The 138,169-nt window shown below is 54.0% G+C and overlaps 9 protein-coding genes and 1 pseudogene across 9 annotated transcripts in view; 5 read left to right on the forward strand and 5 right to left on the reverse strand.

Annotated features, from left to right (window-relative positions):
* Echs1 (enoyl-CoA hydratase, short chain 1) overlaps positions 1-1,266 on the reverse strand; it is an 8,803-nt gene extending 7,537 nt beyond the window's left edge. The window contains exon 1 of the mRNA XM_070011419.1: positions 1,130-1,266. Coding sequence (XP_069867520.1) covers positions 1,130-1,238 — 109 coding nt within the window. The 5' untranslated portion in view covers positions 1,239-1,266. The remainder of the gene's footprint in view (positions 1-1,129) is intronic.
* Positions 1,267-5,754: 4,488 nt separating this feature from the next.
* Positions 5,755-16,371, forward strand: Paox (polyamine oxidase). The gene is made up of 7 exons (XM_070011468.1): positions 5,755-5,993; positions 6,211-6,697; positions 7,304-7,503; positions 9,504-9,756; positions 13,494-13,606; positions 14,033-14,190; positions 16,015-16,371. The coding sequence occupies exons 1-7, from the start codon at positions 5,810-5,812 to the stop codon at positions 16,156-16,158; spliced, it is 1,539 nt and encodes a 512-aa protein (XP_069867569.1). The 5' UTR covers positions 5,755-5,809; the 3' UTR covers positions 16,159-16,371.
* A 6,809-nt stretch (positions 16,372-23,180) lies between these two features.
* Positions 23,181-34,822, forward strand: Mtg1 (mitochondrial ribosome associated GTPase 1). The gene is made up of 11 exons (XM_070011386.1): positions 23,181-23,366; positions 24,185-24,249; positions 26,121-26,225; positions 28,548-28,628; positions 29,103-29,159; positions 29,366-29,456; positions 31,716-31,777; positions 32,140-32,236; positions 32,472-32,553; positions 34,055-34,167; positions 34,398-34,822. Exons 1-11 carry the CDS (start codon positions 23,258-23,260, stop codon positions 34,571-34,573), a joined length of 1,038 nt encoding a protein of 345 aa, XP_069867487.1. The 5' UTR covers positions 23,181-23,257; the 3' UTR covers positions 34,574-34,822.
* A 321-nt stretch (positions 34,823-35,143) lies between these two features.
* On the reverse strand, positions 35,144-40,075 carry Sprn (shadow of prion protein). Its single transcript, XM_070011385.1, has 2 exons — positions 39,863-40,075; positions 35,144-38,794 (listed from the first exon to the last, which is right to left on the reverse strand). The coding sequence occupies exon 2, from the start codon at positions 38,783-38,785 to the stop codon at positions 38,348-38,350; it is 438 nt and encodes a 145-aa protein (XP_069867486.1). The 5' UTR covers positions 38,786-38,794; positions 39,863-40,075; the 3' UTR covers positions 35,144-38,347.
* Positions 40,076-48,901: 8,826 nt separating this feature from the next.
* LOC138819840 (olfactory receptor 226-like) lies at positions 48,902-50,067 on the reverse strand. Its single transcript, XM_070011407.1, has 2 exons — positions 50,038-50,067; positions 48,902-49,873 (listed from the first exon to the last, which is right to left on the reverse strand). The coding sequence occupies exons 1-2, from the start codon at positions 50,065-50,067 to the stop codon at positions 48,902-48,904; spliced, it is 1,002 nt and encodes a 333-aa protein (XP_069867508.1).
* Positions 50,068-58,238: 8,171 nt separating this feature from the next.
* On the reverse strand, positions 58,239-60,647 carry LOC138819841 (ATM interactor-like; annotated as a pseudogene).
* A 1,417-nt stretch (positions 60,648-62,064) lies between these two features.
* Positions 62,065-109,963, forward strand: LOC138819842 (scavenger receptor cysteine-rich domain-containing protein SCART1-like). The gene is made up of 20 exons (XM_070011408.1): positions 62,065-62,162; positions 62,988-63,041; positions 88,280-88,711; positions 89,533-89,670; positions 90,081-90,326; positions 90,769-90,836; positions 91,290-92,028; positions 96,551-96,613; positions 96,865-97,191; positions 97,964-98,275; positions 98,778-99,092; positions 104,740-105,048; positions 105,625-105,984; positions 106,252-106,566; positions 106,772-107,086; positions 107,396-107,458; positions 107,527-107,841; positions 108,344-108,511; positions 108,960-109,151; positions 109,584-109,963. The coding sequence occupies exons 1-20, from the start codon at positions 62,081-62,083 to the stop codon at positions 109,652-109,654; spliced, it is 4,884 nt and encodes a 1,627-aa protein (XP_069867509.1). The 5' UTR covers positions 62,065-62,080; the 3' UTR covers positions 109,655-109,963.
* Positions 76,014-77,169, reverse strand: LOC138819811 (olfactory receptor 6B1-like). Its single transcript, XM_070011358.1, has one exon. The coding sequence runs from the start codon at positions 77,130-77,132 to the stop codon at positions 76,014-76,016; it is 1,119 nt and encodes a 372-aa protein (XP_069867459.1). The 5' UTR covers positions 77,133-77,169.
* An 8,616-nt stretch (positions 109,964-118,579) lies between the features above and the next one.
* LOC138819877 (olfactory receptor 13A1-like) lies at positions 118,580-119,634 on the forward strand. Its single transcript, XM_070011481.1, has one exon. The coding sequence runs from the start codon at positions 118,580-118,582 to the stop codon at positions 119,507-119,509; it is 930 nt and encodes a 309-aa protein (XP_069867582.1). The 3' UTR covers positions 119,510-119,634.
* A 10,128-nt stretch (positions 119,635-129,762) lies between these two features.
* On the forward strand, positions 129,763-130,677 carry LOC138819801 (olfactory receptor 13G1-like). Its single transcript, XM_070011335.1, has one exon. The coding sequence runs from the start codon at positions 129,763-129,765 to the stop codon at positions 130,675-130,677; it is 915 nt and encodes a 304-aa protein (XP_069867436.1).
* Positions 130,678-138,169: the final 7,492 nt, after the last annotated feature.

The following is a 138,169-nucleotide window of genomic DNA, read 5'->3' on the forward strand; positions in this document are numbered from 1 at the left end:
TGTGTGTGTGTGACTGGCAGAGTACCTGTGTGTCGGGGGGGGGGGGGGGGGGTGTTGGCTGACTGGCAGAGTACCTGTGTGTGTCTGGGGGGAGGTGTTGGGGTGTTGGCTGACTGGCAGAGTACCTGTGTGTGTGTGTGTGTGTGTGTGTGACTGGCAGGGTACCTGTGTGTGTCTGGGGGTGTGTGTGTAACTGGCAGAGTACTTGTGTGTGTCTGGGGGGGGGGGGGGTTGGGTTGTTGGGTGACTGGCAGAGTGAGTACCTGGGTCCGGGGTTGGTCATGAACTGTCATGAAGTGCTGAGGGGCAGCAAGTGAAGGGCCCTCCAGGCTGCAGTGCAGGAGTGGCCGGGCCAGGCCACGGCTATGCATTGCGCCTAGCACAGGACAGGTAAAGGGCGCTATGGTCGGCAGGAGAGCGGGGACACCCGCTGAGCTTGGAGTTGGAGAGTGGATGGTCTGAGGGCGGAGTGCGGGGAACGCGGGAGGGGGGGGTGGGGGAGGGTACGTCACGAGCCGCAAACTCCACTGCCAATTCCCTGGCTGACCTGCTCGACATCTAAACACACACGGGATTTCACAACCAGAATCCAAGCGCGCAGCCGGCCAGAGGCCCCGGCCCGGGCGGGCGGCGCCACAGCCGGCGGGCGCTCGGAGCGGGCAGGGCCGGCGGGCGCTCGGAGCGGGCAGGCCGGCGGGCGCTCGGGGCCCTCGGAGCGGGCAGGCTGGCGGGCGCTCGGAGCGGGCAGGGCCGGCGGGCGCTCGGAGCGGGCAGGCCGGCGGGCGCTCGGAGCGGGCAGGCCGGCGGGCGCTCGGAGCGGGCAGGCCGGCGGGCGCTCGGGGCCCTCGGAGCGGGCAGGGCCGGCGGGCGCTCGGGGCCCTCGGAGCGGGCAGGCCGGCGGGCGCTCGGGGCCCTCGGAGCGGGCAGGCCGGCGGGCGCTCGGGGCCCTCGGAGCGGGCAGGCCGGCGGGCGCGGCGCGGCGGGGCCTGGGCGCGAGGCCGGGGCGCGCGCGGGGCTCCCGCCGCAGCCGGGCTCAGACCTCGGCCCCCAAGCGGCCGGGGGTGACAGGACTCGGCGTGTGGGGTCCGGGCCGGGTGGCGGGTGCCCACGCCGCCGGGGCGCTACTCACGCGAGGCGAAGGGTCGCGGCGCCGGGAGGCCGGAGAGGAACCACAAGCGGCCGCGGGCGCCGGGGAGGAGGGCGCGGGCGCCGGGGAGGAGGGCACGCACGGCGGCCATGGCGCGGGGACAACTGGCGCCGCCCCGCCCGGCGCTGTCGCGAGACCCAGCCGGGAGCGGGGCGGGGCTCCGCGACGCCGCGCGCGTCACGGTCTCGCGAGACCGGGCTCTTCCCTATCGGGAGAGCGGGCGTTAGCGCGCTGCCGTAGGGAGAGCGTCGACGGGTCGGCGCGCACGGATGACATCACACTTCACTACGGAGGCGGGGCCAACGGATGAGACCAGCACTTCACTACTGAGGGGAGGGGGAACGGCGCAGACGGATGACGCCAACACTTCACCACGGAGGCGGGGCGGGAGGGGAGGTCCGGCCGCGCAGGCGCGGCTGGCCTTCCTCCAGGCGGCCGGCCCTTTCCTTACAGCCTGGTCCTCGGACCGGGGTGAGTGAGGATCCTGAGGCCTGGGTGACTCCATCTTGAGCTGGCGGTCATCTTCCGAGGTATGAGTTGTGCAGCTGACCATGAGCCGGCCTGGGAATGAACAGAAGAAGCAATCCGGGGCACTAGGCCGCAGGCAGGCGTGCTGGGGGCAGGGTGACCCGCAGTTCAGCAGGTCTCTCCTTGGCACCCCCTGTGGTGCCAGCCAGCCAGTTTAAAGTACCTCAGCCCTCTGATCTAACCAACAACCTGTTCCTGCCAATCATACTATAGAAGTGTATTAAGAGTTTCCCGCCATGTGTAATAGTTTGTTGTAAGATGCTATGATGTATACAAAGTCCCTGCCTTCCCTAAAAGTGTATAAAAAGTGCTATAACCCTGGGCTCGGGGCCTCTCAGCGTCATGGGCTGCTGCCATGTACGCGGGGGGACCAGGCTCGAGCTTGCAATAAAGACTACTTTGCTTATACATTGGTGAAGGTCTCTGGTGGTCTTTTGGGTAAGGATTTCCGAATTCGGTTTTACAGTGAAGGTTAGTGAAGCTGCCCTTTAAATGGAGGAACTCTTCACCTAGGGTCCTTGGCTGCCTTGCAGACTAGTCACAATGGTAAGAACACCCGGCAGAGCTTTATTGACCAAGTCAACAAGCAGACGGACCGAAGGGCAGGGGCTCGCTCCAGCAGAGTGTGGGTGCTCTCCTGGGGACAGAGACACATGCACAGGATCGCGAGCATGCAGAGAGACCCAGACCCCGAGAGAGACGCCGGCTCTTTGGGCGGTTGGGGTATTTATAGGGTAAAGGCAGGGGTCTTGGCTTTGTCTGCTCTAAGCACACTGGTGTTGCTTTCTGAGTTTGCAGGTAAGAATGCATCCTGTCATACAACAGATGGAGGGGTCACGCTCTCTGCCTTTTGGGTCAGGTGGCTTAAGTTTGGGGAAGCATTTTTCTCAGGAAGGCATACCACCTGTCAGTCAGGTGTTAATTCTTGGGGTAAGGAATGCAACTGTCAGGAATGAACACATCCTGTTGTCTCTTTGAAACAAAGATAGCACTTCTATGTTTCTAAATATCATACTTATGAGTTGCCTTTACCAGGCCTCAGTTTCCTTAAATTATCCTCCTGCTTCAGTTTGAGATTTTAGACTGAGTGAAAAGGTGCTGGGATCAGGCCAGTTTTGTGGAGAGCAGGCCTCAGGTTTAGCAAGGGCTGTGCCATCAGAGGAGTGTGTTTGTGCCTGCAGGAGGGAGGTATCCTGCTTGCCTTGGACAGTCCCTGGGTTGTCTGAGGGGGTCCTAGGCTGCTGCCCCAAGCTGGTGCCTCCTGGTACTGAGAGCACTGTAGCACACACCAGCACAGAATCAGCTCCACATCCACCAGGCCCCTCTTCCTCTTCTCTACCTACATGTAAACTCTTCACTTCATTGGGGGCACTCTGCCAGACTGCAGACCTATGTCCCTGGGGCTGGGAGCAAACTTGGCAGTTCTGGGAAACAGTTGACCTGTGAGTAGTAGGGATAGGGAAGTGTTAAAATATATTACACTTTGACAGAAAATCACACAGACATCCAGGTACAAAGAACAAAGGTTTATTGCCAGTAACGGGACTGGTGACACCCCTTCTCACAAGAGAGAAGTGAGAAGTGCCGGTTATTGTCTGAGGTGGTCTGTGTTACCTAGGAGGTTTAGACAGGCCTCGGAGGCAGAGATCTTGGTGTGGACGTGAGGGCCAGTGGCTTTGTCATAGTGGACTAGGATTGATGGACCCTGCAGCTGCCCAGACCTGAAGGTCACTCTAAGGGGCTCTTGCTGCCTTCTATGGTGGTGACTGCCCCAGAGCAGTGCCATCTTAAGGTAAAGGGGTTGGAGGCTGATTATTTACTGCTTTTACTACATGGGCCTAGTGTTGCCTAGGAAGGGAGTATGTCAAGCTGGGGGGGGGGGGGCATGCTAAGCCATGGGAAGGGAGCAATGGGCCAACAGGAAGGTTGGGGAGTAAGAGAACGTATGCGTGGTGCCATACAAAAAAATTGACTTGTTTTTGTTTTGGCTATGCAAGCCCAGGCTGTCCTGGAACTTTTGATCCTCATACCTCAGTCTCCAGTGCTGGAATGGTGGACATACCACCCATTTTAAATATAAATTTCTGACTCCCCGAAATGAACCAACAGTCTTGTGTTTCCTCAGAGAAAAGTTCCCTGGGAGACTGGACATTTTGCCTTTCCCCCCCTTAATGTTGAACTTTGTTGTTTACCTATTAGGCCCTGCCAGCAAACCATGCAGACATCCAGGCACATAGAACAAGGAAAGGCTTATTGCCAGGAAAGGGGCCGGCCAAGCCCTCTCTCACACAGGAGGAGCCGCTTGCGAACCTAGGGGTGAGGTGGGGACGTCGGTGCGGTCCAGGGGCGCGTCACCGCGGGCTAAGGTGTATGGCAGCTGCCAAAGTAGTGGATAAGGGGCGAAGGCCCTGCTACCTGGTGTGGCTGTGGCTGCCGCCGTGGGTGCGTCTGCAGGGGAGGCGGGAGGAGGCCTACACGGAAGGGCCCGGAGCCGGCCGGGAGTGCGGGCCCGGTCCACGGGGGCTGTGACTCCCAGTTACACACCGGTAGCACCCGTCCGCAGGAGCCGGGCAGGGCGGTGTAGGGTCTGACACTTTCCTGTCCATGATCGGGACGATGCACCACCCACACTGCGCACAGTGGCCCGGTGACCTCCGGGTGACGCGCTCAGACCTCAGGGAGGCCCTCGCGCGCCACTCACGCGCGGGCTTCCGTGCTCGCGCATGCGTGCGGGGCCGGCCTCCGGTGGTGTCTGAGGCGGTCCTGCGTCGGCCGGGAGGCCTGGCCCTGGCGGCTGCACACCACTCACACGGCTCCTTTTCCGGGCACGTGAGCACGTCCGGTAGGACGCTCGCGTTCCCTCACTGTGGGTGGGCGAGGCCACACCTTTGCGGACAGAGGCGGGCGGGGCTGGGGTGGAGGGAGGGAGGGGCGGGGCTGGGGTGGAGGGGGCGGGGCTGGGGTGGAGGGAGGGGCGGGGCTGGGGTGGAGGGGGCGGGGCGGGGCTGGGGTAGGGAGGGAGGGGCGGGGCTGCCGGGCTCAGGTGGAGGGGCGGGGCTGGGGTGAATGGAGGGAGGGGCGGGGCCCGGGGTGAAGGGGCGGGGCTCAGGGGGAGGGGCGGGGCTCGGGGTGGAGGGGGCAGGGCGGGGCTGGGGTGAATGGAGGGAGGGGCGGGGCTCGAGGTGGAGGGGGCGGAGTTAGCAGAAGCCGACTTTGCCTTGCCAGGTTCCTTCCTAGCCGACGACCTTATTCCTGGTGACACCCCAACACCCCTATTTCTAAACCCTCCCTCTCACGACAGGAAGCTCTCCCGGGCCCCGTCACGACGACGCAGCAGATTTTCGCCCTTCTCCGTCCACTCTCGCCCGCGGGCCCCGCCCGTGGGAGATCGAGGCGGCGAGCTAGCGGACGGAACGCCCGGACCCCGCTGGGTGGGCCCGCCTGGCTCGGCTCGGCTCCGGGCTTTCGCCCCGCCGGTGCCCTGCGCCCACCTACGGCCCTGCGATTTCGCGGCCTTTGCCCCGCTCCCAAGCCAGCCTCACCTGCTGGCCCCGCCCCACCACTTTAGGCCCCGCCCTATAGGCCCCTCCCCTGCCAAAGGCTCCGCCCCGAACTCTCGCCCGGCCCCGCCGGCCCCGCCCCGGCCTCTCTAGGCCCCTCCCCTGCATCAGGCCCCGCCCCCGGAACTCTCTAGGCCCCTCCGCTGCCAAAGGCCCCGCCCCCGGAACTCTCGCCCGGCCCCGCCGGCCCCGCCCCGGCCTCTCTAGCCCCTCCCCTGCATCAGGCCCCGCCCCCGGAACTCTCTAGGCCCCTCCCCTGCCAAAGGCTCCGCCCCGAACTCTCGCCCGGCCCCGCCGGCCCCGCCCCGGCCTCTCTAGGCCCCTCCCCTGCATCAGGCCCCGCCCCCGGAACTCTCCAGGCCCCTCCGCTGCCAAAGGCCCCGCCCCCGGAACTCTCGCCCGGCCCCGCCCCGGCCTCTCTAGGCCCCTCCCCTGCATCAGGCCCCGCCCCCGGAACTCTCTAGGCCCCTCCGCTGCCAAAGGCCCCGCCCCGCCCGCCCTGCCCGCGGCTCCTGCGGGCCTCGCCGCGCCGGGCCGCGCCGCACGCCGGGAGCGCGCCTTGACGTCGGGCGGCATGGAGGTCCCGGGTGGCGGCGGCGCGGAGGCTGCGGGCCGCCGGCGGGTGCTGGTGGTGGGAGGCGGCATCGCGGGTCTGGGCGCGGCGCAGCGGCTCTGCCGCCACCCGGCCGTCCTTGACTTACGGGTGCTGGAGGCCACGGCCCGCGCCGGGGGCCGCATCCGTTCGGAGCGCAGCTTCGGTAACCGCCCCGGGCCCTGCGCCGACCTCTCCGACCCCGTCCCGAGCCGCCGAGCTCCGCCGAGCCCCGCTGGTCTCGGCCGTCCGGTCCTCAGGGCCCTCGGCTGCGCCCCGGGATGGGCGGCCGCGGGCGGGCGGGGGGGCTGTGACGGGGGGCAGCCCTCGGGAGGCCCTCCCTCGTGCCAGGGGTCCCCCAGTGGCCACTCTGTGCCCTCCAGGTGGCGTGGTGGAGCTGGGCGCGCACTGGATCCACGGGCCCTCCCGGGGCAACCCTGTCTTCCAGCTGGCTGCCGAGTTCGGGCTCCTGGGGGAGAAGGAGCTGTCGGAGGAGAACCAGCTGGTGGAGACGGGGGGCCACGTGGGCCTGCCCTCCGAGATCTGCACCAGCTCGGGCAGGAGGGTGAGCATGGAGCTGGTGGCCGAGCTGGCCCGTCTGTTCTATGGTCTGATAGACCAGACCCGAGAATTCCTGCATGCCACTGAGACTCCAGTGCCCAGCGTCGGCGAGTTCCTCAAGAAGGAGATCAGCCAGCAGATGGCCAGCTGGACGGGGGATGCGGAGACCAAGAAGCTCAAGTTAGCCGTCCTGAATTCCTTCTTCAATGTGGAGTGTTGCGTGAGCGGCACCCACAGTATGGACCTGGTGGCCCTGGCCCCCTTTGGGGAGTACATCGCGCTGCCAGGGTTGGACTGCACCTTCTCTCGGTACAGGACTAAGGCACCCCTGCCTGCAGGGTCCTCCATATACCTAAGGCTGAAGGGCTGGGGCTTTGGGGGTGGGGGTGGGGGGTGGTCATGAAGGGACAAGAGGCTGTGTCCACTTTGTTTAGAGAAATCAGTTTACTTTTCCCTGACTTTGCTCATTTTAAGACAAAAAGTTATATCCAAGAGAATGATTGTGAGGAAAGATGTCCTGAGGTGTGTCTCCTGGGGTCTGGTGGCTGCCCCCTGCCAGACACAGAAAGGCCCTCTGCCGGCCTGTTCCTAGACTCCTGTCTGTCTGTCTGTCTGTCTTTTGAAGTTTAGGCATTGTATGAACCCAGACTCTGGCTTGGGTAATGAGGGAGCTCTGGTTCTCTCTGGTTTACCTTTGTAGGCTGTGTTCATTAGCTTGTTTAATTTCCCCATCAGCCTGGTGAAGGTGGGTATTAGCATTCCTGTGGGTTAGGGGGAAAACCATAGGTTACTTGCCTTTCTAAGCCTGTTCCACACCTGCTCTTCCTGGTGGGAGTTATGCTCCCTTTGGTGTGGGTGGGACCAGTCTTCGCTTTCAGGGCCTAGTTCTCTAACTTCGACATCTGTCTCTTCTAGCGGCTATCAGGGACTCACGGACCGCATAATGGCCTCCTTGCCCAAGGACACAGTGGTCTTTAATAAGCCGGTGAAGACCATTCACTGGAACGGATCATTTCAGGAGGCAGCGTTTCCTGGGGAGACCTTCCCAGTGTTGGTGGAGTGCCAAGATGGTGCCTGCTTCCCGGCCCATCATGTCATCGTCACTGTGCCTCTAGGTAGAGTCCACTCCTTCTGATTAGGGTTCCAGTCCACAGCTCCATCCTAGCTGTTGCTAGCCTCTGGCTCTCTTTACCTAGCCTCCATTGGCTCTAGTCTGCTGAGCTCATGTCTTCATTCTAATGATTCTCAGGTATATGGAACCATTCATATGTTTTGTAGCAATTGCATGCTTTGGAAATAATAGTTCACAGTGAGAGAAGATTCAAGTAAGCATTTGCTTTGCTGTTGAAGGAAATTGGAAAGGGCTTAATGTGGTTGGCTGTAGAGGGACATGGAGGGCAGGAAGAACCTGGTGTCCAGGTAGGTCTTATGGTGGTCTGTGGGAGGAGCCAGATGTAAATTCTACCTCAGTCAGTTCTGGTGCTTTGTAAGTCCTTGAGTAGAAGTTGTTTGGCATTTTTATTTATTTGTTGCACACTAGGAAAGCTCTCTGACATGAATGCATGCTCCATGCCCCTTGTTTGGCTACTGACAGGAGATGGTAGAAATTCCTCCCCACAGGACACTCCCCCAGTGACCTGGGTCCCCCCCAAGGACACCCCTCCATGGACCCACGTCCTCCATCACCACCTCTCAGTAGAGTCAAAATGTGAATCTGTCAGTACATTCAACTACTGAGGGATAATTGAACGGGTTAATTAATTAATGCTTTAGATCAGAGCCCCAAGATCTGATTGACGTTCAATATACTGTCATAGACACCCCCAGAAGTCTGCTTAGCTAATCTTATCAATCCAGTCAAGTTGACAATCAACATTAACTATTATGAGGAACATAGAACTGCCACTGTCACAAAAAAGTCAACTCGTTGGAAAAAGTAGAGGATATGTTGGAGAAAACAATAAGTTGACAGAGTCTTAAACAGAAGGCAACCAGAGAAAGCAAAGTAAAAGCCTTGTCAACATGCAAATTTCAAAATACCCCTCTTCAGAATTCAAAGAGTTATATGCATAATTTGCCCTTGTAGATACAGAATTTGTGCTTACCTTGAAAGATTTAATAAATAAAGGCCCGTGGTGATTTACAACCATTGCTTAACCTACTATTTTTAAATGGGGAACTCTTTGGAGCAAGGGTTGCATCTGTATTGGTTCTTTCTGGAGCTGGAAATACAGTAAGTTTTCAGTAAATATCTGCCAATTATTCATGAAAAAAGCAAGGCCTTTTTTTTTAGTTGATGTGAGACTTGTGAACTTTCTGTCCAGGCTAGCCTCAAGCCAAACCATGCTCTTCCTGGTTTAGTCTCCAAAGCAGTTTAGGATTGCAGGCATGATTCTGACCCATGGAGACTTTTTTTCCCTTGGTTGTGGGGCTTGAACTCTGGGATTGGGCCCTGTCCTTGTGCTCTTCAGCTCAAGGCGAGTGCTCTACCGCTTGAGCCACAGCACCATTTCTGGTTTTCTAGTCTCGTGGACTTTCCTGCCCGGGCTGGCTTTGAACCGCAGTCCTCAGATCTCAGCCTCCTGAGTAGCTAGGATTACAGGCGTGAGCCACCAGTGCCCGGCTCCCATGGAGACTTTTATGTAGGTCTTGGTGGGCTGAGAGCGTAGCTCAGTGGTAGAGGTATATTTGCATGTACCAGGTCCCAGGATACGTCCTCAGGAACACATAGAAAGAAAATAGCTTCTGGATGAAGTTTGGGCAGTGTGAAGGTCAGGAGTGATCTGTCCCTACAGCGCTGTGTCTACAGGGACTCGCTATTCCTGAGTTACCAGCAGTGGCCACTGGTCTTGTTTTCCTCCACAGTGGTTTTGGTCACTATAGTCCCAGCAACTAGGTTCATCCCCAGAGTCTTGAATGAGTTTCTGGCATGTTAAGTGTTTTCATGTTTCTCTCTCTGATTTTCTGAGTGAAATCAGGGTGGGCTTCTCTTGGTGTGAGTCTAGCTTTAAACCTATCTAGGGCTGGAGGCATGACACTAGGTCCTGAATAGTAACACACACACACTCACTCACTACCTATCCGGTATAAACCTATGTCTTATTTTGCTTTCCAGGTTTTCTCAAAGCACATCAAGATATCTTCTTTGAGCCACCACTGCCTACCGAAAAGGTAGAAGCTATCAGGAAAATAGGTTTTGGAACCAATAACAAAATTTTCCTGGAGTTCAAGGAACCCTTTTGGGAACCAGACTGCCAGTTCATCCAAGTGGTGTGGGAGGACACATCACCCCTGGAGGACATGACCCCCACGCTGCAGGATTCCTGGTTCAAGAAGCTCATTGGCTTTGTGGTCCTGCCTGCCTTTGAGTACGTATATGTCCAGGGTCTCTGAAGAAGCCTCTGGCCAGCTCACTAATTGCAGTTGGCTTGCATCTAGAGCATGTCACTCTGTGCCCAGGCATGTCTGAGGGTCCATGAGTCCCCAAGGTACTGGCAACAGACACCCTGCCAGGGAAAGATGGATGCCTGCTGTGGTCAAGTTGCCAGCATGTCACAGGCCCAGAATATGTGGCGAACTTGAAGGGATGTGCAATCCAGAAGAAAGTACATACTGGCATTTGTAAGAATCTGGGCACACCTGGGGCATACTAAAAGAGGAGCCAGGGCTGGGGATGTGCCTTAGCACTAGAGTGCTTGCCTAGCACGCATGAAGCCCTGGGTTCCGTTCCTCAGTACCACATACAGAAAAAAGCTGGAAGTAATGCTGTGGCTCAAGTGATAGAGCACCAGCCATGACAACAAAAGCTCAGGGGCAGTGCCAGGTCCAGGACCAGCAAAATGATCAAGGACTAGGAATCTGTGTGGACAGGAGAGCACTCATACACATGGAGGAAAGGATCCCACCTGTCCCCTAACTTTCAGGACTTTGGAAACAGGCTGAGGTTGCCTGTGGACAGTGGGAAGAGTGACTACTAAGCTGCTTGCCTGGATCAGTAGCCTGGGCCTTTCCTGAGGATGTGTAACTTATCAAGAGGCTGTCCCTAGCTGGGTCAGTGACTCAGACTGGTGGTTCAGGGTCCTTGTCCAGGGCTGGGTGAGTGACTCACACAGTTCAGGGTCCCTTGTCCACAGCTGGGTCTGTGACCCATACTTGTAGTTCAGGGTCTCTTTTTAAAATGATTTTTTTTTTTTTTTTTTGCCAGTCCTGGGGCTTGAACTCAGGGGTTGGGCACTGTCCCTGAGCTGGTTTTGCTCAAGGCTAGCACTCTACTACTTGAGCAATAGCGCCCTACCGGCTTTTTCTGTTTATGTGGTACTAAGGAGTCGAACCCAGGGCTTCATGCATACCAGGCAAGCACTGTACCGCCGAGCTACATTCCCAGCCCAATGATTAGAATCTTAAAGAGTTTTTGTTTATGTGGATTATGTTTACGTATTTACCTCATGAGAAATTGAAACAAATTTATTTCCTATTTAAGACAACAACAATAAACCTTTTCCATGCTAAGCATAAATAACATTTCATAAATGAAAAAAATAACCACATTATCTCAACTTTGATGAAAGCCATGTGCCAGTGACTCATGGTTGTACTCTTAGCTCCTAAGGAAGCTAAGATCTAAGGATTGCAGTTTGAAGCCAGCTTGAGCAGGAAAGTCCATGAAACTCTTTATTTCCAGTTAACCTTCAAGAAGTCCGAAGTGGAGCTGTGACTGAAGTTGTAGTGTTGGTCTTGAACAAAAATACCCAGGATAGCCAGGTGCTGGGTGGCTCAGACCTATAATCCTAACTATTCAGAAAGCTGAAATCTGAAGATTGCAGTTTGAAGTCAGCTTGGGCAGAAAAGTCTCTGTGAGCCTCTTATCTCCAATTAACCACTCAAAAACCAGAAGTGGTGTTGGGGTTTAAGTGGTAGAGTGCTAGCCTTGAGCAAAAAGAGGCCCTGAGTTCAAGTCCCACAAGGGACAAAAAAAAAAAAATACTCAGGTACAGAACCCAAACACTGAGTTCAAGCCCCAGGACTGGCATGAAAATAGAGAGGAGAGAGTAGTAGAGATTGGTCTTTTTTGCAAGTCTCTGGCATTTGGCTTGTGGAAGACCTAAGATTCTTAGCTGCTTGTGCATTCCTTTTGTTTTAGTTTTATCCTGGAGCAAAGATGAGTCCAGATCTGCGGAGGTACGAAATGGAAGGAAGGGACTAATGTTCAAATAGCTTTTCAGTAGCTCAAGCTGGGGTAGTTCTGAGAGGCTGGCCGGGTGTGGAGCCCGTGCAGTGTCAAGGGACTCTTCATTCCCCGGAAGTCCTATCTGATTTTTTTTTTGTTGTTGTTGGTTGTGGGGCCTGAAGTCTGGGCCTGGGCACTGTCCCTCAGTTCTTCAGCTCAAGGCTAACACTCTACCACTTGAGCCACAGCGCTACGCTTATGTGGTGTTGAGGAATCGAACCCAGAGCCTCATGCATGCAAGGCAAGCACCCTACCACTGAGCCACCCCTATCTGATTTTTGATCTTTGTGGAATATCAATTCATATAGTCGTTTAGATGCATTTATGTTCCATTATTTGTCAAAAAAAACCCTCTTTCAGTAAGGGGGGCTGTAATGCTGTTTGGTGGCACATAAAACTGTGCTAACATTCTTGTTTTGCTTGGGAGCTTAAGTTTCACTAGAACAGTCTGTTTTTCATTCATTGTTTTACTATGACAACCACATTTTGATTCTTTCCTTGGCCAGTCCTGCGGCTTGAACTCAGGGCCTGGGCACTGTCTGTGAGCTGCTGCTGCTTTTTTTTTTTTTTTGGTCTTGGGCCTGAACTCTGGGCCTGGGCGCTGTCCCTCAGCTCTTCATCGCAAGGCTAGCGCTCTACCACTTGAGCCATAATACCACTTCCAGCTTTTTCTGCTTATGTGGTGCTGAGGAATCGAACCCAGGGCCTCATGCATGCAAGGCAAGCGCTCTACCACTGTGTCACCTTCCCAGCCCCCTGAGCTTCTGTTGCTCAAGGCTAGCACTCTACCACTTGAGTCACAGTGCCACTTTGGCTTTTTCTGTGTATGTGGTACTGAGGAATCAAACCCAGGCTTCATGCATGCTAGGCAAGCGCTCTACCATTAAGCCACCTTCCCAGCCCTGTTTTGCTTATTTGGGAGAGGGGTCTGACTCAGCAGCTACCTTTTCAGCTACAGAGATGTTCATCAAGGAAGTGGTGTGGTCATCTGGTGCTCATTGTCACACAGGATGTGCATGCCGCTCATGCAAAGTGCTTTATGCTCCTTTTCATTTCTTCACAAGGTTAATAAAGTTAGAACTTTTACTGCTTCATTAAGGACCTTCTCAAGTAATACTGGTTCTTTTTGTTGCTGGTCCTGGGGCTTGGACTCTGCCTAAGCACTGTCCCTGAGCTGTTTTTTTTTGCTTGAGGCTAGAGCTCTATCACTTGCTTCAGGACCACTTCCAGCTTTTTCTAGGCTAATTGAAGATAAGAGATCATGGACTTCCTTGCTAAGGCTAGCTAGCTTTGAACTGCCATCCTCAGATTTCAGCCTCCTGTGTAGATGGCTAACATTACAGGTGTGAGCCACTATCACCTGACAGGACTGACAGTTTTAAGTTGTACATGCATGGTGGTAAGGACACAGAGCTTGCTGTGATTTTGGGGTGATTTTGTTCTGTGGGGACAGTTTACCCACCTCTGCCCTTACACGTGAGTTTGATACCATCTTAGACTTGTGAAAACAGTCTTATCTTGGGAAAGCTCATTGGGTTCTTGTGGAGAGATGGCAGGTCTGGATGGCTGTAGCTTTGTTGTTGTTTTAAAAATCTTAAGTAGTTTTACAGAGGAGTTTGAATTCAGCAAGTCAGATTATGAGTGCAATGACTCTTGCCCAGTGTCAACCCTTCCATCATTCCCCCGCATCTTTCCCAATCCCATTCATACCCGAAAGTTATGTAGTTCCATTTTTACATATGTGCAGTGAGTATAAAGAATGAATATACTTGCCTTTCCTCTCTCCACCTAACAAGACATGTTTCAGCTTCCTGGCATTCATTTTGTTAAACTGCCGGTTAGTTGTGTAACTCATCATGACAGTCCCTCTCTGTGCAGGTCTGTGCATGTGCTCTGTGGGTTCATCGCTGGTCTAGAGTCTGAGTATATGGAGACTCTGTCAGATGAAGAAGTGCTTTTGTCTTTAACCCAAGTCCTCCGGAAAGTAACAGGTAATAATCACCGTCTATGCTTCACAGTTCCTGTTGGCTGATCTCTCAACAGGAAGTAAACTTCACGGAACAGAGGCTAAAATTCCTCTCTGTACATCTGCCTCTATCTCTAGAACAACCTACCTCATGGTGGATACAATAGCAGGTTGCGAACACTTTCTAGTTGCTTTCTAAAATGAATGCTGTTGTCCCTCACCAGATCCTTTCAGACCAACAGTCTGTATCTTAGAAATACTGGACCGGCAGCCAAGAGTTGGCTTGGCAGAGGAGCTTGTGGTATTCATTGCCTATCCTGTGCGGTGCTAGGCTGCAGTTGGACAGGAGGCCTCTTAGAACACAGTGGCTCAGTTATCTTCCCAGCTAGTTTCTTTGATTGCAGACATGAAGGTGAGAATTCTGGGCTAATGTTCTCTCTCTGTGGTTTAGGGAATCCACAGCTGCCTGCACCTGAGAGCGTGTTGAGGTCTTGCTGGCACAGTGCCCCGTACACCTGCGGCTCTTACAGCTATGTGGCTGTGGGCAGTAATGGGGCTGACATAGACCTGCTGGCCCAGCCCCTCCCTGTGGATAATCCCAGCACCCAGGTAAGGTGGCCAGCCCTGCTCTTGGAAGGCTATGGGACCCTTCCAGACTCAGAATCATTTTCTTTTTAAAATTAAGAGTAATTAAGAAATGCATTACTCATATTGGTACTGGGGTTTGAACTTGGCCTTGTACCATCCCCATACCTTTTTGCGTTAGAGTTCTTGTCTGTTTGTGTCAGTGGATTGGAATTAAGGGCCTTAAGCTTGGTAGGAAGGTGCTCTACCACTGGTATCACATCACATTACCACTTTATACATTTGTGAAATATAACAATAGGGTCTTGCTCTCTTACTCAGGCTGCCTAGTTATGCCTCTGGAATAGCTGGAATGAGGCATGTACTACCGTGGTTGAGACCAGGGCTTGAGAACTTTTGCCCAGGCTTGCCTTGAACCGTGACCCCTCTGTCTCTGCCTTCTGAATAGCTAGGATTACAGGTGTGAGCCACACCCAGCTTGCTTTACTTGTTTTTTGATAGGGTCTTGCTTTATACCTGGGCCAGCTTGACCTTGATCTTCTGTTTTGTGCTTCATGTATAGCTGGAATAACAGGCATACATCACCATCTTGTCCAGCTTTTATTGGTTGAGATGGTGGTTTCTTGAACTTTTTTTTTTTTGCCAAGGTTAGCTTCAAACTATCATTCTGATATATATATATATATATATATTTTGGTTGGTCATGGGGCTTGAACTCTGGGCTTGAATGCTGTCCCTCAGCTCTTCAGCTCAATGCTGCACCACTTCCGGTTTTCTGAGTGGTTTATTGGAGATGAGTCTAATGGACTTTCTTGCCCAGGCTGGCTTTGAACCAAGATCCTCAGATCTCAGCTTCCTGAGTAGCTAGGATTGCAGGCATGAGTCACTGGCGGCTGGCTGATCTGTTTCTTGAGTAGTTAGGATGGTTGGTATAGACCACTGTGACCAATTACATAGGAGCTTAGAATCAGAGACAGTGCTGGCTAACAAAACAAAACAGACTTTTTCTACCTGATTTACTTTCACTTTTTTAAACAAAATAAAAAACTTCATTACCACTTAAGAATTTTTTTTTATTTTATTGTGGTTGGGTGTGGTGGCTTTTGTCTATAGCAGTTACTTGGGAGGTGAAGATCTGGAGGCTTTCAGTTTAAGGCCAGGCAAAAAGTTGTCAGAGCCAGGCGATGGTGGCTCACGCCTGTAATCCTAGCTACTCAGGAGGCTAGGATCTGAGGATCTCCGTTGAAGAGCTCAAGGACAGCACCCAGGCCCAGAGTTCAAGCCCCAAGACCGAGAAACTTAATTAGTAAGTGAAAATAAAGCTGGGAGCTTCATTTTTGCCTTGTATGGCCCAAGAGCGTTAATGTGGACTCAACAGGAGGGAGCTGCTGTGCCCTGCCCTCAGGAGGCTCCCCTGCTTTGTCCTGATTGCTACTGAACGTGCCACACGTGCAGATACTCCAGTATGAATCTCTAAAAGATAAGAACACTGTCAAGAGCATATGAGTATATTAATACCACACCCAATCAAGAGCCACTCCTCAGGGTGGAAATGTTTAAATGTTTGGTCTTCAGACATCTTGTTGTCTCAATACTGATATTATTGATGTCCGGCCACAGTGCAGGTTTAGCCTTCTTCTGCTCTGCCCACCCTGGCTCTCCAGTCTCCTCCTGCCTCCCCACAGCACTTGGAAGACTACATGATGACCCTCCCAGCTGCCGCAGGGCAGTGGTGTCGTCCCCCCCACTGGTAGATTCCAGTGAGTGATTGTACAAGGCTCTGCTTTCTGGGTTTCTCTGGAGCAGTCCCTGGTACCTGCCTATCCTAATCCTGACTTTTTTTTGCAGCTTCAGATGCTGTTTGCTGGGGAAGCCACACATCGAACCTTCTATTCCACAACACATGGGGCCTTACTATCTGGCTGGAGGGAGGCTGACCGACTAATCGGCCTGTGGGACTCACAGGTGCAGCAGCCCCGGCCCAGGCTCTGATCTTGGCTTTGCTGTTCTGCTTCTCTGTGTGGGCAGACTTGGATCCTCCTTCCCTCTGACAGGTGATTTTTGGGATCTTACAGCCTTCCTTTTGTGTAACTGGTTACCATCTTGTTTCTCACATCTGTCTCAGGAGTCTGGCTTGGGCAGCACATGACTACACAGGATGCTGCTGCTAGCAGTGATGCTACATACATAAAACAGTTAAGGCCAGCTTTGTGTCCAGAGTGCTTCTTACACCTTAGAGCTGAAGCCTCTGTAGCCTGTGTTCTTTTTCTGTCCCAGGCCAGATTGGGGCTCCTGTGTCTCTGATCCCTAACTCTCAGCACCTACCCCGCATTCCTGGGTTCCCTGACCTTGGGTTTTACAGTTGTTCCTCTTCCCCAACTCCCATTGCTGGTGTCCAACACCACAGTATTGTTGATGAACCTACCTTGGACATTACATGCATTAGGGGCGGGGTGAGGTGGAGCTCTGGGGAGGCCGGCATGGGTTCCTGTCCTGACCAGGACCACACTGCTGTCTTGGGGTGATGAGGCCCCCTGGCACAAGGGCCAGGGGTTCCCAGCACCGACCCCACAGAGGCTTTCCTACCTCGGAGGCCAGCCAGGGTCCTTCACTTACAAACCACCATCTTGCTCTGAGAACACCTTAGCAGTAAGTAAGCCATTCCATTTCCTAGCAGTCGCCACAATCATCTACATGTCCTTTCCACAATCATTACAATAACCTTGTGCGTAAAAGTGCCTAAGACGGGAGCTTAGAGACATTTGGTTTTTGGACAAGATACCTGTCCTTAGTTGTCTTTAGTTGGTCATTTTATGATCAATTTTGCTTTAATACAATCTGTCTCTCATTTAAACAATCTATTAGAGTCTTCTGTTTGTCCTTCCCAAATTCTTTCTTGGGTGAGGAAAAGGACTTGCCATCTGTCTCTCTGACATTTGGACTATGGAAGAATTTAGCTTCTTTTTTTGGGGGGGGGGTCAGTCATGGGCCTAAACTCTGGGCCTGGGCCCTGTCCCTCAGCTTTTCAGCGCAAGGCTAGCGCTCTACCACTTGAGCCTCAGCCCCACTTCTGGCTTTTTCTGCTTATGTGTTGCTGTGGAGTTGAACCCAGGGCCTCATGCCTGCAAGGTAAGCACTCTACCACTGAGCCACCTTCCCAGCCCCAAGATCTTTATTATTGACATTTAGTTTCATTAGTCCACTGGCCTTGAGGCATTTCAGTTTTCAGTAACTTACACTGTCAGGAGAAACAGGCCCTAGGAGAGGAGAGCTCTGGTGGGTAGGGTACGGTGGCTTTGCCTTTCTCATGAGCGAAACCCCTAAAGCCCAGAAATGCGTACAAGTGGATGTGAGTGGCTAGTACATCAGAGCCACAGTGGCTGAGCAGAGCGCGTCTTAGGGAGGTTGTTGCAAAGATCTGGTACTGGTGGATATGTTCCACACATTCTTGTGCTTTGTACAATCTAAAATTGGAGCACTATCCCAACAGTGGGTAATAGAATATGCTTTTACCATGAAAAGAATGGCTTTTTTTTTTTTTTTTTTTTATAAGAAGTGACTGTATATCCCAGGAGAGGGATGTGGGACAGGCAGTTCATGAGAGGAAGCCTGAGTACGTAACTAGGGACAGCACATCTCAAAATGTGAAGAGGTCAGTTTGGACAAGTTCAGGTTGCTCCAAAGTTGGCAAGACTTGGGTGTTCTTACCCAAGAGGTGGGAGGTGAGCCTTTAGTCTTGCTGTGGTCCCTCCCAAGTGGTTAGGTCCTGCCCGGTGGCTGCCATGTGGGAGACCTCGACATGAGGCATTATTCAATGCTAGCCAGAATGTGGCTCCTGAAGCTGAAACGATTTAGGACCAAATTCTATGAGTTTCTTTGTTTTATTTTTGTTTGTTTTGTTTTCATTTCAGCCACTGGTATGACTACTAGACAGTGAATGGAAGAGAGGTCATATGATATGGCAGCCGTGGGAGACGGCAGTTCAATATACCTTTCAGCTGTCTTCAGCTGCGTTTTAGGCTATAGACATTGGCCTGAGGTCATAGAGAGAATTGGGGGCAGGGATGAGAAAGGAATGCCTAGCTGAAGCAGTCACACCTTCCTGGGATCCGCAGAGGTGGGCCGAGGTGGTATCACGTGGTCTCGCCATCTAGTCTCAAGTCTGCTTCTGGCTGCCTCAACCTGTTTCCACAGGGGACAAGGCAGTAAAGGAGACTGGACCATATAATTGAGGTTTGGGGTACCGGGGTATCTGTAGCTTTCTGCCAGCTTTCAGATCCCAAGGTTCTGTTAACCAAAGTTTTTATTGCATTTTATACAGGAAAATATGTGCTGAAAGTAAGGTATAAGCATCAACAAGTGACAATACTTTATATACAAGTTGTAGATGACTTCCTCATAGCTTATAATTTGCATAAACCTTTGTCTACCCCCAGGCTCCTAGGCAGTTTAGGGTCAAATTTAGAAAACTGAATTCCTGTTAAGACCGGACTGATTGACCTTTCCAGGAAGCTCTCAGCATTCTGAGAGTTAATTCGGGAGAAGGCCTTCCAGACTCCCAGTCCTTTGGGTGCAGCTCAGAGCTTTCTGGGCTCTCACAGTTCTGAAGACATTGTTAGGACTGTCACTAGCAAGTCTGTCACTGTTACCCTAGGTGTCTAACTAGGACTTTTGGTTCTCTATGGAGCAGTTTCACCTTTTGTTAATATGACAGGAAGATAAGAAAGATGCCTTTGCCTGGCTCAGGGGAAGTTTGCCTTTTTTTTTTTTTTTGTTGGCCGTGGGGCTTGAACTCTGGGCCTGGGCGCTGTCCCTCAGCTCTTCAGCTCAAGGCGAGCGCTCTACCACTTGAGCTACAGCGCCACTTCCGGTTTTCTGGTGGTTTATTGGAGATAGGAGTCTCACGGTCTCTCCTGCCCGGGCTGGCTTTGAACCGCGATCCTCAGATCTCAGCCTCCTGAGTAGCTAGGATTACAGGCGTGAGCCACCAGCGCCCGGCTTGGAAGTTTGCCTTTTGTCACAAGATGCTTTTCTATGGCAAACCCTTTTTCTGGATCCTTTGGAGAGAGTGGCTCAGATCAGGGCACAGATGTGAAGAAGTGTTTTTTATCCTACTTTTAGTTAATTCATAGGCCCAGAAAAAGATTTTAAGTTGTCTCTTACACACGGAAATTTTTTTTTTTTGTCGGTTGCGGGGCTTGAACTCTGGGCCTGGGCGCTGTCCCTCAGCTCTTCATCGCAAGGCGAGCACCCTACCACTTGAGCCACAGCGCCACTTCCAGCTTTTGTCTGCTTATGTAGTGCTGAGGAATCAAATCCAGGGTCTCATGCATGCAAGGCAAGTGCTCTACCACTGAGCTACCTTCCCAGCCCCATAAATTTCATTACATTTTCACTCAGGATATATTTAAAGAAGTTTGGTGTGTGTGTGTGTGTGGGGGGGTGGTGTGTTCTGGAGCTTGAACTCAGGGCCTGGGTGCTGCCCCTCACACCTTCACTTCTGGCTTTTTTTTTTTTTTTTTTTTTTTTTTTTTATCGGTTGTGGGCTTGAACTCTGGGCCTGGGCGCTGTCCCTTAGCTCTTCAGCTCAAGGCGAGCGCTCTACCACTTGAGCTACAGCGCCACTTCCGGTTTTCTGGTGGTTTATTGGAGATAGGAGTCTCAAGGTCTCTCCTGCCCGGGCTGGCTTTGAACCGCGATCCTCAGATCTCAGCCTCCTGAGTAGCTAGGATTACAGGCGTGAGCCACCAGCGCCCGGCGTGGCTTTTTTTTTTTGTCGGTCCTGGGGCTTGAAGTCTGCCTGGGCGATGTCCCTCAGTTCTTCAGCTCAAGGCTAGCGCTCTACCACTTGAGCCACAGCGCCACTTCTGGCTTTTTTCATTTTGCTTATGTGGTGCTGAGGAATCGAACCCAGGGCCTCAGGCATGCAAGGCAAGCGCTCTACCACTGGAGATAAGAGTGTTAAGGACGTTCTTGCCTGGGCTGGCTGCAAATCATGATCTCAGATCTGTCTCCTGAGTAACTAGATAAGCCATGGCATTTTATGATCTATATTTACATGTGGAGGTGGTGGAGATAAAACCCAGGGCTGTTCATGCTAGGCAAGGGCTGTATTACTGAGTCACATCCTTTATAAATTTACTAATGTTAATAAACTGAATTGAAAAGCAAAAGCCCACAGTACTCAGAGCACGCACTAGGTGGCTGGGGAGCCCCGCCCATGGTCCAGGCCCCGCCCCCGGCAGGGCCTGCTGCCCCCGGAGCCCCGCCCCCGGCAGGGCCTGCTGCCCCCGGAGCCCCGCCCCCGGCAGGGCCTGCTGCCCCCGGAGCCCCGCCCACAGCAGGGCCTGCTGCCCCCGGAGCCCCGCCCCCGGCAGGGCCTGCTGCCCCCGGAGCCCCGCCCCCGGCAGGGCCTGCTGCCCCCGGAGCCCCGCCCACAGCAGGGCCTGCTGCCCCCGGAGCCCCGCCCCCGGCAGGGCCTGCTGCCCCCGGAGCCCCGCCCACAGCAGGGCCTGCTGCCCCCGGAGCCCCGCCCCCGGCAGGGCCTGCTGCCCTCCCCGGAGCCCCGCCCACAGCAGGGCCTGCTGCCCCCGGAGCCCCGCCCCCGGCAGGGCCTGCTGCCCCCGGAGCCCCGCCCACAGCAGGGCCTGCTGCCCCCGGAGCCCCGCCCACAGCAGGGCCTGCTGCCCTCCCCGGAGCCCCGCCCACAGCAGGGCCTGCTGCCCTCCCCGGAGCCCCGCCCACGGCAGGGCCTGCTGCCCTCCCCGGAGCCCCGCCCACAGCAGGGCCTGCTGCCCTCCCCGGAGCCCCGCCCACAGCAGGGCCTGCTGCCCCCGGAGCCCCGCCCACGGCAGGGCCTGCTGCCCTCCCCGGAGCCCCGCCCACGGCAGGGCCTGCTGCCCCCGGAGCCCCGCCCACGGCAGGGCCTGCTGCCCCCGGAGCCCCGCCCACGGCAGGGCCTGCTGCACCCCCAGCCCCGCCCACGGCAGGGCCTGCTGCCCCCGGAGCCCCGCCCACAGCAGGGCCTGCTGCCCCCGGAGCCCCGCCCACAGCAGGGCCTGCTGCCCCCGGAGCCCCGCCCACAGCAGGGCCTGCTGCCCCCGGAGCCCCGCCCACGGCAGGGCCTGCTGCCCTCCCCGGGGCCCCGCCCACGGCAGGGCCTGCTGCCCCCGGAGCCCCGCCCACAGCAGGGCCTGCTGCCCCCGGGGCCCCGCCCACAGCAGGGCCTGCTGCCCCCGGAGCCCCGCCCCCGGCAGGGCCTGCTGCCCCCGGAGCACCGCCCACAGCAGGGCCTGCTGCCCTCCCCGGAGCCCCGCCCACAGCAGGGCCTGCTGCCCTCCCCGGAGCCCCGCCCACAGCAGGGCCTGCTGCCCCCGGAGCCCCGCCCACAGCAGGGCCTGCTGCCCTCCCCGGAGCCCCGCCCACAGCAGGGCCTGCTGCCCCCGGAGCCCCGCCCATGGCAGGGCCTGCTGCCCCCGGAGCCCCGCCCACAGCAGGGCCTGCTGCCCTCCCCGGAGCCCCGCCCACAGCAGGGCCTGCTGCCCCCGGAGCCCCGCCCCCGGCAGGGCCTGCTGCCCCCGGAGCCCCGCCCCCGGCAGGGCCTGCTGCCCCCGGAGCCCCGCCCACAGCAGGGCCTGCTGCCCCCGGAGCCCCGCCCACAGCAGGGCCTGCTGCCCCCAGAGCCCCGCCCACAGCAGGGCCTGCTGCCCCCGGAGCCCCGCCCCCGGCAGGGCCTGCTGCCCCCGGAGCCCCGCCCACAGCAGGGCCTGCTGCCCCCGGAGCACCGCCCACAGCAGGGCCTGCTGCCCTCCCCGGAGCCCCGCCCCCGGCAGGGCCTGCTGCCCTCCCCGGAGCCCCGCCCACGGCAGGGCCTGCTGCCCCCGGAGCCCCGCCCACAGCAGGGCCTGCTGCCCTCCCCGGAGCCCCGCCCCCGGCAGGGCCTGCTGCCCTCCCCGGAGCCCCGCCCCCGGCAGGGCCTGCTGCCCCCGGAGCCCCGCCCACGGCAGGGCCTGCTGCCCCCGGAGCCCCGCCCACAGCAGGGCCTGCTGCCCTCCCCGGGGCCCCGCCCACGGCAGGGCCTGCTGCCCTCCCCGGGGCCCCGCCCACGGCAGGGCCTGCTGCCCCCGGAGCCCCGCCCACGGCAGGGCCTGCTGCCCCCGGAGCCCCGCCCACGGCAGGGCCTGCTGCCCTCCCAGCCCCGCCCACAGCAGGGCCTGCTGCCCCCCCCAGCCCCGCCCCCGGCAGGGCCTGCTGCCCCCGGAGCCCCGCCCACGGCAGGGCCTGCTGCCCTCCCCGGAGCCCCGCCCACGGTAGGGCCTGCTGCCCCCGGGGCCCCGCCCACAGCAGGGCCTGCTGCCCTCCCCGGAGCCCCGCCCCCGGCAGGGCCTGCTGCCCCCGGAGCCCCGCCCACGGCAGGGCCTGCTGCCCCCGGAGCCCCGCCCACAGCAGGGCCTGCTGCCCTCCCCGGAGCCCCGCCCACAGCAGGGCCTGCTGCCCTCCCCGGAGCCCCGCCCCCGGCAGGGCCTGCTGCCCCCGGAGCCCCGCCCACAGCAGGGCCTGCTGCCCCCGGAGCCCCGCCCACAGCAGGGCCTGCTGCCCCCGGAGCCCCGCCCCCGGCAGGGCCTGCTGCCCCCGGAGCCCCGCCCCCGGCAGGGCCTGCTGCCCCCGGAGCCCCGCCCACAGCAGGGCCTGCTGCCCCCGGAGCCCCGCCCACAGCAGGGCCTGCTGCCCTCCCCGGAGCCCCGCCCCCGGCAGGGCCTGCTGCCCCCGGAGCCCCGCCCACGGCAGGGCCTGCTGCCCCCGGAGCCCCGCCCACGGCAGGGCCTGCTGCCCCCGGAGCCCCGCCCACGGCAGGGCCTGCTGCCCCCGGGGCCCCGCCCACGGCAGGGCCTGCTGCCCCCGGAGCCCCGCCCACGGCAGGGCCTGCTGCCCCCGGAGCCCCGCCCCCGGGTCTCCGCCCCCGCCCGGCAGTGCCGTTGGTCACCTGGGCTGCGGCGTCGGAACTTTGGTGCCCTGGGACTGCCGGGACCGGCACCGGTCGCGCGGGGCCGAGAGCGCTTCCGGGGCGCGGCACTGTGAGGCCGTCGCCGCCATGAGGCCGTCGCCGCGCGCGCTGCTCGGCGCCCAGGCCGCCTGGCGCGAGTGCTTCCCCCTGCGTGGCCGCGACGTGGCGCGCTGGTTCCCAGGCCACATGGCCAAGGGTGAGGCCCGTCCCGCTCCCCCGCGCCTCGCCCCGCGCAGCCCGCACTCCGGCCTCCCCGCGCCCTGCGCCCCGCTCCCCCGGCCGCCCCGCTCCCCCGCGCCTCGCCCCGCGCAGCCCGCACTCCGGCCTCCCGGCGCCCTGCGCCCCGCTCCCCCGGCCGCCCCGCTCCCCCGCGCCTCGCCCCGCGCAGCCCGCACTCCGGCCTCCCCGCGTGTCTTCGCGGCGTTGACCCCCGGAAGGCAGCTGCGGGGCGGCCGGGGGGTCCCCAGGCCAGGCCGAGACCTCCGGCCAGGAGCTGGCAGCCAGCCGTTCTCTGCCATTTAGGTCTTGTCCGGTCGGGGGCCTGGACTCGGCCTGGGCCGCCCCCAGCTCTGCCCTCCCCCCCCCCCCCCCCCCCGCGCTTGTAGGTAGCTAAGAGGCTCCCACGGACGTTCCTGCCCGGCTGGGAGCCGCATCCTCCGCCTCAGCCTCCCAGCGGGCGGGAGCCGCATCCTCCGCCTCAGCCTCCCAGCGGGCGGGAGCCGCATCCTCCGCCTCAGCCTCCCAGCGGGCGGGAGCCGCATCCTCCGCCTCAGCCTCCCAATGGGCGGGAGCCGCATCCTCCGCCTCAGCCTCCCAGCAGCTGGGAGGACGGGCGGGAGCCGCCGGCGCCCGGCTCCTTCCACACTTTGGGTTTTGTTTTCGAGATAGGTCTCCCTGCCTGTGCAGGCTTCGAACTCCCGACCTCCAGAGGAGTTGAGATTGCTTCTGAGTAGCAGACAACCCTGCCCCTTTGAAAGGCCCTGGCCTGCCCTTGAATACTTTCATGTGTTCCAGGACTGAAGAAGATGCAGAGCAGTCTGAAGGTGGTGGACTGTGTCATCGAGGTTCACGATGCTCGGATATCCTTTCCTGGTGCGGGAGGGACCACTTTCCCAGGCAGAGACGCAGAGGCAGCAGGGAGCGCTTCCGGTGTCTGCCTGCCGTGGGCCCAGTGTAGTCACTGCTTGCAGTGACTCGAGACCTTACTTGTTACTGGCATTTAGAGCAGTGGCTCTCGGTCTTTTATAACATATTGGGATTATTGGGGAGCTTGTAAATAGGCCCGTTGCCAAGCTTTGTTTTACACCAGAATCTCACGTGTGGGAGCATTGATGTCATTTGTCCTGGCCTCTGCCTGGCTCACCTGGGCTTTCCAGAATGATCCAGCAGTGAAATTCTCCAGATAGGGCATGAAACCTGAGATTAAAGGTTCCTACCAATCACAACTTTCCTCCTGTGCTTGGGAGAATTGGCAAGACTTGATCTTGTTTTGACACAGGCTTCATAGACTTTGTCCATTTGAGCTATGCTGAAGTTCTTTAGTGATGAAAATACTGATTTTTCTAGTTGTTACAAATCTGCCAGGGCAGCCTAGACTGGGGAGGCTGAGCCAGCAGGTGTGAGCCCTGGGGAAAACGGTACTGAGGCACTGCCACCCAGACAGTGCAGAGTCAGGGTGTTATTCAAAGTTCATGATCTTGTTGGAACTTTAGTAACAAAACATTGGGTTTCTGGGCTGGGAAGGTAACTCAGTGGCAGAGTTGCATACATGAGGCCTCGGGTTTGATTCCTCAGCACCACATAAGCAGAAAAAGCCAGAGGTAGTGCAGTGGCTCAAGTAGTAGATGGCTAGCCTTGAGCTGAAGAGCTGAGGGACAGAGCCCAGGCCCAGAGTTTAGGCCCCATGACTGGCAAAAAACAAAAACAAACAACCCCTTGGGTTTTTTTGTTTTAGGCTGTAAATATGCATCAGTTTATGTAGCATATAGTGGTGACAATTGTGTGTCTATCAAAACATCATAAAATGTGGTTATCTTTTAGTATGTGTGATCCTTCAACCCTAGGACATTTTGCCTTATCTAGGTTGTGGCAGGCAGCCTTCCCTGGATGATGGTCTCTGTAGCATCCTGGGAGGAGAGTCTGGGGGCTGTAGTCATATATAGGAAGGAAAGTTTGGAGTGGGGAGACAGCTGACTGACTGCTTAGATGGGGCAGGCAGGGGCCTTGGGACCCCTGCAGCTTGATCCTCAGGGAGAGATGCAGCACCAGGAAAGCAGAGGTTCAGGATGTGAAGATAAGAAGTCCCCTCCTGCCTGTATTAGCGTCAGGTGTAGTGGACTAGGACTAAGACCCTACCTTTGTCCTAGCAGTCCTGGTTGAAGATGTCAGTAGCAAGTGGTGTCTCCAGTGAGTCTCCATGAGGGAAGGGACCTGCTCATTTTTAGGCACAGCTGCTGGGTGCCCCGTGGTAGGACTTGGGAGTCCTTAGTAGCCACAGGGTAGGGTAGTGTTCTGAAGATACTCTAGTTAGGACTTTACAGTCACTTTTTCTTGAGTGATCATGTCACTCATTTGAAACTTAAGTATCTTGGCAACTAAGCCTGGTATCTCAGATTGCTTGGAACTCTCTGGAGTCTTTTCAGCTTCAACCACCCAAGTGCTGTGATTAAAGATATACACCACCGTGCCTGGCTGAGCGTTGGCTTTGGTTTTGCTACCATCATGTTTGGAAAGCTGTGTGACCGTCACTGCCTTGCCTGACTGCCTACCCTGGCAGTGGTAGAAGGTGTACCCTTTGCAAACCAGGATCAGAGCTGGCTCCATACTCTTGAGGTGGGATGTCGGCTGGGTGGCCTGCTTTGAGATGAGGTTCCCTCCTCCGGCTTCCTTTGACCTAGTCAGAGAAGACAAAATGTAAACCTTTCAAGGGATTTTGCCTTAACATCGCCACATTCCACTATCAGGTCGCAACCCTCTGTTTCAGGAGACCCTGGGGTTGAAGCCTCACTTGCTTGTCCTCAACAAGATGGACTTGGCAGATCTCACAGAGCAGCACGTGAGTACCATCCCACAGATGCCCACAGAAGTGTGAAGAGTCACCAACACAGACGAAGCTCTGCTTCCGGAACAGCTCCAGCCTGGTTCCTCAGGTTGGTTGCTTACCTCAGACGTTAAGGACCTAAGTGTTCAACATGGGTGCATACCCTTTGGGAAATGTCAGTGTGCCACTTGAGCCAAGTGACAGATAGCTGTCGGTAGTCTGTAATAGCTGTACTGTCAGGTAGGCTGATACATAGCTGTACTGTCAGGTAGGCTGATACATAGCTGTACTGTCAGGTAGGCCGATACATAGCTGTACTGTCAGGGTAGGCTGATACATAGCTGTACTGTCAGGTAGGCCGATAGCTGTGCTGTCTGGTAGGCTGACATATTGCTGTACTGTCTGGCAGGTCTATAGCTGTGCTGTCTGGTAGGCTGACATATTGCTTTACTGTCTGGCAGGTCTATAGCTGTGCTGTCTGGTAGGCTGACATATTGCTTTACTGTCTGGCAGGTCTATAGCTGTGCTGTCTGGTAGGCTGACATATTGCTTTACTGTCTGGCAGGTCTATAGCTGTGCTGTCTGGTAGGCTGACATATTGCTTTACTGTCTGGCAGGTCTATAGCTGTGCTGTCTGGTAGGCTGATAGCTGAGACAGCTGATAGGTCAGAAGCTATACAGTCTGGCAGGTTGATAGCTATGGTGTCTGGTAGGCCTCTATATTTGCTGTACTGTCTGGTAGGCATTCCTGAGGTTACTGATTCTGTCTGCTAAGCTCCACATAGTAGTCATTGTCTGCTTTCTGCACATCCTTTGATTCAGAAGTTAGAAGAGGGAGAGGCCAAAATGGCTACTGATTTCTCTAAAGCCAGATAGAACTGGGCCTATGCAAGATATTTTCCATGTGGCACAGAGGTTAAAAAAGCCATGAGGACTGGAAACAGGATCTGAAGTGTCTTCTGCTTTTTTTCTTTTTGCCTCTATTACCAAACTGTAGAGAGAAAAATGTAAAAATCTTGAATTCAAGCCAGTGTTTTGAAAAGGTGTTAATGGTACAGAACATTTCCATTTGTTGCAGCTGCAGTTGATTACGTGTCTGTACATTCGAGTCGCCTCCACCCATCAGGAGGAGAGCTGAGGAGTTCCCCTGAGAGCTCCTCCTGCTGTCAGCTGATAGACATGATCACAAAGGCCAGGGGGTCTGCACAGACCTCTAGGGATTTCCTCCGGTTGCAGCTCTGGTTATTTATCTTCACGACTGGTTTCTGTTGCTTTTATTAGTTAGTGGAACTCATTTGTGGTTGCTTTTGCCATTTAAATACTAGCCTTTGCAGACTTTGTATTGAGTACTCACCTTGTAGTCTGGCCAGGTGCTCCAAGAAGAGCCCACTTCCCTGAGGACAGCTTGAGTGAATCTACATGGGAACTGTGGCTTCAGTATGTCTTTGTCATGGCTTATGTCCTTATCCCAGCTTCAGTGGATGTCTGGAAGAAATAATTACCACATGTATATATGTGTGTGTGCATATGTGTGTGTGTGTGTGTGTGTGTGTGTATATATGTATATATGTATATATGGAGAGAGTGTATTGATACTGGGGATATTGGGGCTTGAACTCAGCATCTCACAGTCTCAGATTTCTTGCTTGAGGGTGTTGTTCAACCAGTTGAGCCACATTTTCAGTCCTGGAAGAAATAACTAAAATTAATGGATTTAATCAGTGATTTTTTTCTTTTGTAAGCATTGACTATATTTTGGGGCCAGTAGCAATCAAACATTACAACACTAATTTTAAATAGGTATGGTTTATAAAGGTAAATATTCACAAATAGGATGCAGTTCCACAGTGATTTCAGTGAATGTTAAGACTAATGAATTTGTGTCAACTTTAGTATACTTTTGAGCTTTTAGATAGTTTCAGATCAGGTTTGATGTCCCTTCGATTTACAGTGTTTGAAAGAAGGTCAGAACACATTGGAACAGTGGAATTTCTCAGTGAAGTCCAGGTTCTGTAAGTCCACTGCCAGAAGTAGTTTCAGGATGACTTGTTTACTCACAGAGGCGCTGAACTTCCAAAGGTCAGTCTGTGTTTCCTGGTCTTCACAGCCCAGCCCAGTTACACTGCTGTGATCTCTGTCCTCGGTATGTCCTGGGACCAGTGATGGGGCAGGCTGAGGCCCTTGGTTCTCATTTTGTGTTGTTGCCCATCCCTGAGAGGAGTTGTCTCTGAGCAATACATAGTCCTATAGAGTCTCTTTGAACCTGGATCCTCAACTTTTATTTATAACACCATCTGTATTTTTGTTGAGTGTTTAAAATGGAAATGTCTCTTTCAGAAAATTTTGCAGCACTTAGAAGGAACAGGCCTAAAAAACGTCATTTTTACCAACTGTGTAAAGGATGAAAATGTCAAACAGGTAGGCCTTTCTGCTCACATGCAGGTGTTTCTGTTCCTTGTTTGGTAATCAGTTTTAATCCTGGTTCTGGCTCCTACTGCCCAGGAGTGCAGAGTCTCCGGCGGGCCCCCCCCCCCCCCCCCATGTCTTACGCTGATACAGCCCAAGATGGATATTCAGGGAGTACAAAGTCATTCTGAGGTGACAGGTCACTTAGTTCTCCTGTTTGCATTTGGTGGGACACCACAAGTTTACTGGTGAACATGATCACTTCTCTCATGGATGCCCTCCTGTGGTAGAAGCCTTACTCTTGCCTGGGGGTGGGTGTGTCAGTCTCACCAGCACAGCCTAGTTGGGCGTCTTTGACCGTCACTGCTGATCAAAGCCTGGGAGGTGTTTGTTCTCTCAGCTGGTGATTGTAGAGGGGAGCAGAGGTGACAGGACGTGGGTTGGTGAATGGACATGAGACTAGAAGATGTGGCTGGTTTATTGCAGATCATTCCGAAGGTCACAGAGCTCATTGGGAGCAGTTACCGCTATCATCGAGCAGAGGTTGGTTGTTGGGATGCAGACCTGGGGGTGGGCATGTGGGGGTCACCCAGGTCTCTCCTGACTGATCCTGGGGTACTTCAGTGTGGAGGACGCTGTGGTGCTGTTCCAGGAGGCTGGCCTGGGAGGAACCCCAGGGGTTCCTTTGGGAACCCCTGTGGGCTCGGGCCTGGTAAGGTGGAGTCACGGCTCTTCTCCTGCTTCCACAGAACCTGGAGTACTGCATCATGGTGGTTGGGGTCCCCAACGTGGGCAAGTCCTCCCTGATCAATTCTCTGAGGAGGCAGCACCTCAGGATAGGTATGCCTGTGCAGGAGGGGATGGTGCAGGACCCTGCCGGACACCTGCTGGCTGAGTGGACGGAGGGCCATGTGATGGACAGCCGCCTGCTATCCTTGTTGTTGTTGTTGTTGGTTGTGGGGCTTGAACTCTGGGCCTGGGCTCAGAGTTCAAGGCGAGCACTCTACCACTTGAGTCACAGCGCCACTTCTGGTTTTCTGGTGGTTAACTAGAGGTAAGAATCTCATAGAGGGGCTGGGAAGGTGGCTCAGTGGTAGAGCACTTGCCTTGCATGCCTGAGGCCCTGGGTTTGATTCCTCAGCACCACATAAGCAAAATGAAAAAAGCCAGAAGTGGCGCTGTGGCTCAAGTGGTAGAGCAATAGCCTTGAGTTGAAGAGCTGAGGGACAGCGCCCAGGCCCAGAGTACAGGCCTCACGACCGTAACCTCCCCTCCCCCCCCCCCCCCAAAAAAAAAAGAATCTCATGGACATTCCTGCCCTGGCTGGCTTTGACCCTCAATCCTCAGATCTCAGCCTCCTGAGTAGCTAGGATCAGGCGTAAGCCATTGGCACCTGGCTGCTACACTTCTTTATATTCAAAAAATTTCTGGGGCTGGGAAGGTGGCTCAGTGTTGGAGTGCTTGCCTTGCATGCATGAGGCCCTGGGTTCGATTCCTCAGTACCACATAAACAGAAAAAGCTGGAAATGGCACTATGGCTCAAGTGGTAGAGCGTTAGCCTTGAGCTAAAGAGTTGAGGGACAGCACCCAGGCCCCGTGACAGATTTAAAAAAAAAAAAAAAAAGAATCTAAAACTTTTTGTTTTCTCTTTTTTTCCCCTCCCTCCCTTCCTACCTCTCTTTCCTTTTTTCTTCTTCTTTTTTTTTTTCTTTTGTGCCAGTCCCAGGGCTCAGGACCTATGCACTGTCCCTTAGTTTTTATGCTCAAAGCTAGCACTCTACCACTTGAGCTATAGCTTCGGCTTTTTGGTGTTTAGAGGAAGAGTTGCATGGACTTTCTTGCCCAGACTGGCTTTGAACTGAGATCCTCAGATCTCAGCTTCCTGAGTAGCTAGGATTATAAGTGTGAGCCACCAGTGCCAGGCTAAATACCTTTGTTGTTTTTGCCTCCAATTTTTGTTTTCAGGGCCTCATGCTTGCTCAGCTGGTACTCTACCTAATTTGAGCCATACTTCTAGCTTAGTATTTTGCTGGTTATTTTGGAGATGGAGTCTTAAGGACTTTTCTGCCCAGGGTAGCTCCAGAATAGCTAGGGTTTTAGGCATGAAATACCTGTATCTGGCTTCTCTAAAATCTTTAATGACTTTTCAAAACTTGATTTTTTTTTGGCAAGGCGGTGCTGGTACTAGAGCTTGAGCTCAGGACCTGGAGCTCACACTTATTGCTGAAGGCTGGTGCTCTACTACTTGGGCCACAACTCCACTTCCAACTTTTTGCTGTTTAATTGGAGATAAGACTCTCTTAGATTTGTCTGTTGAGGATGGCTTTGAACCTTAATCCTCAGCTCTCAGCCTCCTGAATAGTTAGGCGTGAGCCACTGGTGCCTGGGGTATTTTTTTTTTTTCATTTGTTTAATGCAGCCTTTGGGTCAGAGACTCCAGCATGCTGTAGGGTAGGGGATGTGCCAGGCAGGGAGGTGGCTTCCTCCTGAGGGTCTTCCCGCAGCCCCTTCCCTCTGCGTGACTTGGACAGCTGTGTTGTCAGCCATGTTCTCTACATTTGTGAGCCCGAGGACCTGGGCTGCTTAGTCCCAGGTTTTGATTCAAAACAACCCACAACACTCAGTCCCACAGCCTAGCCCCCTGGCATCCTTGACTTATGCAAGTCAAACGAATCTATATTCAGTCTTATTTAAGGCTTCATGTTCCATATTAGCAATATAGTGTGAATTCACATTTGAGCCATTATGTTTTTATGCTGGTTCTGGGGCTTAAACTCAGGGCCTGGGTGCTGTCCTTGTGCTATTTTTTGCTCAAGTCTAGTGCTCTACCACATGAGTCATAATTCCATTTCTGGCTTGTTGACAGCTAATTGTAGATAAGAATTGCACCGACTTTCTTGCCCAGATTTGCTTTGAACTGTGATTTTTAGCTCTCAGCCTCCTGAGAAGGTAGGATTACAGGCGTCAGCCCCCTGTCTCTGGCTTGTGCCTGGATTTTGAAAACCTCTTTGGTTGTGAGCTGTTTGGGGCCAAACACGGGATGAGTTGTTGCGTGTTCTGAACTACTGTGAAACATTTGACAGCTTCTTTCTGTTACAGGCAGAGCTGCTCGGGTGGGAGGTGAGCCTGGAATCACCAGAGCGGTGACATCAAGAATCCAGGTGGGTCTTTGACAGCTGTGCAGGCGCTGCCGAGCCTGGCACGGCCCAGCCTGGCGCCGCCAGGGCCAGCTTTGCTTCTGGCCTTCTTCCCTTCCTTCCACTTCCACTGCCCGGTACTGCTCTGTCTTCGGCAAACCTGTGGGGAATGGTTAGGGCAGAGCTAAGAGAGACCAATTCTTACACTTTTCCTTGTGTTTTCTCTTACTTTTTACTCCAAATTTAGTGTGAATTAAACCCTATGGAGGTCGTAGTGCTTTGTAACAAGGATGACCCACGGGGCTGGGTTTGATCTAGGAACCTTAGGGTCTCCAAAGATGGCTGGCTAGAGGCTCTGTAACCTACTCCATCCTCTGCCTGAGCAGGTGTGTGAGCGACCGCTGATGTTCCTGCTGGACACCCCTGGGGTGTTGAGCCCTCGGATTGAGAGCGTGGAGGTGGGCCTGAAGCTGGCCCTGTGTGGTGAGTACCCCTCCACCCCACCTTTGGAGTTCTCCCTGAGAACCCGGGCTCCCCTGAGACCAGGATGTTACTGCTATGTCTGACCTGCCTGTTCTCTTAGCGCGGCTCGTGGCACACGTGTGTGGCCCCATTCTGTCCTGTGACAGGTGTCCAGTGAGGTCAGGCCAGTGGGGGGCCGGGGCCACACGGGTCTTCAGGCAGAGCCCGCGGGGCATAGATACTGCTTGTCTTTCAGGAACAGTGTTGGACCACCTGGTTGGGGAAGAGACCATGGCCGACTACCTCCTCTTCACTCTCAACCAGCATGGAGTGTTGAGGTGAGTGACAGCCGCTGCGGAGCGGTGTGTGTTTCTGTAAGTCAGCAGTGAGATGCTGACAGTAAGATGGCACATAATCTGCACATTTGGCATGAGTGCATCTGAGCTGGTCACCCAAGAAGATGGCTCGACGGAAGAGCCATTACCAAAGGGAAGGGTGACATTGTTCAAAACGAAATGTGCTCTCTATCTGACTTACGTGACTGTAACCCCTCTCCTTTACAATAACAATACAAATGCATAAAAAAAGAACCCACTTTAAACAGAAAAAAGCTGGGCATTTCGTCACCAATTCTGGGCTTTCTGTGCTTGCCCACCCTGCCATCTGCTCTCTTCCATAGGTAATTTGCATTTTCCAGGCTTTCCTATAAATGGAGGCATATGGGTTGCCTCTTACCCAGCTTTCCTCATTGGGCATGAGTGTTCTGAGATACATCAGTGCTGAATGTGTGCTAATGGCTCACTTCCTTTTATGATTGAGCTCATGGCTGATAGCTTAGAAATCCTGCACTTGGTTTATCTGGATGGCCTGGGGGCATCTGCAGTTATGGCTGGTACAGATAAAGCGCTAGCAACCGTAAGGGTCAAATCTTTATGGAATGTAAGTTTCTACTCTTGGGAAAAACCAAGCAGAGTAGAGTCATGGCCAGGAACATGGTAGATGTGCATTTTGACTTCTCTTGGAACTGCTGAGCGTCATGGACCACCCAGCACAGAATGACAGCTTGGGTTTTTCCACGTCTTCTTCGTATTTGGTGTGCCTGGTCTTCCTTTAGCCTGCTGCTGTGTCATGTGCTAACTCAGGTTCATCCTCTGTGTGCAATGCTGCTGTCTTGTCTGTAACGTCTCCAGGAAAGGCCTGTTCACATTTCTTTTCCCATTTTTTGGAATCAAATATCCCCCCCCCCGCCTCTCCTTCCTGTGACCTTGGTCATGCCTGGTTGTCTGTGACCCCTCATCTCTGTGTGTGCTGGTGTGCTGTGACCACTCACCTGTTGGGCAAGTTATTTCAGCGCCTGTTGTCACCTTGGCACATGGATATCTAGACTGCAGGCTCAAGTTTGTGCCTCTTCTGGAGGGGAGTCTGTGTCCTGCTCTTTATGTCCTATGGCCACCTCTTTTCCAGAGCCTTACTTTTCTTTTTTCCTTTTTTTTTTTCTTTTTGTTGGTCGTGGGGCTTGAACTCAGGGCTTGGGTGCTATCCCTGAGCTCTTCTGCTCAAGGCTAGCACTGTACCACTTTGAGCCACTTCCATTTTTAGAGTAATTAATTGGAGATGAGTCTCACTGGGACTTTTCTGCGCAGGCTGGCTTTAAACTGTGATCCTCAAATCTCAGCCTCCTGAGTAGTTAGGATTACAGATGTGAGCCACTGGTGCCTGGCTAGATGTTACCTTTTTGGGTGGTGGTTCTACTTTCCTGAGCTTTGCCCTTGGGCACTGGGTTCCTGGGAAACCGTCAGCACCTCCTTGAAGGCTGACTTGGAGCTGTGGGCTGTGCAGGTATGTGCAGCACTACAGCCTGGGCAGTGCCTGTGACGACATTGAGCGTGTGCTGAAGAGTGTGGCTGTGCGGCTGGGAAAGACGCGGAAGGTGAAGGTGCTCACAGGCACGGGTGAGTGGGGCTACGGCCCTCACTGGGCTGTCCTTGAGGGAGGACAGGAAGGAGGCATGCATGGGAACTGTGGTGGTTGTCTTGCGACCAGGACTTGGGGAAGTTTCTAGAGTGGAAGGAGCCCCTGTGTGAACGTACCCTGCCCCAGGCTCCACTGATGCGCAGCTTAGTCTTTTAGGGCTAGGCTGTCCTGCAGGGAGCTTCCTTCCTCACCAGACCTTCTGTCCCAGGTGACGTGAATGTCGTTCAGCCCAACTACTCTGCAGCCGCCCGTGACTTCCTCCGAGCCTTCCGCAGTGGGCTGCTGGGCACAGTGATGCTGGACCGTGACATCCTGCAGGACCACCCCCAGCCAACGCAGCATCCTGAGCCCGCTGGGCAGGGCGCGGCCTCCTGGACTTCATAGCCAGAATGTGTGAGGCGTGGGACCGTCTCCCCACTCCTGCCTTCTAGATGCTCTACCTGGCCGCTCCAACTCAGACCCCTAATCCTGGGGCACTGTTCTCTCCTGCCTGCCAAATTCAGGCCGTCCCTGGTTACAGGTCCCAGACAGTCCTGCATGCATGGGCTGCTCAGGAGGCTCCTGCTTGGTATTTAAGGAAAGAGTCAAAGCTGTATCTACAATGTAAAAGAACATGGGTTAAAAGGTTTATCCTCTTGTTGGCTCCTTCATTGTGTACCTGCGGTACCTTGGGCCCAGGTATTAAAGTTCCTGGTGCTGGGGCTGGGAAGGTGGCTCAGTGGTAGAACACTTGCCTTGCATGCCTGAGGCCCTGGGTTCGATTCCTCAGCACCATATAAGCAAAAAGAAAAAAGCCAGAGGTGGTGCTGTGGCTCAAGTGGTAGAGCGCTAGCCTTGAGCTGAAGAGCTGAGGGACAGTGCCCAGGCCCAGAGTTCAGGCCCCACGAGCGGACCCCCCAAAAAAAAATTTAAAAAATAAAAAATAAAGTTCCTGGTGCTGCTGTAGACCGGGGGTGGGCAGGCACAGTCCAGCAGAGGGGTTTATTCACAATGAACTCTTCCCTGTTAATGTGTACACAGACATGGACAGCAAGTTCAGAGTTGTGTGCGGGCACTGGCCTCTGAGCTTGGTGCCGAGGGCCAGCACCTTGGGAGGCCACCTTCTCGCAGTTCAGTTTGCACATGGCAGTGGCCAGCCAGGATGGCACCTTCTAGCAAGCGAGGAGGTGCAGAAGGCATCTCAGGATTGCTGGCACCCTCACAGCCGCAGGTGCCCTTCAGAGAGAATGCGGCAGGAGCTGCATTCTGGAAATGAAGGGGTAGCGTGGGCAGGCGCGGTGCACACGGGGCCAGGAGAGGGGGCGCCTGGCCAGTAGTTGGTCTCAGCTGTGGTTAGGGCCTGAGCATGGCTGGGCCTCTGCTCGGCGGTCCTTTCCTCTCGGGGTGGCTGCCATCACACCGGCTTTCCCCTGATGTCTCTTGTGCTTCTGTGTGTTGAGTCTGCCCTGAGATCTCTCCCTCTGTGCAGTCTACTTCCTGGGCACTCTGACTGGTGGGGGAGGTATAAAAGATGGGACTTCCATTGTGTCTGGAGTGAGGGTCTTCTGTGCCGACTGTTCTGGTTGGTATCTGGGAAGCAGAGGGGCACCGGCAGGTTTCCCCTGAGACTCAATTTGCCTTTGAGGCCCCGAGGCAGGCTTGGTCTTGGCTTGCTGTCGGTCATGGAGCTTGGGGGCTGGCTTGTGTCTGAGAGCTGGCAGTGTGGATGACAGGTGGCAGGGAGCTGCATCCTAAAACTTGCTGCTCAGGAAAAACACTTGGCCAGAGTTCTACCAGGAGCATTGAAACCTGCTCCCAACCGAAACTATGTGCCAGCCCAGGTCCAGCATGATGACCACCGACGGAGCCCCAAGGCCTGTGGTCCAGAGGGCCAGGACCTATTCCAGAAACAGCCTAGCTGTAGATGAGGATCTCTCAAGAGCACAGGAATGGGGGATGGGGACTGCCAGGGCCTGGGAAAACCTGCCCAGCTTTGAGGTTGTTTGGTGATCAGAGCTAAGGAACTTGGCAGAGCTGGGAGCCTCCCTTCCTCCAAGACAGACTTACGGGGGCTGTGCTGGTGAGTCCAGGGCAAGCAAGGCGCCAGTCTGAGCACAAGTGTATTGCCAGAGGCACATTTTTAAAGGACTGTCCTTTATCTTCTTAAGGCTTCTTTGAGCATGAGCTTGGGGCTCAGTGTCCCTTGGGTGGTCAGATGATCCTCAGCTGTTGGAGGGAGCAGCCTTCTGTGTGAAGCCCAGGCTTGCATTACAACCCCTGTTCCCCCCAATCACTGATGAGATTGGCGGCTGTTTCAGCCAGCCTCCTTCGAACCACCTGTGAGTGGTTGTGGGCCTTTTGAGATGCTGTGGGCACCCTGTGCCATGTCCTGCCCCCAGGGCATCTGCTTTTGGGAGAGGGCTGCCCCCTGGAAGCATGGCACCATGCCCCCTGGCTCACAGTGGCCCTCAAGCAGGGCTGGCAGTCGTCCCCCCTGAGTGATCCTCTCAAAGGAAATGGAATGTTCTTAAGTATGCTCCCCCCCTCCGCCCCCCACCTCCACCAGTCCCAAGACCAGTTAAGTGACCCTCAGGGTCAGTCCTCCGGCAGAGGCCTCAGAGACGGCTGCCTGGTCTTGGGAGCCTGGTCTGGGAGTCAGGAGGACCCATGGGTGTTTCTGGGGTCCACGGTTCTACTCTAGATCCGTTGGGTTGGTAGACGGCTGGCCCTGGCGTTGTAGCTGGTCAAGCTCCTCGTTCTCCTTCAAACCCCAAGTTCTGTTGAGAGCTCAGTGGCAGGACTGAGCCACAGGACCGCAGGACTTAAGGGCCGCAGGACCCCAGCACCGCAGGCCCCCAGAGCCCCAGGACTGCAGGACCCCAGCACCGCAGGCCCCCAGAACCCCAGGACCCCAGGACCCCAGGACCGCAGGCTCCCAGAACCCCAGGACCCCAGCACTGCAGGACCCCAGCACCGCAGGCTCCCAGAACCCCAGGACCCCAGCACCGCAGGACCCCAGGACCCCAGCACCGCAGGCCTCCAGAACCCCAGGACCTCAGGACCCCAGCACCGCAGGCCCCCAGAACCCCAGGACCTCAGGACCCCAGCACCGCAGGACCCCAGCACTGCAGGCCCCCAGAACCCCAGGACCTCAGGACTCCAGGACCTCAGGACCTCAGGACCCCAGGACCTCAGGACCTCAGGACCTCAGGACCCCAGGACCTCAGGCCCGCAGGCCTGCCTGGGCCTGGGGCGGGCGCCACTGTGCCCTCCTCTTCTCTCCTTTGTGGGGCTCCGACCTTCCAGAATTGAGACTGAGGTTCCCTGTGGGAAGTCGGAGGGCGTGCGCCTGGCCCGCATGGACGGTGGGTGGGTGGGTCGGGGTGGGGGGTGGGCCGGGAGCTCGAGGTGGGCCGGGAGCTCGGGGTGGGCCGGGGAGCTCGGGGTGGGCCCGGGGAGCTCGGGGTGGGGCCGGGAGCTCGGGGTGGGCCTGGGGGCTCGGGGTGGGCCGGGGAGCTCGGGGTGAGGCCGGGGAGCTGGGGGTGGGGCCGGGAGCTCGGGGTGAGGCCGGGGAGCTGGGGGTGGGGCCCGGAGCTCGGGGTGGGCCCGGGGAGGTCGGGGTGGGCCCGGGGAGGTCGGGGTGGGCCGGGAGCTCGGGGTGGGCCCGGGGTGGGCCCGGGGTGGGGCCTAGGGAGTTCGAGGTGGGCCGGGAGGTCGGGGGTGGGGCCCGGGGAGCTCGGGGTGGGCCGGGAGCTCGGGGTGGGCCCGGGGAGGTCGGGGTGGGCCGGGAGGTCGGGGTGGGACCCGGGGAGGTCGGGGTGGGCCGGGAGCTCGGGGTGGGCCCGGGGCGGGGCCCGGGGAGGTCGGGGTGGGCCGGGAGCTCGGGGTGGGCCCGGGGTGGGCCCGGGGAGCTCGGGGTGGGCCGGGAGCTCGGGGTGGGCCCGGGGTGGGGCCTAGGGAGTTCGGGGTGGGCCGGGAGGTCGGGGGTGGGGCCCGGGTAGGTCGGGGTGGGCCGGGTAGGTCGGGGTGGGCCCGGGGAGGTCGGGGTGGGCCCGGGGAGGTCGGGGTGGGCCGGGAGCTCGGGGTGGGCCCGGGGCGGGGCCCGGGGAGCTCGGGGTGGGCCGGGAGCTCGGGGTGGGCCCGGGGTGGGCCGGGGGCTCGGGTGGGGCCGGTCCGCACTCAGGGCGCGCCCCCGGCCGGCAGCAGCCCGAGGGTGGCCAGGGCGCCGCCCAGCAGCAGGCCGGGGCTCGGGCCCCGCCCGGGCGCGCCCGAGGTCCAGGCCCAGTAGCTGTAGACCCCGGTCCCGTTGCCGCCGGGCGCCGCGTCCTCGCCGTCCTCCGGGCCGGGCCCGCGCGGCCCCGCCGTCCTCCTCCAGCCCGGGCCCGCGGCCAGGCCGGCCGCCGCCCCCGCCGCCGCCCCCGCCGCCGCCACGCGCAGCGAGGAGCCGTAGCGGGGCGCGGGCCGGGCGCGCAGCCGCGGGGCCCCGCGCGCCCCGCCCCGCAGCGCCCCGCGCGCGCTGCCCCGCGCGCCCCCGCGGCCGCCCTTGGCCGCGCCGCCGTCGCAGAGGAAGGCGGCGGCCAGCAGCAGCGCCCAGCACGCGGCCGCCGTCCAGTTCATGTCGCCGACCTGCGGGGGGGGGGAACCTCAGCGTCCCGAGGGCCCGGGGCGGGGGGAGGGGAGCCGGGGAGGAGGGGAGCCGGGGAGGAGGGGAGGGGCCGCGGGGGAGGGGGCGGGTGGGAGGGGGGAGGGGGCCGAGGGACGGAGAGGGAGGGGGGAGGGGGCGGGGGGAGGGGAGGGGGTCGAGAGGCGGAGAGGGCGGGGGGGAGGGGGGGCGGGGGGAGGGGAGCCGGGGAGGAGGGGGCGGGTGGGAGGGGAGGGGGCCGAGGGACGGAGAGGGCGGGGGGGAGGGGGGAGGGGGCGGGGGGAGGGGAGGAGGTCGAGAGGCGGAGAGGGCGGGGGGGAGGGGGGGCGGGGGGAGGGGGGGCCGCGGGGGAGGGGGCGGGTGGGAGGGGAGGGGGCCGAGGGACGGAGAGGGCGGGGGGCGGGGGGCGGGGGGGAGGGGGGCGGGGGGGAGGGGGGCGGGGGGGAGGGGGGGCGGGGGGAGGGGAGGGGGTCGAGAGGCGGAGAGGGCGGGGGGCGGGGGGCGGGGGGGAGGGGGCGGGTGGGAGGGGAGGGGGCCGAGGGACGGAGAGGGCGGGGGGCGGGGGGCGGGGGGGAGGGGGGAGGGGGCCGAGGGACGGAGAGGGCGGGGGGCGGGGGGCGGGGGGGAGGGGGGCGGGGGGGAGGGGGGAGGGGGCCGAGGGACGGAGAGGGCGGGGGGGCGGGGGGAGGGGGGCGGGGGGAGGGGGGAGGGGGCCGAGGGACGGAGAGGGCGGGGGGGAGGGGGAGCGGGGCCGGGGCGCTTCTTGGGGTTCAGGTGCGGGGTCGGGGGAGGGCTGGGCCGGGGGAGTGCGCCGTGCAGCGTCCGCGCCGCTCCCGGAAAGGCTGGGCGAGCTGGGGGGGCGGGGAGAGCCCGGCCCCGACCCCCGACCTCCGACCCCGCAGCGCCGGCCCCGGATCCCGACCCCGGAGCCCCCGCGCCCGCTCCCCGCGCCCGCTCCCCGCGCCCGCCGGCTCGGCTGCTCGGGGCCCGGGCTCCGGGCGCCGGCGGCGGCGGCTGAGCCCCCGGTTCCCGCGGCCCGGCCTCGGCCTTACCTGCCGCGCGGCCCGCGTGGATCGCGGAGAGCCGGGCCCGGGCCTCTTCCCGGGGGACCGGGGACCGGAGACCGGGGACCGGGCTTCTCTTCCCGGGGACCGGGGACCGGCCTCTCTTCCCGGGGACCGGGGACCGGCCTCTCTTCCCGGGGACCGGGGACCGGCCTCTCTTCCCGGGGACCGGGGACGGACCGGGCCCTCTTGCACAGCCGAGGCTCCGCCCGAGGACGCGCAGACGCGAAGGGAGGAGACGCGGCGCTCCCCGCTCCCCACCGCCTCCCTCCCTCCGTCCCCCCCCCCGTCCCCCCTCCCGCGGACCCCACCCCCACCCCCACCCCAGTGCGGCTGCCGCGCACCGTCCCGGCCGCACCGCCCGCCACATCTCGGTGCAGCCGCAGCCTCTCCATCCCAGCCGGCACCACGTGCCTCCTCCCACCACGCGACCGTGGGGGGTTCACGGTCCCGGGACCCCCGCGGTCCTGTGACCCCACGGTCCTGAGTCCCCACGGCCCTGTGACCCCACGGTCCTGAGTCCCCACGGTCCTGGGCCCCCCACGGTCCTGTGACCCCACGGCCCTGTGACCCCACGGTCCTGTGACCCCACGGCCCTGTGACCCCACGGTCCTGAGTCCCCACGGCCCTGTGACCCCACGGTCCTGAGTCCCCACGGTCCTGTGACCCCACGGTCCTGGGTTCCCACGGTCCTGTGACCCCACGGTCCTGTGACCCCACGGTCCTGAGTCCCCACGGTCCTGGGCCCCCACGGTCCTGTGACCCCACGGCCCTGTGACCCCACGGTCCTGTGACCCCACGGTCCTGAGTCCCCACGGTCCTGAGTCCCCACGGTCTTGGGTTCCCACGGTCCTGTGACCCCACGGTCCTGAGTCCCCACGGTCCTGTGACCCCACGGTCCTGAGTCCCCACGGTCCTGTGACCCCACGGTCCTGTGACCCCACGGTCCTGAGTCCCCACGGTCCTGTGACCCCACGGTCCTGTGACCCCACGGTCCTGAGTCCCCACGGTCTTGGGTTCCCACGGTCCTGAGTCCCCACGGTCCTGAGTCCCCACGGTCCTGGGCCCCCACGGTCCTGTGACCCCACGGTCCTGTGACCCCACGGTCCTGTGACCCCACGGTCCTGAGTCCCCACGGTCTTGGGTTCCCACGGTCCTGAGTCCCCACGGTCCTGGGCCCCCACGGTCCTGGGCCCCTACGGTCCTGTGACCCCATGGTCCTGAGTCCCCACGGTCCTGAGTCCCCATGGTCTTGGGTTCCCACGGTCCTGTGACCCCACGGTCCTGTGACCCCACGGTCCTGTGACCCCACGGTCCTGTGACCCCCGCGGTCCTGCCCACATAGTGCTTGGCCCCATGCAGCCTGTTGCTTGCCCAGGCCCGTGTGGTTCCCACGGGGCCTGGGTACGCTCCCACACCAAGCTTCGGGACTACTTGGCTGATCTTGCTTCTTGCAGTGCCCATAGTTAAGACCCTACTCAGGACCTTAAGGTCCTCCAGGCCTTGGCCTCACAGAAGGAGGGTCCTGGCTGCCTGCTGACTCCGGACCCCTCTGGAAACATCCCTGTGGGGAGCCGCCCCCACGTATTTTCAGGTATGGCTGTTTCTGTGGGAGAGGTCTGTAGCCTCCATTAGAGATAGCCCACGGTGTTCAGGCTGGGCCTGCTTTCCAGGCAGCCCAGGGCTGCTGTCTGGTGCCAGCAGGGTCCTGTCCAGGCTGAGGTCAGGTTGTGGAGCCTTCCAGGAACCTGAGGCTGACCTTGCACCTGTGGGCCTGGACGGGGAGAGGAAGGAAGGGGTTGTGGCCGGGAGCTGATCTACTGCACTCGGCAGTTCTGAGCCCCCCTTTTCAATGAGGACAGATCTGGGCTTTGTCACCTGCAGTTGGAAAGGCCCCCAGCCCAGTGGCAGCGCCGCTTCCTGCTCTGCTCAACCACAACCACAGTGAGAGACACCCCCCCCCCGCTGCCCCAGGGGGGCAAGCAGTTTGGGGAATCAGAAAAAAACTTTAGATGTGAATATTAAAAAGACTGATTCATAGACTGTTACTGTATTGACAAAATAAGAACAGGATGTTGTGAAAAGTGAATAGGATTAAAGAGGAACTTTGGATGGGAGAAATGACCATCAAGATGCACGTACACAAAAATTGATGTGTTGAATAAGTCACCTTGTACAACTATTTAAAGATGAAAGGAAACATAAAAAAGGAACCTTGAATCTAAAAAAAGGAACAGAAGGGTTGAGTCATAAAGAAATCGCGAAGACAGAACACATAGGAAAGGGCGTCCATCTAGGGAGGCTGGCTTTGGGTTCTGTGGTCATTCAGAGGGTGAGAGCAGAAAGAAGTGCCAGGAGGTGTTGCTGAGCTGGGGCCATAGGCCTTTTATTTGGAGATGAGGAAATGTCTTGGGAAAGGGAGGCAAGGAAACCATTTAGACTACTTTATGTTTGAATACAGATGTATTCAAACTGGGACTCAAACTCAGTACCTGATGCTTTCACTCACTGGCTAGCACTCTACCAATGGAGCCATGCCTACAACCCCTAAAAGTTCTTAATAAACTATTATCAAAACGTAGCTGGGGGGGCTGGGAAGGTGGCTCAGTGGTAGAGCGCTTGCCTTGCGTGCATGAGGGCCTGGGCTCAATTCCTCAGCACCACATAAGCAGAAAAAGCTGGAAGTGGCGCTGTGACTCAAGTGGTAGAGTGCTAGCCTTGAGCAAAAGGAGCTCAGGGACAGTGCCCAGGCCCTGAGTTCAAGCCCCAGGACTGGCAGATAATAATAACAGTAATGTAGCCCGGGCCGGTAGCACATGCCTATGTTCCAGTCCTTTGGAGGCCGAAGTAGGAGGAGCCTAAGTTCAGGACTGTGGGCTAGGTATGGAGTTTGAGGCCAGCCTGAGCTACACAGAGAGGTCTTGTCTCAAAAAAAATTTTTTTTTTTGGGTCCAGTCATGGGGCCTGAACTCTGGGCCTGGGCGCTGTCCCTCAGCTCTTCAGCTCAAGGCTAGCGCTCTACCACTTGAGCCACAGCGCCACTTCCCAGCCCCATCAAAAAAATGTTTTTGACATGTATTCAGTGATGCATCGGAAAGTACGTTGAGATTGAGTTAGGTTCAGGGTGTCGTTTTATATCACAGAATAAGAACAAGTCAACGTGTTCTGTTCACTACTGGACAAGGAAGAAGACAGCTCTTAATATTCTTTAAAGAGGAACAAATCATTTGATTTTGATCAACACTTATTCTTTAGGAAGAAAAATGCCAGGGAAAATCAATACTTCTAAATAAAACTTAATAAAGTACTTCAGGTTTTTTAACTAGCCTGGTGCCGGTGGCTCACGCCTGTCATCCTAGCTACTCAGGAGGCTGAGATCTGAGGATTGCGGTTCAAAGCCAGCCTTGTCAGGAGAGTCCATGAGACTTTTTGTTGTTGTTGTTGGTTGTGGGGCCTGAACTCTGGGCCTGGGCGCTGTCCCTCAGCTCTTCAGCTGAAGGCTAATGCTCTACCACTTGAGCCTCAGCCCCACTTCTGGCTTCCCCCCGACCCCCCAGCTTATGTGGTATTGAGGAAGTGAACCCAGGGCCTCATGCATGTGAGGCTAGCACTCTATCACTGAGACACCTTCCCAGCCCCATCCTTGAGACTTTTATCTCCCATTAGCCACCAGAAAACTGGAAATGGCACTGTGGCTCAGAGTGGTAGAGTTCTAGCCTTGAGTGAAAAAGCTCAGGGACAGTGCTCAGGCCTTCAGTTCAAGCCCCACAACTCATAACAACAAAAATAGAAAACCTAGGCACTGGTGGCTCACATCTGTAATCCTAGCTACTTCAGGAGGCTGAGATCTGAGGATTGAGGTTCAAAGCCAGCCCAGGCAGGAAAGTCCGTGAGATTCTTATCTCCAATAAAAACCATTAGAAAACCAGAAGTGGTGCTAAGGTTCAACTGGTAGAGAGAGTACTCACCTTGAGCTGAAGAGCACAAGGACAGCGCTCAGGCCCAGAGTTCAAGCCCCGTGACCGACCAAAAAAAAAAAAAAACACACAAAAAAAACCCCACAAAAAAACTCTGCAGCAAGCTGGGCACTGGTGGCTCACACCTGTAATCTAGATACGTAGGAAGCTGAGGTTTTGAGGTTCAAAGCTAGTCCAGGTAGAAATCGGGAGATTCCCTCTCCAATTAACCAGCAAAATTCCAAGCTGGAACCGTGGCTTAAGTAGCAGAGCACCAACTGTGAGCAAGAAAGCCAAGTGAGAGAGGGAGGCCCCGAGTCAAGCTCCGTTGCCCACACCCCCCCCCGCCCCCCAACTACAAAACATTACCAGAATTTCCAGGAAAAATCCCATCAGCATTTAAAATTTTCATACACATATGTCCTGTTCCCCCATTACCCACACTGACCCCCACATCCGCTCTTGACGATCTCTTTCCTGTATCCCAGTGGTGACTCTGTACTTTGATGCTTAAAAATAGATTTAGGTTCCATGTATGACAGAAAACATGCGATACTTGATTGTTTTTAACTCAGTTATCTTTCATGGGATGGTCTGTGCTTTAAAATAGTATTGCTATTTTCTTTGCTGGTACTGGAGCTTGAGCTCGTGACCCTTAGCTTTTTTTGCTCAAGGCTGATGCTCCACTGCGTGAGTCACAACTCTGTACCTGGCTTCTGGTAGTGGTTGGATGTGTGTGGTTGGCTTCAGGTCTCAGCCTTCTGAGTAGCTTGGATTACAGGTGTGAGCCACTAGTGCTATGCTAATACTTGACTTTCTGAGTCTAGCTTATTTGGATCTGAGCTCTGACCCCGCTGGCTCCTGCCTCCTGAGTAGCTATGACTGCAACTGTATGTCAGCATGCCTGGTCCTGCTCTTTCCTTTTTTTGTTATATGGAGTCCTTTCAAGAGTGCTTGTGATCTTTGAAAGTCTAGTAGAACTTAGCGGTGAATCTGTTCACTGAGCCTTACTTTGTTGGGAGAGATTTTTTGTTTTGTTTCTGTTGCTGGTCCTGGGGAGCTTGAACTCAGGGCCTCGGTGTTATCCATGATCTTCTTTTTTTTTTTTTTGGTCGGTTGTGGGGCTTGAACTCTGGGCCTGGGCGCTGTCTCTCAGCTCTTCAGCTCAAGGCTAGTGCTCTACCATTTGAGCCACAACAACACTTCTGGTTTCCTAGTGGTTTATTGGAGATAAGAGTCTCATGGAGCCGGGCGCTGGTGGCTCATGCCTGTAATCCTAGCTACTCAGGAGGCTGAGATCTGAGGATCGTGGTTCAAAGACAGCCCGGGCAGGAGAGACCGTGAGACTCCTATCTCCAATAAAGTGGCGCTGTAGCTCAAGTGGTAGAGCGATCGCCTTGAGCTGAAGAGCTGAGGGACAGCGCCCAGGCCCAGAGTTCAAGCCCCACGACCGACAAAAAAAAAAAAAAAAAAAAAGAGTCTCATGGACTTTCCTGCCCAGGCTGGCTTTGAACCGTGATCCTCAGATCTCAGCCTCCTGAGTAGCTAGGATTACAGGCATGAGCCACCGGTGCCTGGCTCATGATCTCCTTTTTGCTCAAGGTTAATGCTCTACCAGTTGAGCTACAGCTCCCTTTTGACTTTTTCTCTGGTAGTTCATTGGAGGTAAGAGTCTTATGGACTTTCTTGTTTGGGTTGGCTTCAAACCATGATCTGCAGATCTTAGCCTCCTGAGTAGCTAGGGTTATAGCTTTGAGCTACCAGTGCCTGGCAGGAGGGGGCTTAAAATTTTTTTTTATTATTACCTCAACTCCATTGCTTGTTATTGGTCCATTAAGATTTTAAAAAATCTTTCTAGGTCAATTTTGGTAGATGATATGTGTCTAGAAATCTACCCATTCTAGATTTTCCAATTTATTTGGAACATACCTTTTCAAAATACTCGCTCATGATCATCTGGATTTCACTAGTATCTGAGAAGAAAAGGGAACTTCTCCACACCAATGTGCTAAGTAGGCTGTCTAGTTAGACTGCAGTTCTGCTTGGTACTGAGACCAGGGTTCATTGTGTTTTCTGAGTCTCTTGTTCTCTCTTCAGTCTCTGCCTTCTGCAGGTATGCTTACTTCTTACTTTTCCTCGTACCCTGTTAGTATTAGTTTTGCCCCCCCCCCCCCCCCCCGCCTCTTTCACTGCGGGTCCTGGGCCTTGAAGTCTAGGCCTAGGCACTGTCCCTGAGCTCCCTTTGCTCAAGGCTAGCACTCTACCACTTGAGCTACAGCACCACTTCTCGCTTTTTTTCTGTGGTTAATTGAAGAGTCTCAAGGATTTTCCTACCTGAACTGGCTTCAAACTGCCATCCTCAGATCTCAGCTCCTGAGTAGCTAGGATTATGGCCAGGCTGGGCTCAAACTCATGGTCCACCTGCCTGAAAATTCTGTTATTCTTATAAGATGATCTGTTCACAACTGAAACTTCAGTACTTTCCTGCTGTCACCCACTTGCAGGTGAACTGCCACCAGCTCTTGCGCCCTGTCCTCTGGAGATGCCAGTGACTGCAGCTGCCTTTAGTCTGCTGTCTTCTGGCCACTTTCACCTGGGATCTTCATGTATTTTATTTATTTTATTTTTTATTTTTTTGGGTCCAGTCGTGGGGCCTGAACTCTGGGCCTGGGCGCTGTCCCTCAGCTCTTCAGTTCAAGGCGCGCTCTACCACTTGAGTCACAGCGCCACTTCCGGCTTTTTTCTTCATATATTTTAAACTCACATGTTTTTATTATAGCACACTTTTCTTTCTACTCTCTCTCTCCCCCACCCCCCAGTTGTCAGTACTTGTGTTTGAACTCAGGGCTTACACTTGGTAAGCTCTACTACTTGAACTGTACACCCAGCCATGCTTTTTGTTGGTTATTTTGGAGAGGGCGTCTAGAGGGCTTGTCTGCCGAGGTTGGCCTTGACATGCCCTCCTCCCTCTGAGCTCAGCCTCCCAAGTGAGCTACCTGAACCTATCATACATCACATTTCTTTTTTCAAAATTTAAATTTTATTGTAAAGGTGACATACAGAGGGGTCACAGCTATGTGAGTCAGGTAATGAGTACATTTCTTGTCCAACGGTGTCATTCCCTCCCTCATTTTCTCTGTTTTTCCCCTTCCAACTCCCCTCCCCACCAATTTGTATAGTTCACTTCCAACATAGTGTCTAGTGAGTATCACTGCTGCATTGGTCACCCTTGATTCCCCTTCCACTCCCCAAATCAGACAAACTTATATACAAGACGAAGGTACAGACACCTCAGACAGTGACAAAGGGAATAAACCAGAGGACATAAAGAAAAAAATAACTGAAAACAGTACAATAAAAATCTCTTGTTGGAGGGGCTGGGAAGGTGGCTCAGTGGTAGAGTGCTTGCCTTGCATGCATGAGGCCCTGGGTTTGATTCCTCAGCACCACATAAGCAAACAGAAAAAAGCCGAAGTGGCACTGTGGCTCAAGTGGTAGAGCGCTGGCCTTAAGCTGAAGAGCTGAGGGACAGCGCCCAGGCCCAGAGTTCAGGTCCCACGACTGAACCAAAAAAAAAAAAAAAAAAAAAGAAAAAAGAAAAAAGAAAAATCTCTTGTTGGAGTTAATTTCTATAAACATTATTTTATATGGTCATATGCACATAGCCATTGAGCTGTTGTAATCCTTTCCTAAGAATTTTCTCCTTGATTCTCATTGTGTAAATGTTTAGAGTGCTATTTAATTATTTCCAAGTGTAATTATTTGTCTTTTACTATCCATTGGATTATCTTGTAGATTTATAGACACATTCTAGTTATTACAAATGAGAGAAACCATGTAGCCTATGTTCTTTAGGTCTGGTTTACTTTGCTTAAATAATTTTTCCTAAGTCTTTCCATTTCCTTACGAATGGAGCAATGTCATTCTTTCTGAAGGAAACATATATCTCCATTGTACATGTGTGTGTGTGTGTGTGTGTGTGTGTGTGTGTGTGTGTGTGTGTGTGTGTATACATTTTCTTGCTCCATCCACTGAGGATAGCTTGATTCCATATCTTAGCTATGGTACACAATACTGCAATGAACATGGTTGTGCTGGTAGCTTTAGCGCAGCCTGGTTTGTGGTCATTTGGATAAATGTCCAAGAGTGGGAGTCCTGGGTCACAGGGAAGCTCTTGGAAAAAATTATAGTAAGCAAAGTAAGCCAGACTCAGAGATGATGAAGGTTAAGTGCACCAAGAAGACAAAATAATTCAAAATTTGTATGCACTTTGATTTAACCTTAAAATGTGCAAAGCAAAATAGTAAGAGAGGATTTTATAGCACAGTGACACACACTAAACAAATATACTCTGGGTGGTTGTCATGATAGGAATGAGTCTGGAGTGTGAAACAGCCGTGAAGCTACGGGAGAGAACCTTGCACTGATGAACGGCAATGTGCAGGTAGGGAAGCACTTGATTAACTAAGTTAACTCAGTTGCTGCCTCATCTCCAGAAAAGAAAGAAAAAGCAGAAAGCCCAGACACGGGCATGTTGTCTATTGATTAGAGCTCTCCAGCTCTCAGTAAGAGCCATTCGTATTTCTGCGAAAGGCAGACCTCTGAGTTTGTGCATTCAGCACTTGCTGGAACCCTTCCACCTGTCCTGGAGACCCCTAGTCTCCAGTGAGCTGGTTGAGGGCTTCAGGGTCTCCGTGCAGCCCATCTATGCTGGCTGGCATAGGGAGCATGTGTAGCTGGGGCAGGGACTGGCAGACTTCATGTGGCTGGGGGAGTGGCCCTGGGGAGGAACTTTCTTGGAGGTCTACACTGAACTTTCCAGGCCAGGACATCTGGTGTCCAGGTGGGGAGCTGTTCCTAGCTGGGTGCTAAGTCTCCTGGCAAAAGAGACCACAAGAGCTAGGAGCTTCCCTCTGCTCGTGGCCGACCTCACTCCTCGGGGAGGACCTGGGTCTCTTGGTCTGAGCCCCTCTTTGCCCTTGGATGCCTTAGCTTGGAGCAGGGCTGGGCAGGGAAGGAACTGCGGCCTCCATTCTGTGTGCAGAGCACCTAGACGGGCTGGCTCTGGCCCTCAGGAGCATCCAGTGCTTCGGACAAGCTTGGACAGTGCCTCATGGATGTCCCGGTTCCTCAGGCAATAGATGATAGGGTTGAGCAGGGGGGTCACAACGGAGTAGACCACGGACACCAGCTTGTTGAGGTCAAAGGAGCTGATGGCGTGAGGCCGTGCGTACATGAAGGTGGTGGTGGTGTAGAAGATGAGGACTACCACCAGATGAGAGGCGCAGGTGGAGAAGGCCTTCCGGCGGCCGGCCCCTCCCGGAATCCTCAGCACCGTGGCCAGGATGCGCGTGTAGGAGACAGCCGTCACCAGCAGGGAGGTGGCTAGCACTGCCAGGGCTGCCACGAAGTCCAGCATCTCGACGGCAGTGGTGTCTGAGCAGGAGAGCTGCAGCAGGGGTGACACGTCACAGAAGAAGTGATTGAGGACATTGGGGCCACAGAACTTCAGTTGGGAGATGAGAGCTATGGACACAAAGGAGGCCAGGAAGCCGCCAAGCCAGGCACTGAGGGCCAGCAGAAGGCAGAGCCTCCAGTCCATGATGGCCCGGTAGTGCAGTGGGCGGCAGATGGCGAGGTACCGGTCACAGGCCATGGTGGCCAGGAGGAAGCACTCCGAGGAGCCGAGGGAGAGGAAGAGGAACAGCTGGGTGAGGCAGCCTGAGAGGGATATGGTCCGCACCCCTGCCAGGAGCCCGGCTAGCAGCCGGGGAACCGTGACGGTGGTGTAGAAGGTCTCCAACACCGACAGGTTGGCCAGGAAGAAGTACATGGGCGTGTGCAGCCGACAGCTGGCCCCGACAGCACCCACGACCACCAGGTTCTCCAGGACAGTCATGGCGTAGACGGCGAGGAACAATCCAGACAGCAGCCCTTGCAGGTGGCACAGCTCTGGGAAGTCCAGGAGGATGAATTCAGTCACCGAGGTATCGCCGGAGTGGTTCACGGACAGTTTTGGCCAGGGAGGCCACTTCTGAGCAGCCTGGGATGTGAGAAGAGGTGCGGCATGTGACTGGGTCCGGCCCAGCTCCCTGGGGCTGTCCCGGTCCCAGGGGTCTCCCCCCCACCCCGGGCTCCCAGGGCTGTGCAGGCTTACCACAGGGAGGGGACGGCAGTGCCCTGTGCTTTGGGACCTGCAGTGCTCACCTGCTGCTCCCAGTGCCCTGTGACTTGCATACTGACCAGAGCTAAGCCAGCCCAGGGGCTCAGCGTCTGAACACACCAGCGCAGGCAGACACAGCCCTCTGGGCACACAGTCACCTCTCCATCAGACGCACAACCCTTGCTGCCCCAACACACAGGTCCCCCAGGCAACACACATTGAGACAGAGCATGTACCCAGATGCGCACAGGTATACTGCAGGTGCACACACAGAGCTCCAGATCAACCGGGCTTCTGGGCGTGCTTCCCAGGTGTGGTGAACCCTGATCATTTGCCTCCATCTCTGCTTTGTGATTAGAACAGTCTTCTGTATCAGGGAGGTCAGGGCAAGAGACTTCTACCAACCACTGGGCCACTACAGAGCAAGGGAAGGAGCTTAGCCAGGCTTGTCTCAGCACAACACAGCCTCCAGCTGGCTGGAGGTTCGGAAGCAGCAGAGGGACCATGGGAGAATGGGTGGATGGCATCTATCTGGAGCCACAGGAGGGCTATGTAGCTTGGGGATTTGGGGATTTTGTGCCAGGACACACCTGCACCTGGGAGTTTGAGGACAGCCCGGCAGAGTGTGCGGGCACCCTGAGTGCGGGACAGAGGCCGAGGGAGGGCCCCCCACAGCCCGTCCTGCCTCCCCAGCTCCCCCAGACCATCCCACCTCCCCAGCCCCCCCACAGCCCATCCAGCCTCCCCAGCCCCCCCAGTCCATCCAGCCTCCCCAGCCTCCCCAGTCCATCCCACCTCCCTAGCCCCCCCACAGCCCATCCAGCCTCCCCCTCCCCCCCACAGCCCATCCCACCTCCCCAGCCCCCCCAGTCCATCCCACCTCCCCAGCCCCCCCAGTCCATCCAGCCTCCCCTTTCCCCCCACAGCCCGTCCTGCCTCCCCAGCTCCCCCAGACCATCCCTCCTCGCCAGCCCCCCCACAGCCCATCCCACCTCCCCCCTTCGCCCCCGCAGCCCGCCCCACCTCCCTGGCCCTTCTCCCAGCCCCTGTTCGCACTACAGCTCTGGACCCTACAAGCAGGGGAGGTCTGCATGCCCACCATTCTCTGCCATGCTCCTCAGGGTTGAACCCCTCCTTCCCCGGCTGCTTTGATTCTCGGAGATGGTATGACTCCCAGACAGCGCCCGCCTGCTTAGCAGCACAGGGGCTTCAGGGAGAGCTCGGGGCTGCGCCGGGGCTGCCAGCAGGCTCAGAGCGGGACTGCATCCCTCTGTGGTGGGCAGGAGCTCAGCTGGCCCTAGCTCAGGACAGGAGGAGCTGGGAGACGGTCCGCAGACCCCTCCCGGAGCCCAGGGACGTGCAGCAGGGCAGCAACGCCTCAGAAGAGGCTCAGCCTGCGGGGCCGCAGGCTTGGGTGGGAGGCTGAGGGCGTGGGGGGCTCAGGGCCAGACAGCGCACGCTCCAGCCAGTCTGAGGCTGGCCCGTCTGTGGGCTGGGACGGGGGTCAGGGACACCGCTGCTTCAGGGCTGTGGAGCCCCAGGCCCAGGGACCTGCAGGGTGGGCTGGCCAGCCAGGCGTGCAGAGTGGTGGGGGTCTGGAAAGACACTGTTCTCAAGGCCTTGCTCCAGCCTCTGGGCAGAGGGCAGCCCCCCCAGAGGAGGGCTCCGCTGGTCTCTGAGTCTCTGAGCGGCTGTGAAGGAGGCGCTCTGCGTGGTGCCAGGCCTGCCCGGCCTGCTGGTGTTTATCCCTCTCTTTCTGTGATCTGGCCGCCCCCCCCCCGTTGTCTGCACCCTAGTCTGCAGACTAATTGCTCTCAGGACAATTTGTGGGGGCTCCTGGGGGAGCCCGTGGGTCTGGGGGGAATTGTGGGAGGACGCCCCGCTTCTCTGCAGGCAGGAGGACTCTCTGGGCCGCGACGGCGCCCCACATGGGACAGTCTGCAGCCCCACACCACTCGGGGCTCACGCCTGGGATTCTCCTGTTGCAGAGAACAGAGCATGGCCAGTTTTGGTTGCATTTGGACTTTATGACGCAGGGTCCCCGTCACGTCCTATGTTGTTTCCCAGGTCTTGCTGCTTATGGCACTAAGATACTTACTCTTCTGGGCAGCTGCCTCTTTCTGTACCTAAGAGTGACCCTAAGGAGTGGCCACCAAACAGCTGGATTGTTCCGCTGGTGCTGTGGTGGTTAGCGTCTCAGCATCTCAGTGCCGTTTCGGCTGCATGGCGGAACGTTGTCCTGAATCCATACTTGGGAGAGGAGACGCTGGGGTTGAGCTCGGTGTGAACGTTGAAGGAAAATGCCAGACTCCTTCCCCAAAGTGGCCAAAGTAAGGTCACATCTTTGCCCTTTCTAGCAGGTGATGCGGCAAATTCTTAAACTTTGCCGAATTTGTGTGTGGGGAGGAAATTTGAGCATCTCATTTTAGTGGTGATTTCTATGTTCCTGCCTCTCTTGCTGTGTGGGATCTGCATGTATTGTGTTTGTCTTTGCTACTTTCTCCCAAATACTGTAATTTTCACGTATCAATTTTAGTTCATGCCTGTAATCTTAGTTACTCAGGAGGTTGAGATCTGAGGATCAAGTTGGAAGACAGCCCACAGAAAAGTCCGTGTGAGACTCTTTTTTTTTTTTGGTTGATCATGAGGCCTAAACTCTGGGCCTGGGCACTGTCCCTCAGCTCTTCGGCTCAAGGCTAACACTCTACCACTGAGCCACTTTCCCAGCCCCCTCCCTCCCCTGTGAGACTCTTCAATTAACCACTCAAAAAACTGGAAGTGAGCCGGGTGCCGGTGGCTCATGCCTGTAATCCTAGCTACTCAAGAGGCTGAGATCTGAGGATCATGGTTCAAAGCCAGTCTGGGCAGGAAAAGTCCGTGAGACTCCTATCTCCAATAAACTACTAGAAAACTGGACGTGGTGTTGTGGCTCAAGTGGTAGAGTTATAGCCTTGAGCAAAATGAGCTCAGAGATATTGCCCACACCCTGAGTTCAGGCCCAATGACCAACAATAAATAAAAAAAAATATAATTTTCTAAACCCTTCTTGGAGATATACTTTCCCAGTGGCTTGCACGCGTGCTCATGGAGACACAGCTTCTTCCATATAAGATGACTCATATTCTGTGCGTGTCCCATGCAGCCTTCCTGGCACCTTGGCTGTGATTCTGTCATGAGCTTAGTTTTGTTTGCTCTGGCACTCACCGTTTTGTTTCTGTCTCTGACTTCTGATCAGCGTAGTTTTGAGACACACCCAGGTCAGGACTCTGCATGTGCTCACATTGGGTTTTCTCTGGAAAGCCCGTCTCTCCCCTTCATTTACTTACAAGGATCCGCGCTGCCTGGACTCTCTGGCTTTGGCCCCATCTCAATTCATGGCTCTGTGCTGGGTGTAACCCAGTCCCAGGCGGCCAGCCAGGATGGCTGCGGGCTTGCCTGCGCATTGCCGGGTTGGCCGGGCTGCCCCTCACTCCTGATGACTGGGTCTGGAAAGTCACTTTTCATTTATCATTTATTTCTCTTCTGGCCAGCAAATCCTGCTACTTAAGGGACCAGCCTTGACTGAAAAGCGAAGGGACAGCGCCCAAGTCTGAGTTTAAACCCCAGTACCCGCACAAAAAATAAAATTAAAAAATGAAGGTGGGGATGTAAATTAGTACAACTGTTATGGAAACCAGTATGGAGACCCATCCAATGATTTAAAATAGAAAAATGTACCCCAGAAACATCGGTTCTGGACTTTTATAAATGGAGTTAGAACTGTGAGGTGACATCTCTCCAGCCCTGTGCTCATTGCAGCTGTATCCACATTCGCCGTAGACGAACAACTGAAATGTCCTTTGATAGGTGAGTGGGTAAGGATTTGATGATAGATTTGCATAGTTTATAACATCCAAGAGAAGAGGTTTGTTTTGGCTTCTGCTCCTGGATATTCTAGTCCAAGACAAGCAGTTCCTTACTGGTGCGGCACGGTGGTAGTGTGAGCGCCCACACCAGGCCCGAACAGATGCAGCTGATGTGATGTTGTTGTTGACGAGGACTGTGGTGAGAGAGTTCAACGGCATTAAAGGCCAAATCCTGTCACCTGCATTTCCACTTATAGGTGGAATAACATAAGCAAGACACAGAGAAAACTTTAGGGTCCCACATAGTGAAATTCATAGAGGCAGAGAGTAACATAGTTGGTAGTCATGATGTTGGTTAAAGTGTGCAAAGTTACAGTTATGCAAGGTGAATAACTTCAGTAGGACAACAATTAGCAGCATTATAGTTATTCTTTTTTTATTGTGAAAATACTGTACAGAGGGGTTACAATTACATGGGCAAGATAATGAGTACATTTCTTATCAAGCATTGTAGCCTCCTCCTTTGTTTCCCCTTCCCATCCCTTCCCAGCCTCCCCTGCCCCCCCACCCAATCCTCCCCCCCAGCATTATAGTTATTCTTGTAACTCGCTTAAAGATCACAAGCTGAAGCTCAGCAAACACTCCATGTGGAGGCAATGGCTATGCTAAGTGGTCTGATTATTGTGACTGAGGTAGGGGTGATAGATGAGGTGACAGAAATGGAAAACAGTGAATATTAAAAGGGTCGGATTAAAAAATAAGAGCCAAGAAATAAGTCTGAAAAATTATTAGAATAGCAAGAAATTTAATCAAGTATTCAAGAGCGTACAGACCCACGCTTTCCCTCTCTCCATACCCTCTTTTTTAGATGTTAGAATGCCCTTATGTCATCTTGGGTCTAAGGCCTGATTTCTATTTGCATTTGTGAGTGTGAGTATGAAGATAAACAAGAAGAAGATACACAAGTCATTATGATCTCTGAATGGAAGGCTATCCCAGCCTTTGTTTCTAGGCCTGAGCAATAAAGTCAAAACAGGGCAACAGAGGAGTTGCCAGTAACCACACCTGCACTGAAGGTCCAGGTCTAGCAGTAACCACACCTGCACTGAAGGTCCAGGTCTAGCAGTAACCACACCTGCACTGAAGGTCCAGGTCCAGCAGTAACCACACGAGCACTGAAGGTCCAGGTCCAGCAGTAACCACACCTGCACTGAAGGTCCAGGTCCAGCAGTAACCACACCTGCACTGAAGGTCCAGGTCTAGCAGGTAAGGGGCCACGCATAGACTTTTCTGCTTTCCTCTGATGCAGTTGTCAGAACTGGGCACTGGCCCATCTCCTTCGTTCCTTGCAACCTGCTTTGTCTCTGGCAGGAAGTAAAGCTCCACGTCATTGCTACCTCCTGTGTCTCCTTTGTGAATTACTTCAAGATTCACTTTGCCGTTGTTCCAGGTTCCTGAGGGGTCGTGGTGGACTTGGAGCATCAGTGAAGAGCCCTCTTCTGTTGGAGAACTCTGCTTTTCAGATATCCTTCAGTGACAGGACATGGCGCTGGGCCAGCCAGCACCAAGGACCATCGACTATTGTAACTATTCTCTATGTTTGGTTCACATTTGCCTGTTTTATTGTTTGCCTTGTAGCATTTTATTATGAAACGGAGTGAACACAAGGCAAATGATTTTGTTGCTTTCCTCTAAGAGTGGTGAATTTGTGTTCTGATCACCGTGGATCTAAGGAGCTGTCCTTTCATTCATTGTTAGGGGCTTAACATGTTTTGTTAACATAGATCTGGTTTTAGTTTTGACTTTAGTCTCAAGACAAACATCCTAGTCTTGTAACATAGCTTTAGTGCTTAAGTGTTGCTTTTTGAGGTTGTAATAAAGATCATGAGGACTTCCATTCCCTTTCCTCTTCCCTCCTTCCTTCCTTCCTTCCTTCCTTCCTTCCTTCCTTCCTTCCTTCCTTCCTTCCTTCCTTCCTTTCTTCCTTTCCTTCCTCCCTTCCTCCCTTCCTTCCTTCCCTCCCTCCTTCCTCCCTTCCTTCCTCCCTCCTTCCTTCTTTCCTTCCTTCCTCCCTCCCTTCCTCCCTCCCTCCTCCTTCCTTCCCTCCCTTCTTCTTTCCTTCTTTCCCTCCCTTCCTCCCTCCTTCTTTCCCTCCCTCCTCTCTCCCTCCCTCTCTCCCCTCTCCCTCCCTCCCTCCTTCCCTCCCTTCCTCTTCCTTCCTTCCTTCCTTCCTTACCTTTCCTTCCTTCCTTCCTTCCTCCTTCTCTTCCCTCCCTCCCTCCTTCCTTCCTCCTTCCTTCCTTCCCTCCCTCCCTCCTCTCCTCCCTCCCTCCTTCTTTCCCTCCCTCCCTCCTCCCTACTTCCTCCCTCCTCCTCCTCCCTCTTCCCTCCTTCCCTCCCCTCCCTCCCTCCCTCCTTCCCTCCCTCCTTCTTTCCCTCCCTCCCTCCTTCCTTCCCTACTTCCTCCCTCCCTTCCTTCCTCCCTTCTTTCCCTCCCTTTCTCCCTTCCTCCTTCCTTCCCTCCTCCCTCCTTCCTTCCTTCCCTCCTTCTCTCCCTCCTTCCTTCCTTCCTTCCTTCCTTCCTTCCTTCCTTCTTCCCTCCCTTCCTTTCTTCCCTCCTTCCCTCCCTCCCTCCTTCCCTCCCTCCTTCTTTCTTTCCTTCCCTTCCTCCCTCCATTCCTTCCCACCTTCCTCCCTCCCTTCCTTCCCTCCTTCCTCCCTCCCTTCCTTCCCTCCCTTCCTCCTTTCCTCCCTTCCTCCCTTCCTTCTCTCCCTCCCTCCCTTCCTCCCTCCCTCCTTCCTTCCTCCCTCCTTCCCTCTCTTCCCTCCCTCCCTCCTATTTTCATTCTTTCCTTTCTGCAGCATTCTACCGTCCTCAGCTAAGGACTCAAATCTTTAAAGCTTAAACTTCTTTGGCTTCTGTTTTCTTTTGATGCCTTTCCCATCCCACGTGGCTTGTCTTCTCTGGGCCTGGCACAGGATGACCAGTCTGGCCCTCTCTGTGCCTTGGTGCATTGGATTCAGTGCTAACCCTGAGCTCCACACCTTGGGACAACATGGGGCACGTTGAACATCAAAATGTACCCTGGCTACGCGGATGGAGGGGCACTTCCGGCGCAGACCGGCAGCGGGCGCTGGTCAGGGCTTTTGCTGCGTGGGGAGCGTCTGACGCCAGTTCCTTGGTGCGGTGTCTGCTGGAGCTTTGCACCAGATTCGCAGGAAACGGCCTCTCGGAGCTGCCTCACAGCCCAGCCTCGGGCTGGTGTCTGCTCGGATAGAGCTGAGCAGATGGGGGCCCCGCATTGCCTGTCAAACGGAAACCATAAAAGACGCAAGCAAAGTGATTTCGGTAACATTTTCAACCACAGTATCGCAGATCAGGGCAAAAGCAAACACCGGAAGGAAAAGAGTGGGGTGGGATGGAGGGAGGAGCTCCCTGGATGGAGAGGCTGGTCCTGCCTGCGCCCCCAGAGAGCAGCCATGCCCTGTGCTGTGTGGGGTGTGAGCTGCGCCCCTGGAGAGCAGCCATGCCCTGTGCCCTGCGCCCCCGGAGAGCAGCCATGCCCTGTGCCCTGCGCCCCAGAGAGCAGCCATGCCCTGTGCTGTGTGGGGTGTGAGCTGCGCCCCTGGAGAGCAGCCATGCCCTGTGCCCTGTGCCCCCGGAGAGCAGCCATGCCCTGTGCCCTGCCCCCCAGAGAGCAGCCATGCCCTGTGCCCTGCCCCCCAGAGAGCAGCCATGCCCTGTGCTGTGTGGGGTGTGAGCTGCGCCCCTGGAGAGCAGCCATGCCCTGTGCCCTGCGCCCCAGAGAGCAGCCATGCCCTGTGCCCTGCCCCCCAGAGAGCAGCCATGCCCTGTGCCCTGCCCCCCAGAGAGCAGCCATGCCCTGTGCTGTGTGGGGTGTGAGCTGCGCCCCAGAGAGCAGCCATGCCCTGTGCTGTGTGGGGTGTGAGCTGCGCCCTGGAGAGCAGCCATGCCCTGTGCCCTGCCCCCCAGAGAGCAGCCATGCCCTGTGCCCTGCGCCCCTGGAGAGCAGCCATGCCTTGTGCCCTGCCCCCCAGAGAGCAGCCATGCCCTGTGCTGTGTGGGGTGTGAGCTGCGCCCCTGGAGAGCAGCCATGCCCTGTGCCCTGCCCCCCAGAGAGCAGCCATGCCCTGTGCGGGGTGTGCTGCGCCCAGGGGGCCCCGCCTCCCTCTGTGTTGCATCTCCTTTGTTCGCTGGCCTCCAGGTGGAGCCCAGCCCTCAGGGGCAGGAGTTGTTAGCACCTGGAGGCAAGCCAGGGCCCTGGCTGAGGAGGACCAGGCCTTGAGGGCACGGACAGGAGAGCGTCTGTGGATTGGGGTTTGGGCTCCGGGATGCTGTCTCTGTGGAGACAGCAGGGCCGAGGGTCCTGCGGTGATCTCTAGCCTGTGGGTGCCCTCCGGTGGCCCAGCGGAGGGTCACCAGAGCCCTGCACGAAGATGGGCTTCATTGCTAATGGGCTCTCTGCAGCACGCTTTTCGATGTACCTCTCTTTGCACCTGACTTTGGAGTGTCCGTCAGTTCTGTCAACGAACCACTGCTGATCTGTTGCTGTAACTTGAGTGTTGGTTTGTTCATATTTTCCCCGTGCTCTTGGATGTTCTCCTTCCATGCTGTGTACGATCTCCTTGGCTTTTTTTGACTGTGATTATTTCTCAGCCTACCTTGTTTTTGGTGAGCTTGGCAGTTCTGAGGAATTTTCTAGAACTCCTCAGTTGGGCTTTGCCGGGAGTCTCCGAATTGGACTGAAGTCACGGGTCTGGGGTGCATGCCATGCTCCTCATGGCTGCCGTGGCACAGCACCACTGACATCAACCCCAAGGAGATGCACCCAGGGCCACCGGCCAGACCCCAGGTTCTGTGGGACCCCGTGTCCCTGGGGGGGCAGGGTTAGCTCACTGCAGTGGCTTTGATTCCCTCTGTGGCTGGGGGTCACAGAAAACAAACACCAACACCTGAAGGGGAAAATTGAGCAAGGAAAGCCCCTGACTTAGTGCCAGGTGCAAACAGGGCTCAGAAAGCAGTTATTGCCAAGAGCTAAAGGAAGAGCAATTTCTGGGCTGGGAAGATGGCTCAGTGGTAGAGCACTTGCCTTGCATGCATGAGGCCCTGGGTTCGATTCCTCAGCACCACATAAGCAAAAAGAAAAAAGCCGGAAGTGGCACTGTGGCTCAAGTGGTAGAGCACTAGCTTCGAGCTGAAGAGCTGAGGGACAGTGCCCAGGCCCAGAGTTCAGGCCCCACGACCAGACCCCCCCCCCCCAAAAAAAAAAGGAAGAGCAATTTCTAATGTTGGTGATCTTAAGGTCGTCACAGCAAAAAGATCACTGGCCCCTTCCGGCTTCTTTGAGTTGATCAGCCAGCACATTCTGAAGATCTAACCAACAATCATCTGTTTAATATGGCAGCATACACAGCAGAGTCCCAGCAACTCAAGATTCCAGCAACACCGGGAACGTATTCAGATATTCAGGAGAATCTTCAGCAGGGCCCACCTCTCCTTTCTCTTTAACATCTTACACTTTACAGTGCACTCACATTTATACACAATTTTTGTTTTAACAAGTATAAAAGGCAGAGAAATGAGAGAATGAACGGTCATGGTCACTACCTTCCACGCCAGCGCCATCAGCACTGTTTTGTGTTCTCAGGCTCCAAGGAGCGAGTACCATCCATGGCAGACTTGTGTTCAGAGGTTGGAGACTGCGTTCAACTTCACACACAGAGCTGAACTGGCCATGACAAAGTTGTTCGTGGCTGAGTTTCACTGCCGGTGAAGAACATCTTATGGACAGCTCATGGTCGATGTGGCACCTTGCTTCAAAGCCAGAACTCATGGTCGTATCCCTGTGCTGTTGGACTGGGCCTTGCTCTCCGGAGCAGGTGTGCGTCTGGTACCGAGGGTCCTTTGGTTTGCGTCTCTGTGTCGGAGGAGTTGATGCTCACGGAGAAGCTGCAGTGTTTCAGAAGGCTTCCTAGGGCAGCTGAGGACCACTGACTAAGAAGTTCAAGTAAGCCTGTGTCTGTGTGTCAAACATCTCCAGGCCTAAGAAATTCAGCTCCCCTTGCAGCCATAGGGCTGAGCAGAGGGGTCTGCGAACAGGAAGTCGGTCTGGGTCTCTGCGTCCAGTGACTCCAAGACTGGCTCGGGGTCATGGTGCTCAGCCCTCTCTCTTCTGTCTGAGTCTGGATATTTGAGGCTGGAAAGAACTCCTCAATATCAAAATCAATCCCAGGGTTCTGAGTTGGGCTAGAGGGAAGCTGGGTGTCAGGTCTGAGATTGGAGTCAGACAAAAGACTGTATTTATCCAGTGTCTGACCTGGGATGTTCTCTAAGTCACTCAGTGATGCTATGGTCTGCTCTGGTTATCTGTCGTGTTCTGTGCGTGGAGCATACGGCTCTGCTCAGCGTGGCTTCAGACCCTCATGTCTTGATTGACGTCTTGGGATCACTCTGAGGTAGCAGACTCTGAGTCACCAGCTCTGCCACTAAACTGCTTATTGCATCATCTGTAGGAACATTGTAGGGTGAGTGCACCCTCCATGGTCCGTGGGCACCTGTGCGCTGTGGCGGTTTCTATGCCACTGGTTTGGGTTTCTCTGGAGATCCCGCCTGGCTGGAAACCAGTGTCTGAAAGCTTTGGTCCGAGCAGCTGTGGACGAAGTTACCGTAGGGCAGAAGTGTCTGGGTGTGGACACTGATGGGAAGGGTCATGAGAATCAAAGGACAGATCTGTCGGAGAGCAAGACAACATGGAGGCATCAGGGCCAAGCTGCTGAGCAGAAGGCATCAGGGTTGGTGGGATGGGGCGTCAGCACTGAGCACAAGGGGTCAGGGTTGGTGGGATGGGGCATCAGCACTGAGCAGAAGGCATCAGGGTTGGTGGGATGGGGCGTCAGCACTGAGCAGAAGGGGTCAGGGTTGGTGGGATGGGGCGTCAGCACTGAGCACAAGGGGTCAGGGTTGGTGGGATGGGGCGTCAGCTCTGAGCAGAAGGCATTAGGGTTGGTGGGATGGGGCGTCAGCACTGAGCACAAGGGGTCAGGGTTGGTGGGATGGGGCGTCAGCACTGAGCACAAGGGGTCAGGGTTGGTGGGATGGGGCGTCAGCACTGAGCACAAGGGGTCAGGGTTGGTGGGATGGGGCGTCAGCACTGAGCACAAGGGGTCAGGGTTGGTGGGATGGGGCGTCAGCACTGAGCAGAAGGGGTCAGGGTTGGTGGGATGGGGCATCAGCTCTGAGCAGAAGGCATCAGGGTTGGTGGGATGGGGCGTCAGCACTGAGCAGAAGGCATCAGGGTTGGTGGGATAGGGCGTCAGCTCTGAACAGAAGGGGTCAGGGTTGGTGGGATGGGGCGTCAGCACTGAGCACAAGGGGTCAGGGTTGGTGGGATGGGGCGTCAGCACTGAGCACAAGGGGTCAGGGTTGGTGGGATGGGGCGTCAGCACTGAGCACAAGGGGTCAGGGTTGGTGGGATGGGGCGTCAGCACTGAGCAGAAGGGGTCAGGGTTGGTGGGATGGGGCGTCAGCTCTGAGCAGAAGGCATCAGGGTTGGTGGGATGGGGCGTCAGCACTGAGCAGAAGGCATCAGGGTTGGTGGGATAGGGCGTCAGCTCTGAACAGAAGGGGTCAGGGTTGGTGGGATGGGGCGTCAGCACTGAGCACAAGGGGTCAGGGTTGGTGGGATGGGGCATCAGCACTGAGCACAAGGGGTCAGGGTTGGTGGGATGGGGCGTCAGCACTGAGCAGAAGGGGTCAGGGTTGGTGGGATGGGGCGTCAGCACTGAGCACAAGGGGTCAGGGTTGGTGCGGCGCTGGATGGTCTGTCTGCACATGCAGCTCTTCTGACATGTGTTCTCTAGTTCTTATAAAGCATTCAATGGACTTTTACCCATGTTCACGTCCCAGCAACAGGACTGACACTATTTGAAAGAGGTAGGAGCAAGCCCCTGGACCCAGACCAAGGATCGAGCTCCACAGACAAGGGCACCATGGGGCACAGCCCCCGGGGCAAAGCCCTGACCTGTGTCCAACACCACGGCACAGCCCCCGGGGGTGGAGCCCTGACCTGTGTCCAACACCACGGCACAGCCCCCAGGGCAAAGCCCTGACCTGTGTCCAACACCACAGGCCGGCCCCTGGGGCGGAGCCCTGACCTGTGTCCAACACCACAGGCCGGCCCAAAGTGTTGCAGGCATGAAGCCTGGCCTGGGTGAAGACTGCATGACTGGAAGGTTAGCGCTGGAAAGCCCCAAGGACTTCGCAGAGAGGCCGAGACTGCTTCCTGGCACGAGAGCTCCAAGAGGTGATGGGGTTTTATTTCTGAAGGTCTGGGTTCCTGCGTGTCTGGTCTTGGAGTTGGTTGGTTGTTGAGTGACTGGATGTCGTATTGGAAGTGTCTGGCTTTGCAGTAAGTTTCCGTTTTCTTGTTTCACTCGGTGGCCCCTGTGGCCTGCAGGGTCCTGTGGTCAGTCAGAGGGTGTGAGCCTGCAAGGCGTCCTGCTGACCTGGGGACCACATGTGTGCTGCCACAGTGGCCTCGCCACTGTCCCCGGTGCTTCTTCGCAGCATGTATCTGCACAAAGTGCTATTTTACGAAGGAACATTGAGAAAAGGGCCATCGAGGCCCCTAGGATGTCCTTCACCTGGACAGAGTGGACATCTTCTCTTAGTGTTGGATTTGCCAGGCTGCCCTCTGGCTGGTGGTGGCCCTGTGTGTAGAGCAGGGCGCAGGGCATAGGATGTTGTCCACAGGGCCCGGGACAGCTCACTCACCCGTGGCTGGATCAGCCCACAGACCGGGAGGTGGAGCTGCGGGCCGCAGCTGCCGCGGGCGGCTTCCTGAGGGCCGCAGGCAGCAGCCTCTTGGGCTGGGCCTCAGGGTCCCGGGGGCAGGGGCTTCACTAGTTACAGTATGCTCTAGGTTGGAGTGGTTACTTTCAGAACTTGAAATGCATTATTTGGCGCCATCCAGGCTTACAAGGTTTCACTTGAGAGATCTGCTATCGTTCTGATGAGGCTCCATGGCAAATGTCCTGGTGTTTGTCTTATGCCGCTTTCGGTATGCTTTCTTTCTTCTGCACACTAAATACCTTACTGATGATTGCCTTTTTTTTTTTTTTTTTGTCAGTCATAGGGCTTGAACTCTGGGCCTGGGCGCTGTCCCTGCACTCCTTAGCTCAAGGTGAGTGCTCTACCACTTGAGCCACAGCGCCATATCTGATTTTCTGGTGGTTAATTGGAGATAAGAATCTCATGGACTTTTCCTGCCCAGACTGGCTTTGAACCATGATTCCTAGATCTCAACCTCCTAAGTAGCTAGGATTACAGGCGTGAGCCACTGGTGCCTGGCTGATGATTACCTTTGAGTGGTTGTTTTCTGGTTTGGGCTGTTGAGTGTTCTAAAGGCCTCTTATCCCTGGATGGCTGTTGCTTTATCAAGATTTGGGCAGTTTCTCCACCTATTATTTTATTACACTCCTTCTCATTTTTCTTCTTTTCTTTTCTGGTACTGGGGCTGGAACTCAGAGTGTTGTACTTGTTAGGCAACTGCTTTTCCACTGAGCTACATCTGAGACCATACTTCTCATTCTTCTATGCCCATGGTTCTTAGGTTTGGTCTCTTAATACTGTCCCAGAGGTTCTGCATGTTTTTCCTACTCAAATGTCTTCATTTTCCCATCTTTCTTCATTGGGCTATTGTAACGCAGCTACTGTGTCCTTGAGCCTTGTTAGTCTCCTGCTGATCGGAGATACATCTGGGAGACATCTGCTGAGAGCACACCTGTTGATAGGACAATTTCTGGAGACATTTACCAAGACCCCTCGCGGGGAGGCCTGCCGGGGAATGCCTATGGGGCACTGCTGAGGGGCATGTGTCCTTCTGGTCTGAAGGCTCTGGTCAGGCCTGGCTGGGGCCGGTGCTGCAGTTCAGCCCTGGGAACCTTGGCCTTCTGTTTGCCGTTCTCCACAGGCCTCTCCACGCAGCAGGTGGCAGCGGTTTCACCTGTAGGGAGCCCACCCCTTGCAGGGCCGCTCTGAGGTCCTGCGTCCCCAGGGCCCGCCCTGCGCCCCTTCTTTGACCTCTTCCACCCTGGGGCTGGGAGCAGTGTGTGATAGATGTTTTTATTTTGAGCTCTGTTTCTGATGAAAAAGTTTGTGTGCATTAGGCCACTGGAGAATACGGCACAAACCTCTCGGTGCTCAATCAAACTTACAGCTTACAAACATTGCAGCCAATTTTTGTGAGAAGCTGTGATAGCCAGGGGACCCTGTGTGGTTTTCCCTGTAGCTCCATTAAAAGAAAGCAGCAGGGGCTGACACCACTCACCCACTCTGTCAGGAAGTTGCCGGCCAGCTCATTAGGAAGGGAAAGGTCCAGGGTGTCATCATGAATAATTATAATTATAATTCCAATTATAATGCTTCAAATTCACCACGGGGTTTGGCTCAGAGGAGTTGATTAATTGTGAGTCAGATGATGAGCTCTCTTGAGGGATGGGGTGTAGACTGCAGCAAGTGGGGAGCCAGGGGGAGGCAGGCTCATCTCAAAGTGCTCCCCGGGGCCGGGACTGTCGGAAGAGGGGCCTGGCAAATCGGGTTGTTGCCTGGTCTGGTGGGGTTTTCCTGAAGGAGCCTGTGGCTGCGTCCCCCTGTGGTGGTGCCAGGCTCGCCGCGGTCCCCTGTCTGTCAGGCCCTGAGCCGGGAGGAAAGCCTTCCCAGACATGACCAGTGCACCAGCAGACTCTGCCTCTCCCCTCTGGGAGGAGTCATTGCCGTGTTCTTCCACAAGCTGTGTTTGGAAGGAACTTGGTAGTTTTTCTGGGTGTGTAAACTTTTTAAACATTTGCAATAGCTAGTATACATCTAGGACAAACAGAAAAGGCCAAAAGCTATGTCCATATGACCAATAAGACGATGCTAAGTGAAATGAACCCCAAGATAGGGACATGAGGTTTTATTTTTCTTGCGTTGTTTTTAATGTACTTATAATATACTAGGTGATTTTTTTTTGTTCTTTTGTATGTTCTTCCCCCATGGTATAACCCCAGTTTTCACTGTAGTTGATTCCAGTGCCCTGCATCTTTTCTAATTTGGGGAGAGGAAGGGAAATAACAAAATGCTGAAATTAGGATACAGGCTGACCCATTGTAACAATGAGATGTACAAGACACTGTGTTGAAAACGAACTTTACAACTTCAGGGAGTGGGGGAGTTGGGGAGATGGGGAGGGAAGGGATGGTACGGGAAAACAAAGGAGGGGGTAACAATGCTCGGTAGAAAATGTACTCATTACCCTACTCATGTAACTGTAACCCCTGTACAGCATCTTTACAATAAAAACATAAAAACATTTAGAAGACTGTCAAGCCATGAAGGTGTGATTTCACGAGCAGTCATATGCCGAACATGACCGCAGCCTCCATCACACCCGCCCTGGCCTCCATCACACCCGCCCTGGCCTCTATCACACCCGCCCTGGCCTCCATCACACCCACCCTGGCCTCCATCACACCCGCCCTGGCCTCCATCACACCCGTCCTGGCCTCCATCACACCCGCCCTGGCCTCCATCACACCCTCCCTGGCCTCCATCACACCTGCCCTGGCCTCCATCACACCTGCCCTGGCCTCCATCACACCCGCCCTGGCCTCCATCACACCTGCCCTGGCCTCCATCACACCCGCCCTGGCCTCCATCACACCCGCCCTGGCCTCCATCACACCCACCCTGGCCTCCACCTCACACCTGCCCTGGCCACCATCACACACCCGTCCTGGCCTCCATCACACACCCGTCCTGGCCTCCATCACACCTGCCCTGGCCTCCACCTCACACCTGCCCTGGCCTCCACCTCATACCCGCCCTGGCCTCCATCACACCCTCCCTGGCCTCCATCACACCTGCCCTGGCCTCCATCACACCCACCCTGGCCTCCATCACACCTGCCCTGGCCTCCACCTCACACCCGCCCTGGCCTCCCTCCCTTCACACCCGGGTGCGCTGGCCTCTCTGTGGCGGTGGTCTGCTGGTTCCCTGGCAGAGGCCTGTGGGAAGCTCTACCGTGTCCTACCACCCACTGGGTGTGCTGTGTCAGCAGATCATGGCGCTTTGGTCCCCATGACTGTGGGACAGGAACATTGTTTCCAGTTTGGGGCTACGATAAACAACACTGTTCTGATGCTCTTGTGCAATTGGGAAAGAAGCCAAGAGTGCACTGTGAGCTTCTGCTGGACGCAGGCCGCGGGCCTGTGTACTTGCGAGTGCACTGTGAGCTTCTGCTGGACGCAGGCCGCGGGCCTGTGTACTTGCGTGTTTAGACTCAGCCAGTGGTGTTGGCGGCGGGCAGCGCTGCGCCCCCTTCTCCGCTGTGAGCGGCTGCAGGCCCTCCAGAGTGGCCTGCCGGCATGGGGCACTACCTTCCCACGCCACCGCTGCGGACCAGGCCGGCGTCCAGCCCTCCTTTCCTGAGGTCCAGTGAGTGGAACACCTCTTCTTACTTCATTTGCCACTGGGATGTCGGTGGGATTTCCCTGGATCCTGGGTTTAGGAGCATTCTGTGGAACTCAGCGCATCTGGCCCAAGGACTGCTAACAGCTAGCAGTGCCCAGGACTGAGGGTCCGCCTTGCAGATGGTGGCCCTGCGCCCTGTGGCCACACCACACCTCCAACAGCTCTCAATTCGAAGGAGACATGACCAGTGTGTGTCTCTTAGGTCTTAAGCTATGTCGGATGAGACCAGAGCAAATGTGAATTGTTTGGTTTTGTGTAATCACGGGGGCTAGTCACATGGCTGTTGAGGCCAGCCTCCTCCCAGTGGCCACAAGTTCCTCCTCCCCCTCGCCTTCTGCTTCTCCTCCTCTTCCTTCTCCTTTCTCCCCCACCTCCTCTTCCTCCTTCTCCTTCTCTTTCTCCTCTAGTTCGGGGGTTTGAATTCAGGGCCTGGCATTTTTGTGCTCAAGGCTATTACTCTACCATTTGCACTATAGCTTCACTTCCAGTTTTTTGGTGGTTAATTGGAGAGAAGAATCTCACACTCACATTCCCGGGCTGGCTTCAAATTGTGATCCTCAGATCTCAGCCTCCTGAGTAGCTAGGATGACAGGTGAGAGCTATGGATGCCCAGCTATTATTTTTCAATCGCCTCCTCCCTGACTTTTTAAAAACAATCTTTGATTGGTTTTGTTATGCTATCTTCATATACATATCCTTTCCTTTTCCCAGCTACTGTTTTCTCTGACAGAGTTGCCCTTTACAACCATTACATATAATAGTAATATACCACAATATTTGTATAATTATAGCATTACCATTTTTAATATTCATATAAAAATGTTAAGATGTGGGCTGGGAATGTGGCTTAATAATAGAGTGCTTCTCTAGCATGCATGAAGCCCTGGGTTAATTTCTTAGTACCACATAGGCAGAAAAAGCTGGAAGTGGCGCTATGGCTCAAGTGGTAGAGTGCTAGCCTTGAGCATAGAGAGAGTTAGGGACAGAGCCCAAGCCCTGAGTTCAAGGCCCAGGACCGGCAAAAAATAATAAATGTTAAGATCTACATTCCACATAAGTGAAAATATGCTACTGTCTGTCTTTCTAAGCTTGATCTATTTTTTTTTTTATTGCCAGTCCTGGGGCTTGAACTCGGAGCCTGGGCACTGTCCCTGAGCCTCTTCTGTTCAAGGCTAGCACTCTACTACTTGAGCCATAGCACCACCTACGGCTTTTTCTGTGTATGTGGTACTGAGGAATCGAACCCAGGGCTTCGTGCATGCTAGGCAAGCGCTCTACCACCGAGCCACTTTCCCAGCCCACATCTATCTTTCTTAACAGGACACTCTCCAGTTCCATTCATTTTTTTGCAAGATAAATAACATGGGTTCTTCTTTTTCTTTTTCTTTATGCCAGTCCTGGGACTCGAACTCAGTGCTGTCCCTGAGGATTTTTTGTTTTTGTTTGTTTGTTTTACTTGAGGATAGCACTCTGCCACTTGAGCCACAGCTCTGTTTTTGGCTTTTTAGTGGTAAATTGGAGAGAAGAGTCTCATGGGCTTTCTTGTTTGGGCTCCTTTCAGACTGTGATCCTCAGAGCTCAGCCCACTGAGTAGCTAGGGTTCCAGGCATGTGCCACCAGCACATCTTTATGGCTCAATTCTACTCCATCATATACATACACCACATTTTTGAAATCCAGTCACCAGTTGTTTGTCACTTTGAATTGTTTTTAGTATGAGATGTGAGACATGGATCTAGTTTCAGTCTCCTAGAGATTCTTTTTAAATAAAAAAATTTTTTTTTATTGAGATTAAGTGATTACACAAATTTCACACATTTCACAGTATTGTGGGATAGTGTTACTTAAAGTCACAAACACATTTTTAAAAAAATTTTATTTTTATTTTTTGTGAACATACTGTACAGAGGGGTTACAATTATATGGGCAAGATAATGAGTACATTTCTCATCAAGCATTGCAGCCTCCTCCTTTGTTTACCCTTCACATCCCACAAACACATTTTAACCTTCACAAGGCAAATTGTCATTATCATGGTCTATCATGTTTGTGAATTCTATGAGCTTTGACAATACAACTATTTCTTCCACATCAGGTGATATGTACATTTCTTTCCTTTTGCTTAGTGTAAGCTGTTCCCTCTCCTACATTCTTTTCTCCTACATATGCTTTTGGCATCTTTGTCAAAAATCTGATGGTGGTAGCTGTGGGGTTTATTTCTGGGATTTCTGGTTCATTGGTCTGTTTTTGTGTCAGTACCGTGCTGTTTGTGTTACTATGGCTTTGTAGTAAGACCTGAAGTCTGATGTGGATACTCCCAGCGGTGTTCTTTTTTTCCCCAGGAGTGTTTGGCTATTCAGAATCTTCTTCTCAATGAGGATAACATTGGGATTTTGACAGGGATTGCACCGACTCTGTAGATCGCTTTGAAGGTATAGCCATTTTTATAACTGTCGGTCTGTGAACACCGAGTCTTTCTTCAATGTCTTCTTCAGTTTCCTTTCTCTTACAGTTTCTATTGTAGAGGCCTCGTCTCTACAGAGGTCTTTCTTTAGTCAAGTTTAAGCCTCAGGTTTTGTGTGTGTGTGTGTGTGTGTGTGTGTGTGTGTGTGTGTGTGTGTGTGTGTGTGTGTGTGTGTGTGTGTATGTCATACTTGAGGCTTGAACTCAGGGTCTAGGTGCTGTCTCAGAGTTTTTTCATTCAAAGCTAGTACTCTGCTACTTGAGCCACAGCTCTACTTCTGGCCTTTTGGTGGTTATTTGGAGATAAGTCTCATGGACTTTCCTGGCCAGGGCTGACTTCAAACTATGATCCTCAGATCTCAGCCTCCAGAGTTGCTAGGATTACAGGCGTGAGCCATCAGTACCTGGCTGGAATTTATTTTTTTTAAAGATTGTCATGAATGGACATTCTTTCTCTAGTTACCAGAGATTTCAAACATGCTATTATACTATATTCTTTGGTAAAATGTCTATTCAAATTATATGCTATTTAGAAATGTGATTTTGTTTTGCCTTATTCAGTTTTGGATACAAGCTGTCTAATCAAAAGGTTCAAATTGATTTTAAACACATGCTTTGGAAATATTTTATTTCATTTTTTCATTAACTCAGCTGTTTCTTTTGAAGATTTTAAGTCACAAAGCCATTTTTACACATGTGAATTTTGCTTTTGCTTTTATTTAAAAAAAATTTTGCTTAACCCAAAGTAAACAACAGTGCCACTTCCGGTTTTTGAGTAGTTAATTGGAGATAAGGGTCTCACGGGGACTTTTCTGCCCAGGCTGACTTTGAACAGTGATCCTCAGATCTCAGCCTAAGTACCTAGGATTATAGGAGTGAGTCACCTGCGCCCAGCTGATTTTTTCCTTCTTAATGAAAGACTAATTTCTAAGCAATTATTTTTTTCTTCAGTGACTGATAGGAGTAAATCATTTTCCTATGCTTATTTGAAGATTATTTGTAAAACATAACTAGCCTTGTGTAAATGATATAGTATACAACTAGGAGAGTTTGTTGTTCTTTCTTTCTTTTTCTTTCTTCCTTTCTTCCTTTTCTTTCTTTTTTGTTGGTCGTGGGTCTTGGTCTCTGGGCCTGGGCACTGTCCCTGCACTCTTCAGCTCAAGGTGAGCACTCTACCCATTGAGCCACAGCACCACTTCTGGTTTTCTGGTGGTTAATTGGAGATAAGAGTCTCATGGACTTTCCTGCCTGGGCTGGGTTGAACCGCGATCCTCAGATCTCAGCCTCCTGACAGGTGTGAGCCACTGGCATTGGCTCAATGTCACCCTTTGAAGCCTCTCCCCTTCCTCCCAACCCCATTTTCCCTCACTTTTCTTAATTTTGTAGGATATGTGTTACATTTGATACTGTTAATTTCTGAAAATTACATCTTGCAAACTTGCTGAATAGTGTATTACTTCTAGTGCCTTTAAAGAATTTTATTGGAGTATCTCCTCGGCTGATCATCTTGTCCACAAGAGAGTTTTGGCTCCAGTGGCGGGAGTGGAGCTGCGTTTGCTCTGAATTGGAGAACCGCTGGAGCTCACTGTTGGTGGGGCTTCAGCGGGGCTTCCTGTTTATCACCGGGGTGAGGTATCCCGTATCCTGTTTCTTCTTTTGGGGGGAATAGATGCTCTAGTTTGTTTTTCTGCATTGAGTGAGAAGAGTCTGTGGTTTAGTTTTTTGCTGTGTACTGTGTGAGTTGCCCTGACCGATGGTCAAATGTTACACCAACACTACATGCCAGTGTGGACTACACTTGGACTGTGCTTTGTTTCCATCTTTGGATTTTACAGGATGGAATTTATTTAGAACGTTTGCTTCTATATTCATGAGCAACATAGTCTAATCCATAGTTTTCTTTTTTTTTTTTAATTTGTGCTGGTCCTGGGGCTTGAACTCAGGACCTGGACACTGCCCCTGAGCTTTTGTGTTCAAGGCTGGTGCTCTACTACTTGACTCACACCTCTACTAGCTTTTAGGTGGTTATTTGGAGACAAGAGTCTTGTGGACTTTCTGCCTGGGCTGGCTTTGAACTGTGATCTCAGCCTCCTGAGTAGCCAGGATGACAGACAGGCGTGAGCCACCAGCATTTGCCTTAAGTAACTTTTTTTTCCCATTTCAATGAGTATTATTTTATATGATCAGATGCACTAAGTATTGCTCCTTTGTGCTCCTTTCCCTTGGTCTCACTGTGTATGAGTGTCTAGAGTCCTGTATCATTTTATATTACTTTTAATTGCTGTAGTTTTGGGATTTCTTTTATGTCCTAGAAAAGAATGTGCCCACATTCTATCATTCGATAGGATACTCTGCAGATATCAGTTTCACTGAGCTTCTCAAGCCATCCATATCTTTCTGACCTTCTACTTTTCCTGTATTTTGAGTCTAGTAAGCAGAACTGTGTTCCAGTTTTTTAACACCTGATCATGATTATATTGATTACTCCAACACCTTGTCTTTGATTTCTTCACACACCTGACTACCTTTATATGCTGAACACTGTACTTGAAGAGTAGTTTGACGAATGATTCACACTTCCTCTGAATTATTTTCCCTAGGAGGGAGGCTTTCGTTTGCTCTTCTTTCAGACACATGGAAATCTAGTCTGTGATTCTAAGTTCGAAGTCTGCACTCTGTTCTAACTGAGGGCCTCAGCGATTCTGGATCTGTGGGGGTTGGATCTTTTCTGGCTCACCCTTGAGGCTGAAGCATGCCCTTTGACCTTCCCAGATTTGCAGACAAGCAGGATCTAGAAGGTGAAATTGTGTGCAAGGCCACCTTTCTGGCAGTGATCATCCCCCGCCCCCCCTAGCTGTCAGCACCTCGGTCCTCCTGGGTTATTCAGAAGGGCATCTTTAGATTCCCGTCTGGATGTGGGGGTAGGGGTGGTGCCACTCAAGTTCAGGGACCTGGCTAGCGTGGGTCAGAGGCCTCCCGAGGTTTGCAGTGTGCACCTCCTGGCTCCTGACTCACAGTGGGCAGAGCACAGCTGGGGTCAGGACTGGGCCCGGCCTCTTCTGGACAAGAATGGAAATGATGTAATGTGTCCAGGTCCTGTGTTCCTGGAGCAGATTGAGTAAGTGCCAGCTCTCTTAGGCCCCCACCAACCCCACCAACCCCTGCTTCCTGTGTAGAGGCTTCTGCTGCCGCTTCCACCCTTGAGGGCCCAGCCCATGGGTCAGGGCTGTCTCTAGACAAACACACCTAGAATCGAGCTGTGAAAGTGACCCAGGCAAGATCCTCACCGAGGGGCTGGTGCTGGCACCGAGGCATGGGCAGTGCCCAGTGAGGGATGGACTCAGGAGGGGTGGATGGTGCCCAGTGAGGGATGGACACTGGAGGGGTGGACGGTGCCCAGTGAGGGATGGACTCAGGAGGGTGGACAGTGTCCTGTGAGGGATGGACACAGCTGGGTGGATGGTGCCCAGTGAGGGATGGACACAGGAGGGTGGACGGTGTCCTGTGAGGGATGGATACAGCTGGGTGGATGGTGTCCAGTGAGGGATGGACACAGCTGGGTGGACAGTGTCCAGTGAGGGATGGACACAGGAGGGGTGGACAGTGTCCTGTGAGGGATGGATACAGGAGGGGTGGATGGTGTCCAGTGAGGGATGGATACAGGAGGGGTGGATGGTGTCCAGTGAGGGATGGACACAGCTGGGTGGATGGTGTCCAGTGAGGGATGGACACAGGAGGGTGGACAGTGTTCAGTGAGGGATGGACACAGGAGGGGTGGACGGTGTCCAGTGAGGGATGGACACAGGAGGGGTGGACAGTGTCCAGTGAGGGATGGACACAGCTGGGTGGACGGTGTCCAGTGAGGGATGGACACAGGAGGGTGGATGGTGTCCAGTGAGGGATGGACACAGGAGGGTGGACAGTGTCCAGTGAGGGATGGACACAGGAGGGTGGACGGTGTCCAGTGAGGGATGGATACAGGAGGGGTGGATGGTGTCCAGTGAGGGATGGACACAGGAGGGTGGACAGTGTCCAGTGAGGGATGGACACAGCTGGGTGGACGGTGTCCAGTGAGGGATGGACACAGGAGGGTGGACGGTGCCCAGTGAGGGATGGACACAGGAGGGGTGGGCAGTGTCCAGTGAGGGATGGACACAGGAGGGTGGACGGTGTCCAGTGAGGGATGGACACAGGAGGGGTGGATGGTGTCCAGTGAGGGATGGACACAGGAGGGGTGGATGGTGTCCAGTGAGGGATGGACACAGGAGGGGTGGATGGGTGTCCAGTGAGGGATGGACACAGCTGGGTGGATGAATGTCCTGTGAGGGATGGACACAGGAGGGGTGGATGGTGCCCAGTGAGGGATGGACACAGGAGGGGTGGACGGTGTCCAGTGAGGGATGGACACAGGAGGGTGGACGGTGTCCAGTGAGGGATGGACACAGGAGGGGTGGACAGGTGTCCAGTGAGGGATGGACACAGGAGGGGTGGACGGTGCCCAGTGAGGGATGGACACAGTATAGGGCTGCGTGAAAGTGGTCCTGATAAAATTTTGGGGTTCACCCTATGGACAACGAGAGGCCTGCTGGTCCATATCTAGTAAGGCTAGGAGATAAAGAAGAGACGGTGTTGAAAAGGAATATGCTCTTTACCTGACCTGTGTAACTGTACCCCTCTGTTTTTAGCATTTCAGATAAGAGGTCGTTGACTGGGACGAAGCAGGGCAGGGTCCTGCCCGGGGTGGCATGGGCCGGGGAGGAGGGCTTGGGCATCTCTGCTGAGGGCCGGAGAACAGAAGCTGCAGGTGCAGTGGGGCTGAGCACTCGTGTCTACACTGGCCGTGGCTGGGGTCTGTGAAATGGAGGGTGAGAACTCACACTAGGGCTGAAGCAGAGCAGTGACCAGTGGCTGGCGGGGGTCTGCGCTGGGGCAGACTGGCTGTCCCCAGAGCCTCCTCTCTCCACGAGCCCCTGTGCTGTGCCGAGCTTTGAAGTAGCCCTGCCCTTTCCCCTTCAGCTCTTCCCCTTCTCGGGTCCTTTCTCCTCAGTGAAGAGATTGCATCACCATCTCTACCTCTGTGGCTCCCTACTACCACCTCTCTCCTGCCGTGAAGCGTTGGCCATGGCTTCTAATTTTCCCTCCCTCCCAGCAGCCAGTGCCTTGGGAGCCGCCTCTGTTGGTGCCTCCTTGGGCTAGTTCAGCCCTTGCCCTGCATGGTCCTCTCCAGCCCTGGCCTCAGAATGGAAATCTCACCCTGTGTCGGTGACACTTTGGTGGCTCCATGTCTGTGGAAGAGTCAGACCAGCCTTGGGTAAGCAGAGACCCTGGTCACCTGTGCCCTCCCCCCCTCCCCAGGCTCCACTTGCATGAGGACTGACTCACAAGTGCTCCTTGCCCCTAGGAGCGCAGTGGCTGGCCAGGCCTCACTGTGGACAAGCACTGGGCCCGTGTTTGGTGCCAAAGCCAGGCTGTGAGTTCTGGTCCTGGTCTCTGTGGGGCTGGGCAATTCACACCCAGGGCTGGCTTTCATGTGCTTCACCAATGAAGCAGTGCATGGGAGGCCAGTTCTGCCGGTGCTGAGCAGCTCACAGGAGTTTGGTTTAGAAGTATCTCTCTTCTGAAGCGTGATGCATTTCTGCTTTCAGACCTGTCTCCTGGCACATCTGCTCCGTCTCATTCAGTGCGCAGTGCGGGTGGAGATGGGTCTCACAGCTGTCAAGTCTGTGTGGCCTTCACGCCTGAGCTGCCCGCGTCCTGGCCTTGCTCCTCCCTCTCTCGGTTCCTGCAGGCATCTCCCTCAGGACAAACAGCACACAGACAGACGCCATACTAACCTCGGACCACGGGGCACCAGCCTCCCAGGACTTGTGCCTCCATTGGTATCTGCACCCCTGTATCTTCACTCACAGGCCTCTGCTCCGGGCTGGGGCTTGTGCACTTGGAGCCAGCTCTCTGTCATCATGGAGTCGGTTCCGCACAGCTAAGCCCAATACCCAGGCATCGAGGAGGCCTCGGTACCTCTTGTATGCTGTGACAGTCCCGATGGCAAAGCGCAAGACTCCCAAGTGTCCACTGCGCAGGTGGACATGCTAGACGTTGTCAGCAAGGTAGCTCTGGGTCTGCATGCAGCTGCCACTGCAGGCTGGGGTGACGTGGGTCCTCATGATGCCAGGGGCCTGCACACATCACTGGCTTGCTGGCGTGGGCGGGGAGCTGGGGTAATGGTGCAGGCAGGCTAGGCCTCGTAGTTTGTGGAGAAGCAGAGGAAGCAGGCAAGACGAAAGCACTGAACTCTCTCTCTGGTCAACCGCTTGAGTCAGGTTTACGGTCAGCTTGGACACCAGTGGCTTAGGCCTTGGCTGGGCTCAGGGCCTTCTGTAGACACCACCTAGTAGTGGTGCTGGAAACATTTGCCTGGAGGGCAGCCAGAGGTATCTAGAGGTGTCCAGGGCTCTGCGTTTTGTGATCTGGCCATGGAAAGCAGGGGAGGGCCTAAAGGCCGAGGCACTGAGGAGGACTGGAGGGGGCTCCCGGTGGGGGACTGGATGGGGCTCCCAGTGGGGGACTGGACAGGGGCTCCCGGTGGGGGACTGGAGGGGGCTCCTGGTGGGGGACTGGACGGGGCTCCTGGTGGGGGACTGGACAGGGGCTCCCGGTGGGGGACTGGATGGGGCTCCTGGTGGGGGACTGGAGAGGGCTCCCGGTGGGGGACTGGACGGGGGCTCCTGGTGGGGGACTGGGTGGGGCTCCCGGTGGGGGACTGGATGGGGCTCCTGGTGGGGGCCTGACTGTGGCCGGCGCTGGGGCTGGGCTCCAGGCCTCACTGGCTCCGTGGACTCTGGTACTCTGGGGCTGACGTGGACATGTCAGTCTCAGGTGGCTGCGAATCTTGTTTGTTTAGAAGAATTCTTGGTCATTCTCAGTCCTCTCTCCCCTGCCCTTCCTCTTGCTGAGCAATCTCTGCCCCTGCTTGTACCATCTGGATAGCTGGCCCTCAGGAAGGAGGGCCCACGGCAGAGATCACGAGGGCTGGGTGTGAGGATCTGCGTGCTCACGGGTGTGCTGTGCAGGTCAGGGGGTCTCTGTTCTGGTGTCCTCGTCTGCACCCTGGGGTGTCAGTATTTGCCCTGCTCCTGCCAATACGAGCATTAACCGTGGCCAGGTGGGAAGAGCTGCCGGGCTAGCACTGGGGCATCAGGGAGAGCTTGAGAGGCCGGGCCACGTCCACACTTCCGGGGGAGGTGAGTGCCTGGCGGCCGGGTGCTGGAAGCCGGGACTCGGGGGCCAGGGGAGGGTGTGCTGACCCCCCTGGCAGCCCGCCTGGCTCTGGCTGCCAGCCCCGCCGAGGAGGAGGCCCCAGCAGCTGGGCTGCCCTCTGCAGGGCCCGGTGCAAAGCCTGCTTAAACTCCTGGTTCCTCAGACAGTAGATGGCTGGGTTCAGAAGGGGTGTGAGCACGGTGTACACCACGGACACCAGCTTGTTATAGTTGAAGGAGTAGATGGCCCGTGGCCGGGCGTAAATGAAGAGGGAGGCTGAGTAGAAAATCACCACCACGGCCAGGTGTGAGGCGCAGGTGGAGAAGGCCTTCTGCCGGCCGTCGGCGGAAGGGATGCGCAGCACGGTGCTGAGGATGGCCGCGTAGGAGAAGATGGTGAGGAGCAGCGGCCCCAGCAGGATGAGCAGCGCCAGGAGGAAGTCCACCAGCTCTGCCACCGACATGTCGGAGCAGGCCAGGTTCAGCAGTGGGGACACGTCACAGAAGAAGTGGTTCATGATGTTGGGGCCGCAGTACCCCAGGCGGGAGATGAAGAAGACCTTCCCCAGGGAGATGGTGAAACCGGAGAGCCAGGAGCCCGCCGCCAGGAGGCTGCAGAGGCCGGGGCTCATGACGGCCGGGTAGCGCAGGGGGTGGCAGATGGCCACGTAGCGGTCATAGGCCATGACCCCCAGGAGCGAGCACTCGGTGCAGGCCAGCGCCAGGAAGAAGTACAGCTGCGCCATGCAGCCTGGGAAGGAGATGCGGCAGAACCGGGGCGCGGCCAGGCCCAGCAGCACCTTGGGCACCGTGACGGAGATGTACCACACCTCCAGGAAGGACAGGTTGCCCAGGAAGAGGTACATGGGCTTGTGCAAGGAGGGGCTGGAGCGGATCACTGTGACCACGATCAGGTTTTCCGTGATGGTCAGCAGGTAGGCCAGCAGGAACAGCACCAGCAGGGACAGGTGGAGCCCCAGGGAGCCTGGGAAGCCCACCAGGATGAACTCTGTCACCTCTGAGTGGTTGCCCTGAGCAGGCATGGTGCCCAAGCCCTGCCTGGAGACAGAAGAAGGTCAGGGTGAGGCAGGAGGGAAGGCCAGGGCCTCTGGAGACAAACCCCACTTGGGAGCCTGGTGACCCCAGGCTGACCTGGCTGGTTGTGGCATCTAGGCCTGCGTGTTGTCAGAATCAGACCAGTGCTGTGTGTCCCAGAGGGGACACCCTGGCTTGCAAACAGCACTTGGGATGTCCGTGCTGGTCTCTCGTCGCAGTCTGGCCCTTGCTGGGCTCGGCTGTCCACATGGCCGACAGAACAGGTGGACAGGATGGACAGGAACTTGGCCCTGCCTCCCGGCTGCCCCTTCCAGACCCTGTGCAGAGGAGGGGCTGCCTTGCCACGGCCTTTCCTCTCCCTGCCGGCCTGAGCGCTGTAAGCACAGAGCGCGCCAGGCCTTGGCCTCTGGAAATGTGCAGACCCAGCAGAGACCTAGTCCTTCGGAAGGCAGCGCTTTGCCGGCTTTACTGTGCAACCTCAGTCTACTCTCACGGTCTTTCTTCTTGCTTTTTGCTGGTCCTGGGCCTTGAGCTCAGGGCCTGGGCCCTGTCCCTGAGCCTCTCTGTGCTCCAGGCTAGCGCTCTACCACTTGAGCCACAGTGTCACTTACGGCTTCATGCTAGGCGGGCACTCTACCACGGAGCCACCTTCCCAGTCTTTCTAAATAAAACCCAGCCATTTTGCTAAGCATGCTGAGTACTTTTGTGAAGGATGTATTTGGGCAAGGTGGTTGAGGATGACCTTCCAGACTTGTTCTCCACTATTACCTTGTGTCCTGTGTACCTTCAGCCGAGGTGAACGGTGAACAGTACAGACTGCTGTGCTGAGTAGGGACAGTGTCTGCTGTGTGTGGGCAGTGTGTGTCTGCTGTGTGTGGTCAGTGTATGTCCATCTGCTGTGTGTGGTCAGTGTGTGTGTGCTGTGTGTGGGCAGTGTGTGTGTATCTGCTGTGTGTGGTCAGTGTGTGTCTGCTGTGTGTGGTCAGTGTGTGTCTGCTGTGTGTGGTCAGTGTGTGTCTGCTGTGTGTGGTCAGTGTGTGTCTGCTGTGTGTGGTCAGTGTATGTCCATCTGCTGTGTGTGGTCAGTGTGTGTCTGCTGTGTGTGGTCAGTGTGTGTCTGCTGTGTGTGGTCAGTGTGTGTCTGCTGTGTGTGGTCAGTGTATGTCCATCTGCTGTGTGTGGTCAGTGTGTGTCTGTTGTGTGTGGTCAGTGTGTGTCTGCTGTGTGTGGTCAGTGTGTGTCTGCTGTGTGTGGGCAGTGTGTGTGTGTCTGCTGTGTGTGGTCAGTGTGTGTCCATCTGCTGTGTGTGGTCAGTGTGTGTCTGCTGTGTGTGGTCAGTGTGTGTCTGCTGTGTGTGGTCAGTGTATGTCCATCTGCTGTGTGTGGGCAGTGTGTGTCTGCTGTGTGTGGGCAGTGTGTGTGTCTGCTGTGTGTGGTCAGTGTGTGTCTGTTGTGTGTGGGCAGTGTGTGTGTGTCTGTTGTGTGTGGGCAGTGTGTGTCTGCTGTGTGTGGTCAGTGTGTGTCTGCTGTGTGTGGGCAGTGTGTGTGTGTCTGCTGTGTGTGGACAGTGTGTGTCTGCTGTGTGTGGGCAGTGTGTGTCCATCTGCTGTGTGTGGGCAGTATCCTTCTGTGAGGACAGTGTCTGCTGTTACCTGGCCCTCTAGTCCAAGGCCATGTTCTTGGCGAGGAGTCTGAAGTGCAGAGGATATCTGCCCAGGTCCCAGAGTAAGGGAAGGTCAGAGTTTGAGTGCAGCCCTGGCCTGAGCCCCTGCCCTGAGCTCTGCTGCCCTGTGGTCTTCGGAGGGAAATGGAGCTCTCCTGCCACTTACGGAGGCTTTGGCGGCATATGGGGGCCGGGCTGAGGGGCGCGAAGGCGGCTGTGGAGGCTTCTGGGAGCCCCAGGGAGGGCCTGGGGGAAGCTGGTGGGAGCAGGGCAGGAGCCACCCTGCGGAGCCCACCCTGAGAGGGCCCCCGTCCAACGCCCTTCTCAATGGGCAGAGGACAGCGCAGCTCCGAGCATCTGCTACTGCCCAGTCCACGTCCCCCACAGCGAAAGCAAGCAGGTTCTCCACACCCCAATAGCCCCTTGGCTCCAGGCTCAGCTCCAGGGTGAGGATCGGCTCAGCTCCCAGCCAGCAATGCCGTCCTTAGCTCCTTCATGTCCCCACACAGCAGATGGACACACACTGTCCCCACACAGCAGACGGACACACACTGTCCCCACACAGCAGACGGACACACACTGTCCCCACAGCAGACGGACACACACTGTCCCCACACAGCAGACGGACACACACTGTCCCCACACAGCAGACGGACACACACTGTCCACACAGCAGACGGACACACACTGTCCACACACAGCAGACGGACACACACTGTCCACACAGCAGACGGACACACACTGTCCACACAGCAGACGGACACACACTGTCCACACACAGCAGACGGACACACACTGCCCACACACAGCAGACGGACACACACTGTCCACACACAGCAGACGGACACACACTGTCCCCACACAGCAGACGGACACACACTGTCCCCACACAGCAGACGGACACACACTGTCCCCACACAGCAGACGGACACACACTGTCCACACACAGCAGACGGACACACACTGCCCACACACAGCAGACAGACACACACTGTCCACACACAGCAGACAGACACACACTGCCCACACAGCCGACGGACACACTGTCCACACACAGCAGACAGACACACACTGCCCACACAGCCGACACACACTGTCCACACACAGCAGACGGACACACACTGTCCACACACACAGCAGATGGACACACTGTCCACACACAGCAGACGGACACACACTGCCCATACAGCAGACACACACTGTCCACACACAGCAGAAGGACACACACTATCCATACAGCAGACAGACACACTGTCCACACACAGCAGACGGACACATACTGTCCACACACAGCAGACAGACATACACTGTCCACACACAGCAGAAGGACACACACTGTCCACACACAGCAGAAGGACACACACTGCCCACACAGCAGATGGACACACACTGCCCACACACAGCAGACACACACACACTGTTCACACACAGCAGACACACACACTGTCCACACATCTCAGACACACAGTAGACACACACACACACACTGTCTACACACAGCAGACACACAGTAGACACATATACACACTGTCCACACACAGCAGACACACACATACACTGTCCACACACAGCAGACACACACATACACTGTCCACACACAGCAGACACACACACACACTGTTTACACTCAGCAGACACACACTGTTCACATACAGCAGACACACACACACTGTCTACACACAGCAGACACACAGTAGACACACACACTGTTCACACACAGCAGACACACACTGTTCATACCCAGCAAACACACACACACTGTCCACACACAGCAGACACACACTGTTCACACACAGCAGACACACACTGTTCACACACAGCAGACACACACACACACTGTCCACACACAGCAGACACACAGTAGACACACACACACACACACTGTCCACACACAGCAGACACACACACATTGTTCACACACAGCAGACACACACTGTCCACACACAGCAGACATACACTGTCCACACAAAGCAGACACACAGTAGACACACACACACACACTGTTCACACACAGCAGACACACACCATCTCCACACACCAGATGGACACACACACTGTCTACATACAGCAGACACACAGTAGACACACACACACACTGTTCACACACAGCAGACACACATACACTATCCACACACAACAGACACACTGTCTACACACAGCAGACACACAATAGATACACACACACTGTTCACACACACTTCACACACACACACTGTCCACACACAGCAGACACATACACACTGTTCACACACAGCAGACACACACTGTTCACACACAGCAGACACACACACACTGTTCACACATGCACACATGCACACACACACACTGTTCACACACAGCAGACACACACCAGCCCCATACAGCTGTCCCCACCTGTGAGACATACACTGTCTCCACGCTAGCTGTTACAGGATGGAGGAGATGGGCTCTGAGGACAGGGAGGCCCAGCGTTGGCTTCAGGGGTGTCCTGATGAACGGGAGGGATCCAGGGGCTCTGCAGATGCTTGTCCTGACCTTGCCCAACATTTGGGTTCAGTCGGTATCCCAGACCATCAGAGTGGCAAGGGCCTGAGGAGATGTGAGGCCCATCTGACCTGGTGTGCTGGGGCCCCTTGCTGCACCTGATCTCCAGCATTGCTAGCTGCTAGTGTCCGCTAGGAGATGGCTACAGAAATCGAGTCCTGGCCCCTGTCCTGACAGGCCCCGTGAGTCACAACAAGAACCACTGTCCACTGGCTTGGACTGGGAGACACTGCAGAATCACAGGTCTACTTCCAAATGGACACAGTGCTATTTTCCAGGCTTTCCCAAGGACTCAGTGCTGCTCTGGACACAGGGCTCCTATTTTCCAGGCTTTCCCAAGGACTCTGGACACAGATTTGCAGATGGTTTCTTACCTGGAGGAATTTGGAGACCAGGCCCAGACAGGGCTGACTGACTGAGGGCAGAGCCCAGGCTTTGGGGCCCTCTTACTCTGCTTGCTCCTGGAGCCCAGGGCTCAGACAGTGTGCAGTTTGTTCTCGGATAGGATCGTTGACCCTCCAGGTATTCCAACACGGTCAGAACTTGGAGGATGCAAACGCAGATGATCTGTTACCTAGGTGACCCTCTCCCCAGTAAAAGACCCTTTCACGTCAGAGACAGGAACCAATGCCAGAGACAGAGCAGGGGTCTCCTTCAGTATTGCTTCTTGACCTGGGTTGGAGCGTGGGCACTGGGCAGGGCAGATCCCCACACTGTGACAGAGCTCAGGGGGACTTTTGTGCAGGCGGGAGGCTCGTGGGCGGGGCGGGCGCTGGCTGAGGAAGCCGAGGCCCCTCCTGCCCTGTCCTCGGCTGGCTCTCAGCAGCGCCCTCTCCTCGCAGCGAGGACACACGCACTGTGCCTGTGACGTGGGGTGTGGAGGGAACCCCTCCTCCTCAGCAAGGCCAGAGGGCGCGTCATCTGAGGTCCAGGCCCTCTGCCCTCCCCATCCACCGGCATGGCCAGCCCAGTCTTTTACCTCCTCCTTCCCACCAGAGCCCGTCCCCTCGCTGGCTGTGCAGCTGTGTCAGGTGCCCTTCCGGCGCCACACGGTCCCGGGGATGGGAAGTGAGGTGGACACGGGGGGTGGCAGGGTGACAAGGGGTCTTTGGCCCTGAGTTTGCACATTGGCCGCAAGGAACAGCGGAGGACCCCCTGGAGGTGGAGGGAAGCGGTCAGTGTGGCTGTGTTCCCTCTCCAAAGTCAAGTTACGCATCTTCCCATGGTGTGCGTGAGGTCCTTGTGAATCAGGGGTGCCCTAAGTTCCAGACCCTCAGCTGGGGCCTCGGATGTCTGGGGAGTCGGTGGTGCTGTGGTTCCACTCTGCCGCAGGGGTGCGGCAGGAAGGGGGTGCAGCAGGAAGGGGGTGGGGCTTTGGGTAGACCCCTAAAACAGGACGAATCCTGGAGGTATGGAGAGTAAAGGTCCTGCCACTGGCCACGCTCACCTGGCCTGGCCGGTCCCCAGAGTCTGGCACAGAGGGCGCACACCCCAGTCAGCCCCCAGCCCCCAGCCCCCGGCCCCCGGCCCCCAGACCCCGGCCCCCGGCCCCCAGACCCCGGCCCCCGGCCCCCGGCCCCCAGACCCCGGCCCCCGGCCCCCAGACCCCGGCCCCCGGCCCCCGGCCCCCGGCCCCCGGCCCCCGGCCCCCGGCCCCCAGCCCCCGGCCCCCGGCCCCCGGCCCCCGGCCCCCGGCCCCCGGCCCCCAGACCCCGGCCCCCGGCCCCCGGCCCCCAGACCCCGGCCCCCGGCCCCCGGCCCCCGGCCCCCGGCCCCCAGACCCCAGCCCCGGCCCTGCTGCCACAGCCTCTAGGCTCAGCATCCACTGCGCTCTCACGCGTAGCCAAGGGCCCCTTCTGGGAAAGCAAGACGCAGGCCAGGGCGCACTCCCCGACCCAGAGGCCTTGTCCCAGTCGGCACAGGCCAGGGCGCACTCCCCGACCCAGAGGCCTTGTCCCAGTCGGCACAGGCCAGGGCGCACTCCCCGACCCAGAGGCCTTGTCCCAGTCGGCACAGGCCCCAGGGGCTGCCGCGGGCCCTGCCCACTGCAGGCTGCCCGCACCGGCGTCTCCAGTGCCCAGGAAGCTTTACTGCAGCCTCGACTTTCTCTCCTGGCTCCTGAGAAGCAGCAGGGAAATGGCTCCTCTCTTAGGGACAAAGGGCGAGTCCTAGCCCGTGCTTGCGTTGTCTCTACCCTGTCTGTGCCCTTTTGGAGCATTGCACACACATGTCCTACTCACTCTCACTCTGATGAACTCTGGAATGGTGGAAGGGAAGGAATCTAGTTCCCGACCTACCCTCTGCTCCTGTGACTTCCACCCTGCCTTCGGCCGGGGCCACGAGGTACTTCTGCTCCAGCCTCACAGCAGGGGAGGCCACACCTGCCGTGGATTTCCTTAGAGAGCTCCTGTTGAGTAGTGTGCTCCTCCCCCACGGCTCACTTTTAGGGCACTGTCACTTCTCTAGAAGATTGAGTAGCCAGCCCACAAGGGCGGGCATTTCCACCATTCTCTACGTTTTGTCAGTGGGAATGCACACGGCATTCCCATCTTTTATTGGCTGGTTCCTAGACGTCTGGCATTCTTTGGCTTTTTTCTTTTTGCTTATGTGGTGCTGAGGAATCGAACCCTCAGGCATGCAAGGCAAGCACTCTACCACTGAGCCTCCTTCCCAGCCCACGTCTGGCATTCTTGATGCAAAATATGGATTCTGAATCAAAGTAACTTGGATGCCATCTTGGCATCTTGCTATTGATTGTAGACAGGGACTTTCCAGACTCTAGACGTTAGAGAGGACACTCGGACTGCAAAATTGTCATGGGCTCCTGGAAACTCCCGCTTCCTCTAGATAATTGGGGTCCTGATAGTCCCTTATTGTCCCCCTGAATTATCACTTTGTTAGAGTTAAGTGTCCCCACCTAGTCACTTTGCCTATGTATAATCATTTTATTAAGAATAAGTACATTCACTTTGCCTATGTATAACCACTTCATTAGGAATAGTATCGTTACTTAGCTTGCTTTGATTTATGTATGACACTTTTGTTAAGGTTGTTAGTGTAGTAGGAAGACCCCTACTCAGGCAGGCAAGCCCACCTAGTCGTCCGGAGTGACAGAGCCCACCGCAACAAAGTTGTTAATAACGAAGCAACTTTATTGAGAAGGTTCCTACACTGACCGGCCAGGACTGTAGCACAGGCTCAGGAGCTGATACTGCGACCCTGACCAGCCCCCATTTGTTGGTTTTTAAAGGCAAAATCCATGAGGTCGAGCCTGGTCATGCGCAGGTGACCAATGGGATCGTAACACACACAAAGGATTGTATGGTCCTACCAGACCCCACACAGGTGGCCAATAGGCGGAGTTTACCGTAAGCACGTGCAAAAGGCAGAGTTTACTGTAAACACGTGGTGTCAGAGCCAGATTACAACCTATCTGTATTATGGGTCTGTCCTTAACAGAACAATCAAGGTGAGTTAGGTTGTTAGGGGGTGGGGGACCTAGAGGCATTCTTCCCATTCCAAGAACTGGGCTGGTTGGAGCCAAGGTCAAGTTAACCTTGTTCAGAGGTTTTTTTCCCCCTAAAACCCCTAAAACAAAGGCAAAGCCTGGAAGAAGCTGTGCCAGCACGTCTCCTCTCAGGGCCGACGCCAGCTAGAACTGTTCTCCACCAGGCACATGTCGCTGTGTGCTCGCTCTGTTCGGGACTGCTCGCCCTGCTGTCGCCCGCCTTTTAGTAACCACTCCAAATTCCACCTTTTTAATTGTGGCAACCCTGAATCCCGATAACTGAGGTCCCTCACAAAGGGCGAGCTGCTTGGGAGGGCCATTTTGTATGTGTTGCTCTTTGCGACTCAGCTGGTTCCACCTCTGGGCTGCATTCTCCGGTGACTTCTGCTGACTTTCCTGAAGATTTTCCTGATTTTTCCACCCCACTGGCCTGTCTTCAAGCAGTGGTGTTTGGGGCTCTGCGTTCTGACCTGATTTGCTTGTCTTCCTGTTGTCACCTCTGGTGCAGTCGGCCAGAAATGTGAGAGCAGAAAGTGGGGCACCTGTCAGGGCTGAAGACGTTTCCACCTACTGTGAGTTTGCAAAGGTTTGACTTTAGGTTAAAAAATGGGTAGTGAAGACAGACAGACAGACAGACAGACAGACACACACACACCCCATACACACACACCACACACACACCACACACACACACACACACACACACCATACACACACACCACACACCCACACCATACACACACACCACACACCCACACCCACATACACCACACACACACACACCATACACACACACACACACCATACACACACACATACCACACACACACCACACACACACACACACACACCATACACACACACACACCACACACACACACACACCACACACACATACCACACACACACACACAACATACACACACACCACACACCCACACCCACACACACCACACACACACACACCACACACACCACACACACACACCATACACACACACACACCACACACACACACACCATACACACACACACACCACACACACCACACACACCACACACACACACACACACCACACACACACCACACACACACACACACACCACACACACACCACACACACATTTGCATTTATTTGCATCTATCAGACAGACTAATTCCCCCTTGTTTTCAGTGTTGTAAATCATACTGATGGGTTTTCTAATGTCAACTTTTCTAAATTCAGCTTTGTGCTCCTGGCAGACCCAGGAGGCAGGCACACAATGCTGGGCCTGGAATGCTCTTTGTGGAAAGTTTTCTTTCCTTAAAAATAGTGCTGGTGGCTCACGCCTGTCATCCTAGCTATTCAAGAGGCTGAGATTTGAGGATCAGGGTTCAAAGCCAGCCGGGGCAGGAAGGCCCATGAAACTCTTATCTCCAGTGAACCATCAGAAAGCTGGAAGTGGTGCTGTATCTCAAGTGGTAGAGCGCTAGCCTTGAGCTGAAGAGCTGAGGGACAGCGCCCAGGCCCAGAGTTCAGGCCCCACAACCGGACCCAAATAAAACCAAAAAAACAAAACAAAACAAAAGTGTGTGGTGCTTTGATATACATATGTATGCTGGAATGATTGCCAAAATCGAGTCAGTTAAGATGCCCAGCAATTCACCTAATTTTGTTTCTGTGGTAAAAGAATGTGAAATCTTTTCTATTAGCCTGGTTTTTAGTATACAATACAATATACTGACACTAGTTCTCTGCTACACATTTAATCTTAAACTTGCCTTCTTTTGACCTACTTCCCTCTGTTTTCTTCCCACAATTTAATTTTGTTTCTTTGTATTTAACATTTTATATTTTTATATTTAATATTTCATATTGTGCACTATTTGTCATTATGTGTCTGATTTATTTAATGCGATATTCTCTAGGGCTGTCGATTATTACATGTGATCATTTCTCCTCTCCTCCTTCATCCTCTTCCTCCTTCCATCTTCTATTTTTTTAAGTATTGAGGTTTGAACTCAGGGCTGGGTACTTGTCAGGCAGTGGCTCTACCACTTGAGCTACCCACTCAACCCTTTTTACATTGGAGATATATAGTTCTAGTACCAAAGCTTGAACCAAGGGCCTAGTGCTTGCTTTTATTTTTTTTTTTTTTTCATGACTGACACTCAACGTGGGTCACATCTCCAGCCTGGCATTTTACTGGTTAATAAAAGACGGAGTCTTGGTTCTGCCTGGGCTAACTCTGAACCTTAATCCTCCAGGTCTCAGCCTCTTGAGTGCCTTGAGTTGAAGTGTGGACAACTGGCTGTTGGCACTTTGGGTGTTGAGTTCACGCTCAGGCCAGCCTGAACTATAATCTTCCTACTTGTATTTCCTACTTGTGAGGCTGGGATTAAAAGGCTAACATTCTTCTTTATCCATATCTGTTTTCATATCTATATGTATAGCCAAAAAAGCATTTCCTGTGTCATTCATGTGCTAATGGACATGCATGTGCAATGAAAAGAGGGTCATGGGTCTTTGACATACGACAGTTTCCTTTGGGTACTGTGTCGGATTTTTCATCAGTCCATTTGTTTCTGGGCCAGGAATAGAGCTCATAGGGAGGGTAAGGGCAACTCTGGAGCCTAGCTCATGGTGCCAGAGAGCAGAGAGAAAGACAGAGGCACAGGACAGCACAGTCTCAAAGGCACCCCTAGCACCCTACTTCCTGCGAGGCCCCGCCAGCGAAAGATTCCATAGTCTTCCCAAGTCGCAGCACTAGCGGGAGATGAAGGACCACGCCTTCAGCAGCGAGTCTCTTGGAGACATTTCCTTAAAACCACACTAGATATGTATCTAGCTGTGGCATAACTGGAGCCCATGGGATTTCCAGTCTTTTGAGTACCCTCCTTACTACTTTTCACAATAGCTGGATCTACCCATGTGCCAGTGATGCCGAGGGCAGCTGAGATGCCCTCTGCTGGGCTTCTCCCTCTGAGAACACGCTCTGGCGCCTGACACAGGGCTTCTCTGTGCGTGTCCTGCAGAGTCCGTGGCACTGAGGCTTCGAGGCAGTAGCAGAGGCTGTGCTGGGTGGCTGGACGTGCTGTGCAATGGGTCCTGGGGTGCTGTGTGCAGCAATGCCCTCCGGGATGTCTCCATGACTGTCATCTGCAGGCAGCTGGCGTGCGGGGACCGGGGCTGGCTGGAGAGCAGGCCCCCCCCTCCGGCAGGCTCAGGCATCTCCTGGGTCGACAGAATTGAGTGCTCCACTCTGTGGCAGTGTCCCTCCTCGCCCTGGCGCCCTCAGTCCTGTGCCCCAGGAGAGGAGCTCAGGTGGGTGCTGTGGTCTCAGAGGTGCCGTGGAAGGCTGTGTGTCTGCTAGAGCCCAGGCCCTGCCCGTGGGTCATGGTGGCCCACAGCTGGATTCTGTGGAGTTCCTGGGCATGTACGCTCTGTGTCTTCCCACAGGACAGTCACAGGCAGTACCACAGGCCTCAACTGCTCATCCCCACTCGTCAGTCTGCCTCCCAGTTGCCTTGCGTATCCAGATGCAACGCCACCTTAACCTCACATCTCCTTCCAGAGGAGGGCGCTCTGCGGGCGATCGGGGGCCCCGACGGGGCTGCTCCGGGCGCGTGGAACTCTGGCACGCGGGCTCCTGGGGCACCGTGTGCGACGACTCCTGGGACCTGGCGGATGCGGACGTCGCGTGCCGCCAGCTGGGCTGCGGCCGGGCCGTGGAGGCCGCGCCGGGGGCCGCCTTCGGCCCGGGCGCGGGGCCCGTGTGGCTGGACGAGGTGGGCTGCCGGGGCAGCGAGGCGTCCCTGTGGCGCTGCCCCGCGGAGCCGTGGGGACGCGGAGACTGCACCCACAAGGAGGACGCGGGCGTGCGGTGCTCAGGTGAGGGCCAGGGGCGAGTTTGGGGTGATCCTACCTTCTGCTCAGCCAGATCTCCTCGCCTGGGCCATGAGGCAGAGGCTCTGCTGGGGAGGACAGCGCAGATGCCTGTGCTGCCCTGTGGGGCACAGGCCCGTGCTGCTGAGGGCAGTTGATGCCTTCCCGCCAGCATTTCTCCTGTAGGTGCCACGGCACTGGGTAGGCGACTTGTTCTCACGCCCATTCTCCTGCCCCGCAGTGCCTAGCGGGCCTGAGGTGGATCTCAGCTCTGCCCAGTGCTGGGCACCTGTGGAATCCGGGCCCGTCATCTCTTCTTTAGCTGGTCTGGCCCTTTAGGGATGGCTGCCCAGCCTACGTTGGCAATGCTTTTTCCTGTCCCTGGGGGGACAGAGGCCCCAGCTCTCCGGCAGCTACTTCTTAGGTCTTTCCCTTGCTGACTGCGGGGTCCAGCACATTTGGATGTCACAGCTCACGTCCAACACGGAGCTGAGGAGGGCAGTGACCACAGTGAGACCCTGGGGCCCATACCAGGTCCCACCGCACCCTGCCTTAGTCCACACAGCGAGATTCTCTCACCGGGACTTTCCAAGGAGCCTCCCTGGGGTCCTTCCACCCACGGTCTCTGCAGGCCCACTTGGGAACTTCCACCTAGATGCTCTTACACGGGCCCTTCGCACCAGCAGGTTGGCTCTCTGCCTGGGGCCATGTCTGGGCAGATGTCTGGAGGCCTTGTGGGTGCCCCGCCCCTTCCTGAGGGGCTGAGGGTCACAAAGCCCTGGGCAGTTCAGGCACACAGGAGGCCCCGCCTCTCTCTGTGCCCACAGCCCCTTCTTCAGCTCCTCTGCCTGTGCATTCGGTCTGGACTCTGCCTGAGATCTCCTGCCTGGTCCTTGGCTGCTCTCTGGCCCTGACCCTCCTGGGCCTGGGTGCTCTGTGGTGCCGAGGCAGAGCTGCCAGCATGGGTATGTGACGACTCAGAGGGGGAGAAACTCTGAGACCACGGCCACAGCAGGGCCTCTCTGCTCTGGTCCCTGCCGTGTGTACTAGCTAGTCTCCAGGCCAGCCGCAAGTGGGTGGGCTTCTTTGCATGCCTGAGCTGTTGGGAGAAGAGTCCCTTCTTCTTCTGAGATAGGCTGGATGAAGAGATGTTGTCTTCTCAGGGTTCTGGAAATATTTGTCTGCCACCCAACCCCTTCATTATCGCTCAGGAATGAGTGTCGTGCCTGTACCAGCCATCTCTCCCTAGGACACAGCCTGTGTGCCCAGCAGTAAGGGGTTCATCTGTCTCAGCACCCATGGGGGATACAGGGCCAGGGAGGGCTCCACCTGCAGGAGGGCTTTGCCTCAGGTGGTTCTGGTGTGGCGTTTGCAGGTTCTGGAATGTCTGGGCACTTGCCATCAGAAGGTATCTACGAGCACATTGAAGCCGTTTCTGTGGAGAAGAAGCAAGAGGAGCCCACAGTGTCCAGAGACCTGGTGCAGGAGCAGGATTATGACGATGTGGGAGACCCAGAGGAAGACTCTGGAGAGGAGGAGGAGGAGGAGGAGGAGGAGGAGGAGGAGGAGGAAGAGGAGGAGGAGGACAGGGCCTTCCTGAGCCCGGCGGGTGTGCACCTCTGTGCCCTGGGGTCCGTGGCTCTCCTCCTGCTGTACTGTTCTCATGCGGGGAGCTCTGCTCTGGCTGGCACCTATATTTAAAGAATCAGCGTTGCTTTTCTGTGTCCCTGAGCCTCAATCCCATCTCTGGCCTAGGGCATTTTGCCCTTAAAGCTGCTCCGTAGGCTAGAGTCTTGTGACAGGCAGACTTTGGGCTTTGGTTTCCTTTTGAGCTCTTTCATACGTGCCCAGAGGGTTCTCAAGCACCTTCTGGAGGGACCCTGGTGCACAGAGGCTGGGGAGGCGGTGTCAGTGTGAGAAGCGATCTCACGGCCACCTGCCCGGTCCTGTGCAGCTGTCTGTCCCTCGGTGTCTTCACTCTGCAGAGGGAAAGCAGGGCTGAGGATGCCGGGCACTCTGGGCAGTCCCTGGAGGTGACCGGATATGTCTCTTGTCAAACACAGATGGGGCTCCTGACAGCCTTGGTCCTGATGCTCAGACCAGCACAGAAGATCTTGGCACGGGCCAGCATGTGATGACCCCGCACTGACCTCAGGGGACATGAGCCTGTCCAGAGCATGGTATAAAGGAACCCAGGAGACCGGGACCTTCCTCCTTCTCATTCTTTAAACATGGTATTAAGCTCCTTTGGAGCTCATCCCTCCATCTGTCCACCCACCCACCCATCCATCCTCAGTCTTTCCCAGAAACTTGTCACACTCTACTATGGCCCTCACTGTGTCCTGCCCCATTGCAGACTTTTGTCCTCATGTTTAAAGCAGCCTTTATGGGTTTTCTGGTCACCCTTTCCTCGTAGTTCTTCTGAGGAGTATGTGGGTTCCTATGTACCTCCTGTCAACTATAGACAGGGCTGTGCTGCCTCAGCCCAAGGGGGAGGACCTGAGAGTCCAACCTGGCTTGTCGTGGTCCCAACACATACTGGACACTTGGGGATGTGTTCAATGCCTTCACGACCACACTTCAGAGAGCATTCCGGACCATGTTCATCCAAGACCACATTCCCCATGTCCAGACCACCTTCATCCAAGACCACACTCCCCATGTCCTGACCACAGTCATCCAAGGCCACATTATCCATGTCCTGACCACGTTCATCCAAGACCACATTTCCCACGTCCTGACCACGTTCATCCAAGACCACATTCTCCATGTCCTGACCACATTCATCCAAGGCCACATTTCCCACATCCTGACCACGTTCATCCAAGACCACATTCTCCACGTCCTGACCACGGTCATCCAAGGCCACATTTCCCACGTCCTGACCACATTCATCCAAGACCACATTCTCCATGTCCTGACCACCTTCATCCAAGACCACATTCTCCATGTCCTGACCATGTTCATCCAAGACCACATTCTCCATTTCCTGACCACCTTCATACAAGACCACATTCTCCATGTCCTGACCACGTTCATCCAAGACCATATTCTCCATGTCCTGACCACATGTGTCCAAGACCACATTCTCCATGTCATGACCACATGTGTCCAAGACCACATTCTCCATGTCCTGACCACATATGTCCAACACCACATTCTCCATATCCTGACCACATGTGTCCAACACCACATTCTCCATGTCCTGACCACCTTCATCCAAGACCACATTCTCCATGTCCTGACCACATGTTTCCAAGACCCCATTCTCTATGTCCTGACCACTTTCATCCAAGACCACATTCTCCATGTCCTGACCACATGTGTCTAAGACCACATTCCCCATGTCCCAGCCATGTGGTCCAAGACCACATTCTCCATGTCCTGACCACGTGGTCCAAGACCACATTCTCCATGTCATGACCACATGTGTCTAAGACCACATTCTCCATGTCCTGACCACGTTCATTCAAGACCACATTCTCCATGTCCTGACCCCGGTCATCCAAGACCACATTCCCCATATCCTGACCCAACACATGTCCAAGACCACATTCCCCATGTCCTGATCACATGGTCCAAGACCACATTCTCCATGTCCTGACCACGTTCATCCAAGACCACATTCTCCATGTCCTGACCATGTGGTCCAAGACCATATTCTCCATGTCCTGACTACATTCATCCAAGACCACATTCTCCATGTCCTGACCACATTCATCCAAGACCACATTCTCCATGTCCTGACCACGTGGTCCAAGACCATATTCTCCATGTCCTGACCACATCCATCCGAGACCACATTCTCCATGTCCTGACCACGTTCATCCAAGACCACATTCTCCATGTCCTGACCACGTTCATCCAAGACCACATTCTCCATGTCCTGACCACGTTCATCCAAGACCACATTCTCCATGTCCTGACCACATGTGTACAACACCACATTCTCCATGTCCTGACCACATGTGTCCAAGACCACATTCCTCATGTTCTGACCACATGGTCCAAGACCACATTCTCCGTGTCCTGACCACATGTGTCCAAGACCACATTCTCTATGTCCTGACCACGTTCATCCAAGACCACATTCCCCATGTCCTGACCACATGGTCCAAGACCACATTCTCCATGTCCTGACCACGTTCATCCAAGACCACATTCTCCATGTCCTGACCACGTGGTCCAAGACCACATTCTCCATGTCCTGACCACATTCATCCAAGACCACATTCTCCATATCCTGACCACATTCATCCAAGACCACATTCCCCATGTCCTGACCACATGGTCCAAGACCACATTCTCCATGTCCTGACCACATTCATCCAAGACTACATTCTCCATATCCTGACCACGTTCATCCAAGACCACATTCCCCATGTCCTGACCACGTTCATCCAAGACCACATTCCCCATGTCCTGACCACGTGGTCCAAGACCATATTCTCCATGTCCTGACCACATTCATCTAAGACCACATTCCCCATGTCCTGACCACGTTCATCCAAGACCACATTCTCCATGTGACCGCTTTTCTCTCCTAATGAGCCTCTGATCACACCTACACTTTCATCTCCATCTATCAGCTGCTCACAAGTGACCACTACCTATGGCCTTTACACCTTGATTAGCCCTCAATAGACACACATTCAGGCCCAGATCTTCATGTCTGTATTCCCTCTGGGAATCCTGGCCATTCTCTTCTCTGTGTGGTCAGGAAAATGTCTGCAAATGAATGGAAATAATCGTAATTTAAAAAGCATTGCCCTCATGAAGTTCTTTTGGATAGTGGACCCCCATGGTATCCTTGGGTAGAATGTGGTCAGTTAACTTTGGATCTTAAATTACCTCCAAAGGCTCTGTTTTGATGGCTTAGGCACCAGCTTCTCCTGTTACTAGAAGGTGTCAGATCTCATGGAATACAGTGTAAGGAAATCTGGTCATTTGGTGCATGCATGCCCTTGAAAGGGCATTTGGGTGTCAGCTCCCTCTTCTCCCTCTCTCATGTTTCCTAGCCACTGTGTGGTGAGCAGCTAAGTTCTACCATGTACCACATCATGATGTTCTGTCTCTCCAGAGACCCCAAAGCAGCTGGTGCAACCAACCATGGACTGAAACCTCTAAACCTGAGTCAAAAGACTTCTTTGAGTGTCTCGAGTGTTTAGTCATAGTAACGAATAGCTGACTACATACACACTTATGATATCAGTGAAGGACCTATAGTGCTTTCATGTAGAGTGGCATCTACATGGGGAGGTCCTGGAAGCCAGTGGTTCCCGTGGTGTCCTTGAGTAGAATGACCCTTGTAGTGTTCTTATGTCAAATGACCTCTGGGCTTCTTGCCATTCAATGAAATTCCATGCCTTCCTGATGTAGAGTGGGCCTTCTTTGTGATCTTGTGTAGAAGAGACTCTCATGGTGGGTGGGCATCAAGTAGACCTTCATAGTGGCCGGGTTTGGAATAGCCTGTTATGGTGATCTAGTATAGACCAGACCACGGTAGCCCGGGGAGAATAGACTTCACGCATAATAAATCTTCATGATGGCCTTTACAGAGGCTTCTCATGTTTTCCTGGTGATCACTGAACTCTCCTGTGTCATTTACGATGGTCCCCATGGTATCTTGGAGTGGAGAACAAACCGGAACCCTCAGGCAGGATGAATCTTGTGGTGTGTTTGTGTAAGAATTGCTTCCTGGGGTTCTGGTGGGTGATGGGCTAAGAACACCCCTAGTGTAGGACACTGCTACCCTCGTTCTCGGGATGACTTGATGCTGGCGGCTTCCTGTGTCCGTGCAATCCTCCACATCCTCCGACCCTCATGGACTGGTAGAAGACAGTGTGGAAGCAGGAGAGGTCAGCTGAAGGAGGCCAAGTTTGCTAGAGACTCCAAAGGCAGAAGTCTGGCTCCCTCCCCAACTTCCCTCCTCACTGGTCTGTGATCACCTCCTGCTGTGCTCTCCAGACCTTGGGCTCCCTTCCCTTTCTCCTCTCCAGAGCTGACTCTCTTCTCTCCAGAAGCACAGAAGTCCCCTGTCCCCCTTGAGTAGGAGGTGTTCCGCTTTTTCTTCTAATAAAATTTGAAGTGTTTCAAATGCCTGCTTGTACTGATGAGAAATTCTGTGGGCCTTTGTTGGGCGGAGTGAATGACTGGGACACCAGGTGTGGCGATGTGTGTCTTGGGGCCTGGCCTGTTCACGTTCAGGCCAGGCCATGGCTGCACTGGACATGGAGCAGGGAGCAGGGGGTGGTGAGTGCAGGAAGGGTCTCCGTGTGAGTCCTTCCTGCTTAAGAGAATCTGGGCCCCATGCCAACCGCGTATACCTCTGCGTCTGCATCTGGGTCCTGGACTGACGTTGAAGAGAACCTGTACCACGAGGCGTGTTCACAGCCCCTTGTCTTCCTGTGCAGTTTCCCACCCAGCCTTGTCCTCACAGGCCTGCTGGCGTGACTGCAGTTCCTCGGGGCTCACAGGTGGCTGCGTACCGCCATCTTGACTTCTTAGTAAGTCTCATTGAGAGGACTGTTACCTTCCTCTTACTATGAATCCAACAAATTATGTAGTGGACTCAACATATCTTTTTGACTGAGATTATTTTGTTTGCAAAATTGTACGCTTATTTCAGATCTTTAGAATATGAAGACAGAAAATACGTAAGAAAATAGAAAATCTGGAATGTTTTATTGCTTAAAATGGTTTCAAAATACATTTTATTGTTATTGTTGAGGTGTTGTACACTTCATAAGTGAGGTAATGATACATTTCTTTTTGGACAATGTCACCCCTTTCCTTGTGTTCCCCCAGTTCCCCCAGTTCCCCCCCACCCCTGCCCACAAGTTGCATAGTTCATTTTCTGTTCAGTGTATGCTGAATACCATGATCACTTTGCTCACCCTTCCCCCTCCCTTGCTGTGCCCCACTTTGCCTCTGCTAAAATGACAAAAATAAATCCCAGAGCAAAAACACATGCCACCATCACCACCACCAGCAAAGGACTCCATGCTTCCATTTTCCAGAATTTGTTTTTACTAAATACTATTAAATGTTCAGAGGTGTGACATCTTTGGGTTCCTCCCCTGAGTATCCTCTTTAGTCTGACTCTGTCTGAATGTTAAGGTCCTGTATAAGTTATGTCCAGTTGTATTTTAGATCTAGCTTCCACATAGGTGGGAAAATATTTACCATTAAATATTTTAAAGTATGGGATATCTTTGATGAAACTTACTTTCAGAACTGCATAGTGATGGGCCCAATTGGAATAACTGGATTTTCTGTATGATTTGCCCTTGACAGTCAATCCTCCTCAGTAGCTTTCCAATAAATAAATCTAAGTGACATTGTGTCCCTTGTTCAGATGGTCCTTAGTTTTCCACCCATCTTTGTGCAGCTGACTTGCACCTCCTAGGCAGTGCACTTGGCTGACTCTAAGTGCACACCCTCAAAGGAGCCTGTGTCCATCCTGGCTGGTCACTCGGCTTGCGTGCTTTTGGGTATTGTGATCAGATTGCAAAGTCTGCCTGTTCGTGACATACTGATCCTGGAAGGACACCCCATCTTCATGTGAGGCCGAGGAGGCCCATGCTCTCCTGCATGGCCTTGTTCGTGGCAGCCAAAACGCTGCTGTTCAGGGACCCTGGGCCCGTCACACCAGGAACCACAACTAGTTCACACTGGGCTGCGGGGGGGCCTGGCCGCAGCCCGGGTGAGCACCTGCGCAGGGCGGCAGAGGACAGCTCAGCTGGCTGTGGAGGAGGCACCACAGCTCACGCTACAGCCCCAGCGCAGCGTCAGCTGCCGGAGCCCAGACTGCAGCCTGACAAGCTGCAGCCGCAAGCCTGCCAGACATGGCGCTCTCCCCTCTGGGGCTGGGGGCTGTTCTTCTGGCCTGCTGGGCCTCTCCCCCTGGTGAGTACGCTCTGCTGCTGTCCGCAGTCCTGGGGCCAGGGACCCAGGGTGGAAGTCAGACACAGTTCTGATACCACATCTCCTTGTGCTCGTTTTTGTGAACTTCCCTTTTACCACAGTGACTGTGTACTGATTCCCATGAGATAAAGGAGGGGTCTGGGTGGAAGACAAGGGCAAGCTTTCTAACATGGACCCTCCTGAACAAAAATCCCCCGGAATCTTCTGTACCTTCCTGTGCTCTTTTCCTGAAGGTCCGGCTGGCGCGGAGTCTGTGAGTCTCCTGGATGGCACAAACCACTGTGAGGGCCGTCTGCACCTTCAGCATCACGGCCAGCAGGGCTTTGTGTGTGGGGACCACTGGGGCCTGCGGGAGGCCACGGTGACCTGCAGACAGCTTGACTGTGGCCATGTGCTAGCTGCTCCTCAGTTTGTTTTACGGCCTGAAGAGATGAGTGGGCTGTGGCTGTTTGGAACCCAGTGCCAGGGGGAGGAGGCCACCCTCGGGGAGTGCTCGCTGGGGAGCTGGGGCCTGATCGCCAACTGCAAGTGCCAATGTGTGGTGTCAATCGTCTGCTCAGGTAGGTCAGCTGAGGACTCCCAGCCCTCCTAGTTCTGGGACTTCCTTCCTTGTTCAGGATCCAGAGGGGAGGAGGGCCGGTCCAGCCCAGGTGCGGTGCCTCATTTTCTCAGGGGTCTGGGGTTTCCTCCTGATGCAGGATGAGGGCTTTCCTCTTTGTCCTAATGCATCTCCGCTCTCCCCTGTGTGGGACTCTGTCTTGATCACTGTTCATAGGATTTCCAGGGTTCTACATTTAGCCACCAAAGCTATGCTTTCCTTGGTCATCCTGGGCCACCTCAGCCGAGTGTTTTCACAAGCTCTTGCTGTGTGCTGAGTACAGCTCCAGGGGGCAGTTACTCATTGGATTCTCCAGAGGGCAGTTAGTTACCCATTGGATATTCCAGGAGGCAGTTACCCATTGGATACTCCAGGGGGTGCAGTTACCCATTGGATACTCCAGGGGGCAGTTAGTTACCCATTGGATATTCCAGGAGGCAGTTACCCATTGGATACTCCAGGGGGCAGTTAGGAACCCATTGGATACTCCAGGGGGCAGTTAGGAACCCACTGGCTACTCCGGGCAGGTGTCCTGTCGTGGGTTCCCCTGGCAGCTTCTTCGTGCTGTGTGCAACTAGCCCACAGCCCCACAATCCTGAGGGTGACGGGTGGGGCTGCGGCCACGGTGCTCTGGAATGTGTCCCTGGGTGCCCTGGATGCTGCGTGAGGCTGGTCACAGCACCGCTGAGAATCTGTGCCCAGCTTCCAGGTCTGTTTCTCTTCCATCCCACTAGGGAGTACCTTGGGAAAAATTAGACTGCACGGCGGTGGAAGCCCTTGTGCAGGGACCCCAGAGTCAATCAACCTTGCCGGCTTCGCCCTGCGGTGCGACTTGCAGCAGCAGGAGGCAAGTGTGTTTTGCAGACAGCTGGAGTGCGGCGCTGCTCTGCAGTGGTCGAGAACCTACCCTGGAGGGGACCCTGAGAGTCAGGAGCAGAAGATTGTGTCCTGTCAGGGGACAGAGGCCAACATTTTCCAGTGCAAGATCAACGTGAACTTCCTAGAGCAGTGTTACCGTCCAACCTACACCCAAGTGGTGTGCACAGGTAGAGACCCCTGGGCCAGTGCAGTTTGGCTGTGTTTTTGGGTCTGCCTCACCACATGGGGACATGGTGAATGGAGACCTTTCCTGTGGATGGTGGTTGATAGAATTTTGCATTTCTACTGGGTAGAGGTTCAGGAAAGCCCCAGGCACCAGTCTCGGTGGGCAGAGCTCAGATCTCTATCTGGCCTGTGTTCTGGGGCTGAGGGGCAGTGCCCACTTACTCTGCCTGTGCGGTCCCAGTCAGCCATGTCCTTCCAGATGCCAGGGAACCATGGGTCTTTGTGATCTTGGCACACTTGTGAGGTCTCTAGGGAGGTCTGGAGAGGGGTGGCAAGGCCCTGAGTCTGCAGACCCCCGACTTACCCTTGGGCTTCTGGACCCTGGGGCGTAACTATGTCAGGTTGTCCTGGGTCCTGGAGGGCTGAACGGTGGCCACTTGAGCTCAGTAGTTTGCATGGAGCCTTCCCTACCCTTGGTTGCTCCAGCTAAGTGTCTTCCTCCAGGACACGTGGAAGCCCGCCTGGCGGGCGGCGACCACCCCTGTGCAGGGCGCCTGGAGGTCCTGCGCGGCCTGACCTGGGGCACGGTCTGCGATGCTGACCTGGACCTGCCCACAGCCCACGTGGTGTGCCGGGAGCTGGGCTGCGGGGTGGCGGTGTCCACACCTGGGGGCGCCCGCTTCGGCCAGGGGCCAGGGCCTGTGTGGACGGAGGCGTTCCGCTGCATGGGCAACGAGTCGCTGCTGTTCCACTGCCCAAGGGAGCCAGGGCGGCGGTGCGCACACGGCCAGGACGCCGCACTCATCTGCTCAGGGGAAAGTGAGTCGGCCAGGCCCGGGAGGGATCCGGGCTGTGCTGGTGGAGTCTGGGGCCTCAGGGACTGGGCTGAGAGCCGGGCCACGGGGCTGGGGGCCAGACTCCTCTATTAGTTGGCGCTCCTGGGCCTCCTCTCTTCCGTTTCCCAGCTTCACATGCGTTTGCTCACCATTTTCTCTTTGGAGAAATATCTATTCCTGTCGCTCATTTCAGAAATAGAATGCTTCTTTATGCTATGGTGTGTGTTTTTGAATATTCTGTGTGGTAGACCTTTATAAACTCATGATTCGAAGTCCTGTGGCTCCAAAGTGCACTTTGATATATGTTTCAATTTTGATGAGTTACAACAGCTAGTTTTTGCTTTACTGTTTGTGCTTTTGGTGTTAGTTAAAAGCCCTGCATTGTCTGCTCAGTGCCTTCTCCTAGGGCTTTTGTCTGTTAGTGTTTATCTTTGTCTTCTGGGCCTCTTGGCCCCTTGGGCAGGCTGAGCTAGGTGGCTCTGGTTCCTTGTTGCTTCCTGTGACAGATGGCAGCCTCTAGCTCTCTTACCCCCAGTCGTCTGAGGGAGCCTATTCTGATCTTGTTGCTCATCCAGTGTCTCTCCAGGACACATGGAGGCTCAGCTCATGGGTGCTGAGCCTGGAATATTTGTGTGGTCTTATCAGGGGCACCATCGGCCACGTCATTGGTCTGGGTTGCCATTGGTTTGTTCCTTTGAATGTGTGGAGTAGTAAGCTTTACTGTTTCCATAAGGCTACCCAGTGTGCTCAGTAGCTTCTTCAAGAGACTCTTTCCCAGTGAAAGACACCTCAGTGTCATGACACTTTTTAAAAAGTTACAAGAATTACCACATGCACGTTGTCTAAGTGGTTATGCTTCACTGTGATACTTCCGTGAGGCATGTATACACGCTTTGATTTTGTTCATGCTTCCTAATTTTATACTGTCCATCTTTCCTCTCTCCTTTTTCCCTTCCCGAGTTCCTTTTCTTCCTCTTCTAATTTCAGGTCTTTAAAAAATATAATTTTATTGTTATTTTAAAGTGTTATTCAGAGGGGTTACCATTTCATAGGTCAGGTAATGAGAACATTTCTCTTTTGGATGGAATCTCAAAGTTGTTTTGATTTTCATTTCCTTTATGATCAGAGATGCCAAACATTTCTTCATGTGTCTATTTGCCATATTTACTTCTGAGAAGTCTCTCTTTAGCTCATTTGCCCATTTATTGATTGGTTTATTACATAGCTTTTGACCTTTTCTCTTATCCTAGACATATATTAGTTATTGCAAATAAGGGAAATCATGGGACCTATGTTTCTTTGGGCCTGCCTTACTTCACTTAATATAATTTTTTCCAAGTCTTTCCATTTCCTAACAAATGGGACAATGTCATTCTCTTTGATGGAGGCATAGAATTCCATTGTGTATACATACCACATTTTCTTGATCCATTCATCTACTGAGGGGCATCTGGGTTGGTTCCATATCTTAGCTATGGTAAATAATGCTGTGATAAACATAGTTGTGCTGGTGGCTTTAGTATGGTCTTGTTTGTGATCGTTTGGGCAAATGCCCAAAAGTGGGATTGCTAGGTCATAGGGGAGCTCTATGTGGAGTCTTTTGAGGAACCTCCATGCTGCTTTCCAAAGTGGTTGATGGATTGATCTTTTCTTTGTAGTGAAACATCAAAGCCTTTTTTGTGGTTTCTTTTGAAACATACAGCACATTATTATTATAGTAATAATTATTATAATTATTATTATCTATATGGATCCTGCTAGTAGAAAAATAAGAACTTACTTTTATTGGTTAAATATAACTTTGTATCATTGACCAACATTCCCTTAACCCTCCCTAACAGCTACTATCTCCACTGTTGCAACCACTATTCTACTCTACTCTCAATTTCTTTCTTTCTTTCTTTTTCTTTTTTTTTTTTTGTGGGTCATTGGGCTTGAACTCTGTGCCTGGCGCTGTCCCTGTGCTCTTCAGCTCAAGACAAGCACTCTACCGCTTAAGCTACAACGCCATTTCCGGTTTTCTAGTGGTTTATTGGAGATAAGAGTCTCACGGACTTTCCTGCCTGGGCTGGCTTTGAACACCGATCCTCAGATCTCAGCTCTTCAGTAGCTGGGTTGACAGGCGTGAGCCACGGGCGCCTGGGCTGGCTTTGAACACCGATCCTCAGATCTCAGCTCTTCAGTAGCTAGGATGACAGGTGTGAGCCACGGGCTCCTGGGCTGGCTTTGAATCTCGATCCTCAGATCTCAGCTCTTCAGTAGCTAGGATGACAGGTGTGAGCCACGGGCTCCTGGGCTGGCTTTGAATCTCGATCCTCAGATCTCAGCTTCTTCAGTAGCTAGGATTCCAGGCGTGAGCCACGGGCGCCCAGCTTCTACTCTCAATTTCTATGCAATAGCTTTTCAGATTCCACATGTACTTGAGATCATGCAGTGTTTAGCTTCCTGTTTAGTTTATTTCATTTAACCTAATGACCTCTAGTTCCTTCCATGTTGCTACAGTTGACAAAATTCCATCCTCTTTTGTTTTGTGCCAGTTGTGGGGCTTGAACTCAGGGAGTGGGTGCTGTCCTGGAGCTTCTTTGGCTCAAGTCTAGCACTCTACCACTTGAACCACAGGGTCATGTCTGGCTTTTTCTGAGTAGTTTATTGTAGATAAGAATCTCATGGACTTTCCTGCCCTGACAGGCTTCGAATTGTGATCCTCAGATCTCAGCCTCCTGAGTAACTAGAATTACAGGCCTGAGACACCAGCACCCACCAAGATTTCATCCTTTATTTATTTATTTTTTTGGGTCCGGTCCTGGGGCCTGAACTCTGGGCCTGGGCGCTGTCCCTCAGCTCTTCAGCTCAAGGCTAGCGTTCTACCACTTGAGCCACAGCGCCACTTCTGGCTTTTTTCTTTTTGCTTATGTGGTGCTGAGGAATCAAACCCAGGGCCTCATGCATGCAAAGCAAGCGCTCTACCACTGAGCCACCTTCCCAGTCCTGATTTCATCCTTTTAATGCTGGGTAGTGTACATACTAATTTTCTTTATCAATTCATCAGATCATGTTTGATTAGGTTTGTTTTATAGCTTGGATCTTGTTAATATCATAATAAACATGAGAATATAGATGCATTATCTTTCAAATTATTTTCATAGGTAACTGGGACTGAATTAAATTTATAATGATATATTTTAAATTATCCATTTAATTTATAATAACATTTAAATAATTTTTAAATATTTAAATAATACATTACTTACAATATATTATTAAATAATATTATTTAAATATTTCAATAATTGCTTATAATATATTATTGATTAAATGTTTAAATGTATAACAATGTTTTAATTTTAATATAAATTGACTTTATAACAATATGTTTTGAGTAAATAAGTTTGTCTTAAAAATTAAAAGCTGGACGCCAGTGGCTCATGCCTGTAATCCTAGCTACTCAGGAGGCTGAGATCTGAGGATCAAGGTTCAAAGCCAGCCCAGGCAAGAAAGTCCGTGAGACTCTTATCTCCAATTAACCACTAGAAAAGTGGAAGTGGTGTTGTAGCTCAAGCAGGAGAGTGCTCTCCTTGAGCTGAAGAGCGCAGGGACAGAGCCCAGGCCCAGAGTTCAAGCCCCATGACTGACCAAAAAAAAAAAAAAAAAAAAACTTAAAAGATTTGTATAATTCTCTTTTTTTTTTCTTGGTTGTTGTTCTTTGATCTTGAACTTAGTGCTGTCCTTGAGCTCTTTTGCTCAAGGCTAGAACCCTTCCATTTTGAGCCACAGTGCAACTTCTGGTTTTCTGGTGGTTAACTGGAGATGAGTCTCACAGGGACTTTTCAGCCGGGCTGGCTTTGAACCGTGATCCTCAGATCTCAGCTTCCTGAGTAGCTAGGATTACAGGTGTGAGCTACTGGTGCCCAGCTCTGAATTCTACTCTTATTTAGCCCTATTGGTTGTATTATTTAACCTTTAGTTTCAGAAACTATATCTTCATATATTATGTACCTTATAATGTAGATTTATACATTGATCTTTTAAATAGTTCAGGATAGAAATTTGCATTTCAAAAACACAGCAATACTGGCGCCTAACTTATGTTGCTGCCTTTACCAGGCTTATTTCTTCATGTCTTCAAGATTTCTGCCTAACAGCCTGTCATGTTGACTTGAGAGACTCTAGTTAGTGCTCCTGTAGGGTCTGTCTATTCACAATGAGCAACTCAGCTTTTGTTTTTCTGAAAATATCTTAGCTTCTCCTTTGCTCTTCAAGGATAGTTTTGGTGGACATAGAATCCCTGCTCATCCTATTTCTCTTTACAACACTATGAACACAGCACACCACTTCTGACCATCATCTTCAAGATTTGACGAGAAGTTGGCTGTCAATTCCGCGGTGAATCTCTACTGAACACTTTTTTTGAGTGTCTATTCTCAAGGCTGTTAGTGTTTTGTTTCTATTTTCTGGTGATGGGGTTTGCTCAAGGCTATCACTCTATCACTTGAACAACAGTGCCACCTCCACCCCCCTTTTTTGAGTGGTTTATTGGGGATAAGCGTCTCAAAGGGCTTTTCTGTCTGGACTGGCTTTGAACCGTGATCCTCATCTCAGCCTCCTGAGTAGCTAGCATTGCAGGCGTGAGCCACCAGCACTGGGCTTGTAGACCTACTTGTTTGTGTGGATCCACATATTTAATCCATTTGGTGTTACTGAAATTCAAACACATGCATGCTCACAAGTTCACACTCTCTTCTCATGGATAGTTTGGTCTCCATCTCCACTAGTTCATCTTCATGTTCCCCAATTCTTCTCTCTCCACGTGTAACAAACCTCTGTCCTAATGTCCAAGCCATTCAAGGCTTTCCTGAGTTCATTGATTCCTACCCTTCACAATCACTATAGCTGACCATATTCAGTGATGGGGTCGCTGACAGTTTTCCAGAAGGTTGAGCTCTGGGGTTCTCTGGCCTGCTGTCGGGCACTGTTAACAGCAGGGCCGTTCGCGCGCCCACCCCCCACGCCCGTGTCCGACCCACGCCGCCCCGTGTTCTCATGTCCCATCCCCGCGCCCTGCGTCCCGTCCCTGCGCCCCGCGTTCTTGTGTCCCCGTCCCCGCGCCCCGCGTTCTCATGTCCCGCGCCCCGCGTTCTCGTGTCCCGCGCCCCGTGTTCTCGTGTCCCCGCGCCCCGCGTTCTCATGTCCCGCGCCCCGTGTTCTCGTGTCCCGCGCCCCGCGTTCTCATGTCCCGCGCCCTGCGTTCTCATGTCCCGCGCCCCGTGTTCTCATGTCCCGCGCCCCGTGTTCTCGTGTCCCCGTCCCCGCGCCCCGCGTCCCGTCCCCGCGTCCCGTCCCCGCGCACCGTGTTCTCGTGTCCCCGCGCCCCGTGTTCGCGTGTCCCCGCGCCCCGCGTTCTCATGTCCCGCGCCCCGTGTTCTCGTGTCCCCGCGCTCCGTGTTCGCGTGTCCCCGCGCCCCGTGTTCGCGTGTCCCCGCGCCCCGTGTTCGCGTGTCCCCGCGCCCCGTGTTCTCATGTCCCGCGCCCCGTGTTCTCGTGTCCCCGCGCCCCGTGTTCTCGTGTCCCCACGCCCCGTGTTCTCGTGTCCCGGCCCGGCGCCGGTGGTCACGGCGGCCCCGTCTCCGCAGAGTTCCGGCTGGTCAACGGCAGCCAGGCCTGCGAGGGCCGCGTGGAGCTGCAGGTGCGGGGCGCCTGGGCGCCGCTGTGCGCCGCGCACTGGGACCTGGCGGACGCCGCGGTGCTGTGTCGGCAGCTGGGCTGCGGCCCGGCATTGGCGGCCGCGCCCGCGGGAGGCCGCTTCGGCGGCGGGGACGCGCGCTGCTGGCCGGACGCCTTCCACTGCGCGGGCACCGAGCCGCACCTGCTGAGCTGCCCCGCGGGCACGCTGGGGGCGGCGGCCTGCGCCCCGGGACACGCGGCGGCCGCCGTCTGCGCAGGTGGGCGGGGCGTCGGGGCGGGGCGGGGCCGGAGGAGGGTGGGCGGGGCGTCAGGGCAGGGGCGGGGCCGGAGGAGGGTGGGCAGGGCGTCAGGGCAGGGGCGGGGCCGGAGGAGGGTGGGCGGGGCGTCAGGGCAGGGGCGGGGCCGGAGGAGGGTGGGCGGAGAGGCTGGGGGTCGGGGCCCCGTGCCCGGTGGGGCTGTGCCCGAGTGTGAGTACGCGTGTGCACGCGTGGGTGTGCGAGTGTGATTGCGCGTGCGAGTGAGTGAGTGTGCGTGCACGCGTGGCTGTGCGTGCGCGTGGGTGTGCGTGGCTTGCGTGCGCGTGGGTGTGCGCACGCGTGGCTGTGCATGCGCGTGGGTGCGCGCGGCTGTGCGTGTGCGTGGGTGTGCGTGGGTGTGCGCACGCGTGGCTGTGCGTGCGCGTGGGTGTGCATGGCTTGCGTGCGCGTGGGTGTGCGTGCGCGTGGATGCGCGTGGCTGTGCACACGCGTGGCTGTGCACACGCGTGGCTGTGCACACGCGTGGCTGTGCGCGCCGCGCCCCCGGCCCGCGCCCAGCCCGGCTCTCCCTCGCAGGCCTCCCCGGCGCCGTGAGGCTGCGGGACGGCCAGAGCCGCTGTGACGGGCGCGTGGAGGCGGCCCTGGAGGGCGCGTGGGGCCGCGTGCTGGACGACGCGTGGGACCTGCGCGGCGCGGCCGTGGTGTGCCGGCAGCTGGGCTGCGGGGCCGCGGAGCGGGCCTACGACGCGCCGGCCCCGGGCCGCGGTGCGGGCCGCGCCCTGCTGAGCCGCGTGCGCTGCCGGGGCTCCGAGGCCCGGCTGAGCCAGTGCAACGTGTCCGCCTCCGCGCCGGGGCCCGCGGGGGCCGCGAGGGACGCGGGCGTGGTGTGCGCGGGTGAGCGGGCCTGGGTCCCCGTCCCGCCCCGTCCCATCCCGTGTCCTTCCATCCCGGCTGGTCCCATCCTGTCCCCCGCCCCGCCCCGTCCCGTCTGTCCCGTCCCGTCCTGTTCCGTCTAATCCCGCGTCCCGCTCCGCCCCGTCCCATCCCGTGTCCGTCCGGCTGGTCCCATCCTGTCCCTCGCCCCACCCTGTCCCGTCCTGTCCCGCTCCGCCCCGTCCCATCCCGTGTCCGTCCCCGGCTGGTCCCATCCTGCCCCCGCCCCGCCCCGTCCCATCTTCCCATCGGGTCCCTCCTGGCCCGCAGGGAGCCTGCGCGTGCGCCTGGCCGGGGGTCCCGGCCGCTGCGCGGGCCGCGTGGAGATCCTCCGCCGGGGCACGTGGGGCACCGTGTGCGACGACGCGTGGGACCTGCGGGACGCGGCCGTGGTGTGCCGGCAGCTGGGCTGCGGCCGTGCCCTGGGCGCCCGGGGGGCCGCGCGCTTCGGGGCGGGCGCAGGGCCCATCTGGATGGACGAGGTGGGCTGCCTGGGCAATGAGTCCGCCCTGTGGCAGTGCCCTTCGCGGGGCTGGGGCCGGCACGACTGCAGCCACAAGGAGGACGCGGGCGTCTTCTGCTCAGGTGGGTCCTCGCGCCCAGCCCGGCCCGCGCCCAGCCCGTCCCCGCCCCCCCCCCCCCGCCCGTCCACTCCCGTTCCCGTCTCCCGGAGCCCTCGCAGGACCCCTCCGCCCGGCCCCCCGGCCTGTCCCCCTGGCCTGTGCCCCCGGCCCGTCCCCCCTTTCCGTCCCCCTCGCCCGGCCCCGCGCCCAGCCCGCCTCTCCCGCAGAGCTCACCGAAGTGAGGCTGACCCATGGCAGGCGGCCGTGCGCCGGGCGCCTGGAGGTGTTCTACAACGGCACCTGGGGTGGGGTCTGCCCGACCCTGAGCGCAGCCTCGCTGGGCGTCCTGTGCGCGCAGCTGGGCTGCGGGCCCCAGGGGCAGCCGCTGGCCGGGGAGCGCAGCCCGCCTCCGCCCGGGGCCCGCTGGCTGGCCTCCGTCGAGTGCAGGGAGCGGCACGACAGGTCCCTGTGGCAGTGTCCCTCCGCCCCCTGGGCCCGGCACTCCTGTCCCAGCGAGGAGGAGGCCTGGGTGCTGTGTGCGGGTGAGCAGGGTGCCGTCGGCGAGGCGGGGAGTCGGGGAGTCGGGGCCTCCCCTCCGGGCAGGGCGGGGCGCCCGCCATCCGGAGCCCCCGAGCCCCTTGCTGGTTCCCAAGGGGAAGCGAGAGCCCCGGGCCCCCAGCCGCCCCACGGGGACGCCTCCGCTTGTGTGCCTGCCCCCGAGAGCTTCTCGGTGGTCCTCAGTGGGTGGAAACTGCTGGCCTACGCAGGGAGGCAGGAAAGGGCACAGGGAAGGTTTCCAGAACCTTCGGACGTGGGATGGGACAGCAGAGGCGGCCCTCATGTCCACGCAGGGGAGGAAGGCGGCCCTGAGGACGCCGAGGTCCGCAGCTGCTCCTCCACGTCCGGCTGCCCAGGTAGCTCTCGGTCCCCCTGCCCTTCCCTCCCTTCCCGCCGCCACCCCGCCGACCTCGTGCCCTTCCAGAGGAGGGCGCTCTGCGGGCGATCGGGGGCCCCGACGGCTGCTCCGGGCGCGTGGAACTCTGGCACGCGGGCTCCTGGGGCACCGTGTGCGACGACTCCTGGGACCTGGCGGATGCGGACGTCGCGTGCCGCCAGCTGGGCTGCGGCCGGGCCGTGGAGGCCGCGCCGGGGGCCGCCTTCGGCCCGGGCGCGGGGCCCGTGTGGCTGGACGAGGTGGGCTGCCGGGGCAGCGAGGCGTCCCTGTGGCGCTGCCCCGCGGAGCCGTGGGGACGCGGAGACTGCACCCACAAGGAGGACGCGGGCGTGCGGTGCTCAGGTGAGGGCCAGGGGCGGCGGGGAGAGGGGCTCCGGAGCCGGCCCCTGGCGCTGGCCTCTCCTGCTCAGTCAGGGCCTCCCACACTAGCCCGAGGCCGCGGTCCTGCCCCGTGCTGCCGTGCCATTGCCGCCTTCCTCCTTCAGTCCCAGAAGGCTGACAGAGGGCTCAGCAGCGCTGCCCTGGGGACCTTTCTATTTGTCCCCAAGACACGGTTTTGTCCGCTGGGATGGTGACGGATTCTTGCTCTCCTTCCCTGTGTCTGCACGGGTGGCAATCTGAGAGGACAGAAGGCCTCACATCACATCCTTAGATGTTCTCCCTTCCAGCGGTGGGGTCTAGCACAGATGCGTTCTGCCTTATGGATATTGTGGCTTCTGTGCCTTGTAGCTGGGATTTTCTTCAACCTCTCCCTGCGAGTCACAGTAGTTACCGGCAGTAGTAAATTCCTCCTTTCCAAGATGACTTCATCCAGCCCCACGGTCACCATGCCCCGGCTTTCCAGGCACACAGGAGACCTCCCCCTCCTCCACAGCCCCTTCCCGGGCTCTTGCACCTGTTGCTGGGGTCTGGACCCTGCCTGAGATTGCGTGCCTGATACTTGGCTGCCTCCTGGGCCTGGTCTTCCTGATTCTTGGCGCTCAGTGGTGCCAAAGAAGAGCTGTCTGTATGGGTAGGTGGTCTTCATTGGCATGAGTGGGTATTCTTGTGAACAGAGGGTGGGAAAGCAAGTGAGAGATTTAGCTAAAAAACCACTCCCTGTTCTGATCATCACCTGCATTGTCGTCAAATGAGTCTTCTGTGGACTCAGAGAGGCTGGGTGTGGGTATCATTCTGCTACTGGGTTAAGCTGGATGAAGTTTCCCACTTCCAGGGCTCCATCAGATCTGCCATCCACTTCTTGTACTGTTATTCTAGCACAGGGTCTTCCAAGAATGAGTCCAGGGACTCAACCCAGGACACCAGGCCTGTATGTCCAGGATGGTTGAGGGCCAGTGCTCTCTAGGGGCCAGTGCAGGAAGTGTGTGTCTCAGCATGCATGGAAGGCTACCTGGTTTAGGAAGGGGTATGCTCAGCTCATGGATTATTTATCGTGGAAGGTTCTGGTGTGTCCTTTGTAGGTTCTGGCATGTCTGCTCACCTGCCCCCCGAGGGTGTCTATGAGGACATTGAAGCTGCTCCTGTGGAGGAGAAAGAGGAAGAGTCCTCAGTGTCCAGATGCCTGGAACAGGAGGATTACGATGACGCAGGAGACCCAGAGGAAGACCTTGGGGAGCGGCAGGAGGAGGAGGAGGCAGGGCTGAGCCTGGCAGGTATGCACCTGTGCTCTGGGGTCCAGCGCACTCTTCTTGCTTCATTGCCTACACTGAAAGTATCTGAGAGCTGCTTTCCATGTCTGATCTTTACTTTCATCAATGCCTGGGGTTTGGGGCTACTCTGACCCTTTCAGGCTGTCTAGTAATAGGCAGAGACTGGGCTCTGCCTTTAGGTTCTTTCAGGACCTAGCGCAGTGTCCCTCCAGCACTTGGCTCTGGACGGCTGCTACCAGGAGGATCTTGGAAGTGATCGGCTCAATGTGAGAAGCAATGTCACTGTCACATGACCTACCCACCTTGACCAATTTTGGTCTGAACTGTGCCTTCATTCTGCAGAGGGAAAGGAGATGGTGCTGGAACTTGGGGTCTGAGAAATCACGGAGGGCCACACTGAAAATCACTGAGAGGTGTCTCTCTCCTCCAATACAGGTGGGGCTTCTTATAACCTGAGTCCTGATGCTGAGACAGAAGACAGTGGCCATCCTTGGGCCAGCCTGTGATGACCTTGAAGTGACAGAGGGGATATGGGCCTACCTAGAGCTTGTTGTGAAGCCAGGAGATTGGCGTGCTCCTTGTCCCAACTTTCTAAACACATATAGTAGAACGTTCTTTGAACCCATTCTTCTCTTGAGCCCATTCCTTAGGCCTTCCTGGAAACTTTTCGGATTCTACCATAGTCCTTGTTCTGTCTGCGCCCCCATTCTCGGCCTGACCTTGGAACGTTGTCCTCCTGTTTGATGTGGATTGCAGGTTCCTGACCATGCTTGTCCTTAGAGTTTTCCGGAGGTCTGGGGGGCAGGTGCACAGTGGAGCATAGAGTTTGACCCTCTTGTCTACTGCATGCTGGGCTCGTGCTGCCTTAGTGCGAAGTTGATGTTCCCAAGAGGCCATCTGAGTCTCAGACTTGTACAGTCTTGATCCCAGCACTTACCCAATGCTTGAGTGTCTGGCAGTGCCTTCGTGCCCACATGCTCATAGACCAACCCTGACCATTCATTCAGAACCACCTCCTAACCCAATCAATGCTCACATCCTAATTTCCACTTCCATCCAACACTCTGCCCACTGGATACTACTGTCTCCAACCTTCCCTGCCTTGATCAGTCCCTTACAGACACACACAGTAACACGTTCAATTGCGTGCGCACACACACACACACATACATATACACACATATATATCCATAGAGGACTGATTTTAACTGTATATATGTGTGTGTATATATATATATATATATATATATATATATATTTATATTTGTATGGCCGGGTCTGTACCTTAATGAACACAGTCTCACTAGGGCATGTGGGTATGTGCGTCCTTCATCTTTCCTGTGGGATCATTAATAAGTTTACACACTGAGTGCCAGTGGTTCATGCCTGAAATCCTACCTACTCAGGAGGGTTAGATCTAATGATCAAAGTTTGAATTCAGGCTGGGAAGGCAAATCTGTGAGGTTCTTATCTCCAATTAACCATCAAAAAGCTGAAAGGTTTGACTCAAGTGATAGAGTGCTAGCTTTAAGCAAAAAAAAAAAAAGCAAGAGCACAAGGCCCCAATTCCAGCTCCATTATTGGTGCCAAAATATGTTTGCAAATCAGTAAAGTACTCATGGCCTCATAAGGCATGAGTGCTCATGAAATTCTGTTGGATTTGCCTGGTGTTCCACTGTGCTGTTGATCTTTGTTCTCCGTGTGTGGTGATGTAGTATCTCCTAGAGAATGGGCTTTGTGGGGTCCCGGTGCCCAGTGGCCTCTGCTGTCCTTGTGGAGAATGGGCTCCTGAAGCTCTCAGGCAGATGAGCTTTGTGGCGCCCTTGTATAAACCGGGCTCTGCTAGTTCTGGTGGATGATCGGCTACATGGCGGGTGAGAACACAACTAGTCTAGGATGATGTTGCCTCCCAGTGTATGCTGGGTGCGTAGAATCCGTGGTCTTCCAGCAGTCCACACAACTCTCTACAACCACAGACCTTCATGGAGTTACACAGGACATGTCAGCTCAGACAAAAGCCCCAGAGTTCATTGGCAGAGATTCTGATGGCATAAACATGTCAGGCTCTGTCCTGCCTGCTTGCCTGTTGCTTCTCCTGGTGTGAGTGCTCAGCCTCAGGCTCCTGTGCCCTGTCATTCCCCACACTGACTTGTTTATACTCAGCCCCTGCATCTTGAGAAGCAGCTCCAGCTCTTTCCTCCGATAAATTAGGAAGTTTTCAAATGCCTGCCCCTTGTTGGTTTATTTGCAGAGAATTCTTAGAGATTTGGTGGTGGGTTATGCTCTAGGATTATATGAGAGCTGACGACAGAACCTTGGGCACTGACTTTAGCAAGTGAAGTGTCAGGCCTGGTGGTGTAGGTAAGTGGGCTGCCGATGCAGAACTACGATCCTCAGTGTGGAATCAAGTTGACGGGGTGTGTGAATGAGGTAGTTCTTGTGGTGCCTGGACTGTAGTCTATGCAGGCTCTGATGGGTAGGGGCCACATTTGGTGGACAGTGTGGAGGTGTAGGCCAGATGCTGGGTGTCCTGTGTGGATCTGAAGTTCTGGATCCAGTGATCTCGGTGCCCAGCACTTCTCCAGAGACGCTAGGCAAGACTGTTTTGTAAAGACCGAGCACTTCTTCTTGGAACCTGTCTCGGTATGAGGTGTAGGAGGCATGGATCAGTTTGAATTGTGTGTTTAAGAGTGAAAATGTATATGGGTGAATTGTGTGTGTATGTAAGTGCTCACCTGTGTATATATGTGTAAATTATAAGTGCATGTGTGTGTGTGAATGTGACTGGTGTATTGGACTGTCATGGAACCAGATCTGTGGGAGTTGTGCAGTGGGGACTATAAGCAGATGGGTAGGAATGTGTTAGGACAGGATGGCTGTGAGGGGCCTAGGGTGGTGGTTGAGGATTCAGGCCTTGTGTCACAGGAGCTGGCAGTGGTTCTGCGGTGACTGGAAGGGCTCGGCTGAGGAGGGAGGAGGGCTTGGGGTTCAGGTGGAGGGTCCTTACTGGGCACACAGCCAGTCACAAGAGGAAACTGAGCCACTCCTCACAAGTGAGAAATCAGCAACAGGAGTGAAACTCTGAGGAAGACAAACCAGACAAATACTTGTATTCAAAGTTGCAATTTTGTATCACACAGTGAAACTCTGAGGAAGACAAACCAAATATTGTACTCAGAGTTGCAATTTTGTATCACACAGATTTATTGTTGTGACTTTTTTCTAACATTTTACCTAGTCCAAAATAAATACTGATTTTTCTGATGTGATGATTTACAACTTGAATACCTGCACTCAGGAGGCTGAAACAGGAGGATTTTGAGTTTGAGGCCAGTTTGGGCTACACAGAGAATACATGACTCAAAACACAAAGAAAGACACAAACGATAACAAAAGGAACTTATTAATGTTCCAAGACTGACCACAGGGAACACCGGAGGGAGTTGGCTCAGAGGAGCCACTGTACAGCCTAGGGCTAGCGACAGGCCAGAGTCTTGAGGATGTGTCACGGCCACATGTGTGAAGATGACGTCGACACCTTGACCAGGTCCCTGCCCCGGTGGACAGCTGGACTCTGACCCTGCCTGTCCTTCCTCTACTGGCAGTGTGGAACGGCCACTCCCACACATCCTTGTGGCCATCAGCTGCCCTGTGGGAAGTAGAGACAGATGGCCACACCAAGCCTGGAGGGCAGGTTGTCCAGTCACAATTTTTTGTCCAATACAAGTCATACTGCTTTTTGGTCTCTCAAGCATTAAACCAGAGGACCAGAGCTGAAAATATTCTTTGACCTTCCTCTCTCCTGTGAGATGGAGGGTCAGGGTTTTCCCTTCCCTTCCCCTTTACCCCTCCAGCTGGCAGGAGCCCTGGGGGGGCCTTGGCTCAACCAGTCTGCTAGAAACAGTTTGGGATTTGCTCCCTTCGTATGGAATTCTTTCCTATCCAGCAATTGTACACTAAGATACTCCTTGGTTTCCATCCGGTCGCGATCTCTATGAGAAAAATGCAGGTCCATGTTAGCATATACACCATAGATCCAAAAAGATGCCTGCCTGGCACCCCAGACAGCTCTGGAGAGATTCATCAGAGTGGCTCATGCCTGCAATTCTGTTTACTCAAGAGGCCGAGATCTGAGGATCATGGTTTGAAGCCAGCCAATATCAGATTTTACAGATACAAAAATTCCCTCTATAAATTTTTGTAACATTTGTCCTTATTTTCATTATTCTCAAGACATTTTTTTCTGATTTTATTGTAATTTTCTGAACTCACTGTTTCCATATGAGTGTGTGGTTTAATTTCCCCTTGTGAATGTCTGCAATTTCATTTATCTACTGATTTATAAATTCATTCTGTTGCTGATTCTGCTGCCACTCCATATGAATTCAGTCTCCTCTGACTGTCTGTTCTTATCACACAAGCTGGTGCCCACAGGTAGAGCTTGGAGCATCCCTCACCGGCTATTCCCAACTCTCCCCTTCCAGTCCAGAGCACCTTCCAGTCAGGGTTCAAGTGGGGACAGCCCTGCAATTACCTCTGAAACAATGATCTCAGATCATCAAGGCCCTTCTGACCTCCAGGAGTAGAGGAGTAGAAGCTCCTGTCTTCTAAAATGTCACCCTGAGGTGGAGCCAGGTCAGCCTGATCAAGCGAACACAGTGAGAGACAGCTGCATCCCCACCCCTGGTCCAGTCACTGCTGCCCCTGCTCTGTTTCCCTCTCTGATAGCCACCTCTCTTCTTGATTCTTAGTGTTCCCTAGGGAGTGGGACCCTCACACCAGCCTCTCCAGCATGTCTCCCCCATATCCACATACTATACTCTGGGTACAAGCTGCCTGATTGTCTGTGGTCCATCTGGGGGCTTTCCTGTGTCTCCTCTCTTGTATTTGATTATATGTGGTTCATCTGGGAGTTTTCCTGTGTCTCGTCTCTTGTATTTGATTGTCTGTGGCCTGTCTGGGGACTTTCCTGTGTCTGTCTCTTGTATTTAATACCCTGGACCTGAAGAAGTCCATTTGCCCACCTAATTTCCCACAGCACCCTCTCCAGGAAGGTTACCCAGGCAATTGTTGAGTACACTGACATCCTGCCATGCCTTGCTGTTGGGCTGCCCAGCTAGCTTGAGAATCCTCAAATACCTGGAGGAGAGACACTGCCCTATTCTGCCCTCAGACATAGGGCAGAGGTTTGCCTCATTAAGGATGAAATTTGATTTTGAGGCCTATAGGCTACAAATATGCTTACTTATTTTGGACCATGAAATAACATTAAATCAGTACTATAGGGATTTGGATATCTAATTATTTTTCAGAGTCAGTATCATCTCATTAAGAAAAAATTCTCTGATTAGGAAAAACAAAGCATTGCTGAAGGTTATCTATTGTATCTGAATATATTCCAGGCATTGTTCAAATCTTGAATTGTTTAATCGCTGTTAGATTCACTGTCATAGTAAAGAAATTGTTGGCAAAAGAATGGAAATGAGTTGATCAATTAACTGAAGTACTTAGGGGAGTTTGAAATGTGAAGGGGCGAGTAGTAATTTTGTTTGTGGAGTTAAGGTCCACTTTAAAGGAGCAATTCAAATTAGTTCCTTTTTTGGTTCTGTGCAGTGCCTGGTTTCTGAACGCTTACATTCTGAACTTGGCCACTAAGACAAGCCACAGGCCTTTTCTTTTGCATATTGTCTCGTAGATCTCTGTGGTTGTTTTCTGATACTTGAAGAGATGCTTTATCAGCCAACTGTGGGCCTGAGAGCCACACAGAATTGAGTTGGTTGCAGCAAGCTCACTCCTCACCACCAGGGCTGTGGAGACACCACCGGGGATGGAGTCTGGACTAAGGGCGCTGGCTCTCCATGCCAGCGGCCTTCAGACGCTCCATCCTCACAGGAGGATGTGAGCATGGAAGAGCAGATGAACCCCCAGGGCTCAGCATCAGTAGTCACGTGCCAGGTCAGCTGTGGGCTCTCACGGGGTACTGTGAGCTTGTGGTGTGCCCCTGTCATTTTCCTCACCCAAACTCAAAACTCTGGTCTTTGAGGGGAAAACGGATAGATCCAAAGGTAGGGTCACGTTACAAAATACCAACTAGTATTTTTTCAGAACTGTCACATTCATCAAAAGCAAGGAAGTTTGAGAAATGATCTCAGTCAAGAGAACCTAAGGAAACGTAAACAGCTTGGATGAGGTGTCCAGGAGCATGCAGAAAATGTGAATGGACTGCTGCTCGAGCTGTGGTTATGGGTGGCAGTGGTCTGTTGACTAGTGGCCGTGCTACCGAGGGCAAGATGCTGCTGAAGGGGACGTGGGGAGGGGACGGCTACAGGCCACGCTTCAGAGCAGTATTTATTGAAAGGGAAGCATCCCATCTTCCGGCAAGGGTCTGGTGCACACAGCCCTTGCTTAGCCACCAGGTGGGCACTGCAGGACGGCCATCACAGCAGCCCACCCTCAGCATTTCCACAAGGCCCGGCATCCTGGAGCCCTTGCTGGCATCACAGATGCCCACAGGGACCTGGTCTTGCCTCAGCTTGGGGACTGGGCCCTTGGGGGACTCTTGCTTACCACCAGGAGGGTAATTGCTCCCCAAAGGCCATTCTGGGATGCCAGGAACCCTAGTAACCTCCGTGTCTACCCCATGGGAACACCTCCACTTAAAGGTCAGCAGCAAACAAAGGAGACCCGGAACTGGAGGGGCAGCTGTAACCTCCTGGCCACATCACACTTTCTTCTTGAAAGGAGGATATCCTGGGTTTAGAGGGGAGCAGTCAAGACCAGTGTGTCCATACATGTGAGTTGCTCTGTCCCTCCAACCCTTCTTTGGTTTGTTTATCCTTTCCCCCCTTCTTTTAAAAGTACTTCTGGTAAGAGATTTGGTTATACCCTGACCTGTTTTAATGTGTGTAAAATGTCACTTCCTCATGTCTCCCCCAGTTTCAGTGTGAAATGTCAGATTCCCAGGGCCCCCTCAGATCTGCTCTGCTCTGCTCTGTCTTGGCTGTGAGCACAAACCTGTGGCTTGGGCTGGGAGGCAGATCAAGATCTCTGAGAGTGTGGTGGTTTCCTGTGCAGAGTCACTTATTACAAGGAGCTGGGGCTCAGGTGGTGCAACCAGAGGGATGTTGAGATGCAGCTGAGAAGCTGTGTGTGTGTGTGTGTGTGTGTGTACATGTGTGTGTGTATGTGCACGTGTTGGAGTGTGTGTGCACATGTGCGTGTGTGCATGTGTTGGAGTGTGTGTGCACATGTGCGTGTGAAACTGTGTGTGTGCACATGTATGTGCATATGTGCATGTATTGGAGTGTGTGTGCACATGTGTGTGTACGTATGTGCATGTGTTGGAGTGTGTGTGCACATGTGTGTGCATATGTGCATGTATTGGAGTGTGTGGACGTGTGCGTGTGAAGCTGTGTGTGTGCAAGTGTGCACATGTGTGTGTGTATGTGCATGTGTTGGAGTGTGTGTGCACATGTGCGTGTGTGTGCATATGTGCATGTGTTGGAGTGTGTGCGCACATGTGCGTGTGTGCATATGTGCATGTATTGGAGTGTGTGCACATGTGTGCACATGTGTGTGCATATGTGCATGTGTTGGAGTGTGTGCACATGTGCGTGTGAAGCTGTGTGCGCGTGTGTGCACGTGTGTGCATATGTGCATGTATTGGAGTGTGTGCACGTGTGCGTGTGAAGCTGTGTGTGTGTGAGTGTGCACATGTGTGTGCGTATGTGCATGTATTGGAGTGTGTGGACGTGTGCGTGTGAAGCTGTGTGTGTGCAAGTGTGCACATGTGTGTGCATATGTGCATGTGTTAGAGTGCGTGTGCACATGTGCGTGTGTGTGCATATGTGCATGTGTTGGAGTGTGTGTGTGCACATGTGCGTGTGTGTGCATATGTGCATGTGTTGGAGTGTGTGCACATGTGCGTGTGAAGCTGTGTGTGCGTGCGTGTGCACATGTGTGTGCATATGTGCATGTATTGGAGTGTGTGTGCACATGTGTGTGTACGTATGTGCATGTGTTGGAGTGTGTGTGCACATGTACGTGTGTGTGCGTATGTGCATGTGTTGGAGTGTGTGTGCACATGTGCGTGTGTGTGCATATGTGCATGTGTTGGAGTGTGTGTGTGCACATGTGCGTGTGTGTGCATATGTGCATGTGTTGGAGTGTGTGCACATGTGCGTGTGAAGCTGTGTGTGCGTGCGTGTGCACATGTGTGTGCATATGTGCATGTATTGGAGTGTGTGTGCACATGTGTGTGTACGTATGTGCATGTGTTGGAGTGTGTGTGCACATGTGCGTGTGTGTGTGTATGTGCATGTGTGTGTGTCTGTGTGGCAAGGGTGCTGCCCCAGGCACTATGCACTTGCAGAGAACACTGGCTCACCAGCCTTCACTTTTGCAGGGTCTTGGGGGTCCCTGGGTGCAGGAAGGGCTCTGTCTCGGCCTCCCTTTGTTGGTGTCCCTGATCTCTGCAAACCAGTAGTGTCTGTTTCAGGAGAAGAGAAGCTTTCTTGCTTTGTAAGTGACCTGGCTTAGGCAGCCCCCGCAACCACTGGGAGCTGGGGCCAGTGTTCAGGGAGCTCATGCCTCCCAGAGATGTGGCATGGGAAGGGAGATGAGGTGGTGTTTTAACTCCTTTTGGGCCCAGCACCCTCTCTTTGGCCCGAGCCATCCTCCTGCACAAGGAGGCCCTGGAAGTCAGAGTGCTTGGTCAGGTATGTGAGGGGGAAGATGGCTGGTGACTAGGCAGGCACAGTGACCTGAAGATTAGGCAGGGTCTGAGGCTTTGTTAGCATGTCTCCAGCCCTGGAACAGCTTGGGCTCTGCCTGGCCTGGGGACAGGGTAACCAGCTACCCTGGCCACCTCACAGGGTCCAACCTATCCCTACCTGGGGTGGCTGGGCAGGTATAGGCAGTGGAGATGTCTACAAAAGAGTCGCAGTCAGGTTGATCTAGGGCCTAGGGTGTCAGCCCCAGGGGCTGGCTGAGGACCCCTGGAGACTACTGATCCCATCTCTCCCCTTGCAGAGTCCCTCAAAGACCTTGGCCACGCAGCTCACCCTCCCTGAGAGCCCCAGCCCTGTGCCAGATTACCAACTTGACGGGGCAGGCACATGTGCTCACAGTGGAGCTACAAGTCTAGGGAGAATATAAAACACACAGAAAAGTAAACCGAGGCCACACCTTCCATGGTGGAGGGCTGGAGGGACACTCCTCGGTGAAGACCAGCAGGGGGTGCCATTCTAGGGCTTTTGCAGAGTGGAGAGCTGCCATCTTCCTGGCTTGGGGTTGAGATCTCAATCTCAATTGTGTGTTTCTGTGGCCACACCGCCCACAGCAAGCACTGCCCATCTCAGTGGCAGGACCCACATGTGCCTGGTCAGCCAGGCCTGGCTGAGGTCCAGTAACCCCGAGGATCTCACCTACAAATGGCAGTGAACAACCACACGGCTGTGGCGGAGTTTGTCCTGCAGGGTTTCTCTGGAGACCCTTGGCTCCAGGCTCTCTTCTTGGTCATCTTCCTTCTGCTTTACCTCCTGGCTCTTTTAGGAAACTCCATCATTGTCATGGCCATCAGCCTGAATCCAGTCCTTCACACCCCCATGTACTTCTTCCTTACTAACTTGGCCCTGTTAGACATTGTCTGTACATCCACTGTCCTCCCCAAGCTCCTGCAGGGGCTGCTGGGCAAGGGCAGCACCATCTCCTACAGGGGCTGCATGGCCCAGCTCTTCTTCTTGACGTGGTTCCTGGGAGCGGAGCTGCTGCTGCTCACGGCCATGGCCTATGACCGCTATGTGGCCATCTGCCGTCCACTGCACTACAGTTCGATGATGAGCCGGGCAGCCTGCCTCCTCCTGGCCAGCGCGGTGTGGGTGGTCAGTGCCGTCAGCACATCTGTGCACACCGGCCTTATGGTGCGGCTGCATTTCTGCGGCCCCAACCAGATCCGTCACTTTCTGTGTGAAGTCCCCTCGCTGCTGCTGCTGTCCTGCAGCCCGACCACCCTGAACAACATCATGATCGTCATAGCAGATGCTTATTTTGGTGTGGTCAACTTCCTGCTGACTATGGTGTCCTACGGCAGCATCATCGCCAGCATTCTGCGCATCCGCTCGGCAGAGGGCAAGCGGCGTGCCTTCTCCACCTGCTCCGCACACCTGGTGGTGGTCACGCTCTACTACTCCACGGTCATCTACACCTATGTGCTCCCTGCCTCTGGGTCCTCCCTGGAAAACGGTAAGGTGGTCGCCTTGTTGTACACTGCCGTTAGCCCCACCCTGAACCCCCTCATCTACTCTCTGCGGAACAAGGATGTCAAAGTGGCCCTCAGGAAGATGTTCCCCTGCCTTGGGTGAGCGAGATGGAGTGGTCTAGGTATGACTGTGAGAATGGGATGCAAGCAACATGGAGGTTTCTGATGTGGTTGGTAGGCAATGAGCTTCTGCAGGACGGCCAGCATGCCCATGGCCTCAGACGTCTGGAGCCCTCGGGTGGATTCTGCCAGGGCTGCAGGCTGCACACTGAAAGGGAGGCCCAGCAGGGAGCTGGGAGAGCAAAACCCGCAGGGCCAGTTGTCTGCTCTCCTTTCTGAGTTTGCTGCCGACGCCTGGGTCCCGGGAGCATCCCGGGAGCACTGGGCCTCTCCCTGTGGTTTCTACTCTGGTTCTGGAGGCTGCTGGCCACTTTTCTTTCAGGTTTTGAAGGGACCATAAGGTTACACCTTCCTATTTTGTGCAAGGCCTGATGTGGCCTCTCTCCACAGCCTGTTTTTTTTTTTTTTTTTTTTGGGTCCAGTCATGGGCCTGAACTCTGGGCCTGGGCGCTGTCCCTCAGCTCTTCAGCTCAAGGCTAGCGCTCTACCACTTGAGCCACAGCGCCACTTCCGGCTTTTTTCTTTTTGCTTATGTGGTGCTGAGGAATGGAACCCAGGGCCTCAGGCATGCAAGGCAAGCGCTCTACCACTGAGCCACCTTCCCAGCCTCTCTCCACAGCCTGTTTTGGAAAGAATTCCCCTCCCTCCCCTTGGATTGCTCTCCCTGGTGTGAACTCAGAGAGAACTGGGGTGGGGGCTGTGTCCTGACACCACTGAGAGCGAGAGAACGTGACTCGTCCATCCCTGCTACTCAGGTTCTGCAGAAAGACATTGCTTTGATAATTTGTTCCCATTAACTAAGGAAGCATTGCCATCTCAGCAGGAGGAGACTCGTTCGACAGAAGCTTCTACAGCATTAGTTCTGTGGGTCCGCCTCAGCTTTCTCAGTATTGTGTGTCTTACCTTCTACCCAGGTCTCTGAGTGCTGTATTCATGGCTTTTTAGGAGACTTCCTTCTCTCCTTCTTTCAAAGGTGATTTTGTCTAGGCTGTAATATACTCCTCATCAATTGTAACTGTTTGCCAGTAGCATCCGAATGTGCATCTGCATCTGTGCCTCTCTTTTCAACGCCATCCCATTGGTGTAGCTACTTGAGAATGCTCTGCTAATGATACCTGCTTGTCTGAGAGTAGCTGCTCCTTCTTGCTTGTTATGTTGTTTTCCATTCTTTCACATGGAGGTATCTTGTACACAGCTCATGGTATCCTAGTCTTTAATTCAGTCAGTCTGGTGTGTGTGTGTGTGTGTGTGTGTGTGTGTGTGTGTGTGTGTGTGTGCACACGTGCGTGTGTGCCAGTCCTGGGGCTTGGACTCGGGGACAGAGTGCTATCCCTCAGCTTTTTTTGCTCAGGATAGCACTCCTATCACTTGAGCCACAACTTCACTTCTGGCTTTTTTGGTAGTTATTTGGAGATAAGAGTCTCATGGGCTTCCCTGTCCCATCTGGTTTAGAATCACAGCCCTTAGATCTCAGCCTCCTGAGTGGCTGGGATTATAGGTGTGAACCATCAGCACCCAGCCAATGCATGTCTTTTGACTGGAGAATTAAGAACATTTGCATTTATAGGTATGATTGAGAAATATTTACTCTTTCCTGTGGCTCTATTTTTAATATTTTTCCAAGTTAGAGTGTTGACTTTTATCATTATTCATCTTTGGATTTTGCTGGTTTGCTGTGTTTAATATGTTGGATAATTTTCTAGGTCTCATATGTTCATCTAGTCTTCTGGATTTTATTCTTTTTTGAACTCTTGAATTTGAAACTGTCTTTCTTCCTCTTCTATGTATAGTATTAGCTTAAACATCTTCTGTAAAGCAGGGTTGGTAGACATGAATTTCTTTAGCTTGTTCTTATCCTGCAATGTCTTAATTTCTCCATCAAAATTGAAGGAAAACTTTGCTGGATATAGTATTATTGGTTGGTAGAATTCTTTTCAGAGCTTAACATATGTTTTCCATGCTCTCTTGGTTTTTAGAATTTGTGCTGGGTGGTCTGAGTGTTCATAAGTGTTCATGAGACTATTGTATATCTGGATGTATATGCTGGCATTTTTGTCTTTGTGTTTTTAGTATAGTTTCTTTGTTTTCTTTTTCTTTTCTTTCTTTTTTTTTTGTCAGTTGTGGGGCTTGAACTCTGGGCCTGGGCGCTGTTCCTCAGTTCTTCAGCTCAAGGCTGGTGCTCTACCACTTGAGCCACAGCGCCACTTCTGGTTTCCTGGTGGTTTATTGGAGAGTCTCACGGACTTTCCTGCCCGGGTTGGCTTTGAACTGTGATCCTTAGATCTCAGCCTCCTGAGTAGCTAGGACAGGTGTAAGCCACTGGTGCCTGGCTTCTTTGTTTTCTTTAGTATTGACATTTTAATTATTATATTCTCTGCTGGGTTTCGTCTGTGGTCATGTTTATTTGGAGTTTAAAATACCTTCTTCATATGGGTGTCCATATCTTTCCCAAGATTTGGGGAAACATCTGCTATGGTTTTATTAAATCAGTTTCTTCCTGTGCATTTTAGTTCCTCCTTTACAACACAATTTAGAATCAGATCTCAATGTTCTTGAAGGTTGTGGTCATGGTTGTTAGTTGGTTGATTTCTTTCTTTCTTTAGCCAGTACTGGGGTTTGAACTTGGCCGTATGCTTACTTGGCTTGCTTGCATGGCTGGAAATCTCCTTGGTGAGCCATTCCTCTAGCTTGGTTATTTTTTTTTTTATTTTTGCCAGTTGTGGGACTTGAACTCTGGGCCTGGGCGCTGTCCCTGTACTCTTCAGCTCAAAGCAAGTGTTCTACCACTTGAGCCACAGCACCACTTCCAGTTTTCTAGTGGTTTATTGGAGATAAATCTCACAGACTTTCCTGCCAGGGCTGGCTTTAAACCGTGATCCTCTGATCTCAGCCTCCTGAGTAGCTAGGATGACAGGTGTGGGCCTGGCTAGGTTGGTTATTTTAAGATGGAGTCTTGGGAACTTTTCTGCCTGGGTTGACTCCAACCCACAGCCCTCTGGACCCTGATCTCTTTTGCTGGATCTTGTCTGATGATGATGTTGTCTACTATGTCTTTTATTTTCTTTATTTCACTTTTTGTGTCCAAAATTTCTGTTTTTTTCCCCCACAATTTCAATTTCCTTGCAAAATTTCTAATCTGTTGTTGACTTTCTTGTCTAGTTCTTGAATTGATTTTCTAAGTTAGTTTGATCCCCATTTGAGGTCAGTGATCATTTAAAAAGTAGGCTTGTGGGAAGGAGAGAGAAAGAGGAGGGTAACAAGAGGTGATTGGTATTGAAATACACACCAGTAAAAACAGCACAAGGAAACTCATCAAAAGCTATTTAGAAGCAGGGTGGCTAAGAAAGAAATACAGGTATACTTGATTCAAGTATATTATATACGTGTTATAAATACCATAATAAAATGCCTTTATTTTATGAACAACACCCTTATTTTACATATTTCTATTTTAAAACACTTCTAAAGAGTTGCTACTAAAGAGTAGGCTTTTGAATTCTTTTCTGGCTTTCCAGCCAATTCCGCATCTGTGGATTTGGATACTGAATTGTCATGAGGTTTTGGAGGAAGCATATTGTCTTGCCCTTTTACTTGCATTTCTACATTTCAATTTGCACATCTCCTGCGGTAAGTTTCTATTTTACTTACACTTAGGTATAAAAGAGATGGCATCAGTGAGAAGACCAACAATTCAACAACGAACCAGATGTGTACGTGTAAGATATATAAGATGTAATATATGTAAATGGAAACTTCAACTGCTTCTCCAATAAAGTTTTAGATGAAAGGAGCTCAGGTTCTGCCTGTGGCCCCCTGATGTATTTGGTACTCATTTCTTCTGGGCCAGACCCAGAGCTGTTTCCCTCTAGATGCAGCCTGGGTGTGTGGCTGTCTGTGGGTGTTGCTGCAGAGCCTTCGGGGTGTGGCTGCCAGAGAGGCAAGACCCCGGGGGCAGCTCTCTGAGAGTGCATCCAAGCAGTCGGAGCCTTCTCTGATAGGTGGCGACTATGGACTGTGCAGGTGAGGCTGATCAGGGAAGAGTACCTTGGTGCTGATCAGGACAGTGACTTGCCTCTAACACCATGGCCAGGGCTGCCTGGGGGGTCACGCAGCGACACAGTGGTGGGCTGGGTCTTCTCAGCGTGGCCCAGGCTCTCAAGCTGGTGCGGTTGTGTCTTCCAATCTCAGAGTAAGTTTGTTACTCATTGTGCCCAAGGTTTGGCAGAGGAAGACTTCTCCTGAGTACTCTCAACGGCCTCTGTTGTGAGGAGCACACATTCAAGCCATTTTGTGACTCCACTGATTTGTTGGGTCCACACTGAGTCTCAGTTGGACCTTTGCTTGGTTGGTGGAGTTGGGAATACCTTTGAGACTGGAGATGTAATACAAAGCAAGATAAAGCAACAACAAAACCTAGAAGAACTGATTCCTTTCCTATCCTGAATCGAGTCCACCTTACACTGCTTCCACCACACACACGTGGCCCAGTTCCCCTCTCCGCTCACTTCCCCCTCCCCCTCCCTACTCCCAGACCTGACCGCCTTCCAATAGTCAAATGTGCCTGCTATGCTCCACTGTCACCCTCACTTGTTTCTAACTTTGACACCCAGGTCTCAGCAAAATGCTGTAGTGGTATTATACCCTTATCAGAAAGATTTCCTCTGATATTCACAACACGTAATTTAGTTTGTCCTCTTGAGATCATGAGTAATTCTCAGACCTTCTATTTACTAACTTTTTACTTACTTTTTTATATGTCATTTTTTATTTATTTAAATTTTAATTAATTTCTTTTATTGTCAGTTGTGGGGCTTGAACTCAGGGCCTGAGTGCTTTCCCTGAGCCTCTTGGTGCTCAAGGCTAGCGCTCTACCGCTTGAACCACAGCGCCACTTCTGGCTCTTGAGTAGTTAATTGGAGATGAGTGTTATGGGGACTTTTTGGCCCAGGCTGGCTTCCAACCAATCCTCAGATCTCAGCCTCCTGAGTAGCTAGTGTTACAGGCGTGAGCCGCCGGCGCCCGGCTTACTAATTGACTTTTTACTAATCCATCTGTTTGTCTCACTGATGTATCTCAACCTTCACAACCATACCTAGTATGGCAGAAGGCACATAGTACATACCAGCTGAGTGAATAATGCCTCCCGCAGCAGGATGCAGGCCTTTGGAGAGCATGTCTGTCTCACTGGTGCTGAGCAGAATGCAGAATGCTGGTTCTCAGGTGTTCTCACTTGCTGCAAGAGTAGCATGCATGTGCTCTTCTGGAGAACTTTGGTGCTGACAACAGACTATGAATGTGATTTCTGTGGGAGCCCAGGGATTGGCCACAAATCTGTGTGATGCTTCAGGACCACAGATGCTAGCTTTTGCCTATAGCCAAAGTCAAAGAAGAAAAGTGAGTAGGTGCTAGGTCCTGAGTGACAGTCACCACCTCCTCCCCCAAAGGGACAGAGCAACAGACAATGCCAGGGAGGGAGACGGTGAAAGTGGGGAGGAGAATCACTTTGGTTTTGTTTTGAATATTTTATTCTCTTTAAGTGGTTGTACAAAGAAGTTGGTGTCGAACAAGGCAGTCTATGGATCAGCATCAGTCCTTGCCACACCCTCCCCCCACCGGCCCCCTCCCCTCCCCTTTCTTAATTTGTAGATGATGTATGGAATACCTTTGCCATTTAACAAAGCAATTATGAACACAATGCATTGTGTGTCATCCTTCAACGTCTTCACCCCGCCTTCCCTTATTTTTCTCAATTCTGTGGTGTATACAATGCATCCTTGCCTGCATTCTATTCATTTCCCCCATTCATTCTTCTACCTCTCTCTCCTTCCCTCCTCCCCCACCCCTTCTTGCTGCCAAAAGGAAACTCTGTGACACTGTTGGTGGAAATATAGACTTGTTCAACCACTTTGGAAAGGAGTATAGAGGTTCCTTAAAAACCTAAACATAGCTAGGCACTGGTGGCTCACACCTGTAATTCTAGCTACTCAGCAGGCTGAGATCTGAGGATTGTGGTTCAAAGCCAGCCTGGACAGGAAAAGCAAAAACTGGAAGTGGTGCTATGGCTCAAGTGGTAGAGCACTCACCTTGAGCTGAAGAGCTGAGGGACAGCACTCAGGCTGAGTTCAAGGCCCATGACCAACACAAACTCCAAACAAGCAGGAAACAAACAAACAAACAAAACTAAACATAGAACTACCCTATGACCCAGCAATCACACTTCTGGGCATTTATCCAGTAGAGCAGAAACAGGGATATATTAAAGCTATCAGCACAACCATGTTCACTGCAGCATTGTTTGCCATAGCCAAGGTATGGAATCAGCCCACATGCCCCTTCATGGATAAACGGATCAAGAAAATGTGGTGTGTATACATGGTGGAATTCTACTCATCCATCAGAAGAAAAGGATACTGTACCAATTATAAGGCAATGGAAAGACCTGGAAAAAGTTATATTAGGTGAAGTCAGCCAGACCTAGAGAAACGGACTGCATGGTTTTCCTCATTTGTGGGAGCAAGAATGTGCCTACAAAACTATAAGTAAACACACTGGGTGGTGTGCAAGTGGTTATAAATTAATTAACTGAAGTATAATAGACTCTATAGAGAGTGAGACAGTATCATTCTTTAGAAGGACTAAGTCAAAGCCCAATAAAATAAGTATCAGGACAATCACTTTGAATGCCTGTCTTTGAACGGCTTCCCTCCGGTGCTGGCCTGTAGATACACCGGGGTTCACTCTGAGGAGCTGTGCAGCACCCCGGCTGGGTGGAGGTGGCTGAGGAGCCCACCCTCCCCATGCCACGGATGCCATGGCATGAGCTTCCATGGGCATTGGTCTCTTCTTGAATTACCGGGTGTTCCTCCTGGACACACACGCATCACCACCAGCACCTTTGGCAGGCTGTTTCTGAAACAAGGGCTGAGTGTAAGTGGCTTATTACAGGGCTCTAAGAAAACAAGTTAGGGAAGGAGTCAAGCGTAGACGTGGTTTCAGGCAACACCCTGGCCCACCAATCCCATGGGGAGCGTGGATGCATTGGGCTGGCACTGCCAGGCAGCTGGGCTTCCATCCCTCATCCAGGCCAGTCAGACCCTCACGCAGTTGGGTTCATCCTCACTCCTCGTGTAGCGGCACAGCCCGGGACGCTGAAGCTCTGTCCTTACATGAAGGCACAGGGGGGTTGGTATGGGCACAGGTCCTGCAGAGACAGTGCGGCCTCTCCCACACTGGGCCAACCTTGCATCCAAGGCTGGCCTGGGCCTGGCAGGCTTCTGATTGATTCACGGATGATTGTGCCCCATGTGGAATGGTCCGTGCGGGTCAGGGGCACTAGCTTCAGTGTGCATGTTCCTCAGGAGCCGAGGTAAGTTTAAAAGAAGGCAAGGGAGAGAGAGGCGGGCGAGCTGCCGGCAGGGGAGCTGCTGGTGGGCAAAGGTGGCAGTCTCACACCTGGTCCTGATCTCTGCAAGCATTCGTGAAGTGCCAACAGTGGAAACTTAAAGATAACCCGTTGTGCCCAGGCAGCAGCATGGCCTGAGGGGCTATTAGCCACTCTGAGGTCCGGAGCCAGGGAACGCCCGCACACAGCCGTGCTGTGGTCAGATGCTGAGGCAGCAAAGCGGGATTGGCCTCGACCTTTTGTGGGCTTGTGTCTGGAATAAAGGCCTTGGCGGCCTTGAGCAGAACTTGTGTTTGGGTAGCTCACTGGCACAGGGCATGAACACATCTCCACTCCATGACCGGCTTGTCAGCTCCCTGAGTCCTCCCTCACACGGCTGCTGGAGAGCCAGTCCCTGGGAAGCAGGGCAGGGCACCAGCCCTTCCCGGCTGAGGATCACCAGTTGTGCCAGGGGCTGGAACTCCCGGGAGGTGATGATCTGTCCTGAGCCACTGGTCAGCTCTCACGAGGGCCCTTCCCAAGAGGCCAGGGGGTTTCTGCTTAACTGGTCCCTCAGAGCCAATCTGGCGATTACAGACAGTACCTGGCCCGTGGTGCTAACCCCAGGCCGCTTTCCTTCACCTTTGCTATCTATGTACTTCCCCCCTTTAAACCAATTTCATTCACTAATAACAGCTGATGACTAAACTTCTTTCAGGAGAGCAAGAAGCAAGTTTCCTGAGAGGCCTCTGGGAAGTCTTCCACCATCTTTTGTAAGCACCAGCTGTAATGGGCTTTTGAGTCTCTATATATGTTTGAAAACAAGGAACAATAATTCGGGAGTGGGGGTTGTGACTGAGATCTATGAGGTTCCTTTGGCTGTCCTTTCTGGAGACAGAAGCTCTGTAGTATGCAGAAGGGCAATGGGAAACTTCCACACCTTGTAGCCTAAAGCCCCTTCTTGGTTCATGCATCCTCTCTCTTTTTCTAACTCGTTCTGCCCTTCCCTCTCCCTGACTCTTGTCTCTGACTCTCAGTGTCTGTCTTTCTGACTTTGACTCTGTGTTGTCCTTGTCTCTCCCTCTGTCCCTGTCTCTCTGTATTTATCTTTCTGTTTCTCTCTTTCTCTCAGAGTCTCTCTCTGCAACTCAGTTGGTGTTTGTCTCTGACACTTTTTCCTTATCCCTACTTTACTACGACTCTCGGTCTCTCTCTACTTCTGTCTCTCTGACCATCGCTCTGCTTCAATCCCTGTCTCTATCTCTCTGTGTCTCCCTCTATCCATGAGGTTCTCTGTCTCTCTCCCAGTCTGTGTGTCTCTGTCTTCTGTCTCCCTCCCTCTCTCTCTGTGTGCTCCGCTATCTCTACATCTTCCTGTCTCTGTTTCTATCTCTTTGTCTCTGTCTCTCACCTTTTGCTTCCCTGTCTTTCTTTCTGTCTCTCCACCCCTTCAGTGTAACTTCCATATAGAAACCCTTCAGCACCTTCCATGGCTGCAGGCTCACCCTGAGGTGACATGGTCTGTGGCTCTCTGGCCACTCTTTCAGGGCCGTGTCCTTGTAATAGTGAAGGCCACAAACCCCCAGATATTGAAGCAGACAGAGGAGGAGAGATGAGAACTAAGCCAACTAGAAAATAGTTTGCTTCATCCCCAGGTTTACAAAACAGCTGACAACGAAATTATAAATACGTATGATCTACTTAGATATTTACAAATGGGAAATTCTAAGCAAATATTAGTATCCCCAAGCCTAGTCATAATTTGTGTTCAAAGCCAAGCCATATGCTCTCATCTCGTGATTTTGAAGCTGGCACACACGGGCCTGAGCTGACACTGTTTGAAGTTTATCTGGAGGGCCTCTGGTTCCAGCTGGAAAGTCGGTCAGGCCAAGTGAGCCTTGCCGTGGAGGTGAGTGAGCTGCACCCGCAGGGCAGAGGGTCTGGAGCTGAAGCTCAGCCCTGCCCCACACCCCACAGACAGCCTTGCTCTGCCACATCCAGTCGCACCCACCACGTCCAATAGTTAGTGCATAGGTCGTGGCTGATCTGGCTGGGCGCATTAGAGAAGGAGGTGAGGGGCCGTGCCTCACTGCTCACGCTCCCAGACACGCGGTGCTGTTAGCGGGGAGGTGAGGGGAGGTGAGGGGAGGTGAGGGGAGGTGAGGGGCCGTTCCTCACTGCTCACGCTCCCAGACACGCGGTGCTGTTAGCGGGGAGGTGAGGGGAGGTGAGGGGAGGTGAGGGGAGGTGAGGGGAGGTGAGGGGCCGTTCCTCACTGCTCACGCTCCCAGACATGCGGTGCTGTTAGCGGGGAGGTGAGGGGAGGTGAGGGGAGGTGAGGGGAGGTGAGGGGAGGTGAGGGGCCGTTCCTCACTGCTCACGCTCCCAGACACGCGGTGCTGTTAGCGGGGAGGTGAGGGGAGGTGAGGGGCTGTTCCTCACTGCTTGTTTGGTTAACAAACACATCTTTTGCAGTTTCTCAAGAGATAGAACTCAGGCCCCTGGAGTTTCCCTGGGAGACCCACACCCCAGGGCAGAGCCCATGCTTAGGGCTCTTTGGGCCGGACCGCCCGACTACATGAAGTGAATCCCAGATATTTTGCTGTCTCAGCATCCTGAGAGCAAGAGTGTGGGAGTTCTCATTCCCTAAATGGTGACTCTTCCTGCAATATGTGGTGGCCCAGACTCTGATTTTCTCTCATCATAGTGCTTGAAATGTTGTCTCTGAATGGGTCACATGAGGAGTAGGCTCTGTAGAACCAGCTGAAACTGGTTCGCTTTCTCTCCAGCTCCTGATGGAGCCACCAAGACAGAGCAGCGGGCCAAGCTTGCTTGGGTCACACACCAGCCCTGGGATGAATCAGACTCTGGTCTCTGAGTTCCTCATCCTGGGATTCTCAGAAGCTCCTCACCTGCGACCGCTGCTCTTCGTCGGTTTCCTCGGCCTCTACACTGCTGCCCTCTTGGGAAACCTGCTCATTGTGGTGCTGGTCAGTGCCAGCCCAGCCCTGCACACATCCATGTACTTCTTTCTGACCAACCTGGCTGCAGTGGACATTCTCTGCACCTCCACCATCCTGCCCAAGCTGCTGGGCTGCATGGTGGCCAGGAGGACCATCTCCTGGGGGGGCTGCATGGCCCAGCTTTTCTTCTTCACATGGTCCATGGGGGCAGAGCTGCTGCTCTTCTCGGCAATGGCCTATGACCGCTACGTGGCCATCTGCTGGCCCCTGCACTATAGCGCACGGATGGGCGCCCGAGCCCGCACGCTCCTGGCGGCTGCTGTGTGGGCCATCAGCCTGACCAACACTTGTGTGAATACTAGCCTCACGATGCGCCTGCCATTCTGTGGCTCCAACGTGGTTGAGCACTTCTTCTGTGAGATCCCCCCGCTCCTGAAGCTCTCCTGTGCCCCCACGGGCCTCAACGAGGCCATGGCCTTCGCCGCCGACGTGATCCTGGCCGTGGGAAACTTCTCTGTGATTATGCTCTCCTACGGCCTCATTGTGGTTAGCATTCTGCGCATCCGCTCAGCAGAGGGCAAGCGGCGTGCCTTCTCCACTTGCTCCGCACACCTACTGGTGGTCACCATGTACTACTCCACGGTCATCTATACCTACATCCGCCCTGCGTCCAGCTACTCACTGCAAAGGGACAAGGTGGTATCTGTCATCTACACCTCTGTGGCACCCACCCTGAATCCCCTCATCTACACCCTGAGGAACAAAGACGTCAAAGTTGCACTCAGGAGACTTCTGTCCTGCAGCTGAGCCTGCATGGCACCAGCTCCCTGCTCGGTCTCCCTGCTGGCTGAACAGGTCCTGCTCCACAGAACACATTCTGTTCAGAGACAGCCGTAACACGCTGATACTCACTGTGGCAATCATCTTTCCCCCAGCCCATTTAACTGGGTGACCAGGGAATGTCCTGGAGGATCCATAGTGATCCAGAACACATTCTGTTCAGAGACAGCCGTAACACGCTGATACTCACTGTGGCAATCATCTTTCCCCCAGCCCATTTAACTGGGTGACCAGGGAATGTCCTGGAGGATCCATAGTGATCCAGAACACATTCTGTTCAGAGACAGCCGTAACACGCTGATACTCACTGTGGCAATCATCTTTCCCCCAGCCCATTTAACTGGGTGACCAGGGAATGTCCTGGAGGATCCATAGTGATCCAGAACACATTCTGTTCAGAGACAGCCGTAACACGCTGATACTCACTGTGGCAATCATCTTTCCCCCAGCCCATTTAACTGGGTGACCAGGGAATGTCCTGGAGGATCCATAGTGATCCAGAACACATTCTGTTCAGAGACAGCCGTAACACGCTGATACTCACTGTGGCAATCATCTTTCCCCCAGCCCATTTAACTGGGTGACCAGGGAATGTCCTGGAGGATCCATAGTGATCCAGAGACTGAACTCAAGGGCTAAGTGAATACTAGACTTCATCCAGCGTAGTGTGTCCCTTTCCACAGCCCCCTGCTCTGTCTTCCCTTAATGCAGGGCTCGTGGGTTTGTGGTCATAGGGGCCTTTGTCTGAGCTACAGCTGGCAGATGAGCTAGAAAGCTGAGGGAGAAGGAGACTGGGGCTTCAGGAGGACAGATCTTTCTATAAGCACAGTCTCTGAGAATGGTTTGTTTCCAGGCTGTAGTACATTGAAGGTGACATTCTAACAGTGCCTTTGAAAATCTACTATGCAGGCATGCTGTGGGCGTGTGAGTGACCAGGACGGCTCTTTCTTCCCTTGTCAGTGCACAACAGTGCCAGTCGGCCACTTCCTGACCACTTGTGGCTCTGGGTGTGGGAACTTCCGTGTACTAGGAAGAGCCCTGGAAATTAGGCTCTTTGGAATTTCCTCCGAGCAGGATTAGGTCAGGGTGTGTGAGCATGTGTGGTTGAAAGAAGTGGCTAGGATGGAGACCTCAAGAGGTCCCTAGAGAGAGGCAGCCAGCTTCTTGGGACAAATCTTCCCAAGATGCAGGGACTCTGGCCATCACCCCAGGCCCTATTCCTGGCCTGAGCCGTATTCTAGAGGGGATCTGTGGAACTCTTTGGCTTCTGTTTTGGCACATTTGTTCCCTCATGTTGGCTCGTCCTTGTCCCTTGATGTTGACTGGGCTATCCCCTCCACGTTGACTGGGCTATCCCCTCCACGTTGACTGGGCTATCCCCTCCACATTGACTTGTCCATTGTTTTCTAGTTGATGTGACTTTCAGTTCCCTGTTGACCCGTCTGTTCTATCAGCGTTGACTGTCTTGTCTCCTTTATGTTGTGCTGTTTCTCCCCTCCATGTTGGCTTGTATGTCCCTTTCCTGTCGACATGCATGTTTTTCCCCTGATGGCTTTTATGTCCCCTCCATGTTGGTTTGTCTGTCTCGTCTGTGTTCGTTTGTATTGCCTTCTCCTAATAGAGGCTTTTTTCCGCACTGTAGACTAGACTGTAGCCTCTTGCTGGTGAGGAGAGCATCTTGTTCTTTTCATCTTTGCACCAGGTATGTCTAAGGCACTGCCATAATAAATGAATGGTGTGATGATTATTCTGCCAATTAGTTCCTTAGTTTGGAAAACACCAGGCCAAGGCTAGTGACATGATTGGCAAAGGAACTTTGACCATTTTCTATCCCCCCATATGAGTCCTGTTCCTTGTTCCTGTGGGAAGTAGGGTGAGGGTTTGGGTGACGTGAGGGGAAGCATTTACAGTTGAGTCCAGCACAAGGGCCTTGCTCCAAATGGTGGTGGAGTCCTGCTGATGGTGGTTCTAGACTCAACCTGAGCTGGGACTCATAAATGTGTTCACATGCCTGCCGTTGGTCCTCTGATGCCAGAAAGAATTGCTGTTGGATGTGCTCTTAGAGATGAAATACAAGGCAAGATACTGTGAGAGCCAGCTCTACAAACCCCAGCAGTGGAGGGCACCTGGGCCCAGTGGGTCCATCCAAGCATGGGCCCCAGTGCCTCAGGAACCCCCAAGGGGGCCCAGATTCCTGACTGACATGCACTCCTGGTTGCTCTTGTTCCCCGTGACTCAAATCCTCAAAGAAGAACCATAGAATTCTTCCTGGTAAGTATGTATTTTATTCTAATGTAATTATCCTTTTTAAAGAGCAAAATACTTGAAATTCATGCAGCGATAGTCTTTCTTGATATTCTGGTGTTCTTAATGTTCTGTCTCTGTGTTTATTTGTATATATACACTGAATTTTATTCATGTGGAGTCACATGTGAATTTTTAGTCTGAGTCAGATGAATTACTGCAGGGTTTTTTGTTGTTCTTTCTTTCTTTCTTTTTTTCTTTTTTGCCAGTCCTGGAGCTTGAACTCAGGGCCTAGATGCTGTCCCTAACCCTCTTTGTGCTCAAGGTTAATGCTCTACCACTTGTACCACAGTGCTACTTCCTACTTTTCCTAGTATTTTATTTGGAGTAAGAATCTCACAGACTTTCCTGCCCAGGCTGGCTTTGAACTGTGATCCTCAGATTTCAGCTCCTGAGTGGATAAGATGACAGGCGTGAGCCCCCAGTGCACAGCTCACTGCAGAGTTGTTTTGTGTGTGTGTGAAAATACCATACAGAGGGGTTACAATTACATGGTCAAGGTAATGAGTACATTTCTTATCAAGCATTGTTGCCTCCTCCTTTGTTTCCTCCCCTTCTCATTGCTTCCCATATCCCCCCGCCCCCGCCAGAGTTGTAAAGTTTGTTTTTCAACACAACGACGTGTACGTCTCACTGTTGCACTGCAGTTTTTTAAAACCAACTTTTGACCAAGGCTTTATGTTTCCTCATTGCTGGGGCTTGCAACTAATGGGCCTCAGACTTTACCACAACCTTGGGTAACCTCTTGCCCCCAAGCCCCATAATCAGATCATCAGGAAGCTCTACTGTCTTTCTTCTTTAAAGTAAAATGTAGGCAGAGATTTTTTTTTTGTCAGTCATGGGTCTTGAACTCTGGGCCTGGGTGCTGTCCCTCATCTCTTCAGCTGAAGGCGAGCACTCTGCCTCTTGAGCTATAGCACCACTTCTGGTTTTCTGGTGGTTTATTGGAGATAACAGTCTCACTGCCTTTCCTGCCTTGGCTGGCTTTGAACCGTGATCCTCAGATCTCAGCCTCCTGAGTGGCTAGGATTACAGCTGTGAGCCACTGGCACACGGCTCAGTATTTTAGAGAATTTTTATGGAAGGAAATTTAAAGAGAAAGGTCTCTTCCTATAGCTCATGAATCTTTATAAGAAAAACATGAAAATTTCTAGGAAGTAGAGCTGTGGCTCAGATGATAGAGCACTTGAGCAAAAGCCCTCAGGGATAGCACCCAGATCCTGAGCTCAAATTCCAGGGCTTACATCAAAATTTTTTTTTTTCTAAAAATTGCTCTTTGAAAACGAGAACTTATCAGATACTGGACAGTGATCAGAACAAGCCAGAAACTCAAGAGGTTGTAAGCCTTAAAGGTTTGAGTTCCTTGTGTGGAGGGAGACCAGGTGGTCATTATATTCAATGTACTTTATGTAAAACTGAATTACAGAACTTGAGGGTAGGGATGAGGTGGGGAACGGGAGGGAGAGCGATGGAAGGAGCTATTGATCAAGATGCATTGTACTCATCACCTGGCTTCTGAAAGCAAAACCCCTTTGGGCAATTACTTAAAACATTAAAAATACATAGGTACAGTTCTGATTGACAGAATTTATACTTTACATTTTTGGCTATATATTCATCAATAAAACTAATGTTCAATTAAAAGAAAAGATTTGAGTCCTCAGCTGGGGCATGGTTCAAGAGTGCTACTGAAATAAAGTAAAGAATAAGAAAGAAAGAAATAATATTTCAGTCATTAAACAGACTTTTCCTCTGAGTGAATTCTGTGATTGCTAGGGTGCATGGCTGCTAGCAGATATCTTCAGGCCACAAGCCTGTTGGTTCTGGCATCTGAGGACAGAGACTATGGCCAGCAGTGCCAGTGGAAATGAAACATAAATGTTCCAGAGAACACAAGGAACTATGGGCCCAGGATCGGGACATGGACGGACACACTCTCCTTAAAAGATAAGAATTCAAAAACGTAAGGCCAAGATACTTCCGGAAGGTGCAAAGAGCCCACAGATGTTTCATCTGCCTCCTCCCCTGAGAGAAACTGAGTCTGAAAGCCACATGAGAGGGGCTTGGCAGTCACCCCATGAGCTTCTCTGCAGCCACAGAAGCCCACACGCCCTCACCAGACTGTGTCACACGAGCAGCCACAGAAGCCCACACGCCCTCACCAGACTGTCCACGAGCAGCCACAGAAGCCCACACGCCCTCACCAGACTGTCCACGAGCAGCCACAGAAGCCCACACGCCCTCACCAGACTGTCCACGAACAGCCACAGAAGCCCACACGCCCTCACCAGACTGTCCACGAGCAGCCACAGAAGCCCACACGCCCTCACCAGACTGTGTCACATGAGCAGCCACAGAAGCCCACACGCCCTCACCAGACTGTCCACGAGCAGCCACAGAAGCCCACACGCCCTCACCAGACTGTCCACGAGCAGCCACAGAAGCCCACACGCCCTCACCAGACTGTGTCACATGAGCAGCCACAGAAGCCCACACGCCCTCACCGGACTGCGTCACAAGACTAGGGCATTTGCCTCTGGACTAAGATCAAATGTTAACAAAACATCTCATTAAGCCCTTAACAAAATGTAAGACCACATTTCCTTAGATTGCCCCTCGATCTGACTGTCTACCAGAACACAATTCACCTCTCTTAGAGGAACTTATGGTATATCCATTCATGATGTCTAGCAATAAATGCTACTAGAAAAACGTGAACCACATACAGAAAACAACTGACAATCGTTGAGTTGACCAAGATGTTCAAATAATTACCTTAAAGTAGGTATTATAATGATCTTCAAGAACTTTAAGTGAAATATGTTTATAATGATGGAGCAGATGGTAACTCAGTAGAGAAATAAACATGATAAGAGCAAATGTAAACTCTTGAAGTGGCTCCCGGATAGGGTTAATAATGAATCAGAGAAATAAAGATGGGGTGAGTACATGTAAAGTAATCCAAAACAAAACACACAGAAAATAGAAATACAGGGATGTAGCTCCGGTGGCGTGGGGCAGGAAGGGCGTGCTAAGGGAAGCTGTGCTCCTCTTCCAACCTGGGGACAGCTGGCTCTCAGGCAGAGTTCATGGCCATTTGCAATTTTGAGGATTCCATAACAAGCCTCCAGTTTGATCAGCATTTTAATTAGAAAGCCATGTGTCCATTTCAAATTATTAACCTCTTTCTTTGGTACTCTTTTTATACCATTGGAGAAATTCATTACTATTCATGTCAACGGGGAAGTCAGGGAAGGGAGGGTGGGCTGTGGCTGAGTGTGTGCCGGGTGCGAGAGTCTAGTGTAAATACTGGGCTGTCCATGCTCCAACCCCTCTCATTTCAGGACCCACATATACTTCCTGAGGTATCAGCTCTCCAGTGAGGAAGGGGCTCTGTTCCTAACACTTTCTGACTCTCATTTCCATGGTAACTTCCTGATTGGTCAAGGCTGTGCAGCCTCCGTATTGCATCTGGGCATCTTCTTGAAATGCTTTCTCTTTGGCTGTTTTTTCTCAACATGTCCATGACTTCAACATGTTTGCAATCGTGTTCAATATTCCTGTAGCTGTGAACAACACACCAGCAACTGAGCCAGCATGCTTGTGATCATGTGAGCATACTTCTGAAGTCCTGGTACAGAGCCCTCTTTCAGGGCTATGGGAAATATCCCTTTACCTAGATTACACCTGAGAAGCCCATGTAATTCAGTAGATAACTGGCAGGCACTGGGTCGAATGGACAAGTGCCATGGGCAGAGGGGTTCAGCTTTATTCTGGAGACAGTAGGGCCAGAATGGGGAGAGCAGTGGAGAGATTGGCAGTCCCAGCCCCTGAATCCAGAGCACCTCAAGGTTCCTCAGTGCTCACCTCAATTGCTTCCAGGACCCAGTATGGGAGGGGAGGAATTAGAAATGACACCTGGCAGCCCTGACTCATCTTTGCTTGGCTCTCTTCTTTTTTTTTTTTTTTTTTGGGTCCAGTCATGGGGCCTGAACTCTGGGCCTGGGCGCTGTCCCTCAGCTCTTCAGCTCAAGGCTAGTGCTCTACCACTTGAGCCACAGCGCCACTTCTGGCTTTTTTCTTTTTGCTTATGTGGTGCTGAGGAATCGAACCCAGGGCCTCTGGCATGCAATGCATGCACTCTACCACTGAGCTACCTTCCCAGCCCCTTGGCTCTCTTCTTATGTGGCAATTTGCATCACTTTTGTCTCTGGGCACCACACTCCCAGTTAGTAGGCCATGTAGATGACTTGAGAAAATGGAGCTGAAGGGTATGAGAAAGTAGGAAAATGGAAATATGGCTAGAATATGAAAGGTATGGAGGGGAGGATGTGGGGGTCAACAGTGAGCAAGCATGAAGGGATTTGTAGATGGCTGATGGGTGGAAAAGTAGGTAGATGCATGGGTGTGTGGCTAGTGGAGGAATGGGGTGAAATAGATGATGGATGGGTGAATGCCTGGGTAGGTGGATAGATGGGTAGGTGTGTGGGTGGGTGATAGGAGAATGGATGGGCCATGTGGATTAATAACAGGTGGATGAGTGATTGGGTGGGTAAATGAACGAATGCTGGGTGGATAGGTGGGGATAAATCGATGAATGAATAACAAGGTGTGTGTGAGGCAAGTGGTTGACATATGAATTTAAGAATGAAGATGTTAGGATGCATCCATAGCATAATCAAAAACTTGAGTACGTATTTATTCCCCAGCATAAAACCCATCTCTCTTGAAGAGAAAATAAATATTCAATGTCATGGACAATCATTTGCCTAAGGCTGGAATCTGAGCATAGAAAGAGTTGTCTGTCACAAATACATTATTTTTGAATGGAGAAAGGAATGGTGGGTGAATATTCAATGTACACAGGTGGAAATGGGGTTGGAAATGTGAAAGGATCTGAGTGTTTGTAAGAGATAGAGTGGATGATAATGTAGGGGCAACACTGGTCAAGATGCTTTGTGTTCAGAATTAACAGGCTGAGTCGAAGCTCCTTTGTGCAACTTCCTAAAGATAACATAACAGCACCACCACCACCTCCCCAACATCAAAGGTGTCAACTTATTAGAAATGTAAGCATATTTTTGATAAAAACCAGTGAGGCGTTACTTCTAACATCTATGCAGAAAATTCTTGTTCCTAGCTGATAATGCATGTC

The sequence above is a fragment of the Dipodomys merriami genome, unplaced genomic scaffold, assembly GCF_024711535.1.
Source record: "Dipodomys merriami isolate MVZ:Mamm:240054 unplaced genomic scaffold, mDipMer1.0.p SCAF_82, whole genome shotgun sequence".
Classification (NCBI taxonomy): domain Eukaryota; kingdom Metazoa; phylum Chordata; class Mammalia; order Rodentia; family Heteromyidae; genus Dipodomys; species Dipodomys merriami.

What these genes read in the sequence shown, in the direction of transcription:
- Sprn (XM_070011385.1), bottom strand. Translation starts at nt 38,785, where the DNA reads ATGAACTGGACGGCGGCCGCGTGCTGGGCGCTGCTGCTGGCCGCCGCC.
- LOC138819840 (XM_070011407.1), bottom strand. Translation starts at nt 50,067, where the DNA reads ATGCAAGTCACAGGGCACTGGGAGCAGCAG. An exon ending in CAGGGCACTGGGAGCAGCAG is followed by an intron (nt 49,874 to 50,037) that starts GTGAGCACTGCA and finishes CTCACATCCCAG; the next exon opens with GCTGCTCAGAAGTGGCCTCC.
- Mtg1 (XM_070011386.1), top strand. Translation starts at nt 23,258, where the DNA reads ATGAGGCCGTCGCCGCGCGCGCTGCTCGGCGCCCAGGCCGCCTGGCGC. An exon ending in CCCAGGCCACATGGCCAAGG is followed by an intron (nt 23,367 to 24,184) that starts GTGAGGCCCGTC and finishes CATGTGTTCCAG; the next exon opens with GACTGAAGAAGATGCAGAGC. An exon ending in AACCAGCATGGAGTGTTGAG is followed by an intron (nt 32,554 to 34,054) that starts GTGAGTGACAGC and finishes TGGGCTGTGCAG; the next exon opens with GTATGTGCAGCACTACAGCC.
- LOC138819801 (XM_070011335.1), top strand. Translation starts at nt 129,763, where the DNA reads ATGAATCAGACTCTGGTCTCTGAGTTCCTCATCCTGGGATTCTCAGAA.
- LOC138819811 (XM_070011358.1), bottom strand. Translation starts at nt 77,132, where the DNA reads ATGCCTGCTCAGGGCAACCACTCAGAGGTGACAGAGTTCATCCTGGTG.
- LOC138819842 (XM_070011408.1), top strand. Translation starts at nt 62,081, where the DNA reads ATGACTGGAAGGTTAGCGCTGGAAAGCCCCAAGGACTTCGCAGAGAGG. An exon ending in TGGCACGAGAGCTCCAAGAG is followed by an intron (nt 62,163 to 62,987) that starts GTGATGGGGTTT and finishes TTTTTTTGTCAG; the next exon opens with TCATAGGGCTTGAACTCTGG. An exon ending in ATCTTGGCACGGGCCAGCAT is followed by an intron (nt 90,837 to 91,289) that starts GTGATGACCCCG and finishes ACCACACTTCAG; the next exon opens with AGAGCATTCCGGACCATGTT.
- Paox (XM_070011468.1), top strand. Translation starts at nt 5,810, where the DNA reads ATGGAGGTCCCGGGTGGCGGCGGCGCGGAGGCTGCGGGCCGCCGGCGG. An exon ending in CCGTTCGGAGCGCAGCTTCG is followed by an intron (nt 5,994 to 6,210) that starts GTAACCGCCCCG and finishes TGTGCCCTCCAG; the next exon opens with GTGGCGTGGTGGAGCTGGGC. An exon ending in GTGGTCCTGCCTGCCTTTGA is followed by an intron (nt 9,757 to 13,493) that starts GTACGTATATGT and finishes CTCTCTGTGCAG; the next exon opens with GTCTGTGCATGTGCTCTGTG.
- LOC138819877 (XM_070011481.1), top strand. Translation starts at nt 118,580, where the DNA reads ATGGCAGTGAACAACCACACGGCTGTGGCGGAGTTTGTCCTGCAGGGT.